We start from the raw sequence: 144,179 nt of genomic DNA on the forward strand, positions 1-144,179 counted from the left end.
TCAGCATCCTGTGTGCGTTACACCCTTTTGACTATTCCCTAGCAAATCTGAACACTATTCTTGTTCTTAATATTATTACTCGCTACTCTTTCCTGAATATGTTCAAATGTTTAACATAACAGTTTCAATAATTAGACACTCAGTGGCCACTTTACTAGGTTCTTCCTGTACCCAATAAAGTGGCTACTGAATATATGTTTGTGGTCTTCTGCTTCTGTAGCCCATCTGCTTCAAGGTTCAACACATTGTGCAGTCAGAGATGCTGTTTTGCACATGACTGTTGTAATGCATGGTTATTTGAGTTATTGACTATTCTCCACTGACCTCTCTCATTAACAAGGTGTTTTCGCCCACAGAACTGCCATTCTCTGGGTGTTTTTTGCAGCATTCCCTGTAAACTCTGGAGTTGTGCATGAAAATCCCAGGGGATCAGCAGTTTCTGAGATACTCAAACCACCACCCCCCCCCCATCTGTCAAAATCACTTAGATCACATTTCATTCCCATTCTGAGGTTTGTACAACAACTGAACCTCTTGACTTTGCTGGTGTGCTTTTAGGCATTGAGTTGCGGCCACGTGATTGGCTGATTAGATACTTGCATTAACGAGCAGGTGTACAGGTGTACCTGAACACTGAGTGCATGTGCACTTGTTTCTCATTTGTATAAGTTATGTGCAATTGTCAATACGTAACCACAAATAATTCGACACAACTACTCCATATTACTTTTACTTTCCATCCTGGCTATTTTTTTAACCATGTCTCTACTCTGAGTTTCCCCAAGTTTATTTTAAAAGAATACATTTAGTTAGTAAGCCAGTTTCAAAGATTTGAGCCATTAAATTCATTTATCCTCTTCTCCTCAATTCAATATCACATTTGCTCTCTTACGCCCAAGTGTTAAATTCAACTTATGCAGTAGCATGCAATTACCAAAAGGAAATTATCAGGCAATTTCAAACTGCACCCAAGAGGTAAAAAGAACTGTACAGATTGTAAATGGCAGTTTTACTTCCCATGCCTCTGAAGGGTTGTTAACTTCCTATGCTAGGAATTTATTTCCAGCCAGAAGTAAAGACACTGAAACCTTTCAATGTCATCCAAAAGTCTACTCTGCAAGTTTGTCTGAAGCTAGTCAGCCACTACAAATCAGACCAACCATAGAAAATTCTAAATGACCAGGAGTCCAGAATGTTAAAAGCAAATCCAAAAATACTATCACTGGGTTCTACAAGATGCAAACAATGTTTTATTCAAATAACTTCTTAGGACAAGAGCCCGAAGTACTCCAATGAATGGTGCTTTATTCAAAGATGAAGTTAAAAGTCTGATGCATCAACTGTAACTGAAATCTCTGAGACATCAGATATTTGACAGATCACATGGAATACAGATTCAGCTTTAATTTCAAGTTAAAGATATATGAATCAAAGATAAACAACTGACTAATCTTAAGACAAAGGTCTCATTTTCTAATTTAATAATAAGGGGAGAAAAATGGCAGGTAAGTAGATTTTTCAATTTTGCCTCATGTACTGTTTACCCTCTAAGCAAATCACTGAACAGCTTGCATTTTATATAACCGTTTCTTTCTCACAATCGAAGTAAACATGCATACATTATGCACATTCCAGTTGTTCTCTACAATTGTACAGTCATAAGTAGATAACCTATTCCCAAGTGACTATTTAGCTTAAGCAAGATAACGTTGAGTATTTACACTACATTTAACAGCCTCAGGATAGATGTTGAAAAAAAAATCATGATGCTTGCCAAAAGCACCAGATAATTTTGAGCTGCATTGGAATTGCCAAGCCCAGAGTCTATCCATGACCTAGTTCATGCACCAGCAACTCGGATGCAGCAAAGTATTAACTCTTGATTTAAAGTTCTAAGTTTAGTATATAAGGATTCTTAGTGAATATCACTAAGCCAGGGAGACTTCCATTGTTGTTTTGCAGAGTGGATGCAGAATATGAAATACTGTACTTAAATTAACTTAATTGTTACACTGCCACTGTGATGTCATTTTCAGCACACAACTCTAAAGGAGAATAAAACAATTGTTACTCCAGATATGATACATCACAAAAAGAAACACAATATGATAAAGAACATTAAAAGCAAATATATAAGATAGCTCATATACAGAGTATCTACATAAAGTGATGCTAGACACAGGAGGTAACTGAGAGGAAATGATAAAAGTACTGATGGTGGTTGAAAGTGTTGATCAGCCTTACAGCTTGGGGAAGCTAATTGTTTTTGAGTCAGCTGGCCCTGGTGTTGATGCTATGTAGCCTCCATCAGCAAGGTGGATGGGATCCTTCATGATGCAAACATCACTCCACTCTTCAAGAAGGAAGAGAGGCAGAAGAAAGGGAATTATGGGCCAGTTAGTCTGAACTCAGTGGTTGGGAAGATGTTGTAGTCAATTGTTAAGGATGTGATTTTGGGGTAATCGGAGGGACATGGCAAAATAGACCGTAGTCAGCATGGTTTCCTCAAGGGAAAATCTTACCTGGAAAATCTATTGGTATTCTTTAAAGAAATAACAAGGAGGATAGAAAAAGGAGAATCAGTTGATGTTGTATACTTGGATTTTCAAAAGGCCTTTGACAAGGTGCCACAAGTTAGTGGCTGCTTAACAAGCTACTAGCCCATGGTATTACAGGAAAGATTCGAGCATGGATAAAGCAGTAGCTGATTGACAGAAGGCAAAGGGTGGGAATAAAGGGAGCCTTTTCTGGTTGGCTGCCAGTGACTAGTGTTGTTCCACAGCAGTCTGTGTTGGGAACAATTCGTTTTACATTATAGGTCAATGATTTGGATGATAGAATTGATGGCTTTGTTGCAAAGTTTACAGATGACATGAAAATGGGTGAAAGGGCAGGTAGTTTGAAGAAGTGGAGAGGCTACAGAAGGATACAGAGGATATAGATTAGGTGAATGAGCAAAGAAATGGCAGATGGAATACAGTACGGTCAAGCACATTGGTATAAGAAATGAAAGGGTTAACTATTTTCTAAATAGAGAGAAAATACAAAAGGAACTTGGGAGTTCTTGTGCAGGATTCCCTAAAGGTTAATTTACAGGTTGAGTCTGGTGAGGAAGGTAAATGCAATGTTTGCATTCATTTCAAGAGGACTAGAATATAAAAGCAAGGATGTAATGTTGAGACTTTATAAAGCACGGGTGAGGCCTCACATGAAGAACTCTGAGCAGTTCTGGGCCTGGAGAGGGTTCAAAGGAGGTTCACGAAAATGATTCCAGGATTTAACAGCTTATCGTATTAAGACCGGGACTGTATTGAAATTGAAATATCTTTGTTGTCATTGCATAGTACAATTTGTCCTGCACCGATACACGAAAATGAGTTTGCAACTCTCGTACTCAATGCTATAAAACAATAAATAAAATAAATAAACAATAAACAAAATCAAGTAATCAGCCAGTACAAGCAATGTCCAGCAGTACAAAAGTGCAACTCAGATGCATGACTGCCATAAAACCAGTATTGAAAGCAGCAGTATAACAAATTTATGGATGATGCTTGATTGATTGGTTCAGAGCAATTATAGCTCTGGGGAAAAAGCTATTTTTCAGGCTGGAAGTGCGGGCATAGAAAACCTTATAACCTCTGCCAGATGGAAGAAGTTCAAACAGATGATTGCATGGGTGTGTATTGTCCTTACAGATGCTTGTAGCTTTCCTTAGGCAGCGTGAGCTACAGGTATCCTCCAGGGCTGGGAGCTGTGTCCCGATGATCTTCTGTGCGCTAGAGACGACCCACTAAAGTGCTTTCCTATCAGCTGCTGTACACCTGAGATACCACACAGAGATGCAGTATGTTAAGATGCTCTCTATGGTGCAGCGGTAAAAGGTTACCAGCATCTGTTCAGGTAGACCAGCTTTCTTCAGCGTCCTGAGGAAAAACAAGCGTTGCTGTGCTTTCTTAACTATTGTTGTGGTGTTAGTGGACCAAGTAAGGCCTTCTGAGATGTGTATCCCCAAAAACCTGAAACTGGACACTCTCTCCGCTATGTCTCCGTTAATGTAGACTGGAGCGTACTCATCATCCCGTGACTTTCCAAAGTTGATAATTAGCTCCTTAGTCTTAGCTGTATTAAGAGACAGGTTGTTCTCTGAGCACCAGCTCAATAAGTTCTGTACCTCCGCTCTGTATGCTGATTCGTCTCTGTTGGAGATCAACTCGATCACTGTTGTGTCGTCTGCGAATTTGACTATGGTATTGGTGTTAAATGCAGGTACACAGCCATAAGTGAAGTGGTAGTAGAATATGGGACTCAATGCACAACCTTGTGGTGTACCAGTGTTCAGAATAGTAGTGGAGGACAGGTGAGGGCCCAGTCTCACTGCCTGTGAATGCTCTGACAAGAAATTCAGGACCCAGTTGCAGAGTGATGAGCTGAGGTCTAGCTGGTGGAGTTCAGAGATGAGCTTGCTGGGGATGACAGTATTAAAAGCAAAGCTATAATCAACAAACAACATCCTCACATACGTGCCCTTTCCCTCCAGGTGTGTCAGGACAGTGTGAAGAGCTCATGAGATGGCATCCTCCGCGGACCTGTTTGCTTTATAGGCAAACTGGAGTGAGTCCAACGTAGCAGGGATAGTGACTTTAATGTGGGAGAGGACCAATCTCTCAAAGCACTTCATTATTGTTGGTGTGAGGGCAACCAGACAATAGTCATTCAAATTGCTGATAGTCATTCAAATTTCTGAATTCACTGGAATTCAGAAGAATGCGAGGTGACCTCAATGAAACCTATGAAATGGTGAAAGGCCTTGATAGAGTGGATGTGGAGAGGTGGTTTCCTATGGTGGGAGTGTCTAAGACCAGAGGACACAGCCTCAGAATAGAGGGGTGTCCTTTAGAACGGAGATGAGGTGGAATTTCTTTAGCCAGAGAGTAGTGAACCTGTGGAATTTGTTGCCACAGGCAGCCATGGAAGTCAACTCTTTATGTATGTTTAAGGCAGCGGTTGATAAATTCTTGACTGGTCAGGGCATGAAGGGATATGGGAGGAAGGCAGGAGATTGGGACTGAGAGGAAAAAATTCGATCAGCCAGGATGAAATGGTGGCCCAGACTCAATAGGCCAAATGGTCTAATTCTGCTCCCGTATGTTACTTGCCTTTTTTGGGTACCTTTCTGTATATATGTCTTTGATGGCAGGTAGGTTGGTGCCAGTGATGTGTTAGGCAATTCTGACTGCCCGTTGTAGAGCAGTTTCTCTACCAAGCAGCGATGCAGCATTTTAGGATGCTCTCTACTGCACATCTGTAGAATGACGTGAGTATTGGTGTCTATAGTCCAGCTCTCTTCAACCTCCTCAGAAAGTAGAGGCATTGGTGAGCTTTTCTGACTGTGTAGAGTTCTGGGACCATAAGAGGTTGTGCAAGATTTGCACTCAGTGTTTGAAACTGCTCATAGTTGCCCTGCTGTGACGCTGATGTAAAGAGGGTGGTCTGAGTTCTCCTGAAGTTGATAACCATCTCCTTTATCTTGTTGACATTGAGGAGAAGGTCATTTGCTTGTCACCAAGCCTCAAGTTCTTCCACATCCTCTCTGTTGGCCATCTCATCGTTGTTGATAATGAGCCCCATCACTGTTGCTTCATTGGTAAACTTAACAATGTGATTACTTAGCTGTGGAGTCATGTGTGGGCAGAGTGTACAGCAATGGGCTCAGCACAGAGCCCTGGGGGGCACCTGAGTTAAGAATGAAGGGGAGGGAGGGGCAGATATGCATCCTAACTAGCAGAGGTCTTTTGAAAAGGCAAATCCAAAATTTGTTTAAAAGTTAGCAACATAGATAACTGATAAATGTTAACTTATTCTTTTCCATTCCAATAATGAGTGTTAAAATTCTTAAGGTATCATTATCAATACAAAAAAACAGTTATTTATGATGATTCATTATATGGAAAATGGTCAATAAATGATTCTACAAAAATAGGATATCTTCAACCTCAACAATTCCCATCACGTCAGCTGCTCCCAGTGACCAACAAAATGATGTTAGAACTCCACATCACTGCAATCTAGTGGCACTTTAACTGAACAACAATCTGTTCTTTTGGGTTCTGTCAGAACTACATGTTCCTCACCTAGTTACAGCTTTGGTCCAAACAAGAGCTAAGCTTCAGAAGTGAAGCTTGAGTGACTGCCCAGGACATCAAGACAATGGCTAACTCAGTGCAATGCTGAAATCTTCTGAGAGAAATTCTGGACACTGGCAAAAGGGTGGTCAAGTAACTGGTTCATCTAATAACAAAGTACTTGTCTATGGGCAATGACCTGCAATCAACACAGCTCCAAAAGTCTCTGTAGGCAATCTATAGGTCAAATGATCTTCATCTATGATTTTCGCTCCATGATGTGCAGTTAGAATAACACAGTACAAAACATGATATTCGGCACAACTTGTCCAATCTAACCTAGACCCAAATCTCAGAGTAGGGCTGTATGCTGAATATTGTGGCTTCAGCTCAATTTACAATCCTTCAGATGATGTTTTAGCTGGCTTTCTTGTTTTTACGAGGCTGCTCAATGCTCAACCCAGCATGGATGGAAAGCGTGCAAGGGAGCCGGCTGGGTTCAAACTCAGGAATCCAGCCGCTCCCTTGGGAATCGCTCCGAAGTCTGGAGCTGATGCCACTACGCCATCAGCCGGCCCCATCAACAAGTACTCCACTATTAATAGTGCATGAAGGAGACACGTTTGACCACAAGCTGAATTGTATCAGGAATATCGTTGTCATTGCATTGGACCATGAAGTTGTCATCAGCCTGAAGCACAGGACTCTTTCTCCCTCCAGCAATGTTATCTGACGTCCTGAGTATTTAATGTTTTCTGTAGCAGATTTCTAGCAAAGTATCTTTGCTTTTTTATTAGTATAAAATTTGCTGCCACCCCTCGTCCAGGAATGCCCCATCTTTTGCTCTGAAAGGATTTTCATCTTCCTTAATCTTGTTCTTCTTTATTGTTTTCTGTTTCCTTTCCTGAATTTGATCACCCATTTGCCAAAATCTCTTTCACAGCTACATCCTCTTCCTCATCAAAAGTCCCGAGATCTAACTAATTCAATAGGAATTCCAACTGAAATCACATACGTCACTTACCAGGTCCATTCATAATTGCAGATATCTCCAAGGTATTTAGTCGTTTTCCCAACACAACACACACTGAATCCTAAGATCCACACCAAAGCCATACATCACCACATGAATTCTCATGACTTCACTGTGCAACAGCACCAACTCAGAATCTCTGTTCCCCAAGTCTGTAGTTCCATTTAATTCACCTTTGCCCAGGGGGTTCCCAAACTATTTTATGCCATGGGCCTCTACCATTAATTCAGGGGTCTGTGGACCCCAGGTTGGAAGCCCCCATCTTAGTCAGGGTTCTCTCAAGGATCATAAACTTGAAAAACTCATGGTCACCAACTCCCCGTCAAATTTGTCTTCTCTTCCTTTTTCCCAGAAACCATCCTCCCCACTTTGCGGTGATATCAATATTGAGGATGATAATCAGAGTCTGGTGCATCACCGTATGCTTCCACTGCAACAATAAGCTTGCTTTCTGTTGAATTTGTTCCACATCCATTTCCTTGACAAGGAAACTACTGCCTCACACAATGAACAGCTTTCTCATTTTCAGCACTCACCATCTGCCTGGGATCCTCTTTCTGCCAATGTAATCGTTCTAGAGCTTTCCATTGCAAGCTACCAGACTGACTCACCCATCTCAATTTCTCTCCAACCAAATACTGTATGCTCTTACATGCCCTCTTCTGCACCTACAACACAAATGTCAACATTGTACTTGAACTCGTATTTTTATCTATATATTTATTTATTTGTTTGATAGTGTTCAAAAGTTTTAGGCACATACTTATATGTATAGCCAGGGTGGCTAAGACTTTTGCGAATTCTGTATTTGTCAGTATGGAGCAGAGGTAGTGCCTGTAAATCTGGCAGGTGAAAAGGATGTTGGGGACGGCAAGGGTGGAGTGGGGTGGGAGAGGTGTGGCACATACAAAAGAAAAATGGAAGATCAGGTTATTATTTAAATAGTAAAAGATTGCAACATGCTGCTGTGCAGAGAGACTTGGGAGTGCTTGTGCATGGTTTGCAGGCTCACCAAGCTATCAAGAAGGTAAGTGGAATGTTGGCTTTCATTGCTAGAGGGATTGAATTTAAGAGCAGGGAGGTTATGCTGCAGCTGTACTGGTGAGGCCGCACCTGGAGAACTGTGTGTAGTTCTGGTCTCCTTACGTGAGGAAAGATATACTGGCTTTGGAGACAGTGCAGAGGAGGTTCACCAGGTTGATTCCAGAGATGAGGGGGTTAGACTAGGTTGAGTCGCCTGGGACATTACTCGCTGGAATTCAGAAGAATGAGAGGAGATCTTATCGAAACATATAAAATTATGAAAGGGACAGATAAGATAGAGGCAGGAAAGTTGTTTCCACTGGTAGGTGACACAAAAACTAGGGAACATAGCCTCAAGATTTGGGGGAATAAATTTAGGATGAAGATGAGGAGGAACTGCTTTTCCCAGAGAGTGGTGAATCTGTGGAATTCTCTGCCCAATGAAACAGCGTAGGCTACCTCAGTAAATATATTTAAGACAAGGTTGGATAGATCTTTGCACAGCAGGGTTATGAGGAAAAGGCAGGTAGGTGGAGATGAGTCCATGGCCAGATCAGCCATTCATCTCATTGAATGACGGAGCAGGCTCGGCAAGCCAAGTGGCCTACTCCTGCTCCTATTTCTTATGTTTTTATGTTCTTATGTCACAGATGTCATGAAATGTGTTTCAGCAGCAGTACAGTGCAAAACATAAAATGACAATAGTATGGTACAAAACTCTCAGACACCCTAACTACATGTGTCAAAAACTACTGTGTGTGACTGTATGTGTGAATGACAGTTGGTACTGTGTTTTGCACCTTGGCCCTGAAGGAACACAGTTTCATTTGGCTGAACTCATGGATATTCATGTATGGTTGAATGATAATTACACTTGACTTGACAAGGAAGATACTATTATAAGACCCTAATGAACATGAAAAAGTACATGCAAAGAAACTCCTTTTGGAACAAGCGGGCAGAGATTCAGAATCAGGGGTTGACACTTGAAGTACAGTTGGGAAGGAATTCTTCTCTCGAATGGCCATGAACCTTTAAAATTCTATACCCTGAGAGCACGTGGAAGGTGAATATCTGAGTTTGTGTAAGGTTGAGAAAACAAGAGTTATCTGGGCTGTAAAGGAATTGAAGGTTATGGGAAAGAATGCAGAAGTGGAGCCAAGGCCAGGAACAAATCACTCATGATGCTACTGAGGGCAAAGCAGGCTTGATGGACCATGTGACTGATTCCTGCTCCTATTCTTACGTTGTTAGTGTTTAGTACACTAACCACACTTGTGAAGGATAAACATTAGGACCAGTGGGGAGATATGTTGGAATCAGAATGGAGGTGAAGGGAAAATGCCCAAGCATAAATCCTTATGCAATACAGTAGTGGTCACCAAACTTTTTAAGCTCAAGATCCCCTACCTCGGCCTTAGTGAAAGGCAAGATCGACCCTACTAAATCGGTTAGTCACACGCATGCGCACCGGGCAGAAAAGACCGGAAGTAAAACCCCGCAACCCGGAAACAGAAATAATGTATGTACACCAGGGGTCACCATCCTTTTTGCACCGCGGACCGGTTTCATATTTACAATATTCTTGTGGACCAGCCGACGACGACGGGGGGGGGGGGGGGGGGGGGTTGTTAAACACGACCGGAATACAGCGATACTCGAAGCAGGTTCCTTATGTCCAGTCTATTCCGCAATTTAGTTTACGTGGCTCTCAGCACTTGCTTCTGTCCCGCTTGCTCACATTTTTTCCGCTGAAAAAACTTGGTGGATTTGTCTTTAAGAGCAGGGTGCTTGGACTCCAGGTACCAAAGCAGTTTTGAGGGTTTCATTGCCTCATTAGACAGCCTCCTGGCCCAAACTCCAACCTCCCGCCCGTGGCTGGTCATGGGTGGGGTGAGAGGACGAGGTAAGGGCCGGAGGTCCCTGTGCCTGGGTCACAGTCCGGAGACAGCGACCAACTGAGTGAGCGAGGAGTGCGACAGGGCACCCGCTCCTCCCCCGCCCATAGGTAGGTAGGATCTATCGGCCGACAAAAGTTTGGCTCGAGGAATGACTTCCAGTAGATCGCAGCGAGTTAGCTGCTCTGCTACTTACAAAATTCTGAGCCCGAATTAGGTCGTCTGCGAATATTTTAGCACTGGGTTCCCCACAAACATTTGGTGTGCTAAACAGGTTTAGAGGCGGCGCTCATTTGTCCGCGCTCCAGGACAGTAGCAACGGCACTTCCCACCGGCCACATGAGGTGGCCAGTTACCCGAGGCTAACCAGAGATCCCTGGCACTTGGGTATCCCTGCATTTAGGCAACTGATGGCCTCGCGTGGGTAATGACTTCGCGTACGTTCAAGTTCAACAGTGGGCGTGACAGGGAATGAGGAAAGGTGCAGCTGACTCATATTGTTTCATATCGCCAAATCATATCATTTCCTCATGGCCCGGTGGTTGGGGACCACTGAAGTACAATGCGTAGTGCGTGGTGGGGGAGCTACACACACGCACACTGGGCAGAAAGAACGGAACTAAAACCCCGCAACCCAGAAACAATATCTTAACAGTATTTGTGTATTTATTATTCATTTTTTTCAGGATCTACTGGGAAAGTCTCAAAGATCGACCAGTCGATCGCGATGAACTGGTTGGCAACCACTAAAATACAGATTAGCATTTGACGCTGGGCAAATCTTTCCATGTTCTAATATAAATCATTTCGCCAATCATCCCCAGTTTACTGCCAAGGTTCTGCTGAATTAACTACGGACAAATTTTACTTTATTCCCTAGCCCAAGGATGGAAATGAAAACAGCCAGGACATCTCCCAGGAACAGGCGAGAGTTGGAGTTGACTCATTGGTAATGTTTTCCATTCTTGAATTGTCTAATGATACTTCCCAACCCTGTTCTGAGAACATATAGGCAACAAATTGGACTTGGCTAACATTCACAGGGCCCTAGCCTGGAAAAAATTGATGGACTGGTGAGAGGTGGGAGACACATATACAGGCATTGGAGAAGAATTCTTTAACACTCTTCTTAATGCTTGGTTTAAAATTTGGAAACATAATCTCACTTGCAAATAACAAGATCAGTTTGTAACGGTTCAGTTCAGACAGCACAACCCCACAATGTCCTTGCAAAACATCACTTCTCAAAAAAGAAAAATATGCAATCATATGAAAATATAGACCTGTAAGAATGAATATTAATGTGTGGCCGATTCACTGACATGCTCTACAGTTATGATAGGGCATCACCAGGAATGACAAACACTACTTAATTTGTTATACTCAGAAGGTACCAAACAGCCACTGTGCTGTTAGTTATTGTACAGCTCAGACTACACAAGTCCAACTCATCAGCCAAATTCAGGTTTATTATGACTGTCAGCTTTGGAAGATACACAAAAACACAGCATCAGCTTCCTCAAGAAGGCAGCTAAAACAGATTATTTTGGAAATAGCTGGAAGAAATGTCAATGGTAATGAGAATAGAAATGACATATCAAATTCAGCAGAAAAAGAATTTTTTTTTACCATTACCATGCAAGATTTGTTCAGAACAAATGGAAGCAAAACAGTTGGGTGCTGATTATAAATCTTTTTTTAAAAAATCAAATTCAACCACCTGCATTTATTCTATTTTAAATTACTATTGATCAACGCAAAAGACTTGCCCAGCTTTTATAATATGCAGCACAACTCGTAACTAATTTCAATGAAAGCAGCTTATAAGGATCTAGTGTTTTCATGGTATGGATTCCATATAACCATATAATGACATTTTCCAATGTCATTTAGTTCAATAGATTGGCTAGCATCCAATTGTTATAATGTCATCAAAGTGAATAAACAGCCAATCATAATTAAGGAACTCCAGGCACCAAACCAAGAAGATTAAAACTAAAGCTACGATTTTAATACACTTTATTAAATTTTATTTCTGCAGATAATTAAAGAGAGGAACATTCACATGCGGTTAAAAAGCTTTTTTATTTTTAAGTCAAATTAATTTTGAAACATTATGAAAGAATTACAATCCACACACACAAAATAGCTTTTTTATGGGCTGATTCTTGGGGAGTAATTGTGTCTTAATACACCATTAAATACTCGCTTAAATTCATGTAACAGAGCATAAGATTTGTAGATTTTTAGAGCATAAATAGCATATAAAAAATCTTAAATTTATGTTAGTTTAATTGTTTTCTGTTGAATCCATAGGAGGATATAGTCATAGAATCATACAGCACAGAATCAGGACCTTCAACCCACTATACACATATGGGCCCATCAAGAGGACATCTATACTAACCCACTTTTACAAATCTGCTATTTGGCAGCACTTGCTTCATAGCCTACTATGCCTTCAAGTGTTTGTCCAGTGTCTACATCTTCCACCCTCTGGGTAAAACTAAGACTTTGTCAGATCCCCTCTAAATCTCTTATTCCTTATACTATAAGCCTATATCCTCTACCACAGGGAAAAGATTCTTAATACCTACCTTATCTACATTTTTCATAATTTATATATTTTCAGTCAGGTATCCTTTCAGCAATCTCCGCTCCAAGGAAAACAAACTTACTTAATCGAGTTTCTTCTCATAAATGAAGCACTCCATCCTAGGCAACATCCTGGTGAATCCCCTCTGCACCTTCTCCAGTTCAATCGTGTCCTTTATATGTCCCCCTGGAGTGTGACAATAAATAACTATTGCGCACAGTATTCCAGCTGTGGCTAAGAAGAGCACAGCTTGTGATAGAGAGTTAACTCACTGACAGCAGTTTGAGGGTTTCCTCATTACACACTGCACGACTGGAGATTCCAAATTTGCTGTCAGTCTTGCAGTATGTGATAATGACATACAAATGTAGAAGCTAGGCCTGACGCTGAAAAACGTGTACAGTATTTCCAGCACTTTTCTTTCTAATACATGTCTCAGCTACCAGAGCAACTATGTGATTTGTCTTTCATAGAAATACAAAAGGTTTAATAGATTATATTTCACTGATTCTTGGCCATCTTTTATTACACAGGAAAATGAGGTGTACAAATGAAGCTTCATTTTGGAATTACAGAAAAGCTTCTCAGCATTTCTGAACAAAATAGGAATATCAAGATTTTTTTAAAAAGTCTCAATGCAAAACTGTTGTGCTCTGTATTTCCAAATCTACTCATATTTCTACTGTGTTAGTTACAATTATCATTACAAGCTTAATCAGAAGGGATTATTTTATTCAAGGGATTCACTGGAACAAAAAAGTATAGTTGTCTCAATTAGTTCAAATCATTTTGTGAAAACTTATTTAACAAAATCTAGTTATTGGGCTTATGGGGACTAAGTGTACGTCAAATTAGTCCCTTGTGATCAAGAAGACTTGTTTCTACTCTGCATTTGTGGCTTCCAAGGACTTTTGAGGCTTATGAGGAACCATATACTCTTTCTCAGGTGGGGAAGGTTGTGTCTGAAGGAGCCAGGCAGGTGGGTATCTTGTAAGGTATTGCACTCTTTCTGCTCCTCATGTTCCCAATACATGGACTTAAGTTTTTAAAATGCTGAATGCTCCTTCTGCACTCTGATCAGTCATGGGCTAAAGGTTCCAAAAGTTAGTGGGAATGTTGCATTTGCTCAAGAAGACTTCGAAACTTTGGACCTTATTGAAGCTTTTCTTCTATCCACCTGGTAATACCTTCTCATGCCAGAGCTCAGGATAGTGCATCTGGTTTGGGAGCCTGATGTAGGGCATGGGATGATGTGCCTTATTGAAGAGATTCAAATTAGCACCAATGCTGCGAATGTTGGCTCGGGAGAAGAAAATGATAATTCTTTACTACGATTCCACTGAATCTGGAGGATTATGTACAGATAGCTTTGTTGGTGCTTTTCCAACCCTTAATGTGTCCCACAGTGTCCCACAAAAGTGGAGAATAGGATTATTAGTCTCATAAATTTTATGGGAATACAAACATCTTTTTCCTCAAATAACCATAGGTTGCGTTTACAGACAAAAGGAGAAGAAATGGATGCTGAGATAAGGAACGTGGCCCTCGTTCTCCTGCATCTCACCATGAACCTTTATTGTAAAAAGGATGGTAGTTTTGTAGAGGTCTTTTGTCTTTCCATTGTTGACTGTAAGGCCTACTCTCATATGCTTCTGTGAATATGTTGACAATGTTTTGGAGATCAGCCTTGAACGATGTGCAAACATAGGCATCATCTGCACAGCGCCACTTGACTACTTTGGTTTGGGTGACCTTGGTTCTCTAGTGTGGTCACATGGCTTTCCCCCTCACACTGAAGATTATTCCACTGCTGTGGAGCGTACATTGGAGGCAAGGTACAACATCGTGATCAAAAAGACTAAGAAAAGTGTCAAAGCAGTGAAACAGGTCTTCGCTGAGATTAGATCTGATGTAAACCCATTTGTAAGGCTAATATTGTCCATGCTGTTGTGGAGCAAATATGAAAATAGAGGTGAATTGTTGTGGGCAGGTGAACGGGGAGGGTGTTCCATACTCCCTCCCAAATGACGGAGTCAAAGGTTAGTGGTGGAAAAAGCAAGTGTATTATGTTTGGTACTGCTCCCTATACTCAACTGGGTGTTGTTGTACAGTGAAGATCACGTCCACTGTGGCTCTTTGTGGAAGGAATCCACACTGAGATTAGGGACCAGCTCTTTACCCATTGGGAGGAGACAGTTGAGGAGGACCCTAATGTCAGGCCTGCACAAGTAGAATCCTCTCAATCTCCACTCAACAAACAGGAGTCACCTGCCACTCGTTTCCCTCTCATCACCTGCAGCCTATTTAAACCCAGCTCTCATCCACAGTCCTTGTTCACCCATTGAACCAGCAAGCCTTAACCAGTTGCTCCAAGCCTTCGGTTATCTTGTTGTGTTTAGTATCTGTTTTTCTGTTTTCTCTCTTGTGGCTTGTTATTTTGCAGTTTATTAGTAAAGCATCATTCACTGCTAAATCATCTCCGCTGCTCTGCTTTTGGGTCAAGCCTCCTCTACATTTCCTGACAGGATGTGTGAACCAGCAATTGACCTAGCAGAGTTTGCTTGCCTAAAGGAAGTCATCCGTTGACATGAGCACATGGTTCAGAGCAGCAGGAAACTATTGACCATCTGTTCACCATTCTTAACCAATTCTCTGCCTTGATACTGCAACATAATGCAACTCAACTCCAAGCCCCGGATTCCGGTGCCCAAACGCTTCAAAGGATCCCCATGTAGGAGCCACAGTTTCCTGCCCTAGTGCATCTTGCACTTGGAGCTCTAGCCATTTCTGTATTTTACATACCAAGCCAAAACTGCCTTCATCATCTCTCTGCTCACTGGGTGAGCTCTGGCCTGAGTCATCACTAACTTGGAAAATAAGATCTCTATTTGTAACAGATATGAGGATCTCACTACTGAGAGGTGCCGGGTTTTTGACCCGGGAAGTGGAAGGGAAGCGGCAGATCAGATTCTTCGCCTGCATCAAGGTTCACACTTGGTCCTGGACTACACCATGGAATCTAGGACCCTCATGCCAGAACATGGCTGGATTGAGGAAGCACTGCCAGCCCATTACCATCACTACCTCTCAGAGCACTTGAAAGAGGAGCTGTCTAAGCAGGAGATGCCCACCATCCACAAAATCCTCATCACTCTGGAAATGCAAAGAGAGGTTAGGTAGAGCACCCTTAAACAACCCATTCCAGAAGCATGAGCATCAATGGAGAAACAACTTGTGTGCTTACTGCAGAGTCACCTTCCAATGGGGCCACAGTGATCATCACTATGGTGGACCAGTTCTCCAAGGCGGCCCACTTCATTGACATCCCCAGACTTCCATCAGTCACTGATACAATGGACATGTAGTTCCCCACCATGGCTTCCCACAAGACAGGCCCACAATTCACTTCCCAATTCTGGCAAGCCTTCTGTGCCCTCCTCTGCACCACAGTGAGTGAGTTTGTCCTCTGGCAATCATTCACAGAAAAACGATCAATTAGAAAGAGCCAATCAGCAAGTGGAGAAGTTTCTGCAATGCTTCACTGCCTCTAAACCTTTGACATGGAAGGAGTATCTGCTCTGGGCCAAGTTGTCCCACAATCTACACACTTACTCTGCCATGGTTATCTCCCCTTTGAAGTGCTTCATGGCTACCAGTTGCCATTGGTCCCCACAGAGGAGGCAACAGTGGAGGTCCTGTCCACCAGGGCCCTGGTCTGCCGATGCCAGAATGTTTGGAAATGGGCATGCAGAGCCATCCCAGCTGCCAACCATGCCTACTGCCACCAGGCTAACTGCTGTTGGAACCCAGACAGATGACTCTAGCCTGGAAGCCTTGCCTGGTTGTCCACCCGAGAACTGTCCCTGCATGCTGACTCCACCAAGTCCTTGTCCCAGTTCATCGGTCCCTTCAAGATTACCCTCTCCATCAATCTAGTCACTTACTGTTTCCAGCCACCACTGTCTCTCAGTATCACACCTACTTTCATGTGACTTGCCTGAAGCCTGTTGTTCAAGGACCACTCAACCCACCCGAGCCTTCACCTCCAGAACCTAGGGTAGTGGAAGATGGTCCAGAGTACAGTTTGCGTGTTGATGGATTCACATCGTTGAGGAAAGGATGTGCAGCAGGAGTCCCATCTGCTGCCAAGGCCTTGTTACTTCTTACCTTTCAGAAAGGGACCTTTTCAAGTGCTTAGCAACACAAAATGACAAAACAAAACAAAGACACATCTAGGCTTCCCAACCCTTCAAATCTGCTCTGGCATTCACTATGGTCATGGCTGCTCTGCCCAGGCCTTAATACCTCTCCTGTGCCTGTTCCTCATAGCCCTGAATTTCCACATTTTTCAAAAGCCCTGGCTTGAAGAACCTGCTGTGGGTGATGGTATCAAGGGTGCATCAAGGTCAGATGAAATGTGTCAGATGTTCCTTTCAATGAGTGTTGATTGTGCCCGATGAGTTTTTTTTTAAAACTGGTTCAGAATGGGTACTACCTTAAAAACTAGTCCACTAATTAACTCATCAAAAAGGTTTAGTAACCTTACAAAAACAAAGATAAAATTATTTACGTGGCATTTTTCTGAACTTTGAGGTAAACCAACATACTTTGCCATCTATCAATTAAAATTTAATCACAATTATAACAGAGAGAAATAAATACCAATGAGATAATAACCAGAGGATTGTCTGAAACTGTTGACAGTGAAAGTTTGGCTTAGGCAGGTGAACTCCACTGCTCCACTATGAATAGCACCATGAGATATTTTATGTCCAGTAGAGATGTATGTTCTGATGACCCTTTGTCTGGTATTTTCCCAGTGATTACCTATTTTTAATTAACTTATTGACTGCTGCCTGGATTCTGATTAAATTAAGTATTACTTAGTGTGAAGCCTCTTCAATTAATTAACTGGCTGTCCTGACTTTATTTTCCCAACATTCATCCTCTACTTAATTCATAATCTCCATCATTGTCAACCTTTACCTTGTATTTATTGTATTATTTCTTATTATTTAATATTGGTAGTTGATGAATTTAAAGCAATCTTCATTTAATTCAACAATTCAGTTCCCTTCACGCTTCTTCTCTGGCCTTTCCATGTAATCAACATCTTTTCTCCTTAAAATGTTATCTTTGTTCCCACCTGTGCAGACCTACCTAATTAGAGTGCATTTATATGATGTTAAGTTAGCTAATGTGCTGACTGAAACACAAACTGAAAAACAATGCTAGGTCCCTAACAAACTACACTTGCAACTACTATAACACATGTGAATGAACTCCTATGAAATTGCATCATTATGGGTCTCTTCAGGCCTAATCACTATGTTGCAAGCAATGAAAATTACCTTCAGGCTACTGACATTCTGAAATTAAATAGTATTCTTGCAAAATAAAAGCATGTGTCAATCATAGATGAGGTTATGTAAAATTTGCAGGGCTCAACATTTCTGTTCTAGGCAAGGAAAATAAGGAAGAGGATTCTTGGGGATAGGGTTGATGAGCGATTGGAAAACCATGGCCTAATTAGGGACAGTCAACATGACTTTATATGGGGCACGTCATGTCTTACTAACTTGATTAAGTTTTTCAAGGAGGTGACAAAGGTGACTAATGAAGGTAAAGCTGTGGATATTGTCTACTTGGATTTTAGTAAAGTGTTTGACAAGGTCTCTCATAGAAGGCTCAGCCAGAAGATTAAGATGCAGGGAAAGCATAGTGAATTAGCCATTTAGATTCAGAATTGGGTTGCCCATGGTAAGCAGATGGTGGTGGCCAATGGGACTTATTCAGGCTGAAGTTCTGTGACTAGTGGTCTTCCACTGTGGTCCATACTGGGCCTCTGCTGTTTGTGAGTTATATAAATGATCTAGATGAAAGCTTAAGTGGGTGAGTTAGTAACTTTGCAAATGATACAGAGATTGGTTGTATTGTGGACAGCTGAAGATTTACAAAGGATACAGCAGGATATAGATTCATTTGCAGATTTGGCAGAGAAATGGAAGACTGAGTTTAACCCAGCCAAACATTAAGTGTTGCACTTTGGAAGATCACATGTAAAGAGACTGTCAATTCAAGATTTAAGATTGTTTAATGCCATTTCCAGTACACAAGTGTAAAGGAGAACAAAATAATTACTTATCCGGATCTGATACAGCACAAAAAAAATCCACCATAAGACACGGAACACAGCAGTGAAAAAAAAACTCAACAAATATAAATATATAAGATAGATTATATACATTGATTGCATGTTCATAAAGTGACACTAGGTACAAAAGTGTCTATGCATAAGACGACTCTAACAGGAAATGATAAAGTAGTGGTGGTGTGGGCTGTCGAAGTGTGGGTTAGTGGGTGGAGGTGCTGATCAACCTTACTGCTTAGGGAAAGTAACTATTCCGGTGGCCCTGACATGGATGCTACGTAGCTTCCTCCCTGATGGGAGTGGGACAAACAGCCCATCAGCAGGATGGGTGGAATTTTTCATGATGCGACTGGCCTATTTCTGGCAACTTTCTGCAAATACATCCTTGATGGCAGGTAGGCTGGTGCCGGTGATGCATTGGGCAGCTTTGGCTTCCCATTAATGGCAAGGCCCTTAACGGTGTTGACGTGAAGGGTCTTGGGGTTCATATCCTTACCTCCCCGAACATGAGTGCACAGGCTAACAGGGCAGTAAAGAAGGTTTGGCTTGCTTGCCTTTATTAGTTGAGTTAACTACTCCTGAACGGAGTTCAAGAGGAGGGAAGTTATGTTGCAGCTTTATAAAACCCTAATTATAGGAAGGATGTCAGGGCCTTGGAGAAGGTACAGAAGAGATTCATCAGCATGTTGCCTGGATTAAGGGACATGTGCTATAAGGAGAGATTAGACAAACTTGGGTTGTTTTCTATGGAGCAATGGAGATTGAGGGAAGATCTGATAAAGGTTTATAAGATTATGAAAGGCATAGATTATGAGTAGACAGCCAGTATGTCTTCCCCAGGGTTGAGATATCAAATACCAGAGACATGCCTTTAAGGTGAGAGGGAGTAAGTTCAAAGGAGATGTGCATGGCAAGTTGTTTTACAGAGAGTGATGGGTGATGGAATATGCTGCCTGGGGTCATGGTGGGGGCAAATATGACAAAAGCACTTAAGAGACTCTTAGATAAGTATATGAATGTGAGGGAAATGTAAGGATACAGACATTTTGTAGAGAGAACAGATTTGTTTACTTGGACCTCTGATTAAGAGTTCAGCACAACACTGTGGGCTGAAAAGCCTGTTCCTGTGTTGTACTGTTCTATGTTCAAACTAGTATTGGTCACTACATATGGTCTTAACATCTTTTTGCTCAGATTCTAAAATATATTTTCCCAGCACTATTTTCAGTTTTCAGCAAGCAGATGTTTTTAACACCCAATTTTTTTTTAAAAAAACAATACAAAAGTAATAGCAAATTGTTTAGCTTACCAGAAAACAATAGGGAGATATAGTCAGAGGACTTATAATTTATTTCACAATCAAGGAAGTAATTAGTTCAAATAATTTGCTACGCTTAAGTCCACATACCTTCTTTGAAAATTGGGTAAGAAGTTGGATCTCTAATTCTATATTTTAGCTTTCATTCCATGTAGGAAATAACCAGAAGTAATATACAACTCAATACAGCCAAACATTACATTTCAGTGCATAAGCCTCTGTACAATGTTATCAAGCATACCCTTAAAAAGAATGTGGATTCCCAAGAGCACCCATCTCCCATGTAAAATAATCTCTATCACATCTGTACAACGCAAGCTATATTCAAGACACTGTAGAAGCAAAATACAACTGTCTTTCTTGGTCTAGAGAAAGAGTCATGAAAATGATTTTCCACTGAAACCTGCAAATGTTATAAATAGAATATGCCTGTGCCTTGTCTACTTAATTCAAGAAATATCCTGAGGCAGACCAGAGCTCTCTTTTGAGCATCTATCACATGGCTGGCATGTGATATCTTCTGTAAAAGGACTGTAAGCTGCAAGCACATTGACAAATGTTTACATTTAATTTATGAACAATGTTAAATTTGACATAATCTGGAGAGTTAATGTAATCTCTGATCCACAAGATTTTCTATTTTATGGGGCCGATACTATTATACATAATACTATCTATAAAGAACCCTGCTAGCTAAACTACTGTTAGTATGTAATCTTTCTTTTCAGGCAATGAGGAATTATGAGAGGCAATTTTAAGAAATCAAAAATCCAAGCTGCAATCTGATATTTGAATCCCTTATTGTTAAAATTATACAGAATGCATTTGAAATAGCCATGAATTTACGAAGGAACAGCTCAGACAAAGATTGTTTTCTTCACAAAGTTTCTCACTGAATAGAATTCCACATGATGTGTTCATCACGCTTTAATGTTCTGACTTCCTCAGACACGTACAGGTCAAAAGTTGTATTAAATGCAGGAAACAAGTGGACATTTGGGTGAAGTTATAATTTTCAACATCATTTTGTTTTCCACTTTCCTTTTAAGTTTCAATCAATAAGTATATTAGAAATACTACTTTCTCTACAAAGAACTACAAATATAAATAACTACTTTGTTTAAACATAGTTTTTTTTTCAAAAGATATATACATTCAGTTTTACAAAACGGAAAGGTACTTCCTGAAATTATAGTTCTGGCAGACTGTTCTATTGTTAAGGTCCCTGCAGGATTCTACACCACTGTTGCAGCAAAATAAACTACACAAAGTCGACAGCCAAACCACCATTTTCTGTTAATGAAAAGGTTTCAGTGTTTACCTAAACAAGTACTTTCAGTTGCTGTAGATACAAGGTCAGTTACAGAGAGCCTTTAAGCTGATGGTATGCTTGCTCACTTTGTTTTGAAAATACCAACTTAATTAAAATACTGACTCAGAAATGTAAAAATCACATACTTCACAGCTACAGATTAGTTGTCCAGTTCCACCATTCAACATCATTATAGTCAAAATATTAAATACTTGCAATTAATTAAATGAATTTACACAGAGATGTATTGTCTATAGCCCAAACATTTGTTTTTATTCTTAATCAATCTCCAACATTTGACCTCACATAATCCACCAATTTTAGTTTTTACTGTTGCAAAGGATTATACATTTCTCTGACATTAAATGTACCTATTGAAACCTACTGAATTATTTGAGTATAACATGGTCGCCTGCAAGAATATATTAGTCTTGGAAAGATTCCAGCATAGATCTATCTGTATCTCCTGATTTTAGAACATTATTAGGAATTTGATCAAAAATATGAAAAGGACATGATAGAGTCACTGAAGGTAAACTTTTCCCACTAATTGCAGAGTTCAGGGCCAGCCAGTTCTTGTAAGAAACCTTTTACAAAGTCTAATATGTTTAGAACACTTGTTCCCGACTACTGATGCTAAATCAACTGCTGGATGTAAACATATGAGAATAGATATGGTTAATAGAAGGTTGTAAGATAGTATAGATGTGGCCATGAACTTACGATCACAGATCAGACAAAATCTCACTGAATGATGGAACTGGCCAAGGAGCTAAGTGACCTATTCCTGTTTCTCATCTCCTACCCAATTATGATAAACTCTGATTTGAACACTTTCTGGTTCGCAATCCATCAAAATAATTATAACCCATAGCAACACACAAAGGTCTAATCACCCAGTTACAATGCTCGATTTTGCTGGTACAAATTGCAAGCAATTTGCATGGAAACCATCTGGTGCAGTTGTATAATAAAAAGTTCCACTTACCATAATTTCTAAACATTTTCCACTGAACCACCCCCACGGCACAGTTTCACCAAGAAAAGAAGGCAAATTTTAAGGAGCTAAATTTGGGTACATTATACAATAAATTACTAAAAAGAGCTTCCATTTGGAGGCCTTCCCATTTAAAGCCTGCATGCAGATTCTGAGAATCTATGTGTAGTTATTGTACAAAAGAACAAACAGGCACATAATTAATCAAATTATATAGTGGTAACCAAGTACTCCAAGTTTATCTGTTCACCATTAAAAACAATCAGAATCATATGAACTTAAGATTCTTCCTTTTAAGTAAGAATACATTGAGGCAAGAAATCTATGCTATGCCACAAAAATCTTTGTGCTTAATCTCTACCACTGAACATACAGCACCTATAAAATGTATCCCTTGGAAGTTTTCAAGTTTTATTGTTTTACAACATTGAATCACAGTGGATTTAGTTTGGCTTTTTTGACACTGATCAACACTCTTCTGTGTCAAAATGAAAACAGATCTCTACAAAGTGATCTAAATTAATAACAAATATAAAAAATAGTTAATTGCACAAGTATTCACCCCATTTAATATTACACACCAAATCATCACTGGTGAAGCCAATTGGTTTTAGAAGTCACATATTAGAAATATTGAGATCACCTGTGTGCAGTCATGAAGTTTCAATTGATTGTTGTAAAAATGGACTTGTATCAGGAAGGTCCAACTGCTGGTAAGTCAGTATCCTGGCAAAAACTACACCATGAAGACAAAAGAACACTCCAAGCAACTCCACAAAAAGTTTATTGAGAAACACAAATCGTGAGATATATATATTCTAAGTCACTCATACATTCTACGGCATAGCTGTAAATCTGCCTAGATCAAGCTGTCCTCAAAAAGTGAGCGAGTGACCATGCAAGAAGGGGACTAGTGAGGAAGGCCACCAAGAGATGTATGACAACTCTGGAGAAGTTACCAGCTTCAGTGGCTGAGATGGGAGAGATGGTGTATACAACAACAGTTGCCTGGGTGCTTCACCAGTCACAGCTTTATGGGAGGGTGACAAAGAGAAACCCACTGTTGAAAAAAACTCACATGAAATCTTGGCTAGAGTTTGCAGGAAGGCATGTGGGAGACTCTGAAGTTAGCTGGAAAAAGGTTCTATGATCTGATGAAAACAAAATTGAGTTTTCTGGCCATCAGACTAAACACCATGTCTGGCTTACGCACATCGTCAAAAATACACCATCCCACTGTGAAGCATGGTGGTGGCTGCATCATGCTATACGGATGTTTCACTGCAGCAAGCCTTGGAGGCTCATGAAGGTAGAGGATAAAATGAATGCAGCAAAATACAGGGAAATCCTGGAGGAAAACCTGATGCACTCTGCAAGAAAACTGTGACTTGGAGATTTGTTTTCCAGCAAGACAATGACCCCAGGCTTAAAGCCAAAGCTACACAGGAATGGCTTAAAAACAACAGTTAAATGTCCTGGAGTGGCCAAGTCAGAGTCCTGACCTACAATCCAATTGAGAATTCATGGCTGGATTTGTAAAGGGCTGTTCACTCACGATCCCCATACAATCTGACAGAGTTTGAGCAGTTTTGTAAAGAAGAATGGAGAAAAATTGCAGTGTCCAAATGTGCAAAGCTGATGGAGACCTTTCCACACAGACTCAAGTCTATAATTGCTGCCAAAGGTGCATCTACTAAATATTGACTTGAAGGCAGTGAGTAATTATGCAATCAATTATTTTGTGTTCAATAATTGTCATAAATTCAGACCAATTTGTAAACATTTGTTTCCACTTTGACACAAAAGTGTCTTTTTTCTATTGATCAGTGTCAAAAAAAGCCAAATTAAATCCACTGTGATTCAAAGTTCTAACACAATAAAACATGAAACTTCCAAGGGGTGTGAATACTTTTTATAGGGACCATAGACTTAGCAGTCATAAAACACGTGACATGAATTTTAAAAAGTGTTCATTTTTTTATTTTGTAAAATGAGACTTCAAAATATGTACTACAAACCTTAATACTTTAATGGCATATCAAAACAAAAAGATTTGGCCACCCCAAGGGTGAATGAGCAACACTTTATATTCTTTCTGGGTAGTCTCCAACCTGATGGCATGCATATCAATTTCTCCTTCCAGTAAAAATTGTTTCCCTTCCCCTCCACTCTTCTTCTATTTCCCACTCTGGCCTCTTACCTCTTCTCATCTGCCTTAATTTAGGGTGTGAATGAAGTGCCTATCACTTCTTCCTGGAGTCCCTCTTCTTTCCCTTTCTTCAATGGTCCACTCTCCTCTCCAGATTCCTTCCTCTCCAGCACTTTATTTTTCCCACCCACCTGGCTTCAACCTATCACCTTCTAGCTATCCTTCTTCCCTTCCCCCAACCTTTTGGTTCTGGAATCTTCCCTCTTCCTTTCCAGTCCTGAAGAAGGTCTGAAACGACAACTCTTTATTCATTTCCATGGATGCTGCCTGAGAGGAATATGGGCCAAACACTGGCAAATAGGAATAACATAGCTCTCAAACTTTTGTGGTGAGTATTACTTGCCATTTTTCAGCCCATGTGGCAATTACTTCATTTGCTGCATTACAAATGAAATTGACTATTGTGCAATCCTGAGCAAATATTCCCACTTGGCATCTTCTCAGAAACTTTTCTATTCATGAACTTGTCTTTTAAATATTGTAATTGTATCCACCTCTACAGTTTCCTTAGACAGCTACGTTAATACAAGTGTTAGGCTATGATATCTCTAATAAGAGAGTGTAACCACCTAACCCTATATTTAGTGACATCACCATCTCCAAGTACCCTAACAATCAACTTACCACTCACCCAAATTTTCTCCAGACTGGTCATATAAAATGTTGTGGTCAGAAGACTAAATCAGGGGATAGGTTATCTGCAGCGACCAACTAACTCTTGACATCTCAATCATAGGCAAGTCAGGAGTAAGCTGAAGTTCTCCACCTGCTTGGAAGGCTGCAGCTCCTACAACTAAACAATCCTGACAAGTAACCTGGTCAAAGCAGCCACTGATAGGAGAGGAGAGTGGACCACTGGAGAAAGGGAGAGAAGAGGGACTCCAGGAAAAAGTAATAGGCACTTCATTCACACCCTAGATTAGGAGTTCCCAACCTTTTTTATGCTATGGACCCTTACCATTAACCAGGGGGTCCATGGACCCCAGTTTGAGAACTCCTGCCCCAAATATTCATTCCCTCCACCACCAGTGTAAAATCAGTGGAGTGTGCGACCAAGTAGAAAACACACTGCAATGATACACCGATAGCATCACCCAAACCTACAATCACAACCTCCCAAAACAAACAAGGCAGTAGATACATAGGAAGACCAACAAGTCACACCAATATCTTGACTTGTTAATGCATCACCGCTACTGGGTCTAAATCCAATGGATCACGGGAGTACTTCCACAAGGAGCACTGTAGTGACTCAAGGGAGTTGCTCACCATCGCCTGCTTGAAGCCATTTATGGATGGGTATTAAATGCTGGTCTAGCCAATGATAATTTACCCATTTTCCAAGATCTGATGGAAAATAAAAACATTATCAATTTCATTCCAAGGGATTAAAAATCTACAACTCACAAATCTCTGTATGAAAATGTTTGTGATCTTAGTCTGAAATTGATCAGGAATAAATTTCTTTTTAAGTATATTTATAGTTTCTTTATTCCAACTTCCATTATCTGCAATTCATGATTAACTATACTACTTGTGATCAAACAGACTGACATTAATTTCTGATTTCAAATTGAACACAACCAGTACGTAATTGCTCTGAAGAGCTACATATTGTTTTACATATGAATGGAAATCCATAACCAGTGATAAATTATTCCTGACAAATATTTGTAATGGAAACATGAAGAACAACAACTTTTATTGGTAACTTTAATATAGCAGAGGTTACAAGGCTCTTATCAGGAATTTTTGACAAATAAAACCAGAATCTTAGTCACATAAGGAGAAAATAAGGTAAACGATTAAAAATTTGGTCAAAGGGGTATATTTTGCTGAACATCTTAAAATAGAGCTGAGGGTTTATGAAGAAAATCCCAGAGGCTTGGTTTAAATTGCTGAAGGCACAGCTCCCAATTGCAGAGAACTAAGAATTGTAGATAATCTAAACACCAGAAGACAGAGATCTGAGAGTTTTAGGGCTGGAGGAGATCACAGAGATATAAAGGAGTAGGGTGAGATTTGTAAATAAAGATGAAGCCGCAGTGTTTAGAAGGCGCTCATTCATGGCACACAAGCAGAAACGATGAAAAACGATCACAACATGAAGAAATAGAGACAAAATTCATAGTTACAAAAGCAGCAGAAGTGAGGCTCAATTCCTTAATTTTCAATTCTGATGATTAATGCAAGCAAGATACTTAGAAACATTAAATAATTTCAAGCAGAATTATAATTTACAGATGGAAACACAAGTACTCCTGTGTATATTCTCACCTCTCCTTGTATTAGGCTGCAATTATTTACAATTTAGGTAAGGAATTGCACTCAGTAACCTCTGTGGTCCAGAAATTCTTCTGTAGATTAACCGCAAGGCCCATTGCATGTCAATGCACATTCTGTGCCCTAACTCAGCACTGCAGTTAGAGTCTTTCCCCAGGGATGGAAATGTCAAATAATAGAAGGCATCGCTTTGAGGTGAGAGTGCGAAAGTTTAAAGGAGATTTACATGGCAAGTTCCTTTCCTTTTGCAGAGAGCAATGGGTGCCTGAAATGTGCTGCCAAGAGTAGCGATGGAGGTAAATATGACAGCAACGTCATATCTGCCTGTCTGTGTGGGTGGGTGGAAGGAGGGAAAGAAGCTTGTTTTGTTGTTGTTGCTTTGCACTGTTGTTATTGTTGTTGGTTAGTGGAGCATTGTGAAGTTTGCTATCTGGTGCCGGAATGTGTGGCGACACTTCTGGGCTGCCCTCAGCATATCCTCAGACTGTGATGGTTTTCAAACACAACCAATGTGTTCCACTGTATGCTTTAATGTCCATGTGGCAAACAAATGAATCTGAACATTTAAGAGGCATTTAAACAGACACCACCTACAGGCACATGTACAACTGAAATGAGCATCATGACTGACACAGACATCATGGGCCATAGGGCACATACAGATGCTTTACTGTTCTATTTTCAATGCAGTATTCTCTTACACACAACGTCCAAGATGCCTGGGACATTCAACAAGCAAATAAGAAAAGTTAGGGCACAGGACATGGTACAGAAGCTATGGCAGAAGTTGAGAATCAGGAATTTGGGGCAAGTAGGTCAAGCTGACACAAACAGCTACTTTTGGAAGCGGGATAAACTTTGCATCGTTATTATTGGAAGAGTTATGTTTCAAATGTAGTGGTAAAATTAGCAGGAGGAAGAGTCCAAAGTGAGGTTAGCCTGCAACCCTGATCCCTGTGAATGACCTGCAACAAGGGGAAACTCTGGGCTGAAGGGCACTGCCTGCAGTAGGTTCCATGCACCATAATTCAAAGATTGGAGAAAGCCTCACATTCATCACGGAAGTTAGTTTCTGCATGCGAAACTAAATTTGCCAGACATGCATTACGATCTGTTGGATACCACTGTATATGTCCAGAACCTACAATGCATCCTGTGCATGGGGAAACTATGTACAAAAATCCTGATCATCATTACAGTTAGCCTAAGTATCTGATCACACTCACTGGAAAACACTTTGTGCAGCCCACATAACTGTTGTCCAAAAGACAGGATTCCTAGGCCAATTACAATTTTATTTAAAAAATCATTTTCAAAATTCCAAAAATCTGCTAAGAAATACCCTCATGAAACCAAATATTATTCTCATTACAAGTTAGGTTATGTTCCTGTAACATCCAGCTCCTTTAAATATTCACAACTGGTAAATTGCAAACTCATGCTAACTAACACAAAGTTAGTGACCATCAAACACCAATGAACAGAGTATTTCACAGGAACTGAATATTTCGCTTTTTGAGGGTGGTTGGTGGGTGTGTAGTTAGGTGTTGAAAAATGGTGTCAGACCAGCTTCAGAGCATAATAGAAATTTGCACTTAAAAATGTTTCTGATGTGGGGAAGTATCCCACGTCCACAATCAAACTGATGTGATGCACCACTCTCTCTGAAACGTGAAGTCGAGATATCGGCTTTTATTGACTGGAAGAAAGAACAAGCAGTGGTTGACTACCATATTACATCCTGGAGACTGAGGGCCGGCTCAGGCCTCAATCGCCTTCATGCCGGGGTCTGTGGGGGGAGCCACAGGAGCAGTCAGCAGGGGGCGTGTCCAGACAGGTATATGGAGTTCACCACATGATGCAAACAGGGAAAAAAATGGTAAGGTGGATAAAATAAAAACAGGTGAAGAGAATAAGTTTCAGAAGTCCAGAGCACAGGCCTAGGTAGCCACAAGCACAGCTGCTCACAGGAAGGTGAATGACAAAGAGGTCAAGATTCAGTGGACTGGTGACAATGGGAGGTGGGAAATGGTGATAGTGGTGAGAGGGAACTGGAAGACTTGAGGAAGATTGAATCAGACAGGTGAGACATGAATGAAAGAATTTTGATATGAGTACTGTGGGACAAAACACAGACAGAATCAGTAGAATATTGAAACAGTGTGGGATATGATACCGAGTTGTGCATGTGTCAAATTTAGAGAGGTGAAGCAGGGAAGGCTGGTAAGAAAATCACATCAGATAAGGCATAACAGTCAAAAGAACTATAAATGGAATAATATATTTTTTTTTCACAAGCAGGGCACATTGTTTCAGGGCATGACTTCAGGATTGAACGACATCCTCTTAGAACTGAGATGCGGAGAAATTACTTTAGCCAGAGGGGGGTAAATCTTGGAATTTGCTGCCATGAGCAGCTGTGAAGGCCAAGTCATTGGGTGCATTTAAGGCAGAGGTAGATAGGTTCTTGATTAACCAGGGCATCAAAGGGTATGGGGTGAAAGCAGGGACTGGATGAAGTGGATCAGCCCATGATTGAATGGCGGAGTCGACTCGATGGGCCGAATGGTCTTACAATGAAATCTTATGGTCTTATGCAAGACTGTTGGGGGTCATGGATTGTATCAGGTGTGCGTGATGCAGCCTCCTCTATGTCCTGATCAATGGTCTCAGCCTGAAATGTCAACTGTTCATTCCCCTCCATAGATACTGCCTGACCTGCTGAGTTTCTGCAGCCCTTTTTTTTGTGTTGAACAATGTTTCTAGCATCTGCAGAATCTCTTGCTCTTATCTTGGGGTTTTTTGTCCAGACTATTGTGAAAAAGATCTTCACAAGGTCTTTGCACTGGTTAGCCGAAACAAGGATGAAGGTATTAGCAGAAAGTAATTTTGAAAAAAAAAAAGATGTAGGGATTAATTTTGCTTCTGAGGATGATTCTGGAGTAGTGGGAAGATTTAGAAGGAAAAAATCCTCAGATTGCAGGATGACCATACAGAACTGCATAAAACCATGAAGGTTTTTTTTCAGAAAAGGGGGAAACTAAAGGGCAGAGGTTTCATATGAAAAGTGGAAGATTTTTTGGGACCTGAGGGGGCAACATCATCAGGTAGAAGGTGCTGTGTGCATGGAATGAGCTGCTCGCAAAAGCAGTTGAGCCGGGTACAATAACAAAATTTAACAAACATTTGGATAATTACATGGGGTTTAGAGGGATATGAGCCAAATGTGGACAAATAGGATTAGTTTGGTGGGCACCATAGTCAGCATTGAAGAGTTGCGCCAAAGGGCCCATTTCTATATTTATTACTCTATCACTCACATAGTCTAACCAGACCTGGCAAGAAACAGCCAGGTCTATTGTGCAAAAGAAATGCTCAAGTTTACAGCTTTTCTGGGAAAATACTATCTGCTCACAAAACAGCAGACAACCTTTCAATCCCTTCCATTAATGATTTTGCCCCTTCTCTGCCAAGGATTTCATCTCATGCTGTTCTCCATTTGCAGTGGGGCAATAACTCCATCATCACTATTTCTTGCTCATCTATTACCAGGAACTTAGTGCATTCCTGTTTTCTGTCTCATGCATCATGCATTCTAGTATTCACTCAGCCTCCCTCTATAACCAAATTCAATCCCGTCTCCTCTGAGAAACATCTGTGTTGAATGGAAAGAAGCCAACCACCTGAGACGTCTGCCATTGGTCCTCCCCCTTTCATTCTTTTGCCCCCCTGCATTGTCTCCTTGCATGTCAGCATAAGAAGATTTCTTCTTATTTAAATGTTCCATATTTTAAAGGATGATACTTGCTCTCCATTGCACACTCAATGGCCGGAAAAGACAGATAGCCAGTGTGCAAGAAGTTTAATATCAATAGGGGAGAGCTAAAGATTAAAGAGAGTAGATAAAATCTCATTCAAGATGGACTGATGGAAGCAAATTACTAAATGTCAAATCCTGAAAATGGAAACTAGATTTAATTATCTTCCCCAAACTAATAAACAGGAGATACTTTACGTATTATCAGTGTTGCAATTACTAGTCAATTCCCCAGCTGATATTTTTTCTACTTTTATTTTCCCATGCTAACTGAAATTTATAATGCCTAAAAATTTCAAACAATAAAACCAAAATTCTGTATATATTCTCCAAAGCTGTGATCATCTGTGCCAGTCAATATATTTATTAACAAAATAATCAAAATTCTCTCTGTCCTAGTCCACCAAATATTCAGAACCACTGTCCAGAGCTATCAACCACAACTGTGTAGTTGGTGCTCACAGGACAGGAAAACTGTCATGTGCAATCTGCATGGCCCCTTGGTACAAAAGATAGAAATCCATGCCACATTTTCCTGTGAGGGCTTTTCATCGACAACAGTGGAGGAAATAAAATCACAATGCCCTGGTCACTATCTCAAAATAACAACAGATAAAACAGCTTCACCCTAAAAAAAATCTGGGAACAGAAACACCAGCATTCAATTTATGCAACTTCTTTTAACATTACAAAAAAGTACTACCTATTAAGAAGTAATCCCAGAGAAAATATAAAATCCCACATAAAGAGAAGATACAAAAGCATAAAAGTGCGTGCCACGAGGTTCAGGGATAACTTCTATCCCACTGTTAGCAGACAGTGGGATAGAAGCTCTTGTGTTATAACCTCACAGTCTACCTTGTCATGTCCTTGCATCTTACTGTCTGCCTGAACTGCATTTTCTTCATAACTGAAACATTCTGCTCTGTATTTGTTACTGCTTTTCCCCCTGTACTACCTCAATGCACTGATGTGATGAAATGATTTGTATTTCTGGCAAGCAAAACAAAGTTTTTCACTATGTGACAGTAATAAACCGCTTCAGTTTAAATCATCCGAACAGATTTTTTAAAAATTATCTTTTGGCAGTACTTGTCTGATTGACTTCTGTTTGACAAAGAATTCTTAAATGATCTGTTTCTGTGCTCCTGACGTACTCCAGTGCCAAACAAGTAATTGAACACAGTCAGCCGATAATTTTCCAAATATTCATTTCAAAACCAGAAATGGTTCATGACTCAAGAAGTGATGGGTACAAGCCCAAAAGGGCATGACGACTTAGTGAGAGGAGGCTGAGGGGTTGAAGTATATGATTTCAGAAGCAGTTGTTTGAATCCAGTTCCTTGAATCTTCTACTTCATTAAGTTTTTTTTAAATTTTCTGCTTCATCCAATATCGTCCACCACCATGCTTCTCTACTCCCAGATCCCAAGACTATGTACATGATAATGTCCAGTGTTCTCTGGCCCCAGAACCAGATTGTGGTTCCTAATTCCAGTCACCTCGTTCCCCGGTGTTTCCAGCTGCAAAGCTCTCTCTGTGATCCCAGATCCTATTCCAGCATCTTTACAAGATCCATCCCACTGTCCCAGTCATGTGGCCAACCAGTCCCCATACTCACTATGACACCCAGAGCTGCAGGTATAGTTGCTGCTGGTGGGCAGGTACTCCACAGCATAAAATCATTTAAATCCTTTCATTGCAGCTTCTAGACTTGAAATCAGTTTTATGAAAAGTCCGAAAATAAATAAGCTAAAACTCCAAAGACATCACTATTGTCCTCCCAGGAAGGAAACTTGTCAAAGTCACCAAGTTATCTCCATACATGATCTCAATTCCCAGTTTACTGAGGTAGCCTAAATTACTGGGATCTCACTGGGGCTTCTAGGGAGGATAACAATTGCTGACTGAGCAAGCACCAACCATGTCCAGGGATCTATATATATTTAAAATCAGATATACATTTAAACAGAAATTTCGAGCTCCACCCAGAGCACAACCTCCCTTCCCAATGACAAAAGGCCAGCGTCGATGATAATACGATTTGGCGCAATATCATTGTTCTTAGAAAGCTCTACCCTCACCTTACACAAAATGCTGGTGGAACACAGCAGGCCAGGCAGCATCTATAGGGAGAAGCGATGTCGACGTTTCGGCCGAGGCCCTTCGTCAGGACTAACCGAAAGGAAGGGTCTCGGCAAGGAAACGTCGACAGTGCTTCTCCCTATAGATGCTGCCTGGCCTGCTGTGTTCCACCAGCATTTTGTGTGTGTTGTTGCTTGAATTTCCAGCATCTGCAGATTTCCTCGTGTTTACCCTCACCTTACAAAACGAGAGCAAGAGTGGGAGAGGTCAACGTTCATCAAATGGGTTGGAGGGAAATGCGAAGAGCCTCAAGCCAACCTCCTCCCACTCTTCCTCTTCCCTCTCGAAACCCTCACCAACCAGAATAACTTGTATTTGGGAATTATTTATGCACAAAACTCTCTCCTGACCGAATATTATAGCAAGTGCTAATCATATCTCACATCTGTAAATGTACACCTTTACGAAACAGCGAGTAATTTTGAAACAGTCGCTGATTTTCGGCCAGAAGTATCATGTTAAAAAAAAACTTCATTACTTATCTAAAAAAATAACATAAAGAGCCCCCCCCCAATAACTCAACCGCCCGTTCTTCAAGGCTCGCTTAAATATTGTGTCAATCAAAGTTCAAACTCAATGTACAGAAAGTTAACGGATGCCCAGCAGCTAACTTCTATCCGCCCACAGGTCTTTCGTCAAGTGATGCCAGTTTACAGTCAGGGAAGAAGAGCCGGCCACTCCCCCAGATGTGCCGCCAGCTGCCCGGCTTTGCTCTTCAACTCACCGCGTGTGGCTGTCCCCCGCCGCGGCGGGCTGTGGCTCGCCGTCTCCCCGGGCTCCTGCCGGGGCTGGCTCAACGGTGACACCCTGGAGCTCAACTCCTGCAGGAGTGCCGCCTTCTCCGCTCTGCCCAGCTGCATCCCCCCTGCTTTCCCCCGTTACTCCCGTCCCGGCTTCGCCGACGAGCTCCCGGTCCTTTGCGCGCGCCGGACTGCTCGCGCGTGCACGGTCCAGCGCGCGCCGCTTCCAAGTGGGACCGTCTTCCCGGAGAACCAGGAGCTTTTTGCTTAAAGTTCCAACTGCCTCAATATTTTACAGCCAGTGATTTCGCAATGTTACCAGCATATAAAACCTACCTACCTCCACTCCCACCCACCCCTATCTCAGTTTTTTTTTTCTTTTCCAGGAATAGAGATTAAATTTGTTAGAGCGTCAATTCTGGCGGAGCAGAACATCTGCTTTTTGAAGTACCTCCCTCAGATCACTCCCAGTCCCTACACATTGGAGCTCAAAAAAACATCAAAAAAAAACATGTTTCTGATGATTCGTTTGAAAAAAAGCACACACACAATTTACTTGTATCTGGAAAAAACTGGACATGCGTTATATAGAAAGATTACAAAAAGAAACTTGCATTGATGGGAGTACTGAAGGGTTACATGAAAATGACAAAGACATAGATGCATTCCGACAGTTCACGGACCACTGCTCCTTCGGTGGAATCCTGACATCAAAAGAAGACACTTTATATCACGATCCTTCACCTTCTATTTTAAGTAAAATATGTATCACTCCATGCTAGTGCCTAGATGCACCATCCAGTCAGTGGCTGAATTGCATTATTTGGATAAGACACCAAATTCTGAGCATGTGCATGCAGAGGCAATACTGCTCGGAATAACTTATCCCCAAACCATATGAAGCTCCAAGAAATGTAGCATTGCAGAAATGCGACTAATCTCAAGTTACACTGAATCTCTCAAAGCTGCATAATATTAACAACAGGAAGAGTGAATAATGGGCTCTTGGTATGTGGTGTATGTGTAGGAAATTTATCTTTCCCATTCCATATAACTCTCAGATTATAGCAGCAAGCCAAGGCACCAGAGTCTTTTTATCTTTCTGAATGATGGAGCTGTCTGGCTTAAGCTGCTTCCAGATATGCTCTTGTATTTAAAAAAATAGATGCACACGTTAACAAGCTTGGTTAGTGTGGACAGCCAGTCCATACCTCTCATTTGCAGAACTGGGTTAACCACGTACTGAGAGTGTTCGGTGCTTGTTTAACACTTACCACTCTGCTGGAAGATTATATGTTTGAGCCTCATTTGCTGAAAACACATTCTTAGAAATTCCAGTAGTGCCAAAAAGCTGCGCTAGAATGGCATCAAAGTTTTACCTGCAACACCAGTGGATCGAAATTCACTGGTAAACAAAAGATTAAGTCAGTCAATAAAATTCCACCAGATCTGGAAATACAGACCCACAATTCCTTGAAAGCTGTGTCTTAGCTAGACTGGTCATAAAGAGAACCTTTGTTTGATTGGTCACTATAAATCAGTGCTGAGTCCAGGTTGGGACGTTATGTTATTGTGTAAGACATTGGAAAGGTCTTATTTGGAATATTGCATACAGTTTTGGTCACCTACTTACAGGAAAGAATTCGTAAGATTGAAAGAGTACAGAGAGAATTTACAAGGATGTTCCTGACACTTGAGGACCTGAGTTACAGGGAAGGGTTGAGTAACTTTGAACATTCTTCTTTGGAGTGTCAGAGAATGAGGGGAGATATAAAATTATGAGGGGTATAGATAGAATAAATGCAAGCAGGCTTTTTCCACTGAGGTTTGTGACAATTGTCGATTAAGGGTGAAAGGCAAAACACTTAAGGGGAACATGAGGGAGAACTTTACTCAATGGGCAATGTAAGTGTGGAATGAGCTGCCTGTGGAAGTGGTGCATGCAGGTTTGGTTGGAAAATTGAAGGGAAGTACATGGACAGGAGGATTACGGAAGGCCTGTTGATGGGACTAGGCTGAGAAACAGGTTGGCATGGACCAGAAGAGTTAAGACCCTGCTTCAGTACTATTGTGTTCCATGATCAGCACATTGCTGTGCTTGGCAACCTGATTTATGCAATTGGGATACTACAGTTATTATGTTACAACAATGACTACACGACAATACAACTTCAATGGATCAGCAGCAGAAAGTCTGCAGATGCTGGAAATCCAAAGCAACACACACAAAAAGCTGGAGGAACTCAACGGGTCAGGCAGCATCTGTGGAAAATGACTATGCGGGCTGAGACCGTTCTTCAGGACTAAGGAAGGGGGAAGATGCCAGAATAAAAAGGTGGGTGAGTGGGAGGAGGCCAGCTGGAAGGTGATTGCTGAAGATGGTGGGTGGAAAATTAAAGGATCTGATAGGAGAGGAGAGTGGACCACAGGAGAAAGGGAAGCAGTGGCGGGGGGAGACCAAGGGGAAAGTAATAGGCAGGTGAGAAGAGGTTAAAAAGTCAGAGTGGGGAATCTTCTTTATATATTTATTTATAGATACAGCACGATATAGGCCCTTCGAGCCAATTACCCCACCAGCTGGTATGTCTTTGGACCGTGGGAGGAAACCCACGTGGTCACAGGGAGAACGTACAAACTCCTAACAAACAGCGTGGGAATTGAACCCCGGTCTCCTGTATCATGAAGCGTTGTGCTAAGCACAGCGCTACCACGCTGCCCGTTCTTCAACGGATGTGTTCATACAATGTAACACTGTACAGTCTAAGATTTTGCCTAGGTTGTTAAAGTATCATAAATGAAAAATATTAAATTTTAAACTGAGGAAGATACCCTGAGAACATTGTTTCAGATGGGAAAAGGTTACAAGCTGCTAGAACAAATGTGAGTTTCAGTTTGCATACATGATTGCATAACCTATTAATCTAATCATGCATGATTTTCTATTGCTTTGCAAAGACACAAGTAAATTGCATATTCAGTGCCTAGCAGTATATTTGCTGTGCTTCTGATAACATGTATTGTTCAAATAGTTATAGATTTATATTATGGTTGTTTAGAGGAAAAAAAACACTAACCACTATACTGCTTTATTACCTTCTGCTGCACATCTATACAACATTAGATATGAGCCATAAAATACCTTCAACAATTTATTATGAAATAATGACTCGAAGAATGTTATTTCAGACATTGGAATCAAAAATCATCATATAGACTTGTAGAGAATAACCAATGATTTTTGGTGAGGTTTTCCTTTGCAGTCGATCCTGTGTAGGGATAAAATTAGTCAGATGGGATTTAAGTTATCATTTTGGGAATTCAGTACATATAGGATAATACCAACGCTGTCTGTCAATGGAAGAATAAGGACATACAGTATTGAAGAGGATGCAGTCATATTGTACCAGCAACAGCTTTTTTTTTGCAATTATAATAACAATTACATTTCATCCATGCATTTGAGTGTTACAAAAAAAATTCAAATAGACCCTGCAAAGCAAATTAAAAAAAATACTTTTAGCTGCAGGAACCTTCGTAAATTTTCGTGACTAACACATGAAGTAGCTTATCATAATTCATACCACAATTAAATTAATACAGGTGAAAATAATTTTATTAAACACAGTAAATGCATGTACATTTGATCATAGAAATCCACCATTTTAATTATCTCTCATGAGCAAAATGCTTTAGAGAAGGTTATATTGGTTGAGATGTGAGTTGCTGTGTTTATGTACTGTATTATATGGAACTCCAGTCAGAGGCACAAACACAGAGCATCGCCAGTTCACAGAAAAGGACTTTCTTTATGAAGAAATTCACAAGTCATACCTTAATGATATGCATTGTTTGCATTACTTAAATAAGCAAGGAAGGTTGAGGCAGACGGCAGCATGTTCACCCCAGAGACCATGGGCTATCAAAAAGTCAGTCATTAACAGGCTTCATTCTTCCATTGTTATTCCATAAAAGTAATTTTGCAGCTGACAGGAGATAAAAAAGATCTAGAGAACTTTTAAGTGTGCTTCAAGACCCTATCATAATGATACTCAAAATAGTATTATAGTTAATAACTAGATTTAAGTCATAGAAAATATACCAACTTTAATTCTCATACATAGCTCTGAAGCTAACAAAGGCAGGTTGCACAATTTGTAGGTTTTTTTAGTGTATGGGGGGAGGTTGATGTTTTTTCTTTGTTTCATGGCTGTCTGCGGGGAAGATGAATCTCAGACTTGTACACTGCATATATACTTTGATAATAAATGTACCTTTGGTAAAGCCATTAAAATGAAGCTGGGACTTTATAAATAGAGGCATACAATTCAAAAAGAAGGAATAATGGTAAGTATTTCAAAATTACCAGTAAATGTCCAGCCTGAACTTTATTTCCAAGTCCAAATGCCAAATTACAGCAAAGATGTTGAGGCCTAAAGAAAATGTAAAGAGATTTATCAGAGTAGCACCAGGGATGAGGGACTTAAGTTATGTGGTGGAAATGGAGCAGCTGAGGTCATTGTCCTTCAAACAAAAAAGGCTAAGCAAAGATAGAGACATTATGAGTTCAGAACAGCTTTTGTAGGTGTTAAAAGGAAAAAATCCAGGAGGATCAAAACCAAAGGAAACAGATTTAAGCTAACTAGCAAAATGATTCAAAATGAAAATGTGGAAGATTTTTATTAATGCAACAAATTTTTAAAAGACAGCGCCAGAAGATTAACAACTTCCAAAAGGGAAATGAATTGATACTTGCAGAACTCTAGGAGAAAGGAGAAGGTGGAACAAAAAACTTCCAAAAGCATTATGACTTCCTGTGCTATATGATTTTAAGATTCTTTCTCACCTTGACAGAGCACTTTGATGTTTCTATTGCATAACATGTCACTGTTGCATAATGATTTTGCTTTACCAGCTTGGGTCTATTATTTCAGGTTAATGTACTGAACTCACTTGCTCTGGTTCAGTTTTATGTCAGAGGAAGATTATGGAAGCTTTAGCGAGAATGCAGAGGAGGTTTACCAGGATGCTACCTTGATTAGAGAGCATGTCCTATGAGGAAAGGTTAAGTGATCTTGGGCTTTTCTTTTTGGAGAAAAGGAGGATGAGAGGTGGCTAGATGGAGTTGTATAAGATAAAAAGTGGAGGGCCATCTGGGTGGGAAGATTGATCACAGAAGAGGTTAAAAAGTTGCCACAATGTCATGGGTCCAAAGACCTAAGTTATATTTCATCTCACAAAGAATATTAGTTAAAATAATTTCCAAACTTACACCAAAACTTCATGAGGTCTCCAAGATTCATTATTCTTTCCCTTTAGGATCCCTCTGCTTAAACCAAAATCTATTTCTTCTAGCTTATATCACTTGAATGCAACTTGGACATCCTCTGTCACACAGATGAGAATCATTGTGCTTAGGGGAGAGTTTGTGCAGATCCAGCAAGCTCTCATTCATATCCTTCTCAATCAATAGAAGCTCTCCACGTTGCTTCCAGACCTCCAAAGTGCACATTTTTATTTGCATTCTTCACCACACCCATGATTCCAAACCTACCTCTTGCTATTAAAATAAGTGTCCTCATCTGTGCCCACACCCTTCTGCTAGCCATCCACATTGCCCACTCCCCTCCCCCATTGTATATAGCTAAGAAGTTATTGCGAGTGTTAAGTGTAATCAGAAACTGTTAAGGCAGAATCAGGCATTATGATCTTCACAAATTTAAAAATAACACATAAATATGACTTCAGAGATACTATTAGTTGACTAACACCCTCATTTACAATATTTTAATTATATTCTCTAGTTAAATAATCCAAATTTGTTTTTAAATCATAAAACATTATTACAAGCAACAGCTAATTACTTTTTGTGTTGATATGTGATCTTTGTTATTATTTTAAGATACATGATTATTTTTCCATTAATTTGCTCTCTTCACTTTATTCTGCCAAGATTGTAGATGACGAAATTAAGCAAGCATTTATGACAAACCATAACTTTGCTCTGTGACAGAAACTGAAAACTGATTGACCTTCTAACTACTTGTAGAAGCAGTATAACTCTGAGGCTGTTAGCACAGAGCTTGAGACTCTTGACCATCTGCTCTACCTAAATCCATTATAGGAACGAACCACAGGGTCTCCTGGAGGCAAAACAGCTGTTCCCAGAATAAAATCAATTGAACAAGCAAGTTATCAAAAACAGAAAAGAAACAGAAATCAGAAAATAAATTTACAGGCTCTGAGTTTTCTACACTAGCATGCAAGGAAAAAAAATCTATTTAATTATCTGTACACTGTTCCATGGAGTTCTCTCTAACAGCAAATTATTTTCATTTCAAAGTAAATCTCAGTTCTAATTGCTTAAAATTTGTGCTATTGTAAACTGATACAAAAAACTAGATTACAATGAAATTACATAAGCATTTAAAAATGTAGTTGTAAGTTTTGATGGCAATATTTGACAATTACCATGGGGAACAATTTTGCATCACACTTCACAATGGTTCCAATATTTCTGGTGAAGTGCTGGCCAATTAACACCATAGGCAGTTATCAGTGCAGAAATCCAACAGCAAATTCAGCAAAGCAAGAAATAATGATTTGCAGATCTCTAACATCTTAGGCAGTTTATGCCACCCTCCCAGTCCTAAACATAAAAGGCAATCTACCCTCAGCTCTCTTATTAAGAGCTTTCTATACGTTTACATAATGGCACTTTAAACTCACAAAGTTTGGATAGCATGCAAATAGTTTAAATTATCTAAAATTTAATGGAATGACAATCAACTTATCCAGCCCAGAGTGAACAATTTGTTCAATCTTTTTCCTCCATGGCCAATTATTGTTAAAGGATCTTTAAGAATGTCAAATTAAGTTGTTTTTTCCCCTTTGTCTCCCCCCCCTTTAATTCATTGTTTCCTTTCTTCTCTTTTAGTACTTGCTTGACTCCTATTCACCCTTCTCTATAATCATTCTCCAGTTCCTTTTGCAATCTGAATCTCGTTGGTTAAGAATATAGATTGTTGATCTCACCATTAACTAATATGCCAAAACTATAACTGTACCATTACCATCCTACGTTCAGGATAAGCTGCAGGGTGCACATAAAAAGGGCAACTAATCATGCATTATGTGAAATTCTCACTGCAGCTCGATCAAGAGAGCTGTGTTAAATCAGGCTATTGCCTTTTCACTTTTGTGGACAGCACAATAGCTTCAAATTTCAATGTAATTTCTATCAGAGGCAATAGTTCAGGAACAGAGGTAATATTCCTTACATCTTCAAGCATGAAACTGCGCTTTGTGGAATCTCCAGTATATCAATTTAATTCTACAGCAATGTCCTTAAATGCTCAGTTCTGATTAACCCTTGTTTTATATTTACCCCAAAATTATATTATCAAAATCAAGATCAATAAACCTTTTCAGTCCCTTTATTGTTTTGTGTGCAGAGGTATGTTCTTGAGGGATACATAATACATAGGGTACCAAATTTAGATTTTATTTGAAGTTGTGGTGTCATTTACTTCATGATCCTCATATGCTCATCATATGACTCAATGGCTCATTAAGTCCCCATTGTAAACAGCACTTTATTCATGACTTAACTTACATCCATAAAATGGCTAGAGATGTTGAATTGCTCTTTGTGTATTCTAAGCAATACAAGATTAAAAAGTCAGTGATCACATCGTGTACTTTTGGGAAATAGAAAACTCCTCTCCATCACAGAGTAATGGGATGCAAATTGAATGAGTTCTGGTCATTATAAAACAAGTAGTTAACATTTTGGAAACAACCCACTTTCTAAAAGGTTTCTGATTACACAATAAATGGTCTTTGTTCCTGTACCTATTGCTGCAAAGTTTAAGAGGTTTTTAATGGTTGTGTAGCTCTTTCACATTTTATTTGGGAATGGAGCTAGCAGCTGAAGTAGTGAGGGTTTTTAAAAATTATTCATTCTTACTATTCCCTTGTTGTCACAAAGTGTTAGAAAATGTATCAGTTTACTGTGAGCTTAAACCACGTAATATGGAATGAATTTAACTTGTATTGCTATTTTGCTAAGTAAATGATACATTTCAATCAACAGCAGAGAGTACCATCATAAACATATGGGGACTTTTCTCCAACAGAAAGGTTGACCACAACTGAGTCAAGCAAGAGACTGATATAATCATACATTCAGCGTCATAGTCTTCAACCAATGTTCCAGGCTCCTCCATCACCTTCCCTGGATGTGGCCTCATTAGCAGGATAAATCTATCAAAAGTCACAATGTGCAGAAAGTAAAGAATGGAGACCTCAACATTTACTTCAGGTCCCATGGACCCTTATACACAGCAAAGATAGCTCCCTCTGGTTCCAATTGACCACTCTTTAATGAATCGTTACTTCTGTATGTAAACTAAAGAATTGTGCAAAAAATGCACAGATGTTATTGATCCACAGCTAACATATTAGATTAAAGCTCCACTTTTGTGATACATCCTGGAAGTGTGCTTTTCTTCCAATCCAGCTCCCTGCATTTAGTACTTACAAAGTGGTCTCCTCAGCACTGGAGAAACCAAATGCCTATTGGGTGACCACTTTGCAGACCTCCACAGGGGTGTCCCAGAGTACTCAATTACCTGTCACTTTAATTCTCCATCCTGGTCCTAATCTGTGTGTACCTGCACTGCACTAGAGACCCAATACAAGCTCTAGCATCCCTCCTTCCATCTGGGCATATTGCTGCTTTCCGGATGCAATTTTGAATTCAACAATTCCTTAACTTGCTATTTTTTTCCTGTTTGTATAGGCACAGGGAAGTTCTTTTATTGCTGTGGCATTTCAATCTGTAATATTTGTAACATGTTAGTGTTTCTCCTTCCACTAACACTGTCCAATTTGCTGGACATTTCACATACTCCTAACCCACACTTCACAGCTTTTGTTACTTTGCTTTCCTTTCTCTCGCCACACAAAGACAGAAAAGCTAAGCATTATTTTAAAAATCAGATATTGGGAAATGTTGATGCTGAAGAGATCTAGGAAGCTTATTGTAATTCTCATGAAAGACATTCAGCTGAGAAATAATGATATGAGAATGACGATCCATTCACAGGTGAGGGAGCCGAGGATAGTTTCAAATTAAAGGTATACAAAAAGAAAATGGTCAGAGGATTGGAACCTTTTATAAGCCCGTAAAGGATGATTGAAAAACAAATAAGGACAGAGCATATTGAGGAACTGAGGGAGGAAGGCAGAGAAAACAACAAGAAATAAAATGGACAACAACATCTTTGACAGGCATACAAAAAATATTTAAAGGTGGCCCCTTAGAAACTGAAATGGCAAAACAAGGAAATGATTGTGGTTCTGTTTTAATTTAAACTCCAGCTAATCAAATCAATTTAACAGAACTTCTTTCTTAGTCATTCATGCCTGCAAGGACCACAACAATTGGTATTCCCCCCCCCCTTCCAATTCCCCTTGTTGACCCTTACATTGGGCAGGCCGCACAGCCTTTGTTGCATGCAAGGAATACTATCCATTCCCCTTAATTTTAGCATCCACCAGAGCTCTCTACATTTCTGTTGAGTTATGTCACCTCCACATTTGAATGGTGCTATCATGACAGAAGTTTGGGCAGTTTATTTGTCTTCCCTATAGTCTATTCTTGTGCATAGAACTTTGGTCACAGTGGTCTCCACCAGCTTTCTTGTCTGTCATTATTTTGGTTATTTAATTACCAAGTTTTATTAAGTTGTTTAATCTGTTTTAATAATTGCTAATTATAATTAAATTCAGATAAGAGCCTGGCTTTTAACTTCCAATTTTAATTATGCTTTTTATTTTGGAATTGCAATTTAACGCAATCCTCTTTAAGATAATAGGAAAGTATTCTTAGAAAACTCTCTCTCCAAATTCCTATGAAATCACTTTGCTTTTAGACCCTGCTTTTCAAATTCTTAAGCTGAATTGCTACCACTAGTATTTTTTAAATAGTTCAACTTTAAAAAAAATACCAATGCAGCATTCTCTCCTCTTTTACCAAATGTCCATGCTGAAAGCTGAAAATGCAATTCGATGAATCGCACACGCTCATCCATTATACACAAATCAGAGATTAACTGGATACCATGGTGGATCAGCATGCACAGGAGAGATGGATGAATTGGACATTGCATGAGTTGCAGATATTGAATTACCTCAAGCTTACAAAGAATTGAATGAGCGAAACTGCCCAGAGTTTCTTTGGAATAGTTCTGACTAGACCTAATAAGGACATGGTGGAGGGTTTCGGCAACAGAGAAGTCAAGTAATCCATAGACGATGAAATAGGAGCCAAGATTAAAGTGAAGTCAAGCAATGTAGCAGAGTAAGAAATAGGCACATATAAATGTGACCTAAAGCTCAACTTGGAATAAAGTATGACATCAAGATTGCAGTCTGATCAAGTTTGAAGGCAATTTCCAAGGAGAGGGGTACAGCAGTTGTAATGTCACAAACATCAAGAAATGAATTACTACATTTCAAAACTTAGGTTTTAAAATAGGAAATAAATTATTTTGTATGCTGTGGAATTGCATGTATTCACCTCTCAATCCTGGAGTTTATCATCTGTAGAGTTTGGAAGACCTACCTTTCAACCCAAATGATGATGTTCATGTTCTGCACAAGCCACTTATTCACTCCCAGATGAAATCTTTCCCCTTTAGCTCAATTGTTCAGATAGAATCTGATAAGGTTAGATGTAAGGCAGTCCACAAAGTACTCTAGTGTGAAGAAGCTGACTGAAATATTCTTTTGTAATACGCATTAACAGTAATCCTTTCAACTGACTTTTTTTCTTCTTTGTAAGATTACCAGTTTCCCTTAAATTTAGTACAGAACATAGAATATTAATTTATTTTGAAATTTCCAAATATATATTTTAGTTAAAATATGCCCAAATGAATGCTTAAGCAGTTTGTTTAATCACAGATAAACTGTAGATTTAAAAACAGAAAATTCTAGATATATTTAGAAAAAATGCTGCGGAGACAAAAAGAGTTAAATTCTTTGGCTGGTGACGGGAAAACAAACATGTTTAAACAGTCCTCAAGAAAGGTGAAGTACTTAGTCATTTAAATCATTTATTAATTTTTAACGCTTGTTTTCCTCTCTAAAGATGCTGTATGGCCTGCTGATTTTTTTTTGGTTTTGTTTGCCATTATCTGAAGATTTTTTTCCTCTGTAGGCAGATCCACATTGCTTCATTGCCATCTGCTGGTAATACCTATGAATGTCAAATGACTGGCCTAATTTTGCTCTAAATCACATCACCTTCAATTTGTTATAGAATGACTCATTGTTGTAATGAAACCTGTCAACACAACATGCCTCAGTTCTGGATTCCAACACAACTTAAGGCAGTTATGTTAATGAGCAATCATTTACTTTTACATTTTTAATTACAAACTTGTTAAGCATATTAAAATAGTGAAATTATAGAAAATAGTAGTGTTACTTTGTCTTATTTCAAAGAATGTTTACCATCTCCAACATACTGAAGACTTGCATCCTATGATATTGATTTTGATTCTCTATCAATTTCATCATGATCTACAATAAAATGCCCCATAAGATTACTGAGAGCTTCACAATACTTTTCAGACATTGTACACAGTAGTACAGGTTATTTAAAGATGAAAAGTTGACATTTTTTCAAAAAAGTACTTCAGATATCACAAAGGTTGAACAAATCAGGACAGTGGTCTTCTTAAAGTAATGCAATTAATTTAATAGAAGAGATTGAGAATATAGTTAAAATATACTACATACATGAAGCCTGTATATAAAATTTCATGAACAGAAAAAGTTTTATCTGGAATTGCTCTCCTCTCATCAATGGCTAACAACAGCTTAAAGAATAATTAGGACACACTTAGTTTTTTTCCTTATGCAGTGCAAGCTGATTCTATACTTATTTATAGCCAAGAATTATATAAGTAACAAATTACTTAATCCTTTGGTTGGTCAACTATCTAATACTTGTGCATTAGATGTTGTTTGACGGTACTTCTATTAATTTTTAAAAGATCTTAAAAAGAGAGATTATGAAGCTGAAAGATTTGGGGAATTGCAGAGATCAAGTAATAGTTACCCATTGAGGAGCATGAGATGATAAAGAGGCCAGAATTAGAGCTTTAGCTGAAAGAGGAATGAAGATTATCACAGTACAGAGCAATATGATCAGACAATAGATAAAACACATTAAATGCATTCACATCTACAATGTCTTTTGAAACTTGTACAGGAAATGAAGGGATCTGAAAACCAGAATGAAGAAACACAGCATTACTTAACAGTGAGTCAATGCAGATCAGCAAACAGAGGGACAATTTAGGAAATGAACAGCAGAGCTTTGGATTACCTCATGCTTAACAGAACATAATATTCTAGCCATAAATTTCTTCATGTAGCTGGTTGTAGAATAATAAAGGCATATAAGGACTTAAGGAAAACTGAACAATGATGGAAGTTTGTTTCGTGTATTGGCTTACAATTTTGGTCAAATGTTCATTCTGGGTCAACAAAGGATCAAGTAAGCAGTTTCCGGGGAAGGGGATGGAATGAAGAAACCAAGGAATGGAAGAGCATAATGGAAGTTCAAGATACCATGCACCATAAGTCATGGGCATACGAGTGAGGAAAGAAGAATGAGTGGATTCTTCTTTCGCAGGTGTAAAATGGAAGTCTACAACCAGCCACCTATCCAACTGGCTGACTAGTAGCATTTATGGAAGTAATGAGTTGAACTATCAAACACAGAAGACTAGATCTGAAGGGATAAATTATCTTTGTAACGTAACATAACACATTTCAAAGGGCAGCTCCTGCTACAGTACTATGGCAGGAGCAAAAACCTGACTGGAGATAGACCAACTAAGACTGCTGGGAAATGTGACCACATCTTTGGGAGGCTGCAGCACATTCAAGATTAAGAAAGGCCAGTCTGAAATAGGGGGAGAAATAACCAGTGAGAGGACGATCTGCTTTTTACCCCTGACAGTCACATTATGTAATTAAGTCTTGCTCTTAGAAAGTCAATTTTATGTCATGCACAGGAAGTGAGTTTTTGTTGGAAAGTCAAGCCCTCGTGAAGGCAATGTTCAAACGTGATCTTAAACCATTGCAGCCATCATAAAATCAGTGCTTTTAAACAAGGAATCCCAAGATTTTGACCCAGAAATAATGGAGGAATGGATTTTTAAAATTATTATGAAATTATTATTATTAGACATGCAATTTGAGGGAGAATGACAATTTGGACTAATGCTTGTTACTCTTACCATTCCAAGTGTAGCGGCTATGGGCTTCCAAGATTTGTATTACAGACAGTTACTTTTGAACTTTTCCCTCAGTTGCTTGCTTTGACCTGAAGTTTCTTTTTAAACTTTAGTTCTTTTTCCAAAGACGTGGGTGACACAGGCAAAGATCAGTTTATTGTCCATTCATTTCACATGGTCACTGTCATGGGACTTGGGTAGCATTCTATAGGAAATTCCAGATCAACATGATGACTGGCTTGAAGAAAGGTAATGGTGTTCTAGTTGTCACTTTTTCCATTTAAAATTGAGATTTGGTGAATTTGTTAAATTACTGCACCAAATACATCCATTTCACTGCCCCTGTAGACTGAAGTCAAGATACCCAGGAAAACATTAAAATTCTAGAAAGAGATGTGGTGACTGCATCTACCTAGGTAATTTTATCAAGTTCTTCACTAATCCTGTAAATATCATTGTGTAGTTGGAGGGGAGAGTTAGGTGGGAAGGACATGGAATTTTGTCAAGAATTGAGCCTCAGCATACCTTAAAAGCCATATTATACGCCTTCTAGTTAATAAGAATCCAAGACGTTAATAATGGAAATCCCCCATGGTTTTGCCACTTAAGATCATACAATAGAGCCCATTTCACACTGGAAATCTCTACAACAAAGGTCAACTAAGAGGTAGGCACAAGAGGAGCTGCTATGGGATTGCTTCTTGTCAGTGGGCTGGGCTACATTTAAGGACTCATCTGCAGATCTGAACGAATACACCATGGCAGTCACTGACTTTATTAAAGCATTTACAGATGAGTGAATTCCCAAAAACTCATTCACAACCAGAAGCCCTGGATGAACCATGATATCTGCAATCTGCTGAGGGCCCAATCAGGGGCGTTCAGGTCTGGTGACCAAGGAAGGATCTGTTTGGGACAGTTATTACCCCCTCAGACATCAGACTCTTGAACCAAAGGGGATAACTTCACTTATCCCATCATTCAAATGTTTCCACAACCAGTGGACTCAATTTCAGTGGCTCTTCGTCTCATGTTCAATATTTATTGCTTATTTATTATTATATTACTGCTTTTTTTGTATTTGCAGTTTGTCGTCTTTTGCACACTGGTTGAATTCCCAGGTTGATGCAATTTTTCATTGATTCCATAATGGTTATCATTCTATTATAGACTTACTGAGTATGCCTGCAAGAAAATGAAACTCAGGGTTGCATAATGTGCTTTGATGATTTACTTCTAAAATTTTGTAAGTTACAAATAAATCCAGTCAAAATTTTCATAAGAGCCTATAAAGTGGCATTGGTGCCCAATGTAATAGAGGTCAGTGTTGATATTGAAGGCAACAAGTGGTACACCTTGACCGTTTCTGTTCCTTGGTCTCAATCAAGATTGCAATGTGATCCTCACTAAAGCAACATTGAGTATGAGGTTATTGGCAAGGATTAATTACTTGATGACACTTATTTCTTACACTATTGTCTGATAACTGGAGGGGACCTTTGAGTGATAAGTAGATTTGTTGGGTTTGGCCCTGCTCACACCGCTATATTACGTGATGCTTAATCTCCCACAGTGACGATAAAATGTGAGAATTAGAAGATATTAGATAGAGATGGGCATGTAGTTTTACCCATGGCAAAATATGGTTGATCTATTAAACTGACAGACAAATTATATCAATGACAGCCATCCACATGTAAGAATGCCTACAAAATGTTTGTGTACTGATCAATGGTATAGCTACGTGCATTCTAGACAGCAAAAAGGTCAAAAAGTTTATTTTCCTCTGTTTATTAAGTCATTTGCTGGAGGTTCACCAAAGTTTTAACACTTAAAACAGGTACAACCAGTTTGAATGGCACCTACCTCTCCATAAGGTCCTTCAAGTTGAGTGGGCAAATGTATGGCAGATGCAGTTTAATATGGATAGATGTGAGGTTATCCACTTTGGTGGCAAGAACAGGAAGGCAGATTACTATCTAAATGGAGTCAAGTTAGGAAAAGGGGAAGTACAACGAGATCTAGGTGTTCTTGTACATCAGTCAATGAAAGCAAGCATGCAGGTACAGCGGGCAGTGAAGAAAGCTAATGGCATGCTGGCCTTTATAACAAGAGGAATTGAGTATAGGAGTAAAGAGGTCCTTCTGCAGCTCTACAGGGCCCTGGTGAGACCCCACCTGGAGTATTGTGTGCAGTTTTGGTCTCCAAATTTGAGGAAGGACATTCTTGCTATTGAGGGAGTGCAGCAGAGGTTCACAAGGTTAATTCCCGGAATGGCGGCACTGTCATATGTTGAAAGATTGGAGCAACTGGGCTTGTGTACACTGGAATTTAGAAGAATGAAAGGGGATCTGATTGAAACATATAAGATTATTAAGGGATTGGACACGCTGGAGGCAGGAAGCATGTTCCCGCTGATGGGCGAGTCCAGAACTAGAGGCCACAGTTTAAGAATAAGGGGTAGGCCATTTAGAACAGAGATGCAGAAAAACTTTTTCACCCAGAGAGTGGTGGATATGTGGAATGCTCTGCCCCAGAAGGCAGTGGAGGCCAAGTCTCTGGATGCATTCAAGAGAGAGTTAGATAGAGCTCTTATAGATAGCGGGGTCAAGGGATACGGGGAGAGGACAAGAACGGGGTACTGACTGTGTATGACCAGCCGTGATCACAGTGAATGGCGGCGCTGGCTAGAAGGGCCGAATGGCCTACTCCTGCACCTACTGTCTATTGTCTATTCAGTTCTTTTCAACTGGACTTGCCTTCAACACATCTTGGTCTCCTCTTAATTACTGGAAAGATTGTTTTAAATATGATCATTAATAATAACCCTAATCAATTCTGTCTGCAAAGAATACTATCCAACCTACTGATAATCTAAGTACTCTTTCATCAATATTGACATATGAAACACTTCTTAATCCGAAGTGTTGATCATCATTCTGCCTGCCCTTTCTTTCTACCCTTCTCTTTTTAGTTCGATGTACTGGCAAATACTACCTGTTAATATCTGCTGGCCTGATATTTAAACTTGATTACAGAAGTATTAATTATTTACCATAAGAACCTTAACAGTCATTGAAGACACCAAATACAGTAACATCCAAATCTTAAGCTTGTATACTTGCCTCAAATTGTTTAGGTTCTGCAGTTGCATTATCACTTTTATAGTGAAATATAGCTAGTGAGTCCTAGCACCGTGTACTCAAGATTTTCTGTCAAAATTTGTGTAATTTGGTCTAAATAATGACAATGTAACACATTCCCCCCCTCCCCCCATACACATGGATGCTGTAAGGTATTAGCAATATTAGCAACACACAAAATGCAGTAAGAATTCAGGTCAAATGACATTTCAAATCAAGATGTCTAGACCTTTCATCTGGACTGAAAGACAGAGGAGATAGCCAATATAAAAATGTGGAGAGAACGGGTGAATGAGAGCTACAGTTGATAGATAAAAACAGATGAGGAAAGGCAGATGGGGAGTGTGGGGAAAGAGTGGAAATAGCAACAAAGGCTGAGTGGTGTATCCTGCATGTTGTACAGGGCAGCTAAAAGAGGCTACTATGGTTACCCAAACATTTACAGGTAGCAGAGAGTTCAAACATGGAAGTAGCAGTCCGAATATTCACTTAAATGTCATATTAATGTACAATGTACTGTCGCCCCCAGGGTGATCCTCAGCCAGAGAGATTCAACAGGACCCTGTTGGATATGCTCGGGATGCTGGAGATTGGGCAGAAAAATAAGTGGAGTCGTCATATTGGACATTTGGTCCACTGTTACAATTGTACTCGCAATGATGCTACAGGGTACTCGCCTTATTATCTGATGTTCGGGCGGGAAGCGAGGTTGCCCATTGACTTGTGTTTTGGGGCTGAGGTGGGTGAATTACCCAGGAAGCCCTATCTAAAGTATGTGTCCGATATGAAGAGGGAGTTACAGAGGGCGTACAAGTTGGCCGAGGCGGCAGCTACCAAACAAAATCAGAGGAAAAAGATGAGATATGATCAAAAGGTGAAGTTTGCCCAATTATTGCCGGGAGACCGGGTCCTTTTACGGAATTTGGGACTCCCTGGTAAGCACAAGTTGGCAGATCGATGGGCGGCCAGCCCCTATGTAATAGAGAGCCAGATGCCGAATCTACCAGTTTACCAGGTGAAACCTGAAGATGGGAATGGGCCTATCAAGGTACTCCATCGGAATCACCTGCTGCCCCTGGGTCAAGCCGTGCGGGTGGACAAGGAGCCAGAGAGGAAGGCTATGCCTAGTACAAGGACTCTGCGGGGGCGCGGAGCAAGGGAAGAGCCCACTGCTGAAGACCCGAGACGGGTCCCTAACCTGGGAATGGATACCGATTCAGAAGATGACGACTCAGGTGAGTGGCCCCTGCTCCTTCGCTGGCGTTTCAGTACCAGAAGAGGCGGCTCCTGGCCCTTCCCCTACTGAGTTGGGCGAGAGGAGGGAAGGTGTTGATGGTCAGATGGAGAGGCAGCCAGCATTGGGCGGAGAGAGGGTGCAACCTGAACATGAGCCAGAGTTCTCAGGTGAAGGGGGAACTTCGTGAGGGAGGGAGTGAGGATCTGACAGGTAGACCTGCGGTGTCCGAGGCAGAGGGTTCGCAGGTGAAGAGGGAGCCCAGTGAGGCAGAAGGGGTATGGAGATCTCAGAGGAGTAGGCGCCCCCCAGAGTGGTTGACATATGTGGTGCCAGGAGAACAGAGTGTGATTTCTACTGCTCTGGGTAGTTATGTCGCTGCTTTCTGCACCTGGGTTGGGTTTTGTGTGTTACAAGAAGCCTTGGGGAACTCTGGTAATGTCATGAGGGCATGACATTTGCTGGTGGGGGGAGAATGTACAATGTATTGTGTATGTAATCAAAATGGCTTCTTTGGTTTGCTAGAGTAGGAATGCTTTTATGTCTAATAAGTGTTTTTTTTCTCACAGTTGTTTAGCTTTGGACTTGCTGATATGGGGATTGTATTCATTTGTTGACCAATGAGGAATGTTATTTTGTCTTGTGGGGCTGGGAGCTTGGGGGGTTTCATGGTCTTTTGAGGGGAGGCGGGAAGGAGACGCCGAGGACTGTGGACATGCGCTGCACTGCTCGGTCGACCACCGGGGTGGTCCCAGGTGCGAGGACGTGGAAGTCGGAGGCAAGCGACAAGGGGTCGAATGGTTCGGTGGTTGAGCTCCAACTATGTGCACTAAACTGACTGAACTTTGATAAGTTGGCGCCTTTTGCTTTATTTTATTTTCCTTCATATATATTGTATTGCATAGTACTCTTAGTTTTAGTAAAATCTTTAAAATGTATTTCATAACGGTATCTGGTGTGAGTTTGATATTGTGGTACGTGCGGCATAATCTTGATTCTCACAGCACCTGCGTGTACGGGAGGTGGGGTTGGTGAGTGGCTGGATCTCTTCTTCCCCTAGACCGGGGGTCGGCAACCCGCGGCTCCGGAGCCACATGTGGCTCTTTTATGTCTGTGCTGCGGCTCACTGTTGCTTTGGGAAATAATTGGTCAGTATTTAATTAAAATGTATTTTATGTTAGTTTGTTAGTTTTTGAAATGTAATTCTAAATTTGAAGATTATGGTGATCTTGTACAATCTAATTAAGACGTTGTGGCGACCCATTTCCTGACACATCCGAACCGGCTCACAATTAGCCAGCGTTCAGGCTAGGAGATAGCCTACGGGGGTTTGTGAGTACGTGTCTTTTGCAGCATCCGCGCTCATGGGGGGCGGGTTGAGGGAGGCTTAAAAGCAAGGCTGTTTAGTTCGAATAAAGCTATCTTTGACTGCAGTTTACTGACTGCGTGTAGCACACCGCTACAACGTATTTTTATCGCTGGCTGTCCAGAGGGGAGGTGCTGAAATGCTTTGTCGCGTGTCTGGAAGAAGTGAAAACTTTCCTGGGCAGCAAAGGGCTCACCTTTCCTGAGCTGGAACAGCCAGAGTGGCTGGAAAAGCTACACTTCATGGTAGACATGACAGCGCACCTGAACACGCTGAACACAGCTCTTCAGGGGTAAGGACGTACAGCCCTGCACATGTTGGAGGATGTTTTGGCATTCGAGCGCAAGTTGACAGTGCTTGCCAGAGATTTACAGAAAGGCACATTGTCTCACTTCCCCAATTTGAGAGAGTTCAAACAAGGTCACGACATGATAAATTCGGTGTATTTACATTCTGCAATCATCGCAATGCAAACATCATTTAGGAAACGCTTCTGTGAGTTCAGAGAGGAAAAAAACACATTATCCTTCCCGGTCACTCCCCTAAGCATCGATCCATCTCTACTGAATATGACTGCATTGTCAGGTGTGAGTCAACCTGACCAAGTATGATAAATATTTTAATTGCCTATTATTTTACGTATATTCATATGTTTTCATTGTTCAGTGAAATAGTCCTTTTATTTTTCAGGTTGACAGCTGGCTGACGTTATTTTTGGTTTGCTGCTGGCGGCAAATTTAAGTTTGGCGTTTTTCATAAATACAAGAAGGACTCAAATAGACGTTGAGTATTTTACTTAAAAGTAACCTTCAACCCAACGTTTTTTTTTCGGAGTTCAAAATGTTTTTGTTGCATGCAGAAATGTAATTTCGTTTTCTCTGCAGGAGTTCATCAATTTCATAAATGCAACACATTATAGTTTGTTTATACATAGCATAAAGGCAAAACAAAAGGTTGTATGCAGTGTTATTTCATTTTAAATGTCAAACGGGTTTTGCGGCTCCCAGTGTTTTCTTTTCTGTGGGAAACGGGTCCAAGTGGCTCTTTCAGTGGTAAAGGTTGCTGACCCCTGCCCTAGACATATACCAGCCTGTTGGGTAAGTGTTACATTAGGTATTAAAGCAAAACAAAGAGGGAAGGATTAAAGAGATAAAGAAAAAGAATCTACTTAATTATTCAATGAGAAAAAAAATCTTCATGAGTGAATTCACACTTTGCTGGCAAACTGATCTGGCAATGAAGATAAAGGCTCCCAACAAAAAATTTCCACAAAATTAAATGACTAATTTTGTTTTGTAGTACATTTAGGCTATTTACACACTAATGGTGAAGAACTTAATTGCAGAATAAAATCAAGCCTATTATTTTTAAACTGCACAGCAGGATAGTAAAATTCAATACAAGTCAAATTCACCAGTGTCACTAGTAGTATTCTTGTCTCTAACCAGGTAGGGCTCAGGGTATATTTCTAATATAAAATCTGGGTCAGGACTTCTAAATGATCCAGATCATTGGTCATATTGACTATAAAATGCAAAGCAGATGTCACTAAGACAAATTCATGGGCTTCTCTTCCCTCTACCCTCCTCCAAATCCCATCATTTGGCTGGATTCTTGTCCCATAACACTTCTCTCCAACTCTGCCTTTTTTAAAAAAAGGCACACCACTAGCATCCTCCTCCATTTGGTTTAACACATTTCCTCTCTACTTCAGTCTCACGTTGCCCTCTTCATTCCATTTTATTTCCATCCAATGACTGGTTATTTAACTAGATACTGCACACTAAAGTAACCACATCCTTTACATAGTGGTCCAAGGAACAATCTTTTAAATGTACCCAAGGTGGAAGTATTTTTAAAATAAAATTATACACCAATCATCAACAATTTAGCAGATGTGCGATAACCAAAATCATCTGTGTGACAACCAGTCACTTTTGTGCTAAATCTATGGGTGATTAACAAGAGTTTCCCAGGATCAAAACCCTTTGAATTTCAAAGTGAAGCTTTAATCTATGGTTCTGAAAAACAGGCTTGATTCTTATTCTGAAGAACAATTTCATAATCTTCATTCAAATTATTTAATGAATTATTCCAAAAAGCAAGAGAAAACCAATTTATTTTTAATTGAGTAAAAGGAGGAAACAGGATGCGGTCTTTTTGTAATCACATTTATTGACATAGCCAATAGGATTACCTTTACACAGATACTAACCTTGTACAACAAACCTTTCTCCAGGTTTTACATGTTTGCTCATCCAATGTCAAATATTTCAAAGTTAAATGTATTCAGTTTCACACCATTTTTTAAAATCTTAATTCAATTATTTAAAAAAACTGTGTAAAGGTCTCTAGGCTGGCACACATGCATATAACATTATGTTTAGGCCAACCTGCCACTAAATGATAATGCACATAAAGAATACAGTACTGTGACACTGCTTCAAATAAATACTCACTTGAAGTACATATTTTAATGTAACTGAGCATACCAATACTGCAAAACAGGTAAAAACCATTCTTCCAGCGAACAGAAAATCTTCCATAATAATGCTAAAATTCATCATTTAAATTGCACTTAATTTAATTTTACTTTTAAATTTAACCTGATTTGTCAAAACCCAGCCTCAACAAACTTTGCCATTTTAATCAAGTGGCTTGCTATGTTGATGCAGCATTTATTTTCTGTTTGCTGAATTTACACAATGATTACATGGCTGTTAAAGAAAGTTATGTCTTAATATTTTCTGCCAACAATACCAGTTACTTGCGACCATCACCAAACCAAGCTAAGATGCATGATACAGCCTTCTGTACTGTAATCACAAATATGTTAATACAATTCAAATTGTTCATTAGGAGTCCAAAGTCATTAGATTTGGTTCCCCAAGCATGCCCTGAATTTGCATGAATCTGCATTTCATAAGTATCACTGACAAAAAAGAATTCCATACAATTTATAAAATTAAGACTACTGTGGAAATTCTGTGCAAAAGGGAGGGGTTCTCAGTTGCACTTATTGCTCTCTGCTTTCTTTTTAAAATCTGAATAGTTTGCGAAAACATTTTGTAGGAACAAGCACTCGTGAAATTATCAAAGGCACTACTGGCAGAATTAATAAAAACAAGGCATGGAAAAAAAACACCCCACAACAAATAACCTTAGATATTACCTCTAGGCGCACCAAGTTTGGCACAATAAACAAAATCAAAATAATGAAACAATTCCAATTTGGAATTTATTTGGCGCATTTGTAGAAAATTCTGTTAAATCAATGATACTTGATTTTGTTTTAATAAACCCAAAAATCTGGCATTAGCTGGTAATATTACTTTATAAAGTTTCCCATTACCATTACCAGAGCAAGTCAAGTTTTTTCCTTGTTACATTGAACTATTCCTAAGAATAATATCCATGAAAACCCCAGAAAACCCCTGGATTTTAGAACATGGCAGTTAACATCAGTAAAAACAAAACAAATTTTAAATGGAGAAAATGCTGAAGAACAAATCCTGGTAGTGTAAAATTTAGTTACATCACAGGTCAAAAATAAAGTCAATTTTTCTGCAACATGCTGATGCAGAAATCAATCACATCAAAAAGAAAATCACACTACTGTCAGGAGTTTTATCCACAAATCACAGCATTTTCTGCCATTCCAAGAATAAAAGAAATATATATCAAAAGTGCACAGGTATAACATCCGTTAAAAACACTGAATAATTGCAACAAAACATAATACCATAACACCATCTCAAAAATGTGTAATATTCTATAAAGCCTTAGGTTAATTAAATCATTGAAGCTTTCTTCAACACTTGTGAGTTTCTCTTCCTCCAGCAGCAATTTTAGTAATGCATTTGTTCATATTTGCAAATTAAAGACAAAATATGCAGCAAATTAACTGCCCTTATTATTGTTTCCATAGCATTTTGTGCAACAGACTACAGAAACTTTTTAAATAAACTGCACTCTTGGCCAGAAAGTCCTTCTCCAGGGACTATTTTATCTCTGAAAAAGGGAAAATACAAAAAAAAAAATTAGCCAAAAAACCTTATTAAAAATAAACACTTGCACAAGGAGCAGCTCATGAAGAATGCATAGCACGAGGTTTGTTAATTATATTAGTCTATTAATGCAAACAGCAAACTGTTAGTGATCGGAGAAAATGGCCATTTTGAGTTACTTCTTAGCATAAAGCATACAGTTGTTTAATACAATATCAGCTGTTTATAGGAAGCTAACCTCACAAGTACTGAGTGACCTTCATGCAGAGAGATGACATTTCACAGGAACTGCTTTACAGAGCCTTTAGGATTAGAAAGAAACATGCAGATCATTTGCAGACTCCTATAGCAAATACAGCCAGAAGCCAAAGGACAGCCTGCTAACAGAGGTAGGCAATATATTGATTTCACTTGCTGTATCTTAACAGCTGTTAACAGATGCATATACCAAATTTTAAAGCACACAGACGCATTGCCGTATCAGAAAATTATACTTTTAAAATACATTAAATTTTCTGAAGTAATTTCAAAAATCTCTTCAGCAAGTATTAAATTTGGTGACTGTTTACTTTTGCCTTTACTATAGGGAAGCCACTGTATCATTAAAAAGTTTCCTGAAATACCTGAAGCAAATACAGATCTCCTTCAAATACAGCAAAAATGTTTGTTACATTTCCAAATGCTAGCTTTAGACAAAGCTCTAGCATTTATCAATAGTGTAATACAAATAAGTAGATCAAAGGCCTTCAAAGGATTGTGCAGCATAAAAAACAAGCCAAATTGAATTTAACAGAAATGCTTTGTATACAAAATTTCAATGGCAAATATAACAAACATCGAGTTTCTTTTCACTCATTAGTCCCAAAATATGTTGAATCACTACTAAATTACATCATTACAAGATCCTGCTTCAAGGTATTTTTACCAAGTTCTTTAACAGACAAATACCACGTATCAACCACAGAGAAGCTAAAAGGACAAAACTAGCCTCATTACTTTGACCATGAAATCATACTCTAGAGCCAACAGCACTATAAATGAACAAGAATTTAAATTTAACACATACATTATGGTTTTTAAATTGTTTGTAATATATCAGTTACATATGACAAAATATACTTAAAATTGTGTGTTCTTTTTAACATGCTCAGACAACTAGTACTGCAATACTGCTTCCCAAACAACAGTGATTATAAATAATTATACTTAAGCACAACTGAATAGGACTGAGTTATCAAATACTAATGTTGTATTTAAATAGCAAATTACAGGCAAAAATAAGACAACCCTATATTTAAAAGAAAGATACAGAAATGGAATTGAAAACCAAAAATGTGGTCATTTTATGGCAGGTTTGCTTTTTAAAGTGGGAAATGGAGAATTCTTGTTCATCTCTAAGAAAACTGAGGTGAAAATTTTAACCATAAAATCTAATTTTAAAGACATTTTACAGATTGTGAAATTTTCTGGGAATAAATCAGCATTGCCTTCCTTTTGTTGTCAAATCTAGTTTTCTGTTTAGTTTCTGAGCAATGTAGTGGATGGTACAACAAAGCTGCCATAATTGGTGAGAAGGCAGGATTAGGAACATTTTACTTGATTGGATAGAAGCTCTGACTTGAGTCACACGAAGACAGGGAATTCATGTTAAAATGTGTTATTTGTATGACTACTGGTGCTTTTTTTAAAAAAATGGAACTTGGTATATTCTGTCCCTTATGTATATTCTCATTTGTGCTTAATTGAAATAACACCATGTAAAAAGATTGTGTATTTTGCTGAATGTGCACTGAATCCAAAGCACATTATTTTAAAACAAGAATTAACATATGCCCTTCTATATTTGAATTCCTAGCACTTAGGATCATCTTATTATCCTATAATAATATGCATAACTGGGAGTTAAACACTGTATGTGCTTATTTTAATAATACATAGATAATTACATTACTGAAGTTAACGTGCAAATACTAGTGTTATGAACAATGAAGCAATCCATGATTTTTCTGAATAATGTTATATACAGGAAATATATTAACTAAACCTCTTGGTTGCAATATCATTTTACTCACTAATCTACTCAAATAGTTTCGAGAACAGCATTAGTAAATAGAAAACTCCAAGATCCTAAGCAATTACAAATGTTCTCTCAAAACATTTATAAAACTGCATATCATTTTGGAGGATTTACTTTAGAAAGGGATAAATTTGCATATATCAAATACTGTAAACATGAGCAATATTAAATGGAACCTTTTGTCAAGAAGGTGAAGTGCAAATTAAAGCTGGGTGGGGGGGGGGGAAGAAAAGCACATTTGTGCTGTACAGACTTCAGACTTATGGTGTTGGAGCAAGCTGAAAGTATGAGCTGATTTCTCAGAGATACCATGCTATAATGAACAGATTTTCAAGATTAAAGCCCTATATCACATGGACGTTAGGCTACATTACTGCAGATATTTCAAATTCACGCAAATTAATAGTCAACAATCCAACACAGATGAACTCACTTCATACTATGAAAATAGGGCAGTAAAGCTGCACTGCACACCAAAGCATTAACATCTATCATTCAAAAGATGAACCCCAACAATGCACCACAGTCAATCACAGTAGATTTTGTACTTTTCACTGCAATACATCTGCTTATCAACACCTACTCCCTCTTGTTTGACCACACAAGAGTGCACATGACTTACACTGGGATTGTTAGCTCTAGTTTTGGTCCATGATTTGGTTCGGCCACGTTTTGACTGTTCATTATCAAACTCCAAGTCCTCCAGCCGCTGTGTCAGTGCCAGTTTCTGCTGAATGGCCATGCGGAGAAGAGAATTCAGCGTCTTCTTCTCATCTTCAGCAGCAGCAAGTTGACGCTGCATTTCATCGAGCTGATTCACATATTCATCGCATCTGAAATACAAAATTTAAATCTGGCTATTTTCACAAAAATATTAGCAATATTCTTTTACCTACCAACAGTTATACCCTACCATTCTGGTCTCAAGCTCTACTGTCAATTGATGACAATGAACAACATTCACAGCAAACTCCAATGATGAGAATATAATGCAAGCTTGATATAATTAGGAATAATGTGTCATTATATAAATGGCAGAATACATGACCTGTAATTCATTTTGCCTAACATAAATTGACCTGCATAAGGCCAAAACATAAATTCAATATTTATCTTACATATTTCAGCACTACAATCAAAAGCAAATACAGCACAATTTTGAATTAAAAAAGAAACCATGAGATCCCAGAAACAAGCACAAGAATGTAACAGGCATCTTACAGAAGAAAAAACTGTATCTTGAACCAAGTTATACAGTTATGATAATGTTTTCAGTGGTGTAAACACATAGCAATATGCAAATTCCAGACACCTTGAAAACAGATTGCACTTGACCAAGCACTTACATTCACACCAAATAAAACTAACAGACACGACCAAATACACTGAATTAATGTAGCATTAAGCAGTTATGAAATTGTATTAGAAATAAAACAGTAGAATAGATAGTCCAATTCAGAGTGTCACCTGCCTCTGCCTTTTTATACCAGGCAACTTCAAACTCCATTGTTGAACAATGCAAACGAAAATGTGAAATTTCCTTTTCATGCTTATGAGTTATTCTGAGTATTGCACATGATCAAATTTGTTAAATGGGCAGCTATTAAGAGAGATTTCAACAATTTTATTAGAATATGCTAAAGGACATTTGCTTTGTAACCCAGCTTAGAGTTTTGAAACTGAAATTAGTTTTTACTTGATAGATGTATAGTAAATAACTTAAGCACAGAGATCCTTATTTAAATATCCTTCAAATGTTACCAGTAGTACAAAATAAATTAAAAACAATACACAAGATCTGAAAATTAATCTGAACTTACATTTGCCTTTTTTTTTAAAAAAAGCCACAGGTAGATCTAAACTATGACTCACAGAAAGATACTTGGGTCAGTCCTTCATCCTGCTGAATTTGCTTATCCCTCTGGGCTAAATAATGGTAAAACTGGATTCTGTGCCCCTGAGACTTTTAAGAATGTAGTCATCGCAGGCAGCAGCACCATTTAGAGAGATCCCCTCTTGCTGTTGAGAATATGGAGGTAAGCCATCTTCTCAAATTGCTTCAGTCCTTCTAGTGAAGTTGCTCCCAAAATTCATGAGGTTACCGAAGAAAACAATACACTTTTCCACAAGGATACCTACTTTTGAACTGACAGGCCTGTTCTGAGTCTATCATTTAGCACAAATGCAGTCTCACAACTTAATGGAAAGGTGTCCTTAATATGAAAATGAAGCCACCTCCACACAGATGGTATGAAACACATAGCAATGGTGACACATCTTCATTGGATGGATTCACAGGATGCAGTAGGTAGGCTTCTCCATTTGTTTGCTCACTATCAGTCATAGGCACAATCAGGTAGCAACATTCTTTGGGATGCTCTTGAGACAGCTAGTTGTACTAGTCACCATGTTGAATTCATTTTGTTCCCTTTCTACTGTTCTTCTGCTCAACACAGAGGATACTAATTTAACAGGACAGAGGAGCATGGATGGTAATTCAGAAAAATGTTTTCTTCCTCATGTTTAACTTGATGTATGAGACAAGACATGAACAGTGATTGTGATGGAAGAGACCAACACTGTCTGCAAGATATGATCCTAAGGAGAATAACTACAGCAGCCTTTTGCTTGATTAGTCTTTGTGACAGTCCTCACTATTTACAAGGACATTGGACTAGTGACCAGGTGAGCATGATTTTGCCATGTACAAAATCAGTGCCTAGGTCCAATACTGAATTTCTCTCCAATTTTATTGATTGTCATTTAGTTTTGAGGCAATAAATAAAAATGAAGATGCTGGAACTCTAAAACAAACAAAATGCTGGATGCAACTAATAACTTCAACTGAGCAAATCAACATCTTAGGTGAAGGATCCTGCATCCAAACAATCTTACTGCTGGTTGCCTGACCTGCAGAGTGCTTCCTGCATCCTAAGTTTAGTTGTCATTCGAATATAGTAGTTATGAACTGAATGACGAGGATCTGGTCACACTGAGGATAGACTAAAGATGATAATTTTTCTTCCATAAAGATCATTTCAGTTTAAAATGGCTATTTTTATTAAATTGAATTATTAAACAAATTTAAATTCCACTGCTACCCTGGTGGGATTTGGACCTACTTATCCAGATCAATAGACTAATCCTCTGGGCTACTAATCTGGTAATACAAGACCCTGTGCTGGGAAGCCAAAGAGGAAAATCTATCAACAGCTCCTAGGAACTCCATTCTTAGGAATATTCAGTAAATTTTTTTTAAAAATCAAGGGTTTCAGAAACTTCAATCACCATGTCCAGGGTTGTTAATTTCTTCTCTCGTATACTGATTACATTATGAGAGACAATGCTACCCTACAATGCTGCTATCCAGATGTTCTTGAGCTGACACATTTGGTCCCATTACACAACAAAATCCACTGCACAATTAAAACTTGCTACTTGTTTAAAGAGCTGGCAAACAAATAATAATTCTCATCTCCAATGAACAGCAGGATTTAATGTGAGTAACAGAGAATTAGTTTCTTTCAGGAAATCAGGGTGAAATCACATCTTCAAACCAGAAGAAAATGTTCCCACCCTTTGTGCTCTGACAGGTGCTCCCTCTAAAGAATTGGTGCTATGAATTAAGTTCTAATTACAGCAAATTAAGAGATACTATCAGGTCTGCATAAACATAAGTTAGTATGTATACCCAACACTATCTACTATTTATACTGTAATGTTGTAAGAATAAATTTTCGTTTATCAACTAAACTAAATTTCTGCTTCATTTTCGAGCAGAATTTGAAAGTAGTCCCTGCATGGCAGCTGCTGACATTGGAGCTGGAACCTACAGGCCAAAGGTTCCCAGGGCCAGCTATCACTCCCAGGTATGGATATTGCTTATTATACTGATATTTAGGTGGAAAGTGAGAGAATCTGGTTTCAGGCTGAATGTGTTTGGCCTCATTAACAGTCACTCTGAGGCATCTTCTCAACAAGCACAAATTTCAAGGTTGATTATTGAGAAGGAAGCACATCCCAGGATAAACAAACAATTTCATGAAAGAAATGAAGGAAACCGAAAATTTCATATTTTTGACAAAATCTTAGAAAAATAGAAAATGGAATTATTTTGTTTGACGAGATTGTTAATTTGGCCAAATATTGGTCACGGTGATTATGAATTTTCTGCAAATAACTAGAAGTTCAGAGATAACCTTTCTGAAAAATGTACACTTTGGACACACAAATTACTTGAGGTGACCTCAGAAGAGGATGAAAAGAGACCGCAAAAATGACTACTTCAGCAATCAGGAAGCCAAAATGGTGATTTTGTTGCACATGGATTCCATAATAAAAACAGCAGAGAGCGCTAGAATATGAAGTTCCACAGCTCCCACACGGCTACAATACGAAAAGCCAACATGCAGTCACTGTAGCAATTGCAACAGAAGTCTCAAAAGTAAACACCTACATTTATCCTACCTGATGTATCTTTGTAGAGTTTAATAACCTGAAGCATAATAATAAATTATGGTTAGAAGAAAATCTCACTATAGAAGTACAGATTTCAGCAAATAAGGTATTCCTTCAATCCATTTCACCACAGCCAGCTCCACAGTAAAACCACCAGCTCAAAATTAATTTCCCTACACACTAGACGATATTCCAGTCAGTAAATCAATTGTATCAGTATTTATGGCTGTAGCAAAGATACCAGAAAAAATTGATAAAGGTCAATTCTCCTTTCATCATTGTTTCTTGTTAAAATTATGTTTCCATTATTACTGATTTGTCAGTGTTGATAGGCTTTCAAGAGTTGAGCCATTCAACGCCTCTCAACCTGTAGAAGTCAGGATAGGGTAGTGACAATGTACAAGGAAGGGAAGGGAAGGAAAGGAAGAAACAGGAGAAAGAGCAAGATGGTCACAGGGGAGGTACAGATGCAAAGACCCGTCTTTTTTTGAATAAGGCGCCTTTAATTGAAAAGCCTAGGTTTTCACTGTTACAATGCCTGGTCTCAGAGACAGATAACAATTACTCCTCAAACCACCCCTCTTTAATTTCCTCTTCACACTCTTCTCCATCTCAAAGAGAAAGGATTTTACTTCTGCACTATTTTTTTAAAATGGCATTTCATTGCTGTTGCTTATTTGTTTAATTAAGCTGTAATTAGCCATTTTTAAATGGGAATTTTTAAACTGCAAATTACATCAATGTTGATAATTCTGCTTCATTGCACTTCAAAGTGAATAAACGTTTTAAGATTTCAGTTAAACTAAGAAATTCTGTATTTTTCTCAAGTTTATGCAATGAGCTTTCATTGCTATTAAAATGTCCTTTTGCAGTCAATTTTTTTCAGTTTCAGAAGTACACACTTAAAAGCTCTTGTAAGCTTTGACAGATATGTAATCAAGTAAATTGTGTGGATTCCAATTAATTGAGCCATCAGTTAATTAAGACAGCAGCTTATTTGGGACAACTCTGAGAAAACAAAAACTAATCAAGAAAGTAGCTGGGACACTATGCACTTAATTGGGACAGGAGACTGTTCAGAACTATTTTGCTCACTGTGATTTCAAACATTCAGGCTTGGAGATGCCAGCTAGGAATGAAGATTAAACTATTTTACTGTTTCAAGCTAGAAACTATGAACAATTTGAAGGTATCAACAATAATTTTGAATGTTAGAATGAAAGTAAAGATTTGGAGGATATATTTGTTGTCAGCATTGTACAAAGGCAATCCATTATCTACACGAGGTGCTTGACTTATTTAATTTACAGTCAAAGGAACATGACATGGATGAATTCCTCTGTTGACAAGTATTAGAAACTAATACAATTTTATAATACCTCAGTAGTATTTGTGGTGTTCTAATTTGTCCTATATTTCATTTAAATATATTTTGTTTATTCAGATTGTCTTTTTTATATACTTTTTTAATTATTTCCATGAAACTTTGGCTAATTGGGGCAACCACTTAATTGGACCAAAATATACTAGGTCCTGATGTGTCCCAATTAACCAGAATCCACTGTATATTCAAAACAATGCACAGGAAAGGATACAGCAATATTCATTTAAGTGACAGTGCACCCCTCCCATACTGCTATCAATTTGCATAACACATATTCTGTTCCATTCAGAATAAAGCAATACCTTCTGAATGTTAATGAAATTTCTGACACCAATGAAAGCTATTCATGAAAATAATTAAAAATGGTATAAAATTAATGATATGAGCAATGCTATGTTTTTAAAAAAAAAGTCAACTGTGAATTCAGAAGCTATAATTGGTGATTAGTAAGCCTATCACTGTTGTCTATATGAACTACAATCACATGACAAATTAAATTGATAATTTGCTAAAACCAAATCAGAAAAGGCACCCGAACTTGAATGTCAGATGAAACCTGCAACAAACAGGTAACAAAATTAAGGAAATAAAATTAAAGACTGAGCCTTGAACTATTTTGAGTATGCTCAAGCTAGCTAATGAGACTTCAAACAAGGCAGACAAGGTCATTAAAATTCAAAAGTTAGGGCCTGATAAGATCTTACAGAAACACATGCTATTGCAACACTCTACAACAATGTTCAGGATCCATTACCAGCTTTGTCTATAGCACAGAAACTAAGATTTCTTTTTATTGAAGTGCCCTCTTGAATCAGGAAAACTAGGAAATCCCCAGGCCTCAAGGAACTTCAGCATATTAACAAATATCTCAACTAACTCCTTAATCCACTTCAATTACTTTATTCTTTGAGGTGCTCTCAGAGGTTGAAAACAATATTTTTCCCCATCTGCATCTACCTGCACCTATGAGCAGTTTTTCCAGTGTTGTTTATTCCATACTTATAACACCCTTTTACACTCAAAAATAAATCTAAATTCTGTTGTTACATGGTTGTCATCAAGTTATTCCAACCTCTGTAGTTTTAATAAACATTCTGTCTTCTAAAATTCTTTGTTCAGATTTCCCTCCAAAACATAATGCAGAATTTGTCCCTATTTTAAAGATCAGATATCCATATCCAAAGTAAAATATTAGTCTATAGTAGTGATCAATATAACTAACCTTCATTAAATGTATATTTCTATTATATAACTACTTTATCCCCCACCCTGAATTAATACTTTGTTTTAAATCAAAAGATCTGGCATCCAGATCTAATCTCAAATTGAATCAGATTATCTAAATTGCACTACCTACTAAAAATGTAACAAAATGCCAAAACAAACATTTCTTAAAATTATAATCTCTAAATTGCTAGTTAACTTTGTACTAATATGCAGAAAAAACAAATAAATGTATGCCAAAAGTGAAAAGCCAGACTTTGAAACTTGAAAGAAACAGGAAGTAGAAAAAGCTGGAAATACTCAGCAAGGTAAGAGAAATAGAATTAACACATCAAGTTAATAATCTTCCATCAGCACTAAAGGGAGACTGACTTGATTATGTGAGGTTTTAAGTCCAACTGCGATGGTTGCAATAAGTATATTTGAAATAGAAAAGATGAAAGCACTGATGAAATTCCAGCAGAATTAATTACAACACGAGGAGGATACAAAGCAATCAATCTGTAATTGAAAAGTAAAGTATTAAATGATTCACCAGAACAGACATCCCAAACAAACTGCTTGAAGCTATCGGGCTTCAAAGGTCATGCCCTGGTTACACACAAGGTCAAGAGCAAAACCCAAAGTAATTTAGCCAATAAGGATTTACATTTTGCCAAGAATATGGAACAAGAGAGGCAATAGAATAATGATTCTTCAACTAAGCTAATATAGAACAATCAATAAGTATATTTACTTTGTAGGATTTGGAAGAAATTCAGAGTGAATCACACTAAGGAAATACTGAGGAGCCAGAAAGATAGCCATGGCCTTTGAAAATGAGAAACTATAGGTGGATAGAACATGTGGACCCAGAAGTGACTGGAAGAGAAGCATGACAAAGATGCTGCTTATCATCTGTTTTCTTTAATATTTATTCAAAGATAATGAAGAAAAACCTGATTGACTAGAAAAAGTTGTCAGAGATGCCAGTGACAAAATATTGGAGTTCTCATGAATGGAACCACATTGACAGCAAATACACAGGTGAACATTGAAGTAATGAATTACAACATGTAAATTACCATGGGCAAGATCAAAGTCACAAGTTTCTAGAGGTGCAGGGAAGGAATCACATGATTAATAACCAAGGTCTATTTAAACAAAATACAGAATTTAAATATCTAAAGATAACTCATTATGTTTGATACATCAAGGAAATTAGAGATAAGGCTACAGTGAAAACACAGCAAGTGAGCATTAACAAGTACATAAGTAATTGAAAATTATTTGAAAGAATTATAAATGAGGTGGCTTTGACAACGTGATGGAAATAACAGGTTGATTCCTTTTAGATGATACACTGAGGAAATAATACATTGAATGCCATCTTGGACAAAATGTTAAAGTGAGGCTATCTGTCTTTTCAGCATTCCTCTGGTGAAAACATATACTTCAGCCAAATTCACAATCTGTCCACCACCACTTTCTGTTTGTGAATCATTGTTGTGAAACTGCAGTCATACTGCCTACAGTGAATGGAATAATAATTATATTTCTAAAAGTATTTTAGGATATCGCAAGATTATGAAAGGCACTATGTAAATATGGGTCACTGTTTACAGTAAGACAAAAAAATTTGCACGTGCTTTGACAAAAGATAGGCTGTTGAAAGATGACATCAGATATGACAAGAATGCAAAATCATAAGAAATAGAACAAGCAGGCCATTCAATACTTTGCAATCAGATCCTACCTGATCTTTTACAGCACCACTTTCTTGTCATAACCCCATATGACTTGATTTCCAATACATCCTAAAATCTATCAAAAAGTGGCCATGAAGCACAAAGCTCAAAGCTCAAAGCTCTCTTGGCTGGAGAGTCACTACCATCTGAATGAAGAAATTTCTGCTCAACTCAGTCCTGAGTAATTGACACCTTATTTAAAATCCACATGCCCTAGTTCCACTGAAGGGAAACAACCTCAAGAATTGTACACATTTCAATGAGATCACTTCTCATTCTTCTAAACTGTAAAAGTATAGGCCCAATCTGCTTAATCTCTCCTTATCCCATTCCAGGAATCAACTGGATAATCATTTGTTGCACTCGCTATTGCAAGCATTTTCTTCCTTCAGTAGGGATCCTAGATCTCTGCACTGCATTTCACAAGGGCACATAGGGCACAACACAAAAGACATCTCTATATGGTACTAACATGTTCTTGCTATTGAGCCCAACATGCACTATCTGCCTTCCTAATTGCTTGCAGCACCCAAATGTTATTGATTCATATGGAAGAACAGCTAGGTCCTTACTAACATCTTTTCATTGCTCAGTTTTAAAACAATACCCCATCTTTCTACCTTTCTATCAAGTGAATGAGCTGCCAATTTTTCACATTGATATTCTTGATACACTGAACTCACCTAATCACTTGGGTTGTTTTTATTCCCTTCGAAGTCCATCTCTACAACAGCCTCAAATCACACTACCACCCAAGCTTTGTACTATCAGAAAATGTATTACATTGGTCCAAATCATTGATATACATTGTGAACGATTGCGCACCCAGCAACAACCCCTAGAGCAACCCACTAAAGCCCTCTAATCCAAAAAAAAAACTTCTTCAGTTTATTTTTTCTGACCAGCATGTTAACCCACACCCTCCTCATCTCATCTTCTTTAATAACCTTCTGAGTGTGCCATCAGGAAATCCAAATACACCACATCAGTTCCCCTTTTCTTGTTTGCTAGTTACAATCCCAAACAGATTTTTGAATATGATTTTTTTTTAACATATAGTCATTTATGTGCAATCCCCAATTATTTTATGCTCCTTGCTGCCACTTTAATATTGATTCTAATATTTACTGCTAGGATGAGAGAGGAGAGAGAGAGCGAGAGAGCACAAGAGAGAGCGAGAGAAAGAGATCAAGATGGATTAAAAGGAAGATGGTTCACTTGCATAACTGGTGACAAAGTGTTGGGAGAAGCACATGACAGGAAGCTGAAGAAACCAAAAAAATTAAGCCAGAAGAGTTGCCTGAAGTAATAATTAATTCTTTCAGACTGTACAACAAATAATGCAGCATGGTGTGTGTTAAAATAGATTCCATGAAGATTCACATCAGAATTCTGCTCCCAACATACTGCAATGTGCATAAATATCTTTTGTACAATATTTCCTATTTACCTTCAAAGGAGTCACTAGTTTAATACAGACACTTTAGGAAACCAAGTCTTACACAGAAAAACAAATACAAATTTTGAGGCAAATTAACGATGTTGCAAGCTTCCTAATAGCAAGCAAGCATTTAATGATGAACTAGACAATCCTAATTGAAGAAAGCAAAAGGGTCAGTAATAAAAATAATGGAACCAGCTATTTTTGGAAGTGACAAAAGGTATTGGTTCAGAAAGTTAACTATGTTCTTTATGTTGTGTAAATTAGTTGCTCTTATTGTAACTTAAGAATTACACCAAACATCAAAAAATGTTTTAAAATTGTACAGGTTTTAGATAATCTAATCTCAATCAAGGTGAGCACACAACTATAAATCCTCATCAAGATATCTGAATGCAAAAATAAGTGAAACATCTCAATATTGTGCCAAAACAAAATTCATATTGATTTTACCTTGTTGCAAACATAGCTCTCAGAGATGAAAAGGTAGCAGCATCCTCCTTTAAAGCTTTCAGCTCATTACGTAGCTTCAGTATTGTCTCAGTAACCATAGCTTTCTCAATTTCATATTTACTCTTCAAGTTTGAAAGGGCCACTTCAGCAGTCTGAAAATAGAAACATCCTGCATTTAGAAAAAATGCATTTCAATGCATATGTTACTTAAACTGGAGAAGGTGAGAAGTAACATTAAATTCAATTTAATTCCATTAAAGACTCACTGTTCTTTGCATTATACAAATGTAAACTATTGCTTTTGTAACGATGCAAAACCATGCACATTATTTCATTATAAGCAAATTTGTAGTGACTATTAGAATATTTACTAGGTCCACTTGGAATTACTAAGTTTGTTGACATGAACATTTAACTGGCTAGAGTTGTTGACTACCCTGATAGCTGTTTAAATCTATGCATTTATCCTTTACTTTAAATTAACAGTGTGAGACCCATAGATCACCACTTATTCATTGACATTGTTATAAGATGATAATTTCCTTACCTGCTTGTTTGCTTTGAGCACAGTTCTTAATGTTGCTATTTGTTCTCGCTTGGTACTCAACAGTGACTTAAGTTTCAAGATCTCATCCATAAAAACTTCTTTGTCTTTGTCTGCCACTGTTCCCAATTCATGTGATGCAGCACGTTGTTTGGATAATTCTGTTGATCTATCAACTGCTTTCTGCAAATGCTTGATTTGGTCTCGAATGACAGCAATCAGGTTGTAAATATTCAATGGTTCTTTGCGTGGATCACTGACATAGGACACAGGTAAGGGCAAAGGTGAAGCAGGAGATGGTACAACATCTCCACTACCATTTTCAGTCTTTCCCACCTCTCCAGGGAAAAGACCCTTGGTAAGCAGAACTGGAGATCTTCTTTCTTTACCATCTGGACTACTGCGAACATCTTTGCCTTCTTTAAAGTAATCCAGAATCACTCTGTTGGGTGTTTCATTGTTGCAGATACAAACGTGGTTGTATAGATTTGCTAATTCTTCACTGAAGGTGACCAGTTCATCCTGAGCAACAGTCAAACTACCTTGAGTTCCTTCAGCTACCTCACTTACTTTCTTCAGTTCCTTTTCTAGGCAGACTATCTGGTCCTGTTCTTGTTTATTTGTTTTTTCTAGTATTTCAAGTTTCTCTGTCAAAGCTTGGATTTCACTTTCATTCTTGGTCTTCTCTTTCTCATATTTATTCTCATTATCCGCATATTTAGCCTTTAGGTTTTTAAGTTCTTCTTTAAGTTCGTTAATATCAGCTACTGCTACCTTGTATTTGCATTCCAAAATCTCAGGTCCATTGATGTCTACCTCGTAGTAATCTCCATCTTCATGACTGTCTCGCTCTTTTTCATTGTCAAGCGCAGTCTGCCGTTCTTTGCTAGCCTGGAGCTTTTTCATGGCACTGACATGCTCAGTGAGTCTGTTGACTTTTTCATTTTGCTCTGACAAGGCACCTCTTGTATGTTCTAACTGCTTTTGTGACTCTTGGAGAGTAGCTAGTAGTGTGTTCTTGTCCCTTTCCACCTAAATTGGTAAGAAATCAATATCTTGAAAGAAAAGACTTGGATTTGCATTACGCTATCATAAATGTTCTTAACAAACAAAGAAATTATATTGCAGTCATGTTATAAAATAGAGGATGGCATCCAAATTGTGTACATAGGAAGGGTCCACATTAAAAAAGCACTCAAGAAAGATGTGATCTACATGGATTTTAGTAAGGCATTTGACAAGGTTCCACGTGGTAGGCTTATTCAGAAAGTCAGAAGGCATGGAATCCAAGGAAATTTGGCCAGGTGAATTCAAGCTTGCCTGCAGAAAGCAGAGGGTCATGGTGGAGGGAGTACATTCGGATTGGAGGGTTGTGACTAGTGGTGTCCCACAAGGATCGGTTCTGGGACTTCTACTTTTCGTGATTTTTATTAACGACCTGGATGCGGGGGTAGAAGGGTGGGTTGGCAAATTTGCAGACGACACAAAGGTTGGTGGTGTTGTGGATAGTGTTGAGGATTGTCGAAGATTGCAGAGAGACATAGATAGGATGCAGAACTGGGCTGAGAAGTGGCAGCTGGAGTTCAACCCAGAGAAATGTGAGGTGGTACACTTTGGAAGGACAAACTCCAAGGCAGAGTACAAAGTAAATGGCAAGATACTTGGGAGTGTGGATGAACAGAAGGATCTGGGGGTACATGTCCACAAATCCCTGAAAGTTGCCTCACAGGTAGATAGGATAGTTAAGAAAACTTATGGAGTGCTAGTTTTCATAAGTCAAGGGATAGAATTTAAGAGTCACGGGGTAATGATGCAGCTCTATAAAACTCTGGTTAGGCCACATTTGGAGTACTGTGTCTAGTTCTGGTCGCCTCACTATAAGAAGGATGTGGAAGCATTGGAAAGGGTACAGAGGAGATTTACCAGGATGCTGCCTGGTTTAGAGAGTATGTATTATGATCAGAGATTAATGGAGCGAAGGCTTTACTCTCTGGAAAGGAGGATGATGAGAGGGGACAAGATAGAGGTATACAAGATGTTAAGAGGAATAGATAGAGTGGACAGCCAGCGCCTCTTCCCCTGGGCACCACTGCTCAATACAAGAGGTCATAGCTTTAAGATAAGGGGAGGGAAGTTCAAGGGGGATATTAGAGGAACGTTTTTTTACTCAGAGAGTTGTTAGTGCATGGAATGCACTGCCCGAGTCAGTGGTGGGGGCAGATACACTAGTGAAACAGTAAAATTTAAGAGACTACTAGATAGGTATATGGAGGAGTTTGTGGAGAGATATATGGGGGGGGGGGGGGAGAGACAGGGTTTAAAGGTCAGCACAACATTGTGGGCCGAATGGCCTGTACTGTGCTGTATTGTTCTTTGTCCTTTGAAATGTAGTTTTCACTGAAGGGATAAATACTGCTGAGATAGTGGAGGATAGTGAGGCATTTACTAACCTCAACACAAATTTGACTTAGTGGTTCTGATGACTAAAGAGGTGTGACAAATGGTCACAAATGGCAGAAATGCAAGTCAGATGCAGTTTCTCAGTTGTAAAACTTCATGAAGGAATTGCATAACACTCATTCCATAAAAACAATGTCAAATTGATTTTCATTGAGAAACATCCAATAACCAATTATCAAAAGGGATTACCAAAAAGTAATTATTGAGTTTGATTCTACGGATTATTCAAGACGACGAAATTGTGGATGAGCTGAATAAGCATTTTGCATCAGTCTTTACTGTAGAAGACACTAGCAGTATGGTGGAATTCCAGGTATCAAGGGGCATGAAGTGTGTGAAGTTACCACTAGCCAGGGAGAAGGTTCTTGGGAATCAAAGGACTGGAGGTAGATAAGTCACCTGGACCAGATGGTGTGCACCCCAGAGTTCTGAAAGAGGCGGCTGAAGAGATTGTGAAGTCATTAGTAATGATCTTTCAATAATCACCAGATTCTGGAATGGTTCCAGAAGACTAGAAAATTGCAAATGTCACTCCACTCTTCAAGAAGGAAGAGGGGTAGAAGAAAGGAAATTATAGGCCAGTTAGTCTGACCTCAATGCTTGGGAAGATGTTGGAGTTGATTAAGGATGAGAACTCAAGATACTTGGAGGAACATGGTAAAATAGGCCATAGTCAGTATGATTTCTTCAAGGGAAAATCTTGCATGACAAATCTGAAGTAATTCTTTGAAGAAATAACAAACAGAATAGACAAAGGAGAATTTGTTAATTCTGTATACTTGGATCTTCAGAAGGCCTTTGCCAAGGTGCCACACATGAGACTGTTTAACAAACTACAAGCCCATGGTATTACAGGAAAGATTCTAGCATGGATAAAGCAATGGCTGATTGGTAGGAGGCAAAGAGTGGAAATAAAGGGAGCCTGTTCTGGCTGGCTGCCAGTGACTAGTCGTGTTCCACAGTCATTGGAACACAGTCTGTGCTGGAACTGATTCTTTTTACATTATATGCCAATGATTGGATGTTGGAATTGATGGCTTTGTTGCAAAATTGGTAGACGCAAATAAGATGGATGTTGGGGCAGGTCATTTTGAGGAAATAGAGAAGGACTTAGATTAGGAGAATGAGCAAAGAAATGCAAGATAGAATACAGCGTTGTAAGTGTACGGCCATACACTTTGGTAGAAGAAATGAAAGGGTTGACTGTGTTCTAAATGGAGAGAAAATGCAAAATATTGACGAGCAAATCGACTTGGGAGTTCTTGTACAGGTTTCCCTAAAGGTTAATTAGCAGGTTCAGTCTGTGGTGAGGAAGGCAAATGCAATATTAACATTCATTTCAAGAGGACTAGAATATAAAAGTAAGTATGCAATATTGAGACTTTATAAAGCACTGAGGTACTGTGAGCAGGTTGGGGCCTCTCATCTTAGAAAGGATGCGCTGAAGCTGGGGAGGGCTCAAAGGAGGTTCATGAAAATGATTCCAGGATTGAATGGCTTGTCTTGTGATAAACGTTTGATGGCTCTGGAGCTGTATTCACTGGAATTCAGGAGAATGAGGGGTGACTTCACTGAAACCTATCGAATGGTGAAAGATCTTGATAAGAGTGGATGTGGAGAGGATGTTTCCTTTGGTGGGAGAGCAAGACCAGAGGACACAGCTTCAGAACAGAAGGGCATCCTTTTAGAACAGAGATGAGGAGGAATTTCTTTAGCCAGAGTGGAGAATCTATGGAATTTTTTGCCACGGGCAGCTGTGGAGGCCAAGTCTTTATGTATATTTATGGCAGAGATCGATAGATTCTTGATTGGTCTGAGCATGAAGGGATACTTGGAGAAGGCAGGAGATTGGCACTGAGAGAAAAATTGGATCTGCCATGATGAAATGGCAGAGCAGATGTGATGAGCCAAACGGCCTAATTCTGCTCCTATATCTTATGGTCTTATGTTTCACAGAAATATGTGAAACAGGAAAAATAAATTTAGCAAATATTCACCCAGACACCTCCCAATCGAGAAAATATACAATACATACTGAGGCATAATTTATTCGTCCATTAGGAAGGCTGCAGTGGGATCTGGACCAAGCTGAAAAATTGCAGATGCAGGTTAATGCAGATAAGTGTGAGGTGTTGCACTTTGGGAGGATCAACCAGGGTAGGACTTACACAGTGAACTGTGAGACACTGATGAGTACAGTAGAACAGAAGGATATGGGAATACAGAGGCATAATTCCTTGAAATTGGCTGCACGGGTAGATGTCATAAAGGAAGCTTTTGGCACATTGGCCTTCATAAATCAAAGCAATGAATACAGGACTTGGGATGTTTGTTCAAGTTTTATAATTATGTTGGTGAGGCCTAAAATGGAGTATTGTGTACAGTTCTGGTCACCTACTCACAGGAAAGATATCAGCAAGATTGAAAGAGTGCAGGAAAAATTTATTAGGATGTTGCCGGGACTTGAAGACCTAATTTGTAAGGAAAGGCTGAATAGGTTAGGACTTTAATCCCTGCAGCATAGGGGAATGAGGGGAGATTTGATAAAGGTACACAAATTATGAGAGGTATAGACAAGGTAAATGCAAGCAGGCTTTTGCATTGAGGTTGAGTGAGACTACAACTGGAGGTCATTGATTAAGGGTGAAGGGTGAAATATTTAGGGAAAACTTGAGGGGTAACCTCTTCACTGAGGGTGATCAGAGTGTGGAACCAGCCGCCAGGGAAGTGGTGGGTACAGGTTCACTTTCAACATTTTAGAGAAATTTCACAAAGCACATGAATGGGAGGGGTATGGAGGACAATGGGGCAAGACAAGGGATCAGGCAGATTAATAGTTCAGCATGGACTAATTGGGCCAAAGGGTCTGTTCCTCTGCTGGTGTCCTATGATTATATTTTACATAGAAAACTATTTTATATGTCTTCTTCTTTGGAGAAAACTATTACAGTATTGCTATCTTTGATCAAGTAGTTATATTACACAAATGTCCAAAGGTATCACATGACTAATAAGTAACTGAAAAATCACATACCTGCATCAGCTGCTGTTTCAGTTTCTGCATTTCAGATATATTCAGCTCACTTAATAAATCAGACACCAAGCTTGGTGCAGGCTTGAAATGATCATTCTTCTTAGGAGTGGACAATTTATTGTCACCATTCATTTTATTTAGGCTGATTTCAAAACCATTAACAAGTTCATCATTGTTTGGTTCACCACCATCATCGCTAAACTTCAATCCATCCAGAGAGATATTCAATTGGCTGGTGTACATTGAATCACTGATGTTCATATAGTGAGATAATTCTTTGCGCATATTATTCTTCTGCTCACGTTCATTCTTCAGTGTCTCCAAGGATTCCTCAAGTTGACGTTCTGCTATTTCTTTTAGCCTTATAGCATCTTCCAACTGACTGTTAAGGAATTCTGTGTCTTCTTCAAGCCTTTTAATCTCATGTTTGAGACTTTCAAATTCAACCTGCATTATAATAGAAAATAAACTCCAATTTTTGAGCAATATGATATTTCACTGGTAACTAAATTAGTGATAAAAATAAAACTTCCATAAAATCTATCCAGATTTATATCAAATTTACCTATATCACATTCAGCAAACACAAGTGCAAACCCAAGTAAATCCATTCCTTTTCCTCAAATGTCCGTTAGATTCAAAATATACTAACAACAAATGTTTGAAAGAAAAGCAACTTTTGGTGCATGCAAATCAACTATGAAAGTGCTTTTCAAGACGTTGTAGCGATGTGCTACACACAGCACTGAAATAACGACACGCAGTCAGTAAGTCATTTGGAGACTAGTTTATTCAAACTTCGCGGCACTGTCATTTAATCCCTAGCGCCCACCCTTTCCGGGCGGAAATGGCGTCAGAGGTGCATTACCAAAGTCTCCCCCCGCGCGCTGGCTATTTGTGAGCCGGTTCGCTTGCGTAGAAAGTGGGTCGCCACATAACTCCCCCACCCCCCCCCCCAGAACTGGCGATACACCCCCCAATGTCCACAGTCTGGATCAGCCTCTGTTTAGGAGGTCTGCCTCTGCGCCATGGTGCCTGAACCTCAACCGGCTGTGCCAAGTCCACATGGGCTGGTTTGAGTCGGTCCACCATGAAAACCTCCTCTCTCCCCCCAATGTCCAGAACGTACGAGGACCCGTTGTTGTTGATCACCTTGAATGGCCCCTCATACAGCCGCTGTAGCGGTGCCCGCTGTCCGCCCCTTCGTACAAACACAAACTTACAGTTCTGCAGGTCTTTGGGTACATCGGTCGGGGTCCACGGGGCCAGGTTGCCGAGCCTTTCACGTAGCCTGTCCAGGACTGCTGTGGGTTCTTCCTCTTGCCCCCTTGGGGGTGGTATGAACTCTCCCGGGACGGCCAGGGGCGTGCCTTACACCAACTCGGCCGACGAGGCATGCAGATCCTCTTTGGGTGCTGTACGAATTCCAAGCAGGACCCAGGGAAGCTCATCCACCCAGTTAGGTCCTCTCAGGCAGGCCATGAGAGCCGACTTCAAGTGACGGTGGAAACGTTCCACCAGTCCGTTCGACTGTGGGTGGCAGGCAGTTGTGTGGTGTAGCTGCATTCCCAACAGGCTGGAGGTGAACTGGGCGCTTCTGTCGGAGGTAGTGTGGGCCGGTACACCGAAGCATGCGACCCAGGTTGCAATCAGTGCTCGGGCGCAGGAATCGGCAGATGTGTCAGTGAGTGGGACCGCCTCTGGCCACCTCGTGAACCGGTCTACCATAGTTAGAAGGTACCGCGCTCCTCAGGACACTGGTAGAGGGCCCACGATATCCACATGAACGTGGTCGAACCTCTGGTAGATGGGTTCGAACTGCTGTGGCGGGGCTTTACAGTGCTGCTGTACCTTGGCTGTTTGGCACTGCGCGCATGGTCTGACCTATTCACTGACCTGCTTGCAAAGTCCGTGCCACAGGAACTTGCTGGAGACCAGCCAGACAGTTGTCCTGATAGATGGGTGCGCCAAACCGTATGGAGTCGAAAATTTGCCGCCTCCAGGCTGCTGGGACAATGGGGTGAGGTTGGCTGGTAGCCACATCACGCAGGAGGGTCCTATCACCTGGGCCTACGAGAAAATCCTGCAGCTGCAAACCTGAGACTGCGGTCCTGTAGCTGGGCATCTCCTCGTCTGCCTGCTGCACCTCTGCCAGTGATGCATAGTCCACCTCCAGGGACAGGGCATGGACAGCTGTTCTGGAGAGTGCGTCCACCACGACATTGTCCTTTCCCGAGACATGCTGGATGTCCGTCGTTTACTCGGAGATGTAGGACAGATGTCACTGCTGGCGAGCCGACCAGGGATCAGACACCTTCGTGCACACGAAGGTCAACGATTTGTGGTCCGTGAACGCGGTGAACGGCCTGCCTTCTAAGAAGTACTTGAAATGCCAGATTGCCAGATACAGTGCCAACAGCTCCCGGTCGAAAGCACTGTACTTGAGTTCGGGTGGTTATAGGTGCTTGCTGAAGAACGCCAGGGGTTGCCAGCACCCCTCGATGAGCTGCTCCAGCACCCCACCGACTGCTGTGTTGGATGCGTCCACCGTGAGGGCGGTCGGAACGTCTGTTATGGGGTGCACCAGCATCGCGGCATCTGCCAAGGCTTCCTTGGCTTTAACGAAAGCAGCCGCGGCCTCCTCGTCCCAAGTAATGTCCTTGCCTTAACCCGACATCAGTGTGTACAAAGGGCCCATGATACAGGCTGCTGAGGGGAGGAAACGGTGGTTCACCATACCAACGAACTCCTGCAGGCCTTTGACCGTGTTGGGCCGGGCAAAGTGGCAGATCGTGTCTACCTTGGTGGGCAGAGGGGTTGCCCCGTCTTTGGTAATCCTGTGGCCCAGGAAGTCGATGGTATTGAGACCGAATTGGCATTTGGCCTGGTTGATCGTGAGGCCGAAATCACTCAGACGGGAGTAGAGATGGCGGAGATGGGACAGATGCTCCTGACAACAACTGCTGGCTATAAGGATGTCGTCCAAATAGATGAACGCAAAGTCCAGGTCGCAACCCACTGCATCCATTAGCTGCTGGAACGTCTGTGCGGCATTCTTCAGGCCGAACGGCATTCGGAGGAACTCGAACAGGCTGAACGGGGTGATGAGTGCTGTTTTGGGGATGTCTTCAGGGTTCACCAGGATTTGATGGTATCCCCGGACGAGGTCTACTTTGAAAAAGATTCTTGCCCCATGCAGGTTTGCTGCAAAGTCCTGTATGTGCGGCACGGGGTAGCGGTCTGGAGTGGTAGCCTCGTTCAGTCTGCGGTAGTCACCGCATGGTCTCCAACCCCTGGCTGCTTTGGGCACCATGTGCAGGGGGGGAGGCTCATGCAGGGGGGAGGCCCACCTCCCTACGATCCCCAATTCCTCCATCCTCTTGAACTCTTCCTTCGCCAGGCGGAGCTTTTCCAGGGGGGAGCCTTCTTGCGCGGGCATGAAGGGGTGGTCCCTGGGTCGGGATGTGGTGCTGTACCCCGTGTCTGGGCATGGCTGCCGTGAACTGCGGTGCCAGAATCAATGGAAAGTCTGCCAGGATTCTGGTAAATTCGTTGTCTGACAGCTTGATGGAGTCCAGGTATGGGGCCGGCAACTTGGCTTCATCCAGGGAGAACACCTGGAAAGTCTTGTCATGTACCAGTCTTTTCCCTTGCAAGTCGACCAGCAGGCTGTGAGCTCACAAGAAGTCCACCCCCAGGAGTGGTTGGGCCACCACGGCCAGTGTGAAGTCCCATGTGAACTGGCTGGCGCCGAACTGCAGCTGCACTGTGCAGGTGCTGTAGGTCCGTATCGTGCTGCCGTTTGCAGCCCTCAGGGTGGGTCCTGGCTTCCTGTTGCGGGTGTCGTACCACTTCGGGGGCAAGACGCTGATCTCTGCTCCGGTGTCGACCAAGAAGCAGCGTCCCGATTGTTTGTCCCAGACATACAAGAGGCTGTCCTGGTGGCCAGCCGCCATAGTCATTAGCGGCAGCTGGCACTGGCCCTGGCAGGGCGGGCGAAAACGGCAGGCATTTTTGCCCCACCGCTGGTGGTAGAAACACCACTGTTCACTGGCCTCTTCATTCCTGCCTCTGTGTTGTGTGCGCCCCCCTGCTGGGCCTGCTCTGGTCTGCTGTTGGGCGCATGGCCTGGTAATCTGACCGATGGATGCCATGCTCTCCCTCTTGGCTTTCCACAGCACGTCTGCCCGGGCCGCCACCTTCCAGGGGTGGGGGTCGCTGATATCTGCGTCGGCCAGCAGCAGATGTATGTCCTCGGCCAGTCGCTGTAGGAACGCTTGCTCGAACATGAGGCAGGGCTTGTGTTCGTCAGCCAGGGACAGCATCTCGTTCATCAATGCTGATGGCAGTCTGTCTCCCAAACCGTCCTAGTGAAGCAGGCGGGCATCTCGCTCACGCCGTGAGAGGGTAAAGGTCCCAATGAGCAGCACCTTGAATGCTTCATATTTGCCTTCTTCCGTGGGCGACTGTATGAAATCTGCAACCTGGGCGGGGCTGTCTCCTGGTCAAGGGCACTCACCACATGGTAGTAATGCGTGGAATCAAGAGGATATCTGCTGAATCTGGAACTGGGCTTCTGCTTGGCTAAACCACATGCGTGGTCGCAGCGTCCAGAAAGTCGGCAGTTTCAGCAAAACTGCGTGAACAGATGAAGAGTTGGTCATCTTTGGTCCAAATCTTGTTTGGACCGTCGGGGTCACCAATGTAGCGATGTGCTACACACAGCGCTGAAATAACGACACGCAGTCAGTAAGTCGTTTTGGAGACTAGTTTATTCAAACTTCTCGGCGCTGGCATTTAATCCCTAGCGCCCACCCTCTCCGGGCAGAAATGACATCAGAGGTGCATTACCAAAGCCCCCCCCCCCCCCCCCCCCGTGCGCTGGCTATTTGTGAGCCGGTTTGCCTGCGCAGAAAGTGGGTCGCCACAACGTGCTTTATATTGATTTTCAGCTATTAATTCATCTGAAACCATAGTAACTTCTCAATATTTTTGCCTGGAACATTGCAAACATGTCTATTTTGAAGCACAAAGTTCCTATTTCGGGGACTTGCTCTCTTCAAGAAGAACCCTTGACTCTAGTTGAACTACCTAGCATTCCTTACTTCCATATGTGCTTGAATCAGTTGGAGACATCAAGCATTTGTTCTCATCTTTTGCATTTGAATCCCTTCGGCTCCTATCACAATACTAAAGTAACACTTATTACAGTATGGTCAAAAATGTGACCACAACAGCTTTCCTCAATGTCTCTTCGCTGCTACCTAGATACCCACTTGTTTAGCATCCATTCAGAACTAGTTTTCTCTTAATGAACATTAGCTTTCTTGTTGACTTTATAACTACCTCAAATTTAGTTTCCTGACCACAAATTCCATTCTTTTCTAAATGAGTCTGTTCAAAACTTGTTCTAAGATGACTTTCAATTCATGAAAATGTCATTACCAAATTAAATTTCATACTGTTACAAATTCTGTTTTCATTCCTTCATAAGGTGAAACATTTTATGCATTTTTATCTTAGCTTTTCATTACCTTAAAACGTCATTTCATCTCAACACCCACCCTAATGCCAGTCTTTTGTAGTAAAAGGAGCCCTAATCTAATAAGTCACTTGTGATAATTCTAACTTCTCAGCAACTTCTGAAATTTGTTTTTGTACCTCTTCCGACATAAAATTCTGAATGCATTTCAAAGTTTTACTACTCACCTGATTTTGTTTAAGGACTGAGACCTGTTTCTGGAGAGAGATGTTTTCCTCTTCAAGTTCAGAGTAATCTTGCAATAATCTTGTTTCACGAAATTTATATTCTTTGATGTCATCACGCAGGCGATTTCTTTGCAACTCCACAACCTGATTGTTCTGGAAATAAAAATATTGACAGATATTAGCCCAGATAACTGCTGCAATTGTAATAGCTGACTTCATAGCAATACTGTATCAAATTAAAATATGGCAAATTGTCATAGCTATTATTAAAAAACCAGTCTTTGCTCAATCAAATTTACAGTGAGTACTCAAGTTTCAATTTAAAATTTTCAGGGTATTTTAAATGTTACGATCATTTATGCCAACTCATTCCACAATATTGCATGTACAATTCCTACCAAAGCTTCAATTCTGTGCCTACACTACCTACAGGCACTGGCAGTTCATTCTAATCAAACTAAATCATTGTTCTTACTAGAAATATTCACACAGCTGACTTAAGATCAATGAATGTAATGAGTTGTGGTTCATACAAATTACATTATCGAAGTATGTACAGGGTATACTATATACAACCTTAAGATTCACCTCCTTCCAGGCAGCCACGAACAAAGAAACCCAAATAATTTTAAAAAAAGAAACAGCCAATACGCAGGAAAAATAAAATTGTGCAAACAAAAACAACAACTGAAGTTCAAGAAAGAGTCCAAGCCAGGTAGAATTTCACTGCTCCACAACACAAAAGTTACCATTCATTTTGCTTTGACAATAGCTTTCTTATCCTCTGGTAGCAAATTACTTTAGTAAGTATTGTTAACAATAAACGAACACATTAAAGATTGTTTAAAATAATGTACTTTTAGGAAGTGAGCATTAATAGCTTTTTGAGTGCCCAACTTTACATACTGTCAAGAAACTGGCTTGATGGTGGTGGGTCATCAAGTTCTTCCAGCAAGGATACAACCCCAATGTTGTAGGGTAGCAAGTTTCCCTACACAAATAGAAGAATGACAATATACTTTCAAGCTAGGCTGGTGAAAGACTCAGAGGGGAACCTGCAGGTGGCAATGTTTCCATGCATCAGCTGTCAAAGTCACCAGTTTAAGCATGTTTTGTTGATACTACACATTGCCGCCAAGTTCCCAACAGAGATAGAGCAATGAACGTTTGGAGAGTGGATGAGGTGGCAATCATACAGACTAGCTGGCCCAAAGAGTGTTGCAGTTGTGTTTTCAAGAGTTTCTGGAGAGACTGCCATCACATTCCCTGTGCCTTGAAGATGGAAAGGGTTTCGGAGTGTCCGGATAAGTTACTTACCATAGAATGTCCAGCCCTGACTACTCTTTTCTCCACTACATTTATGTGGCTAATCTATTTGAATTGCTGAACAACTGCAACTCACCAGGAAGTTGGCGGTAGAATATCCTGTGAAGATGCTGGATTTTGTGTCTAAGATAAGTGAATGAACTCAAATGTTGGAGATGGTCAAGGTCTAGTGTTGGGGACATAAATATAATCAAAGTTAAAGAGCCAGGCAGGCACACTCAGAATCCAGAGCAAATGCTTGAACAGCCATTTACATTTATTGCACGTTAACCCTTTATTCTAAATTTGCCCAAATTCTTTGTCAACTCTCAGATTCCACTGCACATATACACACCAAAAGCACTTTACTGTGGCTAGCTAACCTACTAAGACATACGTCCTTGGGGATTTGGGAGAAAACCAGATGACTTAGTGGAAACTCCAAGCAGTCAGAAAGAAAACATACAAAATCCAGATAGCAGAGCTCAGGATCAATTGCAAATCTCTACTATCTGCAGTACCACGCTTCCTCAAAAATTATTTGCTACTTACCAGCCTTATGAACACATTTATATTATGCCATTTATATACAATTTTAGTAGATTGCCCTTCAAGCCTCCAACAATGCAGGGAAAACAATCCAGTTAGTCCAATCTCTTAAGATCAAATACTTTCCAATCTGGGCAACACTCTTCTGAACTCTCTTCAAAGCCTCAGATCCTTCCTGTAGGCAGCCAGAACTGCAAAATTGACCTAACTTAAGTATTTTCAACTGTTACATGATCTCCCATTTTATTTACACAGTGCTTAATTGCTGTATGCAGCCTTTACAACCTTATCCATTTGTGTTGTCACTTTCAAACAGCTTTGGATTTGCTTTTCAAGACACTCTGTACATCAGTGCTCCAATGACTCCTGCCATTTGTTGCAGTTCCTCTTGAACTTAATCTGTCAAAATGCAACAGCTCACAATAGTCCAAATTAAATTCCACCTGACATCTCTCTGCCCAACGTTACTAAAATCTACAATGGCTGTATCTTTTGAAAAACTTCATTACCTGCTGCAATTCTGCTAATAGCAGTGTCATCTGCAAACTTATCAAACAGGTCTCACCTCTGAACTTTACAGAATACTTGTAGCCAGAAGCACTATTCAGTCTTCTATGACAGAATCAATTTTGTATCCACCTTATCAACTCACCATGGTTTCCATGTGATTTAATCTTTTGGACCACCCTACCATGAGGAACCTTGTCAAATCCTTTATGAAAGACTTAATACTGTGCAATTGTCAATAAACATCCCTACCTCTGACCTTAGGAACAGAAGATTATTAGTAAAGCAACTGAAGCCTGATTGGGTCTAAAATACTCAAGATGAACTATTGCAGTGATATCCTTGGACTGGGATGGCTGACCTCCAGAAGTCAAATTCATCTTCCTTTGTAATTTAGGACTTGACCATTGGATAATTTTTCCCAATCTATATTTCTCATCCCAAACGTACTTTTGAACAATAGTAAAGTTACTTTGATTCACTACAAATTTCAGTCAAACTTTGCCTAAATGTCAATGAGCTGTCATTCCCATTTAACAAGGCTGTGATGCAATGTGGAGCTGTGTGGTGTTGAAAGAAATCCAAATTAAGCACTAGGCACAGTAAAACAATTAACAGAGTGAGTAGTTTACAGCTCAAGCAACCTTGATTTAATCTCGACTTCAGTATCATCTGCATAGAGCTTGCACTTTCTACCTATGATTCCATTAGTTTCCTTCACTTGCCAAAGGCATATAGGTCAAGCTGACACTATAACTTTGCCCCTGCTTTGGATGGATGGTAGAAGTTGAACAAGTTAGGTCTTTATTCTTTGGAGCGTAGAAGGTTGAGGGGGGGGACTTGATAGAGGTATTTAAAATTATGAGGGGGATAGATAGAGTTGGCATTGATAGGCTTTTGCCATTGAGAGTAGGGAAGATTCAAACAAGAGGACATGAGTTGAGAGATAGGGGGCAAAAGTTTAAGGGTAACACGAGGGGGAATTTCTTTACTCAGAGAGTGGTAGCTGTGTGGAACGAGCTTCCAGTAGAAATGGTAGAGGCAGGTTCGGTATTGTCATTTAAAGTAAAATTGGACAGGTATATGGACAGGAAAGGAATGGAGGGTTATGGGCTGAGTGCGGGCCAGTGGGACGAGTTGAGAGTAAGCATTCGGCACGGACTAGAAGGGCCGAGATGGCCTGTTTCCATGCTGTAATTGTTATATGGTTAACTGATGGAAATGTCTGGAGAAAACGACTGTTTTGTAATAGACACAATGAGCCAAATAGGCTCATGTGTAGTAAAGAAATATGACACCAACATGACATCAATATGACACCAACTGTACGGACAGCAATTTGGTCAAATGGTGATGTACCCAAGTAGTTTTCAAACACTATTGATTAATCACCTCACATCAAGCACTGAAATATTTTGTGCTTTTGGGCCATACAACATGAAACAGTCAGAAGAAATATTTACAATTTTGATCCAGAAGAAACTTGGTGAAAATGCCAGCTGAGGATCAAGGTTGCCACAGCTCCCATCCAGTCTCAAAAGCATGCACAAACATAAATAATGGTAGCTGACTGTTAGCAGTAAAATTTCAATTTCAATATCCTGTCAAATCCAGAAATCAAGAGTTTACATTAACAAAAATCTTTTTTTAAAAAAAGATGCACCCAACTACTTTTGAGGAAGTAATTTTGAAATTGCTATCCAACATCACAAGCTGAAATACTTGTCTGAAGAGAAATACTTGAAAATACTTGTAGTTTAGTTACTATTCTCAAAACTACAGAACACCAACAGGTACTGTGAATGCTGTCTGCTTCTCTGTGGGCATTTTCTCCATCCCCTTGCCAACCACACTTGAAAAGGACTTAAAACAACCGGTGTCTGATGACCTGCCACAAGCTGGGTGGTAGCAAACCAGTCATCCCACTTTTGGCTATAGCACAAGAAATCTTTAAAACAAACAAATTTGCTTCAAACAATGTAATTTTAATATTCATCTGTGACTAAAAATATAAATATGCTCTCATGGCTATTTAAAAATGTAATTGTATCTCACATATTTACGCACTGGCAAATGGAAGAAAAAGCAAGAGCCAAAATGTGCATTTTTATAAAGTTTTCTTTTAAACCTTTGAGCACGTGTGGATGCTGGTTAATTGGTCCATCAGTTAATAGAGACAGCCGCTTATTTGGGACAACTCTTAAAGAACAAAAACTAAATTGAGAGAATAGCTGGGATTCCTTTTGTTCATTTAGGAAATCATGTTGCTTAACTGAGGCAGAAGAATGTTGTTAAAGTTTTAACTATCAGTCATGTGAACTCAAGTGGCCATTTAACACTATACCGTGCTTAGAGTGGATGGTTTTCAAAGAACGTCAGTTAGGTACATTTGTTTTCAAAACCAGTGATTTTTGTCACTGATAGTTGGTGAGGAATGCAGTAAAACAATTTAGAATTGTTTTGCTCACTGCAGTTTCAAGCATTCAGGCTTGGAGATGCCAGAGCTAGCCAGGAGTGAAAATGGAACAATTTAATTACTTCAAGTTAAAAACCATGAAGAACTTCTGGTTAAGATGGTGCTACCAAACACGTGCGACAGTTCACTGGCAGTTAAAAAGTTAAGAAACCCGACTAAAAACACCTTTCTCGAGGTAACACGAGTGAATTTGCAGATGCTGGAAATAAATAAAAACACAAAATGCTGGCAGAACTCAGCAGGCCAGACAGCATCTATGGGAGGAGGTAGTGATGACATTTCGAGCCAAAACCCTTCATCAGGAGTGAAGTAACATGGGATGGTTGAGGGGGGGGATAAGAAGTGGGGGGAGGGATGAAGTAGAGAGCTGGGAAGTGATAAGCTGAAGGGAAATGGGCTAGGGGGAAGGTGGAGAATTATGGGAAATAAAAGAGAAAGAAAGGTAGGGCTAGGGGGAGATCATAGTGAGGGGGGGGGGGGGGAGAGAAAGAGAACCAGACTAGGTAAATTATCGAGGTAAATTGTGTTAAATTATCGCCACAAACCGTGAGGAGGCAAGCAGTGGCAAAGCAGGGGATGAGCTGGGATGGTGTGCTGCAGAATCAATGCAGATGGAGTGTGCAATTTGGAGAGAAGCTGGGCAGTGGAGTCCTAATGCCCATAAAACTGGCCCAGATGCGAGTTTGGATAGCTCTGGGCTCCGAGAGCAGAAGTTGAAGCAGAGGAGATTCGATGCCCGCACAACTGGATGGCTGAGGTTGGATTGTTCTGGGTGCTGAGCTGATTTGAAGAGCTCAAGAGTAGCTTCAAGCAAGGCAGTGAAATCTGGGCCCAGAACAAGTCGCTGGGTAGTGTGGTCTAGGCCCTCAGCCCTTCGTAGCTGCTCCCTAGTACAAGTTACAATCCACTGCTTAGACAATTTAAATACCGGCCCAGACTGGAGACAGGAGCTGAATTCACACACACTGTGCAATGTTCACTCCTCTCCAAGACACCGGATTTTGCTGTTCCAGCCCAAAAAAGACTGAAAAGATAGGGTGTTGAATGGATCAGAGGGGATAGCTGACTTCACTCACTCTCCGTGATCACTCCTCTCCATGCCACTGAGGCTATGAAGACTGCCCCAGCTGTTTGTGCTCTTTGCCCCACTAATACGATGAACTAATAAACAAGGACTTGGGCCTACTCCAGGGGTCTGATCTGAAGACTCAATTTGGATCAGAATGTTGTTCTTTTCCATTGTTTGCATGTGTGGTTCCCCCCAACCCTCCTCTTGGTCATTTTTTCTTTAATTGGGTTATTTTGGGTTTCTTACTTTGTGGCTACCTGTTACAAACAAATCTCAAAGTTGTGTAATTTATACATTCTTTGACAACAAACGTACTTTTAATCTTTGCATTTGAAGGTATCTACATTCATTAATGTTACAATAAAGCTGAAGATGCAGTTGTCAAGAGCACTGTAAGAAGACAGTCCATTTATAGTTGATTAAAAGAAACGGCACTGTGTTGGCTGTCGGTCATATCCGACAATGCAAAACCTGTGGAAAAAAAAGTTTCTAAAAGTGGACAAGTGGGACAGTTCCACTATCTTGGCTTCGGAAGTCTAGTGGTATGAAAAGTCATAGCGAACTGGATCTGCCTTAGTTACAGTGGATACCCATGACTTCTGTGCCTTACTCTCCACAGAGTATTGCAAAATCACCTTCTGGGCTGTTCTTTCTCAGTTGATCTAACCTGCCCAGTCTGCCAGAGCTGACTTTACATGCCAAGACAGCCATGCCCCCATTTCAACAAGATATGAGGCCGACTGGCTTGGAGTCACAGGTGAGAACAGAGTATCTAGTGGGGACCAATAGTGAGTGAGCTGCCCCAGAATGGATCTCTTCACTGGACACCCCATACATGGCAGCACACATTACATGAATTCCTCCATCAATAACTATTAGAAACTAATACAGTTTTTATAGTACTGTAGTAGCATTGATGTTCCAATTTGTTCTGTATTTCATTTAAATACATAATTTGTTACTTGGTTAAACAGTACATTGACTTTTTTTTATACTTTTTAACTATTTCCATGAAACATCAGCTAATTAGGACAGCTAGTTAATTGGGCCAAAATGTACTGCTCCTGATGTGTCCCAATTAACTGGAATCCAATGTAGTTAAATACAAAGGTTAAAGGATAACTCTTTTACAGACAGCTGGTGAGAATCCCCAGACACAACTATTTCAAACTAAACCAGCATGTAGCCAAATTCCATACTCTCAGTTCTTCTTCACAGACCAAAAAAAGGAACAGCAAAAGTCTGCAATGAGAAATACAAAACCAGTAAACAATGAAAACCTTTTGAGAGATCACATGCTGATTAAATGCATATCTACTAGTGGGAGTAGAGGAATTCACATTAAAGTATACAGATTAGATGGATGTAAAATCTATGTAATACAGATTACATAGATAAACTAAAAAGTAGGACCACAAAGGTAATAATCTCTGGATTACTACCAGTGCCATGTGCTAGTCAGAGTAGAAATAGGAGGATATTAAAAAATATTTCAGATGAATATGTGGCTTGAAAAATGGTGCAAGGGGGAGGGATTCAAATTTCTGGGGCATTGAAACCAGTTCTGGGGAAGGTGGGACCGGTATAAACAGGACGGTCTGCACCTGGGCTGGACTGGAACCAATGTCCTAGGGGGAGCATTTAGTTCAGGAAGCTTTAAACTAATGTGGCAGGGGGATGGGAACAAGTGCAGAGAGACAGAGGGGTGTAAAATGAGGGTAGAAGCAAAAAGTAGTAAGGTGAAAAGTAAAAGTGGCAGGCAGGCAAATCCAGGGCAAAAAGCAAAAAGAGCCACATTTCAACATAATTGTATAAGGGCTAAGAGTGTTGTAAAAACAAGCCTGAAGGCTTTGTGTGTCAATGCGAGGAGCATTCGTAACAAGGTGGATGAATTGAATGTGCAGATAGTTATTAATGAATATGATATAGTTGGGATCACAGAGACATGGCGCCAGGGTGACCAAGGATGAGAGCTCAACATCCAGGGATATTCAATATTCAGGAGGGATAGACAGGAAGGAAAAGGAGGTGGGGTAGCATTGCTGGTTAGAGAGGAGATTAACGCAATAGAAAGGAAGGACATTAGCCTGGAGGATGTGGAATCAATACGGGTAGAGCTGCATAACACTAAGGGGCAGAAAACGCTGGTGGGAGTTGTGTACAGGCCACCTAACAGGAGTAGTGAGGTTAGGGATGGCATTAAACAGGAAATTAGAAATGCGTGCAATAAAGGAACAGTAGTTAAAATGGGTGACTTCAATCTACATATAGATTGGGTGAACCAAATTGGTAAGGGTGCTGAGGAAGAGGATTTCTTGGAATGTATGCGGGATGGTTCTCCGAACCAACATGTCGAGGAACCAACTAGAGAGCAGGCCATTCTAGATTGGGTATTGAGCAATGAAGAAGGGTTAGTTAGCAATCTTGTTGTGCGAGGCCCTTTGGGTAAGAGTGACCATAATATGATGGAATTCTTCATTAAGATGGAGAGTGACATAGTTAATTCAGAAACAAAGGTTCTGAACTTAAAGAAGGGTAACTTTGAAGGTATATGAGATGTGAATTAGCTAAGATAGACTGGCAAATGATATTTAAAGGGTTGACGGTGGATATGCAATGACAAGCATTTAAAGATAGCATGGATGAACTACAACAATTGTTCATCCCAGTTTGGCAAAAGAATAAACCAGGGAAGGTAGTGCACCCGTGGCTGACAAGGGAAATTAGGGATAGTATCAAGTCCAAAGAAGAAACATATAAATTAGCAAAAAAAAAGCGGCACACCTGAGGACTGGGAGAAATTCAGAGACCAGCAGAGGAGGACAAAGGGCATAATTAGGAAAAGGAAAAAAAGATTATGAGAGAAAGCTGGCAGGGAAGATAAAAACTGACTGTAAAAGCTTTTATAGATACGTGAAAAGAAAAAGATTGGTCAAGACAAATGTAGGTCCTTTACCGTCAGAAGCAGGTGAATTGATCATAGGGAACAAAGACATGGCAGACCAATTGAATCACTACTTTGGTTCTGTCTTCACTAAGGAGGACATAAATAATTTTCCGGAAATAGTAAGGGACCAAGGGTCTAGTGAGATGGAGGAACTGAGGGAAATACATGTTAGTAGGGAAGTGGTGTTAGGTAAATTGAAGGGATTAAAGGCAGATAAATCCCCAGGGCCAGATGGTCTGCATCCCAGAGTGCTTAAGGAAGTAGCCCAAGAAATAGTGGATGCATTAGTGATAATTTTTCAAAACTCCTTAGATTCTGGATTAGTTCCTGAGGATTGGAGGGTGGCTAATGTAACCCCACTTTTTAAAAAAGGAGGGAGAGAGAAACCGGGGAATTATAGACAGTTAGTCTGATATCAGTGGTGGGGAAAATGTAACAGAGTTGGTTATCAAAGATGTGATAACCCCACATTTGGAAAGAGGTGAAATCATCGGACAAAGTCAGCATGGATTTGTGAAAGGAAAATCATGTCTGACAAATCTTATAGAATTTTTTGAAGATGTAACTAGTAGAGTGGATAGGGGAGAGCCAGTGGATGTGGTACATTTAGATTTTCAAAAGGCTTTTGACAAGGTCCCACACAGGAGATTAGTGTGCAAACTTAAAGCACACGGTATTGGGAATATGGTATTGATGTGGATAGAGAATTGGTTGGCAGACAGGAAGCAAAGAGTGGGAGTAAACGGGACCTTTTCAAAATGGCAGGCAGTGACTAGTGGGGTACCGCAAGGCTCTGTGCTGGGACCCCAGTAGTTTACAATATATATTAATGATTTAGACGAGGGAATTAAATGCAGCATCTCCAAGTTTGCGGATGACACAAAGCTGGGCAGCGGTGTTAGCTGTGAGGAGGATGCTAAGAGGATGCAGGGTGACTTGGATAGGTTAGGTGAGTGGGCAAATTCATGGCAGATTCAATTTAATGTGGATAAATGTGAGGTTATCCACTTTGGTTGCAAGAACAGGAAAACAGATTATTATCTGAACGGTGGCCGATTAGGAAAAGGGGAGATGCAACGAGACCTGGGTGTCATTGTATACCAGTCATTGAAGGTGGGCATGCAGGTACAGCAGGCGGTGAAAAAGGCAAATGGTATGTTGGCATTCATAGCAAAAGGATTTGAGTACAGCAGCAGGGAGGTTCTACTGCAGTTGTACAAGGCCTTGGTGAGACCGCACCTAGAATATTGTATGCAGTTTTGGTCCCCTAATCTGAGAAAAGACATTCTTGCCATAGAGGGAGTACAGAGAAGGTTCACCAGATTGATTCCTGGATGGCAGGACTTTCATATGAAGAAAGACCGGATCGAGTAGGCTTATACTCACTGGAATTTAGAAGATTGAGGGGGGGATCTTATTGAAATGTATAAAATTCTAAAGGGATTGGACAGGCTAGATGCAGGAAGATTGTTTCCGATGTTGGGGAAGTCCAGAACAAGGGGGTCACAGTTTAAGGATAAAGGGGAAGCCTTTTAGGACCGAGATGAGGAAAAACTTCTTCACACAGAGTGGTGAATCTGTGAAATTCTCTGCCACAGGAAACAGTTGAGGCTGGTTCATTGGCTATATTTAAGAGGAAGTTAGATATGGCCCTTGTGGCTAAAGGGATCAGGGGGTATGGAGAGAAAGCAGGTACAGGATTCTGAGTTGGATGATCAGCCATGATCATACTGAATAGCGGTGCAGGCTCGAAGGGCGGAATGGCCTACTCCTACACCTATTTTCTATGTTTCTATGTTTTGAGGCGTGCTTTGAGAGCTACACTTCGTCAGACAAAATGACAAAAAACATTGAGGCTGTTGGTTAAAGAGAACCCACAAAGCAACTTCCTGAGTTGGAATTCACAATTACAAAAAATGAGTAATATTTTAAGTTCTCATTACATTTCACAGGTCAAAAAAAAAACCCATTAGCAAAACAGTTGTTCTGAGCAATCAGGAAACTCTTCTCCCCCCATACAAGTAAGATTTTTTTGTGCCCTGGAATTTCCGTTCCCAAGAGTACCATACGAGTTACAAGATTATAAATTCACTGAGCAAAGATCCAAATAGTCAATATGCCCCCAACACCTTCATAGTAGAAAAGCAGGTCAAATGTTGCAGCTCTATGAATTAAAAATGATCAGATCATTTCAAATATCAGCAGTGTTTGAAACATGATACACAAAATGTAATCAAAGATTGGAAAGCAATCAAGTAACCTTTTTTTCTAAAACTGGATTCCTCATCAAAAAACAAAACTGCAAATATTTAAAGACCATCAGGGGAAAAATATTATCACATCCACCAAACATTAGTAAATAAAGTCAATTTCAAAAGTGAAACATACGTTAATGCCACATTTCTGCTGTAATCGCCAGTTTAAAATTGCATGGATTATGGAACATAAACTAGGTTGTGATTCTTTTTATATTCCTTCACTTAATGCACACATCACTGACGATGCTAATACTTACTGGCCATCCCTCTGCTTCTGAATTGAGGACAAGACAATGGCAAATCTGGACTCTCTTGCAGGCCAGATTAAGTAAAGACAACAGATTTCCTGCCCGAAAGGACACAAGTGGACCAGTGAGTTTTTAATTAATACAGCAGCTTCACAATTACCATTACAGCAATCAAAATCTTAAATAAAATAAATTGAATGATTTGCATTTAAGCTCACCAGCTGCCCTGAATCAAATATGTAGAAAAATTCTAGCTCCTACTATAGTTACTTATCCACCATCCAATCTGTATTTATAAAGCATTTAGAATCACACTGAAGGTCATATAAATGGGAAACAGCAAACAGGTTTTTTAAATTGTCATCTTGTTAACAAATTAGATGGTAATTTGATTACTGAAAGTTAAAATTTTGTCACTGCAAACTGCTTATGTATTTATCATTAAAATTTACTCTTCATGTTCTTTTTTCCCCAAATAATGTCAGATTCCAAGCAATGTTTCTTCTTTGAAACGTACAAGTATTGTGCTACAGCATCGTGCAAGGCTAGGGTGTTTGGCATAATCCTTCTCTTGTGAGGACATAACTCTACTTGTATGCCAGTGTTCTCTGCAGGAGATTATCTCCAGCAGCTACTGCAGATGAAATCCTGCGTGCTTTTAGTTCAAATGTTTAAAATGTTATGCAGGTCTAACACAAATGAAAGTCCTAGTACTAATCAATTTAAAGTCCCCCCCCCCCCACTTTCTACCTCATGTTTTATGCCTCATCTTCATTTCTTGAAATGTAGCTCATCTGCAGAGGCCTCAGGTTATCTCATAGGGAAAATAATTTTAAATTGTGATACAAAGCTGAATGCTTTCTTAAGTCATAAGACTAAGATCAAATGATTTAACCAAACCCAAGTTATACACTCTCCAGTGCACATTAATGTGCAGTGGAATGAGCAGAAGGATGTCAACAAAACTTAAGCTGACATGCTCACTGGAAAAATTACTGTAATGTCAATGAAACTGTAAATGTACAAGGATTTCTATGACAGAATGCCTCAGGGAAAGCAGATCATAGTCAGGCTGCCATATTTAAGTTTTATTGCTTAAAAAAACTTTTAAATAGCTAACCCAATCACTAATCCAAGGCAAACGATGAGAAAAAAAATGCTGCCGATGCTGGAAATCTGAAGTTGAAACAGAAAATGTTGGAAACACTCAATAAGTCAGGCAGTACCTGTGGAAGGGAGAAACAGTTCAGTTGATGACCCCTTTATTGCAATAAATTATATGGATTTTTAAATTCTTAATTATAATTTATCAACTCAGAACTTAAAAATGGCTCTAAATGGAAATCTCCCGCATTTTCTACAAAGCTTTCAATGACTACAAAGTCACCATAATAACATTTCAGCAATGTTTCCCATACCAAAACCAAAATTAATGACTCCAGACAGTCAAATTTGAGGTTTCAGCAATCAATATTTAACAATACAAGTGTAGTCATGTAGTCTTTTTCCAAAAGTAGTAAATAGAGCTTTGTAGTTGGTGCTCTCACAGCAGACCATAGTTTAGTGGAATCATCTGTCAAATTCAGAAAATCATATTAAACAGCTATTGTAGCCACTGAAGGTGAATTGAATTACCTGCTACTAACCTTTGCCTTAAGAATATAAAAATAATATACTTTGGTTCAGGGAGACTCTGCTGAGGTGCTCAAGGAAATGTCTGCTCATCATGAATTACAGCACAGTCTAGCCTCGTCAACTCATGATGTTGTGCCAACCTTTTAACCTGCTCTAAAATTAATCCCTTCCCTCCTACATAGCTTTCCATCTTTCTATCTTCCAAGTGTTATACAAGAGTTTCAATCCAAATGTAACATTTTTGCTCCAGTTAATCAATCTCAGTCAAACATCCACCAGGCAAGTCAATCAAATCCACTATCATATGAAAGCAGAAGACTAATTTGACAAAAGCTCTTCAGTCAGCACCAACTAATTCATAAAAGGCAATTACAAATAATGGGAAAGCTAGACCAAGCAGCATTGTTAACAAGGATCACTAGAGAAACTAAAAGCTTTTTTCTAAAAAATTAAGTGAGTAATTATACTGAAACCTTCCATCAATCAAGTTTATGAAATTGTAGGAGAATTTAACATGATATGTCAAAAAGATTTAAATGGACCAACTGCAATATTTACTTTCAAAATTATTCCAGAGATGTGGATTTCACAAGTGGAACAGAAAAAGATTATGATTTTTTTTTATAAATGCCCTCCCGTTTCTGAGTCCAAATGTTCAGTTGTTTTATAGTAGTCACACATCTTTAATTGGACATAAGCTTCGTCAATGTAGCCACTGAATGTCAAGGGAGAGTATTTTAGAAATTACTGAGCATCAGGTGGTTATGGATAAGAATAAGGATAATCCAGAAATTATGAACTGGGAGACCAGGAAGGAGTAGACTGGGAATAGCTACTTTCAGGTGGAGCTAGATGTTAGATAGTCTGATGTGAAATAACGAGGTCATATCCAACACATTTCGAAGAGTGAAATATTAAGTTTACAAATTAAAGAACCCCAAATGGCAGAGACACAGATTTACAGCACAGAAAGAAACATTTCTATCCACCAAATCCACACCAATCAAAAACCTCCCATTTAAACTAATTCTACATTAACCCAATTTCTTTAGTCACCTCCCCATTCTCATCAACTCTCCCTAGTTTCTACAATTCACATATATATATATACACACACACAAATATATATATAATTTATTTATTTCTCTCTCTCTCTCTCTCTCTCTCTCTCACACACACACACACAAAATTGCATTTTTTTTCTTCTTACTACCTCAGTGTAATTATAAATGGCATGATCTGTCACAACAGAGTGCAAATCAGAAGTTTTTCACTGCATCTTGGTACCTGTCACAATGATAAAGCAAACTTACAGTGACAATAGCCTTCCAATCTACACACCCATATGGGTGGAAACCTACATGTTCATAGAATGTGTAAACTCAATGCAGAGAGTACCCGAAGTCAGGTTTGACACTAGGTTTCTGGTGCAGCCAGGGGACATCTTTACTAGTTGTACCACAGCACCAATTTTCTGAATGGGTGTTAAAAAGGACTTAACCTTGCTGGTCTTTATTGCAAGAGAGTTGAATTCCAAGAACAAGAAAGTTTCTCCACAATACTGTACTTCAAAGACTGTCTGAATTACCATATATGATTTTTGTTTCTTTAATGCCTCGGAGGGTATGCACCAAATGTTTGAGACCAATCTTGTGGGTGAGGGTATTAAGACAGACTAAAAAAAAATCAATTTTCTCATCAACACAATAAGCAACCATCTCATCAAAAAAAAATACTTATGAGGATATTACACCTCATGGGGGAAGTCGAGAACTAAGAGCATGATCTCCACACAATGTAACCAACCAGTTACAGTAAGAAATTCCTTGGAAATCCCTGGAAGGAATTACCACTCCTATTTAGAGTCAGAGCAAAACCAAACAATTTATTCTTCTGCCCAAAGAGCCCCAATTACTTGCATTTGGCCAATATCCCTCTACACTCTGCCCCTCCACGTGCCTATCGAAACACTTCTTAAAATTATACTATTGTACCCGTTTCATACACTTCCTCCGGCAGATCATTCCATATTTTCACCACCCTCACGTCCATTATAAATCTTTCCACTCTAAATCTACGCCCCTAGCTTTTGCCCTCACTAACCTGGGAAATTGTTGCCATCCAACTGATTTATGCTTCATATTTCAATAAAGGTCACCCCTCATTCTCTTAGGCTCCAAGGAATGGACAAACTCCCTACAGCTAGTCCTGGAAGCATCTTTGTAAATCTTATCTGTACTCATTCCAGTTTAACCACATCTCTCCTAGAACAGATGGGGAAAAAAAAACATGACAGCACTCCTACTGCAGCTTCAGCATTCAATAAGGAAGTTCCAACACTGGTTTGACTTTCCAATATGTATTACCTCACACTTATCTGCACTGAAATCCATTTGCCACTCTTCAGTTCATTTTCATAACTGATCATGAAATCTGCGATAACCTTCTTCACTATTACACCCACTAATTTCTTGCTATTATCTGTGAACTTGCTGATTAAGGTGCACACATTTACATCCAGATCATTTATATAAATAACCAACATCAAGGGTCACAACAACACCTGCAGCACATCATTAGTCACCAGCCTACATTCCGAGGAATAGCCTTTAACTCCACCCTCCGCTCCTTACCTCCAAGCCAATTCTGATCGGACCCAACAAGCTCTCCCTGGATTCTATGAAACCCAACCTTCCAGACCTGTCTACAATGCAAGTTTGTTCGCATAAGCTCTTACTTATCAAATGGTTCCAAGTTACCCATTTAACTCTAGCAACACCTAACAAGAATTTGAGGCAATGGTACCATAGTGGGCTTCCAAGTGAATTGTTTGCAATACATGCAGAAGTTAAATATAGCGGTGAGCACCCAGTAAAGAAGCAAGTACCTTAATCCAAGTCTTCAGATCCACTGTTTTAATGCTAACAGCACTAATGAGTAGGGAAACATTCTTGAAATACAATTATTGAGGGAATTTAAGCACTGTTGAATCTACTGCAAAGCGTTTGGATAGTATTACATCTGTAACCTTTAGCTGGTTCTTTAATGGTATTTTGCTGCAGTACTGATGTTTTTCATTCAGAATATATTGCCTGAAAATGCCAGTCTGGATAACAAAGACTGAATTAAGCATACATCTTAAATACAAAAGGTCTTTATTTATCAGTGCTTGGAGTGATTCTAAAAATCTTACACAATGCAATACTACTTCCTCATGAGGGACACGGGAATAGTTTTGAAAGCATTTAAAATAATTAAAAATCACATTGAGAGAAAGTTATACTTGGAGCAATTAACACAAAATGCTGGAGAAACTCAGGTCAGGCAGTATCTATAAAAAGGGATAAACAGTCACCATTTTGAGCCGAAACCAGAACTAAATTAAACAAGCAATTGTTCAATTTTCTCATGTTAGTTTGCCCCAGCCTGCATGGATATGGTTTACCAGCAACTAGCCTTAATTTGTATATTAAACTTAAAAGAAATAACATGTATAAAATGGAACCCAATTCATTTTTATACTGATTATAGTTTTCTTTTCCTGCCAACTCTATTGAGATTAGTTAACAGAGAAATCTAAATCAAATGCAAGGCACTCCTGCTTTGAATGGCACAGACCTACGCAAGCCTCAAAATAAACACTACATTCAAATACAAGATCCAAGGGAATGGGGAAGGACCAAAAGTGATACAAAACATGATTCAAATAAATGTTGAAAAGTATATTTCTCATTACCTTAATCTTTTATAATTACCTCTTTTAGCTGTTGTGTAATGGAAGTAAGATGGTCATTTTCAGACTGGACATTAGCAAGTACATTTTTCATCTGCTTAAGTTCTGTCTGCAGCTCCAGAATCTTCCCCACATAATATGCTTCTTTAGAAGCAGACTCTTGAATCAATGACTCCTCACGACTCTCTCCATCAGCTGCCACCTTCTTGTGGTTACTATATGCTTGACCAAAAGCCTAAAAGAATAAAATACATGGAAGTGACCTTAGTGGAACCGAAAATTGGAAAAAATATATTAGCAGCAAATTTTCCAATGTTACAGTTCAGTTACTAAGATTTATGTTTAACAGCAGATGTGGAGAAGCACAAGTACAATTCTTCATGTAAGATTATTACCAGTATTGAGAGATAGTTTCCAAGATACAAGAAGCAGTTAGCAATTTTACACAATCAGTGAAAGAAAAATGTTGTGGCAATGACACATTTTCATTTCACACAAACATTTGATCTGCTGTGGACTCACTGGTTCCAATCAGATCTGAATGGCACCACACAGATCAAGACGGAGATTTTATGCAGATAGCAAAATTTGAGATGGATGATCTTTATAGCCACTGGGCTGACAAAGTTCAAAGCTTTGCACAAGGTCAATAAAAGCCCCCCCCCCCCCCAGAATTTCTCTTGGAGTTGACCCTTGAAAATCATGTGCCTCTAGCTCAACTTCTTCCTGTGTCATTCAAGAAGACTTTCTTACATACCTCAAATAAATTTACCATCATTCCTGACTAGCCATGCATACATCAGCTGAGTAAGTCCTATGCTAAGTTCTACAACAAAGATCCAACAAGTTTCCCCACAATCCTTTCATTTGTCTGGCTGAACTTATTCTTGAACTATATAATTTAAAGGGCCACTGGGAAAGAATAGAGAAATGGAACTAACTGAATTACTCTATAGAGAGCCAGCATGAATTTAATGTATGGCACAGCTCTTTTCTGTGCTATAATGATCTTCTGACTGTAGATTGACTCACCTCTCTTAACTCATACACAAGCAAAAGTCATAAGGGTAAACTACAAAATCCATGGTATTCTAAATTAGAAAGACTTCAAATATTTTCTAGAAGGGAGATAAAGTTATATCTAATAACATTACCACAGTCATACAATTGCCCTTCATTGTGCCAGGTCAGGTGACTTCTATAAAACAAAACTTCATCTTGAAGTTGCAAGCTCTCACTGTGCAAAACAGGATAAACAGAGGAAGTGAAGTCTCCTTACAACCATGACTCATAGGATGCTGTATTTAACCAGGAAAAATTTGACAAACTATACTGAAGTCATGACACAGAAATAACTGATTGAACAAAATTCAGCATTACAAATTTTTGCATTGAAACTGTTTTGCAAAGTACTTATAGGACATCCCAATGCCATGAGAAGTGCATGATGTATTCATCCTACTTTGTCATAATGTTACTTGTACTTTACCAGCCACAATGTGGAAATTTAAGATGCAGAAAGTATTTGCAAATTTTCCTCTTACTGTTACATGGAAGAATTGCCATTTTATTGAACAGCACAATAGAAAAAGATCTCAGCATGGATGATAGCAGAGAACTATGATAAAACCAACACAGTAATCCATTTGCCTCACCAAATGCTTTGCATGCTTAAGAGGCCAGTTGATCTTTGTAGACAATCACTCTGCAAATGCTTGGACAAGGGCAGTTCTGATCTCTAGACACCAAAAGCTGAGTAAAAAGCTATTTAATAGTCAGGATCAGAAATTGTTAATCAAACAAGTCACAAGAATGTCCACCATTTGACTTTTCCATAAGAGGAAATATCAGCAGCTTGGAATTAAGTTTGTGCGCTTGATGATTATTGTGTTTTCCTTAAATTTAGTAGCAGGGAATTTATATTAATTTTGTACTATACAAACAACACGATAAATCAAGCATTGGATTAAGAGCAGACAGTTAGAGCTGAATTTCATCTACACACTGAACTCAGCAAGCTTCCAGATGATGCCAATGATAATGTGCAGTTGAAAAAATAGGAAGGATAGATTTCTTGGGGAACTCAAGGTAACGTGAGGAGAACTTTTCTAAGACGATTCTCTGGCTACCACATTCTAGATAAAAACTGAACCAAGCCCGTTCCAGGTGGTGATTGATACAAGACACTAGAGAAAGGTGTTGCAACAAAGGCAACAGAAAAAAATAGCAACACATAAGAGTGGACATAAACAAACAATGCAATTTGGGACTTTGATAAGAATCAAATAATTAATAAGGACAGTACTTTTGCTAGTCTGATACAGATCATAGCAAGTTCCTATATGGAACATTAAAGTAAAAGCGCAACTGATTCAAGGAAAACTAAATCAATATTAGATCCAAAATCAACTCAACTGGCAAAAAGTCAAAGATAATGGATGTTTCTGTGGCTGAAAAGCTATTACCCAGTGGAATTCTACATAGTTTAGTACTTGGTCATTTGTTTTTTTGCAATTATATTTTAGCAATTCAGAGCTAAATATAGCAATGGGGAATTTGAAGGCAATAAAAGAAAGCAACCATGTGACAGAAAACTTTAGATTGTAGAAAGATATAATTAATCTATTAGTCTGGCAGGAATAAAAAGGCAAATAGAATTTAACTCATTTGGGGAAATACAATTTTACAATATAATGAAAATTTAAATTGCATATGCCAGAAATCTGAAATAAACACAAAATGCTGAAAACTCAGCAGATCAAGCAGCATCTGTGAAAACAACATTTCAAGTCTGGGACCTTTGGAATGTCAGCACACTAGGATGGTGAAGGTGGTTAAAATTATATTCAGCATATACAAAGAGACAGAACTAGCCCAGGCACACACAAAATTTCACTTATTCCCGATGAACATTTCGACAGCTACATCTTTGCTCTTTACTATCCTCTAGGAAGGCAAATACAATCTGTAATCTTCTTATCATATATACAACCAATGATCCATGGAAGGAGAACTGAGCCTTGAATGTTTGAACTCCTTTCACTGATGAGCGAATCCAAAGTTAATATCATTTACAGAGCTGCAGTCTATATCCCAGCTTTAGCTTAATCCCAACTCAAGGACATGACAAAGGCAGGAAATAATTTTGAAACACTAAATTAAAAAGAAACGTTTAGAGCAATAACATTAAGAATTAAGCAGATGGAGGGAGACCGATTTTAAAAGAATATGAAAAGGACAAAGGATTTTGGCAGATCAAGATTTAGGTCATTCATTACAGACCTGCAAGTCCACATTTTAAAACAAAACCTGGAAGATCAAAATTCAATATACTTATTTTTATTAACTGGGACCTACACATTGTCTACAACTTCTTTGAAGATTCAGGAATAAGGAAGAAAGCAGCAAAAACAAAGAACTTAAATTTAGGAATGTATTTCTTTCCATATTAATGAGGCCTTAGCACTAATGGACACTGCTTTAGATCAGGACATTTTATTTTATTTCCTTACAATATAGAAGTGGGCCACTTGATCCTGCTCTCAAGACAAATCCCAGTTCCATTTCCCTGCAATAAAAACAAACACTGGGGAAACCATATAATCACAGGGAGAACATACAAACTTCACACAGCACAGAATCTGAATTGCTGGAACTTTGAGACAGTTACATTACCTGCAGCGCATTGTCGTGACTTCAAATATTCAACACAATAAACTATCAGTACTGGCTTATTATCACAGGTACACAGATGCAGTGAAAAGCTTGTTTTTCATACTGTTAATACAGATTAATTACACCACAGTAAAAACAATGCAGAATTAAAATGTAAAAGCTACTGAAGTACAGTGCAGGTAAATAATAAAGCGCACAATCATAATGAGGTAGATTCTGAGGCCAAGTCCACCTTATTGTACAAAAGATCTATTTAAGAATCTCCTAACAATGGGATAGAAGCTTTCCTTGAGCCTGGTCATATGTGATTCCAGGTTTTGGTATCTTCTGCCTGATGAGGGAGGAGAGAAGAGAGAATACCCAGAATGGCAGGGATCTTTGATTCTGCTGACTACTTTATTTAGGTTGTGAGAAGGATAGACAGAGTCCATTAAGAGGAAGCTGGTTCCAGTGATGTACTGAGATGCTTTCGTAACTCTCTGCAGATTCTTGCAGTCACATGCAGGGGTACCATACCAAACTGTTAAGCATCAGGCTTTCTATAGTACATTGATAAAAACAGGTAAGAATCGACAGGGACTTTTTTTATGCGTTGCTCTGGAATTTCGGCAACTGCAGAATCTCTTCCATTTATGCATCACCGCACATTTGCTCTCCACAAAGAAAATGAGTGAGGTGATCTTGCTTTCTAACTGGGATGGTGCCAGAATGAAGAAGTTGTAACCATTAGAGGAGGCTGATGAGGTTTCACCTCAGTCTTTTGTGGAGAGGTTTATAACATCACAAGGGTTTGAAAAGGATAGATAGAGAAGACATTTCCTATTCTGCAGGTGACTAGTAAGGGGGTGTGAATGCATGACAAGCTAAAATAAATCCAATAAGGAATTCTGAAAGAACTCCATCTCCCACAGAGAGTTTCTAGAACTTGTTTTCATAGGGAGTAGTTGTGGAAAATAGTGTACATGTATTTGAAGGGAAGGTAGATAAATACAAGAGATGAAATGGAAAATTATCCAGGAAGGAGAATCAGATGGAGCAGGTTGGGAAAGCTGCAATCTGATTGAGACCTATCAAATATTGAAAGGCCTAGATGGAGTGGACATGGATGTTTCCAGTTGTGGAGGAAGTCTAGGACCAGAGGGCACAGCCTCAGAATACAAGGATGCACCCTTAGAACAAATAAGGAGGAGTTTCTTCAGCCAAGGGTGGCAAATCTGTGGAATTCATTGCCACAGAAGGCTGTGAAGGCCATGTTATTGGGTATATTGAAAGTGGAGGTTGATAGATTCAAGGGTTTATGGGGAGAATGCAGGAGAATGGGACTGAAAGGGATAATAAATCAGCTTGATGGATTGGCAGGGCAAGCTCAATGAGTCGAAAGGCCTAATTCTGCTCCTATGTCTTATGGTTATATGAACTTGCTGAATCTTCTTTCGCTGTGAAGTAGAGGTACTAGCGAGTTTTTATGGCCATGACATCAACGTGGTTCGACCAGGACTAGGTGATGCTCCATACCTGGGAACTTGAAGCCGTCAATCTCAACACCATTGAGTACCCAGAAGCAAATGCATCATCCTCCCCCACCCTTTAAATGAATGTCAATCATATAAAGGCATGCAAACTCCATTAATGTTTAGAGATCAGATCTAACTAATAGTGGCTGTGCTTTCACCCATTTTACATCAAAACAAATCTAAAGCTCGGAAACCCTAAGTTTGATTGATATCTGCAATGGAGATACCACAAAAATTTTAGTGAACCTTTGCACAGTTAGGAATTTGTTTCTCAGGGGACAGTCAAATGCCTAATTTTGTTAGCTAGTGAAGGTTTTTTGTCATACACCTTTCAATTACATTTCACATGAAATTAAAACCGTTAAGGCACGACATGAGCACAAATCTTAATCCCCAAGGAATTTCAAATGTGAGCGTGCATAACCATACACACAACAGAGACCATTGTAAACAAATACTCAGACCCATTCATCTCTTTTTGACACTTCAAAACACCTTTGAAAGGATGTTCTCATAATGTGCATGTTTATTATTACCAGAACCCAAGCAGAAATTCTTTGTTCACAACTGGGCAGATGTAACTGCAGGCAATCAAGGCCACACAAAATCTAAACTATGCTTTACACAGAGGAATGCTGTGACAGATGAGATTTATGAACAGTCTCAGTTCTTCACATCTAGATTTATCCAAGAGGTATTCCAACACTGCAGTTTCTTGTTTCAGATTCACTCACAAATCAACACCACGGTTATTTGTATCATAGCAAAAAAAAATTCCAACCTACAAATAGTGAAAAAAAATCACCTATGTATATACCAATATCCATTACTGGATTTGTTAGAATCTTTTAAAAAAAAGTGCAACGACTTTGTCCCCAAAATCTTTGCAAACTTCCAATGCACAAGAGAAAGCTCAGATGGTTTGCAATAACGTGGGATATTAGATGGGTGCCGATACTAGAAAAAGCTTTAATTGGCAAATCAAAGTAACAAACTTCACTAATCCAAGGTTTACATTCACCTATATTTCTGTAACCTTGACATTGAAGCTATTGGCTGTACTTTAAATTAATTCTAAATTGTATGATTTGATTGGCAGTCAAATTTATCAACACTAGGACATTCAAACCTGAATTAACTGAGAATATCTCTACAAAACAGGTTAGACTTTATTACTGAATATGGACTTTATGAACAGAATAAAGTGCATTTTCAAACAGCAAGATATCTACATGCAGAAATACCAACACATCTACTGTAATCAATACTTCAATCCAACAAACCATACCTGCCCTGTGATTTGTTGATTTGTGAGCATGATCTGCATACAATAGAAGTTCTATTTAGATGCCATTAAAATACATAAAATCCATCCCCTTGCCAAAAAGGAGCCACCTGTGCTTATTCATATTTTCAACACTTTGAAGAACTTACCTTTCATACAAATACAAAAATGGATAAAATGCCAAAAAAAAAGACATTAGCAGAGATGATGAAAAGCTTGGCAAAACTTAAGAACCTGATAAAAGGAACAAGGTAGCTAGCTTAAACAAAAACAGATCTAGAAAGGAATTCCAGAGTTCAAATAATTGAAAGCAAGCTACAAGTTGTGAAGCAAAGGTCTTAAATCTGGAGTCAGAGAAAAGTCTGGAAATAAGGAATGCAAAACTGTAAAATTTACATAGAGGTAAAAGCATATAAGAAATTTAATCAGGAGGGTGAGCATATTAAACCAAAGATAGTGAGTGAAAGTAGGAGTGCAATTTCAACACCCCATATACTATTTTCACCATCTATTGCCATTCTGAAAAGAGCTGCCAGTGCTTACAATTCAATATTACTAATGGTATGAACACTTTTCCAAATCCTGAACCCTCTTAGTAAAATGATAATTCATGCTTTTATTGGAGACTTAATAAAGGATTAAGGCTTAATTCAAACACTTTCTAAAATAAATCAATGTAATTACAGGAAATGGCAGATACATGCACAGTGAAAAGAATCAGAATCAGTTTTAATATCATTGGCATACATCATGATATTTGTTGTTTTGCAGCAGTACATTGCAATACAGTAATAAAAACTAAACTATAAGTTTATATAAAAATGAAAAGTAAATAAATATTGCAAAAAGAGGAAAAAATAATGAGGTAAAGCTTTATGAAAGGACAATTTGGCAGAACTACATGTCTGATACTATGAACACAACAGCTGAAAGTAACCACCTATCAGACAGCTGATTCTCTTCTCTCTTCCAGTCTCTACAAACATCCCCCTTCACACACACAGTTGACTCTCACACAAGGCTTGATCATGCACACAAGACAGCAATTACTCAGCCTCACGCTGTGGAAATGCAGCTGCTACCTCTTTTGCATGTCCAACACCAAGAATACAAAAAGCTGTATTCATCAATATGCAGATCAGAAACCAGGCTCTCCATGCTTTCTGCTCATGCTTTCAGCTCTCTACAGACTAGCAACATCAGTGTGCATTAAAAGCCAGCTGATCTTCAATTGTCACAGTCATTGTAGATTTTAAACGAGATATGTTGCTTTGGCATTCGATTGTTCTCAAAATCCTTACATATCGATTACTCGCATTATGTTTATTTCTAAAATATTATGTTAAGTGTTAAAATAAAATGAAAAGGACAATGCTTATGAAACTCAGCCAAAATCCTACAATGTAAAGAATTGTTAATGTATATGAATCATTATCCAAGCCCCACAGCTTAAATTCAGAAGTGTTATTGGTGACCCTGAAACAACAAAATGTCCTAAAAAAAAAGTCCAACAGAGAAGGAAATCTCAGCTTCATATCAAGTCCAATGCAATTCAAGGCCCAAAATTTATTCTAAACTGCTCTCTGAAATGGCAACATTCCGATGCCAGTTTTGGATAGATAATAAATGCCTATCAGCCAACCAACAACGTCCTACAATTTTTTTTACGAAACCAACCAAACTTACAATAATCAAGAAAACTGTAGATGCTGAAAAGTTGAAACAAAACAATGGCAGAGAAACTTTAGCAAAAAAGTCAAAGAACTTGCATCTCTGCCTGACCAGCTGTGTGTTGTTTCTGTATTTTTATTTTCAAAACAAATGATCATTATTTGAAGTACAGTAACTCAATAGGTAAAATCTTTAGGCAAAAACTTAGAACAGGAAACTTGCTACCCAGCAACAAATAATCTACCGGAGCAATTCAGCAAGTCAAGCAGCATCTGGTGGGAAGGCAACTGTCTACATATCAGGTCAAAATGCTGTATCTCAACTTGTACAATTCATTTTAATGAAAACAAAAAGCAATGAGAACAAGTCCAAGATAAATTGGGGTTAAATTTCAAACGTTGCAAGTCCACTTTGTGTGGTTGTTAAAAAAACGTTTTAAATATTTGTGTATTTCAGAGACCTTCACAAGCATTCAATCTCCCATATAACTGGCAAGCCCATGAGGCACAGTTTAACTGTGGGCAGGTCTTGAGAGATTCATCCAGGGCTTTGTCTTTCTTAAAAGATCAGGAGCTGGCTTCCTGGGAGAAGGCCATACCTATGCAACCTTCAAGGACAGACAAATGGCAAGCTCAATTAAAAAATCTGGGTCATTAGGCAAAAGGAAGATTTACACATAATCATTAGTAAGAAGTGCTCTAGAGCTTTGTTTATCTTGAAAATAAATTCCTTTCAAGCTTTCTGAATCTGGCAAACTCTAACCCATGAAGAAGCTTTGCATGAGTTATTTATTCTCTAACTGAATCATCCTCTTATGCTGAAGAATTTTTCAAATCAAGCAAAGTACACAGAGCATCAATTACACAGTTATAAACCAAAATAGTGGAACTACCAGGCACAAACTAACATTGCAATGATGTACTCAAACACTTCTGGGTTTTGTGCTGAAATAATAGGGCTGCAAAGACAATATCTGTATTATTTGTTTACACAAATACATTTAATAAATTTAACCTCCATCTCCATTATAAAATGTTAATAACTGGATCTAGAACCCTACTATGAATCTCAATCTTTACAAGATTAAGCCCTGCCATTTTTCTAATTTATTCATAAACAAACAAATCGTAATTGTTAATAATGGAAAACCTTTGCTGAATACACATCATTGTGATGTAGCATTTGACCCATTTCTCACTTTAATGAGAAAGCCATTTCTAACTTGCCAATTATGAAGAATTGCCATTTCTTCCAATAGAGTGCTTGGAGCTACAATAACCTTATGCAATTATACAGAGAGAGAACAAAACCACCAATTAATTAAACCAAATCAACTAGTCAGAGGATTTTGTAAGAGATATTCCTTTTTTAAAAACTGACATTTTACTGACACATTGGCAACCCTGAAGATCCTCTATAAATGCCACTGACACATCACAAACCATAACTTCTGCTTGCCAAGCAAATAAGTATTCCAACTCTCACCTTTAATAAAATTAAATGCTTCTATGTAGAACATGTCAAAAAATATTGTATTCTCTCAAATTATGTATGTTATTTTGCATTGCAAATTTCAAGTGTTAAAACATCATTGGCACATTTAGAAACACAATGTAAAAGCTCCCATGTGTTACGAATCCCCACGTAACTTTTTTCAAAAGCTAGAAAAAAATCCTGCAACTATTAATTAGACCCAGTTGTTTAATCTGCAAATTTTCCTTTTCAGAATTAAAACGCTGCAAAAAAGACATAACAGAAGCATATTAAATGAACAAAAGTAAACATTTTGGGGAAGTGAAACAGACAAGTTGATGATGCCAACATTGTTAGCAGGCTAATAAACACTGTAATTTGTGAAATAATATTTTTTGCCTACAACTTGCAGCCAGGGATGGAAAGGTGTACAGTACCCTTTTCAAGGCATTCTGTGCCTGAAAGGAGAGAAATTGTATCTTCTTAACATACTAACTCTTCAAAATATTGAAGAAATCTGAAATTAACATGGTACAGAGAATGCCAGAAAAACTCAGGGGGTAAGGCAGGAACTGTGAATGGAAAAAAACTCCACAGATGCTGAACTAGGACTGCAATGTCAGAAATTACAGTGCTCATTATATCCAAGATCCCTGAGACAAAATATTATGCTTCTTAAAAGTTTAAAATATTATTGGTTTAGAGAGCAAAAGATGCTCCATCAAAAGTCATCCACTTCTCTCTCCAAAGAAGTTATATGACCTACAATGGAAATAGAAGAGACTGCAGATGCTGGAATCTGAAACACACCATTGCTGCTCAATTGGCTGAGATCTATCGGGTTGTGCGCTGCTAACTGACCTATGAGCTGCTTTTATTTCAGGTGGCCATCTGCAGTATTCTACTTTGAGACTGGAGTCATATTATTTGAAAGAAAACAAATTTAAGATCTTCATAATTACTAAATATTAGTGTTGAGAGACTTTGTTAAATAAAATCTATGATTTGAAAAATTATACAACATAAAAAGTTTTGCTTTAACTCTGATCTTTTAGTGCATTTTAAACATGGCTTTGTTTTCATTTATTAAAACCTTTCAAAACCCATTCAAAATGCACAGTTCAAAGGTAATGCTTAAAACTATTCTACAGATTGTCTTATTCAAACCAGCTTTCCCACGACAAAAGTAAGTTCAAAGCAAATCAAAGGCAATACGACTATTAAAGTTACTTCATATCAATGTGTTTATTGCGGAATAAAACAGTGCTGTGTTGGCATAATGTTGTAACTAAGTGAGGCTTTAGGTCAGTCCAATCTCAAGATTTTCTCGTGGCTTCCCAAATCAAACCAGCATGTTTGAAGCAGGAGCCAGAAAAAGAATTCTTGCGTGGAAGCCAAGATGAGTCACTTTATTCAAAAACCTCCCAGTGACTAACACAGAATGGCTGCAGAAGAATCGTCCTTCGTCAGAATATATCAATTACAATACGCAGATTGCTATATACACGAAACGATTTTGTTAAAAATCATGCTTTGAATTTCATCATTGTATGGAAATAGCACTGAAAATTCCCTACAAAATTGTTTCCTCAGTAAACGGATGTGCTTGGTTTACATTTTAAACATAGGGGAGGAGGTAATGGAGCTGTTCATCATCACGGAATGGCAAATATGAGGGTATGCCTCTGGGGAGTGCACTGATGGATCCAAGATTGAGATCAAAGGGATGTAGGGATGAAAGACAAAGCGTAAAAGAAATCCATTCTGCCAATTATAACAGGGCATTCAAAGATGTGATCTCTTACCCCACAAGCCAACGAGTACAAAGTGAAACTATTATTCCTGGCAGTACAGATTATCAAGATAAAGTTTGAATCTGTCAACGGTTAAACGCCCGTTAGCAGTGGGTGGGGATTCGCTCTGGTCAGTTCTCCGTTGACGAATCTGACCATTACATTTTGAATGAATACCTATTTAAAAGCAACCGTTAAAAAGTGTGTCAGACTGTGATTTATTCTTTGTTCTTCTCAGGAGCCTCACCTCTCGAAGCTGCTCCAATTCCTGTTTGACCGTCTCGTACTCGCTCTCCAACTCGTCATACTGCTGCTTCAGCGTCTGTTTCTCCTCCAACACCACCAGCCCGTACTCGGCCGCCTGAATCTTCTCCTGGGTTGTCTCGCTGAGCTCCTGGTTCAGCCTCTCCACCTCAGTGCGCAGAAAATGCTCCCTCTGCATGGTGGTCGTCTCCTCCTCCTCTTCCCCATGCTGCTGCATGGCGCTCACCGGGGACGGGGACGGGGACGGGGGCGGGGGGGATAACCTTGGCCCGACTCGGCCAGCGGAGCCGCGAAACCGTCTCAACCGCGTTTGTGCGACGACCGCCCTCTGCCCGCCACCATGTCTCTGTCTCTCCCGGCTGTCCGACCAGCGCTCGCGAACGTCAGGCGGCGGCGGCGACGGAGGAGGAGGAGACAGCAGATGGGGGAGGAGGAGAAAGGGGAGGGCGGGCGGACGAGGAATGCGCCCCTCACCCCGACACCTGCCCCTGCGGCACGTTTTCCCCGCTTGACCGCCGGGATTAAAGGGCCGGGCCCGTGGCCGCGCCGCCAAACCGCCGTCCGCCGGCCCGGCCGAGCCGCCGCGGTGATTGACAGCTCCTTGGCCGCTGACGTCAGCGCCTTGGCCGGAGCGCGGAGCCGCTGGACAGCTGCAAGCGGGCTCGCAAAAATAGCTCTCCAGCTATCACTTCCCAAGCACGGGTTACCTTGCCAACTTTAAACACTCCCTGCTCAAATATGTGTCACCGATATTGTGCAAAACCCTGGGTTTCAAACGATCGTGAAATATGGTGGTCGTGGAATTCAGTCTCCCACATCCGTAAAAATAAGCGCATTGTTCAAATAACCAGTGAGACTTTGAAAAGCGATAGCCCCCCCCCCCCGCTTGTGTGTGTGTGTTTTTTTAAAAATAGCTTTTTTTCATTTACATGTGTAGTCATGGTGATGTGACAAAATGAAGTTCATTGATAGATGGACACGTTCGCGACAGTACACGAATGACAGACGTTAGCCACTAGTTAAGGAGTCAAATTCGACAGTAATTTTTACACAAAGGATCTTGGAAATCTTGAACTTCTTCCCTCCCCCCATCGTCTGCCCCAATAAAAATGCTGCGGGTGTTGTATCAGATGAAATTCACAATGCTAAGGACAACTGACGTCTGTTAGTAAATGGAGAAGGAAGCCATTTGGACTATTGTGCGTGTGTAAATTCTTTTGTTGCTCTGTCGGATTTTGCTGATCGCTTCAGCCATATTTTGCTCCAGTAACTCAAATTTTGAAATATTACTGACAAACACATTTGAACACTGTGGCTTTTAAAATCAATTTAATCGCTGTTTGTTTCAATAACGAAAATTGGTTAGTAGATAATCGTATTAGAAATAATGAAGGGGATTGATGAAGGATTTTCGACTTGACCTTTAACTCCGTTTTTTTCCGCAAATGCTGCCTGACCTGCTCTATTGCCAGCATTTTTTTATTTTTTTATTTCAGATTTCCAACATTGTCCGTCAATTACTCCCTCCGTCAAGTTACATGAAGAATTGTACTGTTAAAGCTGTTGCCCATAATTTTCAAATTAAATTTTAGGACATTATTATACATCAAATTAATATCCTCACAGGAAAATGAAGGTCATTTGGGGTCTTTTACAGGACATGCTGAACTGTTGGCTATTTCGGAATGTTGATATCCCTATTTTTATATTCTGGAGCAATGATAAAATGATTTTGAGCTTAAAGAATGTGACGTCATCCTTGCAGACATGCTTATGCTAGGTGTTTATTTCTGTATCAGAAAACGAATGAGTAAATTTTAAAAATAATCTAACGATCTAAAACCAGGCAACACAATACATTAATCAATTTACTCATAATCTTAAACTGAAATATTTTAGACAGCACAGAACAGGCCTTTCAGCCAACCTTTTAACCTATTCTGAGATCAAGCTAACACTTCCCTCCTACTGATTAGCGATATTAAAGAAGTCTCCCAATGGGTTCCTGTAATCAAACTAGTTTATTAATTACAGTTATTACATTGTTCTTACTTTAATAATAAAGTACAAACTTTCTTCCTGACCCCCCCCACGAAGATGCAAATCTGCACTGCAGTACATTTCCATATACTGAATGCAGCCTACTGTTTTGTTTTTCGTGAGTTATTAATAGTTGCAATTTCAATAGTTAACCTGGTTAATACATCCCAACAATTTCCTATAAAAATTACTTTACAATCAAATTACAAGAGTGCTTACATTTTACCCTCTGAAAGTCAATGGCAAGTATCTGTCCATGCCTTAGTGCATTGAGTACCGATTGGATGGGAGTTATGCCTTCTTGAAATGTAGCTTTATATCTGTTATTTCTATTTTTCACTTCTTAAGTGCTATAAGACAAGTTAATACAACTCTCCTTCACAATATTGTATGAAAAACATCCAGAGTGGAAATCCATATTTCATATCTATGGGTTGTGACAAAGAAGGAACGCCAATACAGTTCTGATTAAAGAACTTTGCCTAACTAACTCTGTTTCCCTTCCACAGATCCTGACCTTCTGAGTATTTCCAGAAATTTCTGCTTCAATTGTGAGTTTTCCAGCATCTGCATTTTCTCAACTTGCAGCTAGATTCAACGAGGCTTTAGCAGTTTCCTTGATTCACCATTTTTGAAATTAGCACTCAGATTGGTGCCTGATACTTCAAACATTCTTATCAACATAAAATATTAAGACTGGATTCCCTAAAACTATGACATGTAACTACTTGAGACAACCTGTTGATGTTTACTTATTATTTTAATGATACAATCCACTTTTGAATTCTACTCGTTTCTACTGCCTTGCACACTTCCCCTCCTCCCTACATTTCTATTGTAATCAGATAGAGACTTGTTACATAGTATTTTATCCAATGTTACATTTTTATAAAACCTCTAGGCTATAAATTAAATTTTGTCACCTCCAAATACTTAGATGATTCTAACATTGGAATTTTGTATCACCCCATTTCTTCTAATCATTTCAATCTTCCCATTTTTTGCTTCTATCTATCAATTGACAGAAATCTGTCATTCAGTGAACTTACAATAAAATCAAATTCCATTTTCAATCCAATGTTAGTAAATCAATTTCAATCCAATCAAGATGGCACCTGTATACAACACTCCCTCAGTCAACGTCTTCCGGAAACGGATTGTTTCACTTCTTTCACGTCTGTTTTTCAACTTAAGTGTGTTTATGAACTGTTTGAGCCTGCAATTTACAGCTTAGAGATCCATTGAATGATTCGGTGCTTTGCTGTTTCCAAGAAGATTCCAGGAAGCAAGAGCAAGCTTGAGTTCAAACCCTTGAGGTAGCAAGGTGAAGAAACTTTGAGATGGAGCACAAGCCAATGTTCAATTCCATTTCACTAGTTAAAGTGTCCATTGTTCATCAATTAATGCGTCAAGGAATATTGGAACAATGAGATAAATGCAGAAGGCAAGCAAGGGATCATGCTGACTACCTGATCTCTGATGGGATCCCTCTATTGCCAGAGAAGGGAGTCTATGAGCAGCCTATCAATATGTGGTGGCTCACTGTGGCTCGGGTGTAGGCCTTTGCATTTTGTCTCCCTCTTTCAATGACGTTGGTGGATGTTACCGGGGTTCTGCATTTATGGATTTGGACTATGGATTATGAACTTTTTCTGTCTTTAATAATCTGTGTTTTTGCTGTTCTTTCTCAGGTTTTTTTTGTACATTTGGAGGGGTTTGGGGAGTCAATGTTCTTGTGTTTTGTGTGGGAGGTAGGGGTTTTGGGTTCAATGTTCTTGTTCTGTTTTGTGGGGGAGGTTGATGATTGTGTTGCCACTCTTTTTTTGTGTTGGGGTGTGGGTTTGCTGTTTCTCTCTGAGTTGACTTTCATGGTTTTCTTTGTTTCATGGCTATCTGGAGAAGATAAATCTCAGAGTTGTATATGGCATACATACTTTGATAATAAATGAACCCTTGAATTTTGATCAAATTGAGAACATGATATCAGCACTAGCAAAAATGAACAAGGAAATTAGGTAAAAGTTCAGTCAGTTAAGATGTATTAGCAGACACTTAGGGAGATTTTTCAGAGAATGTGTAATAGATATATTCCAATGAGACAGAAAAATTCCAAGGGGAGATGCCAGTGGCTGACTTAAGGTTGCATCAAACAGAAAGACAAAAACATACAAACATGCAAAGATCAGAGGCTGCTTAGAACACTGGACTGAATTTGAAAAGCAGCAACAAATAACTAATGGATTAATAAGGAAGGAGAAAGTAAGCCATGAATTAAAGCTGATGAGAAATAAAAGAACTGTAAGAAATTCTATAGATGTTTAATAAAGCACCTAGACGGGTGGGGAACCTGCAGAATTCTCCATCAGTAAAAACTGTGGAGGTCAAGTCACTTAATATACAGTGCCTCTCAAAAGTCTTCATCCCTTTTGGAAGTGTTCATGTTTTATTGTTTTATAACATTGAATCACAGTGGATTTAGTTAGGCATTACAACTGATAAAGACTCTTTCATATCAAAGTGAAAACAGAACTCTATGAAGTGATCTAAATTAATACCAATATAAAGCACAAAAATAATTGTTTGCTTATATATTCACCCCCTTTAATGTGACATGTCAAATCATCACTGGTGTAGCCAATTGGTTTTAGAAGTCATGTAATTAGTCAAATGGCGATCACCATGTGCTGTCAAGGTGTTTCAATTGATTGTGGTAAAAATACAACTGTATCTGGAAAGTCCAACTGCAAGACAAAAGAACACTCCAAGCAACTCTGCAAAGAGGTTATTGAAAAGCATGTCAGGAGACAGATACACGAAAATTAACAAGTCACTGAATACCCCTTGGAGTACAGTTAAGTCAATCATCAAGAAATGGAAAGAATATGGCACAGCTGTAAATCTGCCTAGAATCTGTTGGGAAAAAAAACTCATCTGAAATATTGGCTAAAGTTTGCAGAAGGTATGTGAGAGACTCTGAAATCAGCTGGAAGAAGGTTCTATGGTCTGATGAAATCAAAATTAAGCTCTTTGGCCATCAGACCAAACACAATGTTAATCAGAAATACACTATCCCAATGCCCTGGATGTGGCCAAGTCAGAGTCCAGACCTCAAACCATTTGAGAATTTGTGGCTGGTCTTGAAAAGGGCTGTTCACTCGTGATCCCCATGCAATCTGACAGAGCTTGACCAGTTTTGTAAAGGAGAATGGGGAAAAATTGCAGTGTCCATGTGTGCAAAGCTGATAGTGACCTATCTTTACAGACTCAAGGCTTAATTGCTGCCAAAGGTGCATGCATCTACTAAATACTGACTTGAAGGGGATGAATACTATGCAATCAATTCTTTTGTATTTTATATCTGTAATTAATTTAGATCACTCTGTTTTCACTTTGACACAAAAGAGTCTTTTTCTGTTGATCAGTGTCAAAAAAGTCAAATTAAATCCATTGTGATTCAATGTTGTAAAACAATAAAACATGAACACTTCCACAGGGAGTGAATACTTTGTACAGGCACTGTATTTAAAAAGGAAATAGATTTTTTTTAGACATAAGAGAGACTGAAGATGCTGGAAAATCTTGAGCAACACATATCAAAATGCTAAAGGAATCCGAGCAGCATCTATGAAGAGAAATGATCAGTCAATGTTTCAGGCAGACACATCATCAGGAAGTGCATCAATGGATATGGGGAGAGACGGTGGGGATATAGGGAAAGGGGATCACACTGAGGATCAAAGCAGGAATAAATGGACAAGTGTCATATTTCCAAATGATACATTAGGCCAGTTGGCCCATCAAGCTTTAGCAGTCTCATTCCCTCGTTTATTTTATCTGTATCCTTTTACCCACACATTTCCATCAATTTCCTCTTGGTTCTAATATTTACCCATATACTAGGGCAATTTATATAACTACTCACATGTACTTGGGATGCGGGAGAAAACCACAGGACCTGAAGGAAACCCACTCCCAAGGTGTGGGCAATTTAAAGTGCAAAGTAAATTTATTTTTAAAGTACATACATGTCACCATTATCCAACCTTCAAATTCATTTTCTTGTGGGTATACTGTGGTGAACTACATGTACCTGTCTGGACACGCAGGGGGCTGACTGCACCTGTGGCTCCTCCCACAGACCCCTGTATAAAGGCAATCAAGGCCTGAGCCCGGCCTCTCAGTCTCCAGGATGTAGTATGGTGGTCACTCGCTGTTCCTTCTTCCAGTCAATAAAAGCCGATATCTCGCCTTACGTCTCAGAGTGAGTTATTGATGGTGCATCATATACTCAATAAATTCATAATAGAATAATAACTATAATAAAATCAATGAAAGGCCACACCAGCTTGGGTATTCAACTGGTGTGCAAAAGACAACAAAATGTGCAAATATAAAAATAAATACTAATAATGAATAAATGAGCAATAAATATTGAGAACATGAGATGAAGAGTCCTTGAAAGTGAGTCCATAGGTTGTGGGAACATTTCAGTGATGGGGCAAGTGAAGTTATCCCCTTTGGTTTAAGAGCCTGATGGTTGAGGGGTAATAACTGTACCTGAACCTGGTGGTGTGAGTCCTAAGGCTCCTCTACCTTCTTCTTGATGGCAGCAGCAAGAAGAGAGCATGACTTGTATGGTGGGGGCTCCTGACGATGTATGCTGCTTTTCTGTGACAATGCTCCATGTAGTTGTGCTAAATTGTGGGGAGGGCTTTATCTCTGATGGACTGGTCCACATTCACTATCTTTTGTAGGATTTTCCATTCAAGGGCATTGGTGTTTCCACACCAGGCTGTAATGCAGCCAGTGAATATACTCTCCACTAAACCTAGCTATAGGGGTTTGTCAAAGTTTTAGAGTCTTCACAAACTCGTAAGGAAGTAAAGGCACGGCCGTGCTTTTTTCATAATTGCACTTATGTACTGAGCCCAGAGCAGATCCTGTGAAATGGTACACCAAGAAATTTAAAGTTGCTGACCCTGTCTACCTCTGATCCTCTGATGAAGACTGGCTCATGGACCTCTAGCTTCCTCCTCCTGGTCGAAAATCAGCTCCTTGGTCTTGCTGACTTGTCGCCACCCTTGACCCGGCCCACAACAGTGGTGTTATCAGCAAACTTGAATACAGTATTGTGGTGAACTATGTGCCTGTCTGGACACGCCCCCTGCTGACTGCTCCTGTGGCTCCTCCCACAGGCCCCTGTATAAAGGAGATCTGAGGCCTGACGCTCGGCCTCAGTCTCCAGGACATTGTATGATAGACACTCACTCCTGGTTCCTTCTTCCAGTCAATAAAAGCCGATATCTCGCCTTACGTCTCAGTGTGAGTTATTGATGGTGCATCAAGTATCCAATTACCTGTGCACCCTTAGGATACGGGAAGAAACAGGCACACCTGGGGAATCCCATGCAAGAATATGTAAAGTCCACACTGAAAGCACTTGAAACAGGGTCAAACCCAGGATACTGGATTTACATGCTTCTGAGAGGAATGGCGTGAACATGCAATTACTTGGCAACAAAGAACTCAATTGGTACAAATAATGTACAACACAAAAAGAGGTCATTCAGTTCCATTGATTCATGCTGGTATTTATATTCCCGAAAACCCTCACCTCTTTCGTTTCTCTAAATCTTTTAAACCTCCTATTCCTTTTCCCTCCTGTGTTCTTGTGTCTACTATGATTCCCCTTAAATAAATGAATGATTGGAAAAAATGCATACAATTCTTCAAATCCTTACCTAGTCACATTCTCAATATATATTAGACAATAGACAATAGGTGCAGAAGTAGACCATTCGGCCCCTCGAGTCTGCACCGCCATTCTGAGATCATGGCTGATCATTCACTATCAATACCCAGTCCCTGCCTTGTCCCCATATCCCTTGATTCCCCTATCCATCAGATATCTATCCAGCTCCTTCTTGAAAGCATCCAGAGAATTGGCCTCCACAGTCTTCCGAGGCAGTGCATTGCACACCTCCACAACTCTCTGGGAGAAGAAGCTCTTCCTCAACTCTGTTTTAAATAACTGACCTCTTATTCTCAATCCATGCCCTCTGGTACTGGACTCTCGCAACATCTGGAACATATTTCCTGCCTCAATCCTATCAAATCCTTTAATTATCTTAAACGTTTCAATCAGATCCCCTCTCAATCTCCTCAATTCCAGCGTGTACAAGCCCAATCTCTCCAATCTCTCTGTGTAAGACAGCCCTGCCATCCCAAGAATCAACCTAGTGAATCTACGCTGCACTTCCTCAATTGCTTACTTATTTATTGTTGTTATTATTTTCCTTTATTATTTGCACAGTTTGTTTTCTTTTGCACATTGGTTGTTTGCCAGTTTTGATGGGAGCGACCTTTCATTGATTCTATTGTGTTTCTTGGATTTACTGTGTATGCCCACAAGAAAACAAATCTCAGGATTGTATATGGTGACATATACATACTTTGATTATAAATCCACTTCAAACTTTTTGAAATTTGAACTACACAACTTTCATAAATTTGTAAACCACAATTGACTTGCACTTAATTTTCTGTGTTTCAGTGAGATAATATTCTGTTTTAATTCTCTGTTTTAGTAAATATCTGTGATTTCTGAAAACATTCAAAGGTACATTGTTATTCACTTTCCCTGGCTGTCATTGCTTAAAAAAGGTCAAACCGTATTCATCTTCACAAGATGTAAAACTGGTTATTGTATTCTTGTACAATCAGATAAAATACTGACAATTCTAGTCCAAGATGCTACAGATATTTAAACAGTGAAAACATTAAGCTTATTCTGTGAGATAAGACAGAATTTTCCACTTGTAAATGTGAAAACTCCAATAAAATCTGTGGGCAAGTGAAAATATGTAAAGCTTTGCAATAATATTAATTTGTTTTAAGATAATTTTGTTAATATGCTGGAATAAAGTAAACTCCCGAAACATTTACAAAGTTTATTCCATAATGTTTAATGTGAAAGATATCTGGCAATATATTTAATTGATAATTTAGCTTGTTAATCCATCCTGAGCTCACCAATGTTCTTGCATTTCAACTGCGTGGAAGATTCTTGTATTGCAGGACCATGGTTGATTGTCTTCCCTGAGTAAAGTTGCCTTGTCAGCTAAACTTCTTCTTTTCCCTACCCCACCCTTATGGAGCAATTAACTGCATTGCAAATTTTCATCTAATATCTCTCACACAAGCTGACAAATGCCACCCAGTTAAACATGTTTGTACATAACTAGGTTAAAGCCGATCAGCTTTCGCTATGATCTCCACCTCATACTTTGGGTGGCGGTCTATTGTTTAAAAGCAGAAAATACTGGAAATACTCAGCCAACATTTGAGAAGGAAGAAATTGGATTGGTGAGCTGTAATCGGAATATTCTGGTGAAATTTTGGGGACAGTTCAAGCCAATTAATGCTGATGAAAACCAAACTTGCTCTTTTCATTTGCCGCTTGTAGTGGAAGTCATTCCGCAGGATTTTGAAGTTTGCTGGAAGACATGACAAACATGGATTAAGATGGAAGCATTAATTTTATGAAATGATTCTGGAGTTCTTGGTCAAATTTGTGGACGGAATTCCGTCTACTTCGTGGACGGAATTAGGTAGATCCCCCTTCCACGTGGAGCCAGGAAGATCTTCATATAGACAATCAGATGGCATGGAAAGTTGTAGCAAAGAAGGTTAATTTTAAGACTCAAGTCCCCAAGGACATGGGAATTTCTTAGCCAGGAGGTGATAAATTTGTGGAATTCATTGCCCCAGATGGCTGTGGAGGCCAAGTCATTGGATATACTTAAAGCAGTGGTTGATATTTTCATGATTAGTAAGTGAGTCAAAGATTATGGGAAGAAGGCAGGACGATGGGGTTGAGATGGTGGAATGGCAGAGTAGACTCATTGCTCTAATGGTCTAATTCTGCTCCTAAGTCTTATGGTCTTAAGGACATGGATTTCAGATACACTGAAATAGTACACAAACAATTCACAAGTGCCTAAATATGAGAACTTTAGAACCTCACTTCATGACTACTGAACTTTCAATCAAAGATAAAAGTAACAGTTCAGGAAATAATTTGAATTCAAATAAATACTAAACATTAACAGATACAATTTTATATAATTCAATTGCATTTAATGTTTTTTTTAATTAGTTGTTAAGTTCCCTGGGAGTGAAAATATCTCTAAGTTTGTTTGTTTAGGCAGCCGTTGATCCTTGGAGATCGTGGGTTTGCGCCTCTGATGGACTGTGTCCTCTCCAGGGCGCAAGCCTAGGCGGGAAGATTTGAAGAACCAGCTGTTGCCCATGCAGCAGGTACCCCCTCTCCACGTCACTGATGTAGCCCAAGGGAAGGGCAAGTGCCGATACAGCTTGGCACCAGTGTCGTCGCAGCAGTTGCCAGGGTGAAGTTGTAAACAGCATCAAACTGCCTCAGGAACCCGGCTCCAGATTCCTTCCTCGGGGTTTACTCCCGAAGTCTTTCCCATGGGTGGGCATGGCCGCAAGGCAGCAGAGGTTTAAAATCAGAGTTTTCCTACTCCGAGGCAGACTGATCAGCCCCACCTGCCCGAAGCGACTGGTTTGTGGTGCCAGCGGCCCCTTCTCTTGTCAGTTGAAATGGTTCCACTGGGCCTAGTAGCTAAGCCACACGTGAAGGCCAAAATTTGGACTTGGTTGTCAGAGGCTGTTAGAGACACACACTACTTGGAGCACTTTATAGGTAGTGGGAGCTTATCCCCACTACCACCCGGGCTATGACAACCTTAACGATCCCTTATCTGTAGCAGTGTAATCTATACAAATGCAGTCCCTCACGTCCTTCTCCACAGAAGTGAATTCAGAAAATCCCGAGTGGGAGATGACCTTTAGTCTTTTTATTGTGAAAGATCAAAATTAACAATATGCAGGAATAGTCGTAAATGTCCAATGCATTTAAAAGAAAGCACTGTTTGTATTCAAAATCAGATTGCAGTAATGACATAATCACACATGATATCATTAGAGTGAAGCCGTAGCTTTTCAGTGTGTTTTTTAAAATCTTTACTGACGTGTATAACCGCAACCAAATGGATGATGTTATTAAAGCAATGTCATCATAATGAGAGTGACTGTGAGATTTTTCTCACCATCTCAAATAGCTCTTTTCCATTAGAAATGAAATGTTAAATGTTAAAATAGAGATAGAATGGTGATTGCCAGGAGGGGCAGGAGGGAAATGTAGGATACCCCTGCGGCTATTCCCCACTCTAATAAATATAAATATTGTTTAGTGTTGTCTGCAACAGCCTCTTAGATGAAAGCAGCAGAAGCCATGTCACTGACCGGTTCTGTGGTGCAGCACTGAAGCTCAAAGACTGGATGAGCAATAGTGACAGGAATAGTCAGGGGCCAGACAGGCTGTTCAGTGGCCTTGTGCGTGACTCCTTTCGTCACCAAGCAAGCACGGAATCATTCCGAAAGGAGAGAGCAGCCATAAGTCATGGTCCACATTGTTATAAACAATGGAGCTAAGGAGAAACATGTCCCCCAAAGGGGATTTAGGAAGGTGGCTAGTAAGTTTGAAAGGCAGAACCTCTGGGGTCATAAGGTGAGATGGAACAGCTAAACGTGCGGCTAAGGAACTGGTGCAGGGGCACGGGCTTAAGATATTTGGATATCTCTTGCAGGGTAGAGGTAACCTGTACAAAAATAGGTTGCAATTAAGCTGGAGAGAGACCGATGCTCTGGTAGGGAGATCTGCCCGTGCTACTCCAGATGGTGTAAACTAGTGAAGTAAGCGATGGCTTATCAGGAGGGGTGCAAGGAGCATATAGAGTAAATAGAGCAGGTAGGTCTAGTGGGCAAAGCAGCCAGAGATGGGTCAGTGAGTGTAAGGTAGCTGGTAGGTTTAACTGCAGTCACTTTAGTGCAAGAAGCCTTGCAGGTAACTGGGGTGAGCTGGGAGAGTGGGATTATTGTGGTGTATTTAGTATTTCGGTATTATGTGAATAATATTCTAAATGCATTATTTGATCAAGAATTCTTTGTATATATAATTCATTACAGGTTGTATGTTAGAAGTATGTGAATGCCTCACATCATTATGCCACTAGGTCATATGTGAGAACCTCACTGAGGTAAAACTAAGTACTTGACTATCCCTGGGTTCCTGTGATTTTCTTTCAGTTAGTTCCTGGAGTTACAAAACATAACAAAGATGATATTGTGGCAGTTTTGGAGTGGGTGGGGCATGGCTGACTTGGTTGTAAATGGGGAGGAGGGGTGCTGAGGTGTCATACTGCTAATTACTCTCCATGTTAAAAAACATCCTTTAAAGTCCCTCTTAACACTAGTCTCTGACACCTTAACCTTTTTCTCTCTGGGTTTTGGAACCCTTTCCAAAGAGGTACGATTTTGGTGATGAATCCTATCAATGTTTCTGATAATTTTCTATCAGCTCCATCTCCTTTGCTGTAAGTCTGATATCCTGGAGGGATTTAGCAATGGCTCAATGGATAACATTTAGAAACAAGAAAGGGGCAATCACTTTGATAGGGTTCTATTTTAGGCCTTCACATGGTTGGAGAGACTTGGAAGAACAGATGCGTAGATAAAATATGTTTCTGAGTCATGAGCCATCCTGACTTGGAAACATATCGCCGTTTCTTCATTGTTGCTTGGTCAAAACCATGGAATTCCCACTGTAACAGCCTGTGGGTGTACCAACACCTTAGGGACTGTAGCAGTTCAAGAAGGCAGCTCATCACTACCTTCTCAAGGGCAACGAGGGATGAGCAATAAAGTCTGGCTTAACTGGCGACATCCACATCCCATAAATGAATCAATTTTAAAGAAGACATAGAATGGATAAACAATATGGCTGTAGCAGTAGGTGATTTTAACTTTCTCAATATTGACCAGGATCAGGAAGGGACTTAGATGAGGTGGAATGTGCTAAATGCATCCAGGACACTTTTTAAAGCAGTTTGTAGAGAATTCTACTTGGGAGGGAGCGGTACTCAACCTTAATTGAGGGAATGGAGATGTTCTGCAGAGGAACCTGATGCACCATCAATAACTCACTCTGAGACGTAAGGCAAGATATCGGTTTTTATTGACTGGAAGAAGGAGCCAGGAGTGAGTGACCATCATACTACGTCCTGGAGACTGAGAGAGAGCATAGGCCTCAGATCGCCTTTATACAGGGGTCTGTGGGAGGAGCCACAGGAACAGTCAGCAGGGGGCAAGTCCAGACAGGCACACGTAGTTCACCACAGAAACTTTGCAAACAGTGATCACAATTCAGTAGGCCTAAAGGGAGTCGTGGGAAAAGGTAAGAGTTAAAGTCTCATCTGTTTCCATGACTACCCTAAAGCTTACTTTACTTGAGGAGGGCTGACCTCAATAGTGAAGACAAGACCTGGCAAAAGTAGATTGGGAACGGTATTGACATTCTCAGATGTAGAGCAGAGTCTAGATGAGTTAGTTATATTACTGTTGAGTAGTATTTATATATCCTGCAACAAATGAAAGGCAATATGAGGCTACAAATGAAAAATAGATATATATTTATTGCAAAACAAAATATTATTTAGATTGCCAGGATTAGTACTGATGATAATGTAGATAATTTGGTTTTAAATTGTGCTTATACCTGTCATTGGTAAAGTAAAAAAAATGAGGTTTATTAAAAGTATACACGGAGGTTTTAAAGAAAACAAGCCAAATGAGGAAAATAAATTAAGTTATCTGGAGGCTAGGCAGGTAATTTTGAAAGAAAAATAAGCTTGGCTTGGATTTTCATATGCTATGTTGCTTTTTAAAGGTCATTTTAATGTAACTGGCAGATGACCTGCAATATAAACTGTGAAGGAAAACTCCATTGACGCTGCAATTTCTCACCCCTTTGGCAAGTTGATAAGCCAAACAGATGTGTGTTTCTATTAAATGGGAAGGGATAATAGAATTGCAGCAACTTTTCATAATCTGTGAATGCCAAATAGAATAAAATAATTCTTAGTCAGAGAGTCACAGCACAGAAACAGACCTTTCAGTGCTTTAACTCCAGCCGATGTTATTGACCATCTGCACTTATCCATCTGCCTTCGGTAGGTCCATACTTTATCCATGCTTTGTCTGTTCAAATGCTTGGCTGAATCACTCCTAAACAGAATAATTGCATCTTATTCTCACAGATCCCTCTAGTAGTGTGTTCCAGATATCAATTACTCTCTATGTAAATAAACTTCCCCCTTTAAAGTCCCCTTTAAACTTTCTATCTGACATCTTAAACTTATACACTCTGGTTTTTGGAATCCTCACCATGGGAAAAAGATTCTGATTATTAATCCTTTCTATGCATTTTATAATGGGTCTATTCCTCTGTCAGGCCACCTTTCAATCTCCTTGTGAGGGCGCTGGAGCAGGGATCAATCGCAGACCCGGTACTGTGCACACAGGGATATTAATTGAGTAACAAATCCTGAGGTACAAAGAAAGTTGGCATCAAAGTTCAGGCGGAGTCGACATTCAGACAGAGTACAGATACAAATGCTGGACAGGCTGAAGAAAATTCACTTACACAATCTGGCCACAAACAGGTGAAAACACAGGACTGAAATACACTGAGCAATAAACGGAGAGGCAGATGATAGGTGGAGCACATTGAGACACAGGTGTCTCAATGCATTTGTCATCATTTGGCCCATAACCTTCTGAAACTTTCTAATCCATGTACCTGTCCAATTGTCTCTTCGAAGTTGTTACTATACCTGCTTCAACCACTTCCTCTGGGCTCATTCCACATACATACATTTCACCCTTTGTGTGAAAGGTTGCATAGAAATGCTTCAACTAGTAATCTGATCAATGTTGTCATGGTACCATATTGTACTCTGAAGTGCTTCAGTACAGATTTTCCAACAGTGAGTCGGCAGAGTTACAGACAGCAATGCTCTTTGCCCTGACAGCTGCATCTTTCACTGCCTTTTCCGCAAAAAAGCCCAAAATCAGGAGGCCACGTTCAGAGGACAAACCACATGTGAAAAGCGCACTGATGGTGACAAAACCTTTGCAAATCAGAGGACAACTCACCCCAAACAGGTCACATTTCATTATGGTTTACAGCCCAGCTTTTCATTTGTCATACCTGACAAGTGCTGACTTCTTTCTATTCTCACAGGTGAATGGAATGCAGTACAGATAAACACAGTCAGACAAGACCAGCAAGTTAGCATACTTGTCCCATTGCAGATCATTCAGCTACATTCAATCTTAATTAACCCTACTTTAACCATCTCCCTTAATTTCTTCTTTTGTACTGTATTTCTCAGGATCAAGCAAGAATTATTTCTAGAACAAAAAATACTGCCAGGTTGCATTCTCTCCTTTTGTTTCTTTGCTTTAGATTCCAGCATCTGCAGACTCTGAGATATCCTCTAGAGTTATTTCTGTTCCAGCTGTCCGGGTCTTCAGAAAGCTGAAGAAGCCAATGTTTGTCCCAGGAGCAAGGGTGGGTGGGGAAGTAGATCCCAGGTGGCATGGCCCGTCATGTTGGTTCTGGTTGCTCCTGGTGAAGGAATTCAAAGTAGATATTAACAACATGAATGCTCCTTCTCTTTTCTGAGTAAACGTGGACAAGGATTCCCGTTCCTCCACAGGGAAGTCCCATGACTGGACTTCACCGAATCAAGGAAACCCATCCCAGCTGAATATCCTCTGCTTTCCCCAATACTGCTGTCAGTGCCACATTAACTGAAACTCACTTCTCTCACTCTGGTTTCAGATTTTTCTTTTAGCCCTTTGATCTAGAAGGAATTTAGAAGGATGAGAGGGGATCTGATTGAAACATATAAGATTATTAAGAGATTGGACACGCTGGAGGCAGGAAGCATGTCCCCGCTGATGGGAGAGTCCACAGTTTAAGAATAAGGGGTAGGCCATTTAGAACAGTGAGGCGGAAAAACTTTTTCACCCAGAGAGTGGTGGATATGTGGAATGCTCTGCCCCAGAAGGCAGTGGAGGCCAAGTCTCTGGATGCATTCAAGAGAGAGTTAGATAGAGCTCTTATAGATAGCGGGGTCAAGGGATATGGGGAGAGGGCAGGAACGGGGTACTGATTGTGTATGATCAGCCATGTTCACAGTGAATGGCGGCGCTGGCTAGAAGGGCCGAATGGCCTACTCCTGCACTTACTGTCTATTGTCTGCTGATTTTATTAACATAATACCAATTTCTGGATCAGCTGGAACCTTTGCGGTTCTGCTTTTAAATTCATAAATTCATAAATGAATACACCCTTGGTAGAACATCTCAGTCCTTGCTGCAGCTTGGTATGAAAGTGACGAACCTTTTCCCTTCTGCTTCATATTCTCCTCATTTCTGAGGAGTTACCATTAACTCTGGCATTTGCAATCACCACAGCTTTCTGCCATGCTCGTGCCTTCAAAGAACAGTGTTTATCCCCTGAGCATACTGCCTCTTGGCAGTAATTACATTTCCTTTTCCTCCCCCAACACTGAGAGCACTGTTCCTCAGCGGCCTTGGTGATCCATTTACAGTCTTTATTCTCATCGACACAGTCCTCAGCAACCTTCTATGTCCTGTTGAAGGTCTTAGCACAAAAACTTCCACACAACGCTGGAGGAGCTCAGCAGGCCGGGCGGCGTCGATGGAAAAAAGTAGATAGGTGACGTTTCAGGCCTCCCGAAGAAGGGCCTGGGCGCGAAGCATCGCCTGTTTGCTCTTTTCCATCGATGCTGCTTGGCCCACTGAGTTCCTCCGGCATTTTGTGTGTGTTGCTGAGACCTTTAGGCAATGACAAGAGAGGAGGATCGTCCAGCAGAAACAAGTGAATTCCGGTTCCTGCCTTGCTGATAGTGAAAGCCTCCCACTCCTGGAGTGGTCAAGAAACCCTGTCCTTTCCTGATGCACCATGGTGCCTAAGGCTCACATTTCACCCACTCTCGCTCATCAAGCTCCAGACTCCTCGGGCTGAATAGCGCAACATAATGAAAAACAGAATTATCTTTTGCCTTCTTCTGCTGGTCGCACCTCATAGTTAGGAATAATGTTATGCATTTTACATTGAACCTTTCACAGCCTGTGGATACCTCCAAGTAAAAAAAATATTAAGTGCTGGAAATAACCCACAATTCCAGCTGCTGCTTGTAAGGCATTTCTACATTCTCCCCGTGACCACGTGGGTTTCCCCTGGGTGCAAGGGTGCTGGTTGGTAAGTAAGTTGTCCCATGACGAGACTAGGGTAAGCTGAGGGTTGCTGGGCGTCATGGCTCGAAGGGCTGGCTCTGCACTGTATCTCAATAGGTAAATTAAAATGAATGATAATAAATTTGGGATGAATCGAAGGGAAGACAAATAGAGTTATTATTTCAGACTGTTAACTTTATCACCATATCATTGGTTTGAAATATAAACTGTTCGTTCTCTGCAGGTACTTCCTTTCTTTCTGTCTACTGTCAACACATTATGTTTCTACTGTACACTTTATACTGTATTTTGCTTAAATACTTTTGAAGTGCGGTTATTGTTACTGTAATAACAACCCTATTGTTACTGAAAGCAACTTCTGTATGAACAGCAAGTTCTGACAATGTGGTAATGATGAGCTAATCTACTTTTTAGTGAAGTTAATTGAAGTGTAATTACTGACCCTCAAACTAGGGCAACTCCCTTTCTCTCCTTCAAAGTAATAAGATGGGATGTTTTTTTATCCGCCTTAAAAAAAACACTGCATTTTATACAAAGAGGAAATGCCAAGCTAAGAAACATTGCACATATGTCAAAAAATAAATAAAATTATTGCGTGTTATTTCTAATGTGTTTAGAGTAACTTCATGTTGGGGCAAATAGTCATGACCGTCAACAGTGGTGAGTTAGTACAAAGTACAGTTTTGGGAATGGTTCGTTAGAGCACAATGTTATGCATATATTAAGAGTGCAGTCGTGTTTTGGAACTTAATTGAAGGTGTTGTCGATCAAACCCTGCCTTAAGGCTGTCCCTGGCTGCAAGCTAGTTCACCAGCCATCTTTGCGCCCAGTCTTAGCATTCTGCTTGTTAATGGTTGAGACTCAACTCCATGTTCATTTGCGACGACACAAAATGCCGGAGGAACTCTGCAAGTCGGGCAGCATCTATGGAAATGAATAAACTGTCGGCATTTCAGGCCATGACCCTTCATCAGGACTGGAAAGGAAGGGGGAAGATGCCGGAATAAAAATGTGGGGGTGAGGGAATGAAATAAGAAACTGGGAGGTGAAGGGTGGAAAGGGTCAAGGGCTGGAGAAAGGGGAATCTGATGTGAGAGGAGCATGGACCACGGGAGAAAGCAAAGGAGGAGAGGCATCAGGGTGGGGTGATAGTTGAAGAGAAACTGTAAGAGGCCAGAGTGGTAAATTGAAGAAGTAGGAAGGGAGGGTGAAAAAAATTAATAGAAGTTGGAGAAATTGATGTTTATGCCATCAGGTTGGAGGCTACCCAGATGGAATATGAGGTGTTGCTCCTCCAACATGAGAATGGCTTCATCATGGCAGTAGAGGAGGTAATGGACTGACATATCGGAATGGGAATGGGGATTGGAATTAAAATGGTTGGCCACTGGAAAATCCTTCCATTTGCAGGTGGAGCGGAGGTGCTTGGCAAAACAGTTCCCCAATCTAAATCGGGTCTCACCAATGTAGAGAAGGCTGCACCAGGAGCACTGGATCAATGGGTTGTTGTAGGAGATTGAGAACATGTGAAGTGTCACGGATATAGGTGGGAAGGAAATGAACCAAGAGAGATCAAATGGAATCGAGGTATGGTGACGCGAGGTCAGGAGCAGGCAGAACCAATAGGCCTACCCAGATAGTCAGGTTCATGTAGAATTGGTACATCTGCCCATTTACCTTCTCTCCCACCTCCATCCAGGGCCCCAAACACTCCTTCCAGATGAGACAACACTTCACCTATGAATCTTTTGGGTTGTCTGCTGTAGCTGGTGCATCAATGTGGCCACCTCTACATTGGTGAGACCAAATGTACATAGATTGTGGGACTGTTCTGTTGAGCATCTCTGCCCCAACTGCAAAAAGACAGATTTCCTGGTTGCCAACCATTTGAATTTGAATCCCCATTTCCACTCCAACATGTCGGTCCATTACCTCCTCTTCTGCCATGATTAGGCTACTCTCCTGCTGGAGGAGCAACACCTCATATTCCATCTGGGTAGCCTCCAACCGGATGGCATAAACATCAATTTCTCAAACTTAAACATTAATTTTCCTCACACTCCCCCTTCCCATTTTTTCAATTGCCCACTCTGGCCTCTTACCGCTTCTCCTCATCTGCCCATCAACTCCCCCTTGTGTGCCTCCTCCTTCCCTTTCTCCATAGTCCACCCACCTCTCTCTCCTATCAGATTCCTTCTTCTCTAGGCTTTTACATTTTCCACCTATCACATCCCAGCTTAGTATTTCATCCCCTCTCCTCCACCTACCTGGCTTCACCACGCACCTTTTAACTTGTACTCCTTCCCCTCTCCCCATCTTTTTATTCTGGCTTCAACACCCTTCCTTTCCAGTCCTGATGAAGGATCTTGGCTTGAAACGTCGACTCTTTATTCCTACCTACCAATGCCACTTGATCTGCTGAGTTCCTTCAACATCTTGTGTGTGTTGCTCTGGCTTTCCGGCATCTGCAGAATCTCTTCCGTTTATGATTTGCCCTTATCCATTTATTTCACTTTACTGTTCAACTCTGCAGTGACAAGCCCACACTGGAAGATTCCCATCAGCAATCCGAATAACCAAACCTCTGAATCTATAGTGACGACATGTACCACATGAAGAAAATACTAGATTTCTTGATTCTAACAGCTTCCTTGTTGCATTGAGACAAAACTAAAGAAAGAAATTATCCTTTCAAGCATGGAGCTCGTTAACTTTCCTTCTTCTAATTAAATAATGCTGACAACATGTAGTGCAGCACATCTTTAAATACAAGTTAACTCTGTATCTGTCCAATCTATGATCCTGTTAGACAGCAACAATGTGGTGTGAGTGTCTTGTAACACAGTCGGTACTTGGGATTCTGAGAATCAATTTGAGTCTAAATTAAGGGTTTAACTCTGTAAACAACACTTCTACTTATTTTGCTAGATAAGGCAGCAGTAGATAATTCCTTGATAAGCAAAGGGTGAAAGGTTGCTGTGGATAGATAAAAATGCAGAGTTAAGATTACAGTCAGGTCGGCCATGATTTTATTAAGTGACGGTGCAGGTTTAATGACACAGGTGCCCCCCCCACCCCATCTCCTAATTCATAGATGAGCCATGTCTTAAAAGCAAAAATAATGCTGGACATCAAAAGAGAAAGTATTAGAAATATTCAGGGTTTTGTCCAACAATGGGCTAGCTGCTGCCTTCTCAATTCCAGGCTACATAATTTACATTTCCCAGTTGCTTGGTGGGACATGTGTTGAAGTCTCTGCATTTATAGTCCTATGAACGACTGTGCTATCATCTCCAAAACTCTGTATTCTTCTTCTTTTGGCCATTATGCCGCTAGTGTTCACGGCATCCGTTCTGTCTCTGGCGGCACTCACAGCTTCCTTCATCATGTCAGTAGCTTCCTCTCGGTCTGCGGTGCATCACGAGTTCCAGATGGAGATTCAGGAATACCGTTGTGCACAGATGTAGAAGGATTCTTCACTGCTGTTTCCATAACAACTTTGTTTGACCAGTCAGGGTTGTTAATCTTGAGCTGAGCACCCAAAGTTGATGAGTTAGTGGCCTCTGCCCTTTGACCTGTTTTTTTTTATTAAACAAAATATACTTTATTCAAAAATAAAATTAAATACAACAACCATTCAATGACTTTCAATTCTTTCCAGTTGATTCTATTACTGTGTTTACATTTTCAAAATTCAAAATTGTCACCACCCCAGGTGGCACTCCGTTCTTACATTCAGAGGTTATACCGCCCACCCCCCTACCCCTCAACTCCCACGGGAGAAGAACCCTAGCCTGTGGTCCTTCCCCACCGGGCCCTTGCGGTGCCTGCACCGTCTGAGTGCGTCCCTCAGCACGTACTCCTGCAGCCGAGAGTGTGCCAGCCGGCAGCATTCCCCCACGGACATCTCCGTGTGCTGGTAGACCATCAAGTTTTGGGCTGACCAAAGAGCGTCTTTCACCGAGTTGATGATCTGCCAGCAGCACCGGATGTTGGTCTCGGTGTGCGACCCTGGGAACAGCCCGTAGATCAGAGAGTCCTCTGTTATGCAGCTGCTGGGGATGAACCTCGACACTGTCCCTTCCATCCTCTTCCACACCTCCACGAACCCACAGTGTGCAAACAGGTGGGTCACCGACTCCTCCTCACTGCAGTCCTCCTGTGGGCAGAGGGGTGTGGAGACAACGTTCCGGGCGTACAGGAGGGATCGGACTGGGAGGGCCCCTCTCACTGCCAGCCAGGCGAGGTCTTGGTGCCTGTTGGTGAGGTCTGGAAATTAGGCATTCTGCCAGATGAACTGGACAGTCTACTCAGGGAACCACCCCACCATGTCTATCTCGTCCTTCTCCTGCAGTGTCTGCAGGACATTCCATGTTGACCACTGCCTTATGGCCCTGTGGTCAAAGGCATTGACCTGAAAGAACTTCTCTACAAAGGACAGGTATGGCAGCAACGACCAGCTGACAGGGGTGTTGCGCGGGAAAGGGGCCAGACCCATCCTTCGTAGCGAGGGCAACAGGTAGAACCTGGGCACGTAGTGGTACTTGGTGCCCACGTACCTGGGATCACACCCAACCTGATGTAGCCACACACGAAGCTGGCCATCAGGGTGAGGATGACATTGGGGAAGTTTTTGCCCCTGTTGTCCAGGGACTTGAGCATGGTGGCCCGTCTGACCCGCTCCATCTTGGATCCCCAGACGAATCTGAAGATGGCTCAGGTGATTTCCGAGCTGAAGGAGCGGGGGAACTGGCCACACCTGAGCCAAGTACAGCAGCCATGAGAGCACCTCACACCTGATGACCAGGTTCTTGCCCGCTATCGATAGGGAGCGCCCTCCCCACAGCCCCGGTTTCTGTTTGATCTTGGCAGTCCACTCCTGCCAGTTCTTGTTGCACGCCTCGGCCCCTCCAAACCAGATCCCCAACACCTTCATGTGATTAGACCTGATGGTGAAGGGACGCTGGATCAGTCGGGCCAGTTTCCAAAGAGCATGGCTTCGCTCTCCGTGCGGTTGACCCTGGCCCCCGACGCCTGCAGAACTTTTCGCAGACGCTGATCAGCCTGCGAACTGACCTCGGATCAGAGCGGAAGATGGTGATGTCGTCCATGTACAGGGAGGTTTTGACTTGGGTCCCTCCACTGCCTGGCAGCGTCACCCTTCTTATGCCCTCATTCCTCCTGATGGCTTCAGCAAAGGGTTCTATGCAGCACACGAACAAGACAGGGGAGAGAGGGCAGCCCTGCCTGACTCCAGACCTGTTGGGGAAGCTCTCTGTTTCCCACCTGTTGACTTGGACTGCTTTGACCTGTTTGGCGTGGGTGACCCTACCAAGAGCCAAAGTATAAAGCCCAAACCTTGGCCAGCATAGCTCTCCGGGCCATTGAAGCATGCAAGGTTGTGATCCTCTTGGAGGAGAAACTTTACATGCACAGATTTTAACTAACTGTTGGAAAAAACATTAACTATCTATTACATGTGTACAACTTGCATGGCAGAAAATTTATCTGTGACATAAATTAGCAATTGCATTTATACTTCATGGTAATCATTGAAATTGGGGTTGTTAGGTCTAACCCTTAATTTGGAATGTGAAATCACCTACTATCATAGATAAATACTCTTTATTATTTTATGCTGAAGCGTTATTAGGTATTCAATTATTGTCGTTTAATTGTGGATGATATCTGAATTGGGGTCAAAGACCCTGTCCCAGACAGGGTATAGGGTAGTGTCTGATTCACCACAAGTGAGTTAAAACTTAGCCAATGTTAATTAAGGATGACCAAAATGATCCGAACACTCCTCCCAAAGATGATATTCTGCCTTTAATTATCTTTCTATAACTGCAGTGGCTGGCATTTGCCTACAGATTCATGAAGCTAAGATTCCATGAACTCACAAGCAAGGACTGACAATTTCTACCAAGGAAAAATATCTGCAGGCTATTGCTGATCACTGTTTGCCACTTGTAGAGGCTTCTTGTACCCTTACACACAGCTCCCTTGCAACCTCTTGCCATGAATGCCCCTTGTATAAGAAGGATATCTCCTGTACACACAGCTCTTCAGAGGTTTGTGTGGGTTCCACTGCCCCACAAAGGGGACTCTGGTATACACACCCGTCCCTGGAGCACAATCCTTGCAGCACTCCTCAGTAGCTGGAGGTATTCTGGTGTGCCTTCTTTCCTGAAGTCAACGCTGTGAGGAAAAATAATACTCATGTAGGAGATTCAGTTCTGGAGCAGAGTAGTGTTACATGAGAGAACCTCCTCGTGGCATTTCTGAGCTGTAATTTAAGGATTTTGCCGCTTATTTTGAGTTTTTCAAAAATAGCTGTAAAAAGTTACTGATGTCCTAAGACTCTAAAAATAGAACAGGTAAGTGTTTGGGCCTCTGTGTGTTCAGTTTAAAAGATGTACACAAGTTGCACAAAAAAAAGATTCATGATTCCTTCAGTACTAAAAATTTTACTTACTTAGCAAGCTGCTTTCTGCCATTTATGCTCTAACGTTTTAATTGGGACTGCTTTTTGCCACAAGGGGTGGGGCTGGGAGAAATTTAAGTCAAGTTCAGAGCCTTTCCAGGGAGTATGCAACCATCTGTAATCTACAATGGTGTGTGGTCTAAACAGTAATAAATGGGCATCTTACAACTGATTGTCTTTTTCCTATGGGTAAACAATACTGGCTTTCTTGGCTAGCATATGTGATATATTTACTGCAGAACATTAAAGTGCATTTCCTTGTTCTGGCAGCCCTGCTGGAAAATAGTGACTCCCGTTCTATTTCCATTCATGTGCTGTTGCCATGTGAATAGTCTCGAATCCACAAAATCCCATTACTTTTTAAATCATCTGCAGATTATAGTGTATATTTTCTTTTACATATTTTATTAAAGTCCTTTGATGTGTTTGTTCTGACTGTTTTTGTGCATCTGAAATTCAGTTTTCCCCCTTTTCTTCCTCAGCAATTTCTGCATATTTTTCAGTCGAGTTTACAGTCCCCGTGTTTAATGCAGGGGCTATTTAATGTTAATTATTGGTGACCAGCTTGCCCAGTCATGAAATTCGAGAATGTGCTTTGCAATATTTTTATTTATTAACCTCAAAAAAGAGCGGGCATCTCCTGGGGAAGTACCAGCAGGAGTACGATAGAGCCTGTGAGCTGACCTTGTTGTTTATAGATTGATTTAGACGGGCCAGCTGTTCAAGAGTTGTTTTGTTATAGTCTGCACGTTGCATGGTAACTGCAGACTCGTACAGATCTTTTCCCGTCCAGAAGTTTTTATGCAAGTTGTTCGTCAGATGTATTATCTCATATTTTAAATAAGGGTGCCACAGATGGCCGTCTGGATATAATGTGCCCCGGGGCCCAACTGTACAACATCAAGTATTGCTGAGTATTAACTCTCAGCTTCCCCAGCTTTGGGCTAGGGTTATCATTACTTTTTTGTACCTTGCAATAAGCCATCTGTTCTTACAAAGAGATTATATTTTAAGCGCTCCCACAGGAACTTCAAAGGGAAACCATTTTACTAGAGCTGACTTTCTGAGCGTTGTTAATGCTTCGAGGGGAAGAATGATAGCCAAATTTAAGAGTCATTACAATTGACAATTGGGGCAAATAGAATGAAGAATCATAAATTAATTTCAAACATGGCATATGATTTCTGTGTCAGGTGTTGGATCTAGAATTGACTGGGACCTTAGTGCACAAATTGCGACTTTAGATTTAGGCATTTCCGTCACATGTGTTTGCATGCAGACATAAACACATACACAGCTAATTGTCAACACCCGTGAAACAGATGTGCTTGCCTTTATCAACGATAGGTAGACAAAGTTGAATAGAGGGACAAATCCCATGCCTGTATTATTCATGAAGTGAAGGATTCCTAAAATCCATTGCAATATATAGGAGGTTACACTGAGCTCTCACTGCCTGGAACAAGCAGGAGCAGGAGGACGGTAGCCAAAGGCATGGAGTACAAACCAGAGAGTGGGAAGTCAGCAGAAAGGCAGGGGATAGAGTGATCTATTCCGCCACTTGCTTTGGGATTCACACTCCTTCCTCTTCTCGTCTGAAACCGATATATTTGGAAACTAAAGGTTTCTAAATTACTGGGATGTCTGCTGTAGGAAGTGCTGCAATACACAGCTCTTAGCCCCCAGACAATTCCATGGTCCACCCACCCATCTGTGACCCATCTCTTCGGTTTCTGCCCGCAGACGTCAACAGGTTGACAGGGATGATCTCCATCCAGGGAAAGGGAAATCTACCTCTTCCTTGCTAGAGAGCAGCAGGTCAGGCAGATTTGCTCAGAACGTGGTCTTCCCTAAGGTAGACTTCCCTAGGCGTCACTTCAGGTCCTCCACGTGAACCCGGAGCTCCTGGTGAACCACAGACACTCCCCGAAAAGCCAGAGAGTGTGCGAGCCTTCCCCGAAGTGGAGCAGTAGAAGGACTAAGAGGAAGACAAAAGGAAGGAGGAAGATGAAGATGATGAAGAGGGGCCATCCTCAGAAGTGCTTTCTGGAATTCACTTGACCAGCTCAGGCTTTGAACAGCGGGGCGGCGTGCCCAGATGAAGCACGACCTTACCCCCAAACATGTTAATTTTCATCCCCATTCCCATTCTGACGTGTCAGTTCATGGTCTCCTCAAGGTGAGGACACCCTCAGGGTGGAGGAGCAACACCTTACATTCCGCCTGAGTAGCCTCCAATCTGATGGCATGAACATCAGTTTCTGCTTCCAGTAAGAAAAAGTCCCTCCCCCTCTCCTCTTCTTCTATTCCCCACCCTGGCCTCTTATCTCTTCTCACCTGCCCATCACTTCCCCCTGGGCCTCCTCCTCCTTTCCTCTCTCCTGTGGTCCACTCCTCCCCATCAGATTCCTGCCCCTCCAGCCCTTGACCTTTCCCACCCACCTGGCTTCACCTCTCACCTTCCAGCTACTCGTCCTTCTCACTCCCCCAGGTTTTTTTTTTATTTTGGCGTCTTCCCCCTTCATTTCCTGTCCTGAAGAAGGGTCTCGGTCCGAAATGTTGATAGTTCATTTCTTTCCATGGATGCTGCCTGACCTGCTGAGTTCCTCCAGGATTTTGTGTGTGTTGCCTTGACTCCAGTTACAAAGTGGGAAGGTGCCATTGGTGCTATATTAGTGCCTTGTCGTGTCCATATGTATTATGAAGTCCCCTCTTTCCTCTCAGCAGGCTACAGCACTAAGTCGTTCCGTTTCCCGGCAACATCCTGAGGATCTAATGACTTGAAAAAAAACTTAGATTTTACGGTAAATGATCATGACCATCAATGTTGAAGGTCTTGGAAGCCTGGTGTAGGCTGCCCAGCTGCTTACCCCAGTACACCATCTGGAAAATTTAAGACATGTCTGTAAGAAAAGTTCTCCACTGCATTGGAGAGAGCCTGCTCTTAGCATAAAGTGTCCACTGCACAGTCAATCAAGCAGCCTGTCCTTTCACTGGACACAATGCTTGTAGCGTGGGCAATTTTCCAAAAGGTTAGCAGTAACTTGTGAAAGCCTCGTCTCATCTCAAGGAGAAACTTTGACTTGAATGACCAGAAGAGGCCAGCATAAATACCAGTGGCCACACATTTTAATTCCACATCCCATTCCCATTCTGATATGTCTATCCATGGCCTCCTCTACTGTCAAGATGAAGCCATACTCAGGTTGGAGGAACAACACCTTATATACCGGCTGGGCAGCCTCCAACCTGATGGCATGAACATTGACTTCTCTAACTTCTGTTAATGCCCCTCCTCCCCTTCTTACCCCATCCCTGATATATTTAGTTTTTTTTCCCCCCTCCTCTTTCTTTTCTCTCTCTCTGCCCATCACTCTGCCTGTTCTCCATCTCCCTCTGGTGCTCCCCTCCCCCTTTCTTTCTCCCTGGGCCTCCCGTCCCATGATCCTTTCCCTTCTCCAGCACTGCATCCCTTTTGCCAATCACCTTTCCAGCTCTCAGCTTCACCCCACCCTCTCTGGTCTTCTCCTATCATTTTGCATTTCCCCCTCCCACTCCTACTTTCAAATCTCTTACTATCTTTCCTTTCAGTTAGTCCTGACGAAGGGTCTCGGCCCGAAACATTGGCAGTGATTCTCCCTATAGATGCTGCCTGGCCTGCTGCGTTCCACCAGCATTTTGTGTGTGTTGCTTGAATTTCCAGCTTCTGCAGATTTCCTCGTGTCGGGCCAGCATAGGAAAACTTTAGCACACTAACAATGACAAGGTGGCCCTTCTGCAAGATAGACAACATTCATTCCTAAAAATATCCTTCCATTTCTCTGAGTGCTCCACCGCTATGTTGGAACTGCCCATATAAGACAAATATTGGAGTCCCCTCACCACACATACTTCAATGGGTCAGGAACCTGGCTTCTTGCCAAATGCGCTGGCAGGTTGACTTGAGCAAAAAATCTCGCTGATCTCCCAGCAACAGCAGCCCTGGCAAAAGCGATGACAGGTCCCTACGGTGGCACGGCTCTAATGTTACTCTCAGTGGTCTCTCCCGTCCCTTTTTGCATGAGTCATGAAAGGCAGATCCACAAAATTCGTCTTCACCAGTTTCATCGTGCAGAGCCTCAGTGTCTGTCCCGCTCACACGCTATGTCGTGCTCCACGTGTCTGTAACCTTGCTGCCGGATGGGTGCTCTCATGGGGAGGGTTTAAGATGTTTGCTGACCATGACCACAGCAGCAAAGCAGGTCTTTCAGCCCACTTAGTGCATGCCATGCTGGCCCAGTCCCAGACCATATCCCTCTATATGCATGCACCAATCCAAACTTCTCTTGAGTGTTACAATTGAACTCACATCTGCTGACAGCTCACACCACCCTCCGAGGGAAGGTTCAGCTTTACTATTCCACCTTGAGTGAGAGTCTGGGGCCAGCTGGCTGAGGACAACTGTGAGACCACGAATAGTAGGAGCATTTGATGACTGCTGCCATCCACAGAGAAGACAATCACTTGTACCCCCACAGAATCACTGCGAGATGCTCTCCGACTAAGCAATCTGTCAGAAGTCACTCCACTTGAATGCTGTGTTTCCCGCGTTTACCAGTGCTGTAATGGTAGCTGTCTGAGCTGCCTCTTTGGCAATTATGTATGGGTGCTTTGTGCCTGTGATGCAGTGGAGACTGCCAACATGTGGAAAAATTCTTCCTGACTAACACCTTTGACTACAAGTCTATTAGGTAGTGATTAGCACAGAATGTCCTGCAGACGCTACAGGAGAAGGATTCAATAGACGTAGGGGGTGGTTCCCCGGGCAGACTGTCCAGATTATCTGGTGCAATGCCTTTTCACCAGGCCTCATCAACTGGCACCAAGACCTCACCTGACTGGTGGTGAGAGGGGCACTCCCAGTCAGATCCTTCCCACATACCCAAAGCATCATCCTCACCATTGTGCAGGGGAAGAGGCAGTAGCTCAGCTCTTCGTGGACTGTGGGTTTGCAAAGAGAGTCCAGAGGAAGACGAAAGGGCCTGTGTTGCGCTTCACCCTGAGCTTCTGTGTGACAGAGGACTTTCTGATCCACAGGCTGTTCCCGGGGACACACACGGAGACAGGCATCAAATGCTGCTGGCAGATCATCAGCCTGGTGAAAGGCGCTCTTTGTCTACCAGCATAGTGAAATCTCCATGGAGGAATGCCGCTGTCTGGCACATTCCAGGCTTCAGGAGTGCGTGCCGAGAGATGCAATGAGACCTGGTGCAGCCACCGCAAGGGCTCGATGGGGAAAGACCACAGTGTCGAGTTCTTATGCTACTAGAGAAGAAGGGGCTGGGTGGGTGGGAGGGAGGAGCTAGTATACCATCACAGGGTACCACGAGTGTCAGCAGTGTCATTAATGTGTACGAATGTAATAGAATAGTATGAAAAGCATTAACCACGTACGTGAAGAGTGAAAGGGCATTGAACAGTTTATTCTTGTAAATAATTTAAAATTATGAATAATATTTATTTTGTCTGAAGGGAAATTTATGGGTTAGAGAGTTGTGGTAGTTCAGTCAACCGTGGCAATGGATGAATAATATTTTATTTAATCAAGGATCTCTAGGTGGTGGAATTCTGCATAAACTGAAGATTTGATGTAGAAGATGGGAAGCCAGCCAGGAAACAAAATCCAACAAGCTCCAAGCAAGATTAGAAATTAAAGATTGTTTTCCCTTCTGAAGAGTGAAATTTGAAACAGACTTTCAATTAAAGAAATGTTTCATGTCTGTTAATTATTCCTATTAAATATAATGAATACATCCTCTTGGGAATATGAAGCAAAGTTATAGGCAAGAACAGACAATTTGAGACAATTTAACAATGAATGGAATCTAATAGATCTTTTGCTTGTGGAGAAAGGCGAAAATGAATAATGGACAATCTTTGATCTAACAAAAACATCTAATGACCCTCATTTCCTGTCCACAAATTATCAGTGATGGTGTTGGGACAAAAGCATGGAGTGTGTGACCGATGTCTTTCTATTACAATATTTTGAGGAACCAATGAAAGAACAATATGTAATAAGTTTGAATTAACAAGCTGGTGTTACCCTGTCAGAGATATTCTCTTTGTCCTATCCATTACTCTCCAATTTCGCTGCAAATTAAAACCAAGCTGCTTGCTTTCATTCCCAGTTCTGATGAATCATAATCAATGTTCTAGAATTGTTCCTGTAGATTGCAAGGTTGAAATTGTAACTCCATTTTTTAAGAAAGTGAAAAACAGGGCACCATAGACCAGTTATCCTGACATCAGTAATACTTAAAATACTGGAATTTTTAAAGAAATTATCAGAAAACAAAAATAGGATTGGGCAAAGTCAGCAAAACCTGTAGGAGCAGACTTGATGGATCGAATCTTCTGCTTTCTGATATTCTGTCCATTAATAATGGAGCAGCCTATGGCCTACTCAATAATATGGATAAAGTTAGATGTCTGGATAATGTGCAATTTCAATGATGTGGTTGTAATACCAGATACAAATACCTTGGAGGATTTATGTTAAGCCAAATTAAATGCATATATTACAAACACAATGAGAAGCACACAAGCACAATTCCCTATTCAGAAGGCTGAAATCTAATTATGTATTTTATTGTATTCCAGTTTAATCAGATTATTTGTACATTCATTCAATAACAATTTGTTTTCTTAATGTATTTTCTCTTGAATGCAAAAATGGCTAATAAATCACAATTCAACATCATACAATTTTTTGATCAAACTTTTCCATTAAACATTTGACAACATAGTGAATTTTATCAAGCAACTTCTTCTGATTGTTATTCAATTGAATAACTAACATCCATACAGAACCTTTCCTTGTAAGAGCCGTGTGTTGAAATTCTGAAGTAACTTTATGGAAATCGGTCCGTTTTACTAATTGTGTCCTTCAGTGAGTAACCTTGAGGAGAGACATCCCATATCACAGTGGACCCTTTACTAGGATTTTTAGCACGAATTGAACAGTTTGAACCTGGAGATTAACTGAACAAGGAAACTGAATTATTAGTCAAGGTCGGTATACGTTGTTGTTTTGACAATGGAACTTCATACTTTTCCTAGTGTTCCAAATGCTAATGTTATAAATTGAGGTCCATTTCTCTTTATTTAATGCAAATTTAGACTTGCAAGGGATGCGTGATAGTCTGGTTATGCCAATGTATGCAGCTTGGCTGATACAATGCTTCTTATTTGACCGTCCAATTATTAATCGTAAAGGGTAAAAAATATGACACAGATTCAGTACTCCTTGCAAAAAGGTGCAAAGTGATTTTAATTGGAAGATTGTCTTTTAATCCACATTTTACAACCTATTAATATCCATTTTTTCCTTAAAGAACCATCTGGCACAAGCCACACAGTTATGAAGAAAATATTCATGTATTAATGTTTATGGAAACTGACAAATGGAATTCATCAACATTTTGATTTTCTGAAAATTGGAATTCCCCTAATACCATACATTTCTGTTTAATTCACAAATACAGATTCTCAAAGCGTTTTGTAAATCAGCAAGTTAATTTGAGTTAATACTTCAATGCAAATTTTATGATCATATTTGACTCAAGCTTGACAGAAAACTCATGTTTTCAAGTAAATGCCATAATCTGCTCCACATTGCAATCTGGGCTCTGCATTGAGGTATGAAAATATGAGATAAAATGTGGTTAGGTAAATTCCTGATGGGATTTCACTGCCAAAAATTCCCTCATTCTGAAATCTTTGTGTCTTTTAAACGATCTTTTTAACAAAGAAACACAATTCTGGGATGGTAGGTTGTCAACAATGGGATCTGATGAATACTGACCATATTAACGGAGACTTGTATTCTTTGCGTCCTCAGAATAACACAGGCAAGTGTTGAAAATTATCTTCAGCTGACCTGGACGTTGTTTGCTGCAAATTCTTTTAACTATGCCTTTGTGATGCAGACATGTCAAGTCATTCAGACTACTTTCTAAGAATCATTTTCTTTCAGAAATGATTCCATGCATTTAAAATTCATTTTTTTGCTTATGAGTTACTTTCATAGTAGTAACTCTCACAACTTATAGTTACATATGAAAAACAAGAAGGCGGATGAGGTTTTGTGGCCAACAAATGTTTGACTTAACTGTAGTTCATTTTTTAACAGTGCATTTCAAAAGGTACCTAATAATTATAACAAAATTTATTTTTACAGCTGACAAAATTTTCCTGAATTTGTGAGTTTGGTCTTCTGGAATATGTTAGCATTAACAACAGTCCCTGAGATTTCAACACTTTTTTTCCCCCTCACCAACTGGGAAGCAATTTTATTTAGAATTATTGTCAGAACCAAATGTATTATCATTGACTTTTAAGATGTCAAATTTGTTTTTGTTTTGTAACAGCAGTTTGTAATTTTATGGGCAAAGATATAAAATTATTATAAATCACAAAATTAAATAAACAATGCAAAATTAAAGGGATCACAAGGTAGCATTCAAGGGTTCACAGACTGTTTAGAAATCTGATGGCTGTGGGGAAGAAGCGGTTTCTGAATCTTTGAGTGTACATCTCCAGACTCCTGCACCTCCTCCCTGATAGTAGTAATTATAAGAGGGCATTTGCTGGAGGAGGGTCCTTAGTTATGGATTCTGCCTTTTTGAACAAAAAACTGGGACTGAAGAAAGGTGACTTTTTGTATATAGTTCTCAAGAACTGTTCCTTCAGATTCCTTCTTTGGATCTATTACAGCTGAAATCTACAACTGCAAAGTTCAAAGTAAATTTATTATCCAAGTACACATATGTCACCATATACAACCCTGACGTTCAGTTTCCTGTGGACAGACACAGTAAATCCAAGAAATACAATAGAATCAATGAAAAACTACGCCCAACAGGCCAAACAAACAACCAAGATGCAATCTACAACAAAATGTGTAAATACAAAAGGGAAAAAAAAAACAATAAATATTAAGAATATGTGATGAAGAGTCCTTGAAAGTGAGTCTGTAGGTTGCGGGAACAGTTCAGTGAGGATGTGAGCAAACTGATCCCCTCTGGTTCAAGGGCCTGATGGTTGAGGGATAATTACTGTTCCTGAACCTGGTGGTATGGGTCCTGAGATTCCTGTACCTTCTTCCTGATGGCAGCAGCAAGAAGAGAGCATGGCCTGGATGATGGGGGGCCCTCGATGATGGATGCTGCTTCCCTGCGACAGCGTTCAGTTTAGACTTGCTCAATGTCAAGGAGGGAAGGTACATGGTAACACAGCTTCAAGCTAGTTAAGTAAATTAACAACCTGGCAGTCTCAGGAATCCAGACCATTTATCTCTTAAACTTATTGGCGTGTAACAGATGGTCCCCCTCAGTGAGAAAGTTCACCCACAAAATAGCACTATCCTGCTTTGGGATTTTTTTTCTGCCTCTCCCCCTCCCACCAAAGGAGGTGTAACACCTCTCCCTATACCTCCTCCCCCACCACCACCACCAGGGACCTAAACAGCCCTGCCAGATGAGGCAGACATCCACATGGATCTCTTCCAGCCTTGCTTAATGCTTCCAGTGCTCCCCATGTGACCTCCTCTAGAACACTGAGCGCAGGTACGGACTAGGCAGGTGCCCTTGGCACTTGAGCTCTGTCCTTCATGGCCTTCTGGACCTTGCAGTTGTTAGCCATTTTAATTCTCCCACACCTACATTTCTAACTACTCCACCACCAAAGTGAGACTCAACAAGAGGAACTGCACCTCATATACCTCTACATATGAATGGGTTCCCATATTATTAAACTCAGAAGTCCAGTATGTATAATATACTGTATAGGTTAATGAAAGAACCAGTTTCCCCTTTCTGCATTATTTTTTTTTGCAATTGTTCTTACTTATCTGCATATATGGTTTTAATACTATTCATTACAACACTACAGAGGGATGTTTAAAATACATAAAGAAATCAGGTGTTGCTGTTATGACTCTCAGACATTGATTCACACTTCTATAAAAAATGGAACCCTTTCATTTCCCATGGATGGCCTGTCTCATAGAAACAAAGAAAATCTACAGCATAAACACTTTGGCCCACAATGTTGTGCATCTACTCTAGAAGCTGCCTAGAATTTCCCTACCACATAGCTCTCTAATTATCTAAACTCCATGTACCTATCTCGGAGTCTCTTAAAAGACCATTGTATCAGCCTCTACCACCTTCACTGGCAGTGCATTCCACGCACCGACCATGTGTGAAAAAACCTACCTCTGACATGCCCTTGTACCTATTTCCAGGCACCCCCTCCCCTCCCCGTGCTAGTCATAAATGCTGCACAAATATCGACCTTTGCAAACTCATTGATGCCACCTAGTGTTTGAAAACTGAAATTATAATTTCCCTGCAAATAGAGATCCCAAGATTAACTTGCCCCATAGTGATCTGATTTTTTAACCAACCCCCCCTCCACCCATTTATTTAATCTTCCTATGCCTCTGAGTGCTAGTGGTTTGAATAGCCATTGTGCAATTCTTAGTAAATAAAACTTACAAACCTATTCCGAATCAATATTGAAACATTTAATAGTTGAGACACACAAAATGCTGGAGAAACTCAACAGGCCAGGCAGCATCTATAGAAAAAGTGTACAGTCGATGTTTCAGGCTGAGACCCTTTAGCAAGACTCAAAGGAACTTGATGAAATAATTGATTTACATAAACATAATCAGTAAAATCAGAAGTTCTCCTTGCTGCAGAATTTTGGTTGGTTCATGCCAATGTTTACCCTGCCTATTGGCTTGGCTTAAGTTTCTCTTTAATAT

At 40.1% G+C, this 144,179-nt stretch overlaps 2 protein-coding genes across 3 annotated transcripts in view; both read right to left on the bottom strand.

Moving 5' to 3' along the window:
* fgd (faciogenital dysplasia) overlaps nt 1-33,791 on the bottom strand; it is a 270,607-nt gene extending 236,816 nt beyond the window's left edge. Inside the window, exon 1 of the mRNA XM_059944130.1 lies at nt 33,632-33,791. Coding sequence (XP_059800113.1) covers nt 33,632-33,767 — 136 coding nt within the window. The 5' untranslated portion in view covers nt 33,768-33,791. The remainder of the gene's footprint in view (nt 1-33,631) is intronic.
* A 21,017-nt stretch (nt 33,792-54,808) lies between these two features.
* On the bottom strand, nt 54,809-110,217 carry LOC132377783 (protein bicaudal D homolog 2-like). 2 transcript variants are annotated; one of them, XM_059944133.1, is made up of 8 exons: nt 109,610-110,217; nt 97,974-98,186; nt 81,225-81,377; nt 75,516-75,962; nt 70,025-71,053; nt 69,478-69,629; nt 59,413-59,623; nt 54,809-56,717 (listed from the first exon to the last, which is right to left on the bottom strand). In XM_059944133.1, the coding sequence occupies exons 1-8, from the start codon at nt 109,841-109,843 to the stop codon at nt 56,712-56,714; spliced, it is 2,445 nt and encodes an 814-aa protein (XP_059800116.1). In that variant the 5' UTR covers nt 109,844-110,217; the 3' UTR covers nt 54,809-56,711. The 2 variants fall into 2 exon arrangements, with proteins under 2 accessions (XP_059800116.1, XP_059800115.1); XM_059944132.1 differs by having other exon boundaries at nt 54,809-59,623.
* Between the last annotated feature and the right edge of the window lie 33,962 nt (nt 110,218-144,179).

Source organism: Hypanus sabinus, chromosome 19 (assembly GCF_030144855.1).
Source record: "Hypanus sabinus isolate sHypSab1 chromosome 19, sHypSab1.hap1, whole genome shotgun sequence".
Lineage (NCBI taxonomy): Eukaryota > Metazoa > Chordata > Chondrichthyes > Myliobatiformes > Dasyatidae > Hypanus > Hypanus sabinus.

Bases quoted from the DNA above. Each gene is read 5' to 3' on its own strand.
- LOC132377783 (XM_059944132.1), bottom strand. From the start codon at position 109,843: ATGCAGCAGCATGGGGAAGAGGAGGAGGAGACGACCACCATGCAGAGG. The intron at 98,187-109,609 runs GTGAGGCTCCTG...TTATTCTTTTAG, and splicing joins AATTGGAGCAGCTTCGAGAG to GCTTTTGGTCAAGCATATAG. The intron at 59,624-69,477 runs GTAAAATCAATA...TTTGTATTTCAG, and splicing joins AGAGCTATGTTTGCAACAAG to ATGCGATGAATATGTGAATC.